The following is a 138,448-nucleotide window of genomic DNA, read 5'->3' on the forward strand; positions in this document are numbered from 1 at the left end:
TGATGAGGCAGAGGATATTTGCATGATGGGAGAGCAGTCTCACCGTACAAATTATTTACAGATTACAAAGGGGGAAAATAGTAACTTTACATGGAGAAACCTGGACGCCATTCTAGCCAAGAGATAAAAGTGAACATCACCAATAATGGGGCAAATTCACATCTTGATGAGGTCTCTGGAGAAAGACACAACTCCACTGCAGAGGAATTTTTGTTAGAAGGCATTATCTGAGTCAGTCAGGAGGAAACACCAGACAAACTGGGGGACGATTTGTGAAATATTGGCCCGGACTCCTCTCAGGAAAGACAAATAGGGGCTTCCCTGGCGGCTCCGTGGTAGAGAATCCTCTGCCTGCCAACGCAGAAGGCGTGGGCTCGATCCCTGGTCTCGGGAGAGCCCACGAACCGCGGAGCAACCGAGCCTGTCCCCACAACTGAGAGCCTGCGCTCCGCAACAAAAGAAGCCACCGCAGAGAGAAGCGCGGCCAAAGATGAATCAGTTCAGTTCAGTTCAGTCGCTCACAAAACTGGTTTTTACAAAAGAAAGACAAATAAAGGCTGAGAAACTGTTCTCAGGATCAAAGGAAAGTAAAGAGACATGAAAACTAAATAGAGTACACGATCCCAGATTAGATTCTGGGCCAAAAAAAAAAAAAATTGCTAAACAAATATTATTGGGACAACTGGTGATATTTGAACATTTGCAGATTAGATAACGTTATCGTCTCGATGTTGATTGTACTGTAGTTATGTAAACGAATGTTCTTATTCTGAGAAACAGTGAAGTATTTACGGGTAAAGAGCATCAGGTCTGTGATTTACTCTCAAACAGTTAAGAAGACACAAAGCTGTACATGGCAATTTGTAAATAATAACATATAAAACATAAAGTGATATATGTTAAATATATAATACGTGCTCTATAGAAAGGAAGGGAGGGAGAAAGACAGAGAAATGAAGGAAGGAAGAAAAGGTAAGGAGACGGGGCGTAACATGACCATCGATGGGCCTGGGTGACAGGGATATGGGAATTCTGTGAATTATTCTTGCAACTTTTGGTTAGTTTGAAATTATTCAAAATATGAAACTAAAGAATACAGCAGATACACTCGACCCCATTTGTAAGTGAGGAAACCGAGGCTCAGCGAGGTTATATCAACAGGCCTGAGGCTGCTCGGCAGTGGGTTTTGATTTGACTGCTAAGCTTCTTCCCCTCTACACTAGGGTTTGGTTCCAGGGCTGCCAACTGTCACCTGGCCGTGAGCACCTAGGAGTCCTGCCAGCTCTGAGTTCCTTGAACCTCTGGGAAAGCTGCCCAGAGTGTTGAGTTGGCCCAGAAACACCCTCAACCATCTGGCCATCCCAAGGTTCTCAGTCCTGCCCACCTTTGCAGCTTTGCTCACAGTGTTTCCTCCGACTTTTGAAGGGCTGGGCAGCAGCGAAGATGCAAACTCTGGGTTAGGCAGAATCCCAGTGATGTGACTTGAGTCAGGGGCTTCAGCTCACTCTGCGGACTGTTATCTGTACCTCCCGGATGGGGCGGGGACTGTGCCATGGTGCAGGATGCCCCAGTCACTGTACCTACGAGACCCATGGCCATCTTGTTAAAATGCAGGTTTGGACTTAGCAGGTCTCGGGAGGAGCCGAGCCGCTGTATTTCCAGCAGGCTCCCAGCTGATGCCGTTGCTGCTGGTCTAATGACCACACTTTGAGTAGCCAGGATCGTTCATGCGGTGCCCCCAACGCAACGGCTTGCTCATAATTAATCTTCCACCAGCTCCATGGTGGCTCAGGTGGTAAAGAATCTGCCTGCAATGCCGGAGGCCTGGGTTCTATCCCTGGGTTGGGAAGATTCCCCTGGAGAAAGAAATGGCCACCCACTCCATTATTCTTGCCTGGAGAGTCCTATGGACAGAGAAGCCTGGAGGGCTATGGTCCATGGGGTCGCAAAGAGTCGGACACGACTGAGCGACTCACACAACAGTGGTAGATACGATAAAGAGAATAAGAAAAAGTCACCATCTCTGGAAATCCAGCCCAGGTGTTTGCTCCGACCCCCTGGCTTTCTCTGATGAAAGGACTTGTACCAGTTTATTAGCAGAGACGGATTTTTCTTTTTTTTTTTACCCCCCTGGCACGGACTTCTAAGAGAAATTGATCACCTGGATCCTCAGATAAGGACTCCGATTAGAACAAAGGACCACGTCTTCAATCCTGCCGTGGAGGCCAGCCACGCGTGAGCCAAGAAGAGCGGTCAGGCGGGGTCTCAGGCGCGGGCCGCATCTGCAGCGCCCTCCTGTCTCAGGGGCCACAGGCTCCCAGCTCCCTGCCTGCCCACCGCACAGGGGCAGCGGTGCCCTCCCCACAGGACTGTCATGATGGCCGCAGAAGGCACGTGCCCGTCGTGGCAACCTGCTCGGTAACAAGACCTTCAGCCTGCACTGGGTGAAATTGCTGAGTGACCAGCTGCTGACCGACACCGGACGGAGATAAAAAGGACCCGCGTGATCCTTACCGCCGACCTTTGAGGCAGACGCCGTATTCACCACCGGCGCCCCGCTCCGCAGATGCGAAAAGGCCGTCCTGCCTCTGGTCAGGTGGCCGGTGGTGGGCACAGCTGGGCTCACCTGCAGGCAGCCAGGCCTTCCTTCTGATGGCACTGCAGAGAAGACCCTGAGTGCGTTTCCACCCAGTCAGCTGCGTCTAATGCAGACCCTTACCAAAGCCCAGGGCCCAGAGCTGACTGTCCTTTCCTGGAGGCATTTCTGCAAGCAGCTCAGCCAGTTGGTTCTGGGAACGGTGCTTGCTGGTGATCTGGCTGGAGCTTGAGAAGCTAGAGAGGGAAACAGGATTGGCTGGGCCTTTACGAGCAGCCATCTGAGCAGCCCCATCCCAGAGCCTGTGGAGACCCCGTGTCCGTTGTGCAGCCGGATGTGGCATTGTGGCTGTCAGCCTGGCTGAATCACTGGCCACCCCCCTACACCTTCCTCGTCCTGCATCCTGGTCCTGAGACTAGCCCTGGCTTTCCCCAACCCCCTCTCACATAAATCCCTCCCTGGGATTCGGAGAAAGGGGGGCTTCGTTTCCTGGGCCAGGCACTGTGAACGCACCAGTTTCATCCCACTTGTGGCCAGCAAGGGAGAGGCTGTGAGCCCCCAGTTTACCGATGGGGCTCAAACCAGGGGGAGGGGGGAGCGTGTGCGCTCACGTGCGTGACCGACCCGGGAGGCTGAGCCCTGGTTCCACCCTCCTCCCGCTCTGCTGGCCACCGTGACCTTCCGTCCACACACCTCCAGGAGCCTGCGCCTTTGTGTCAACGGGAGGAGCGGCACTGGGGGCGCTCAGGAGAGGGGGACCAGGGCCGGCCGTCCCCAGTCCTCCGGGCCGGGGCAGCTGACTCAGTGCAAGTCCACACCCACGCCCAGGGACTGGCTCGGCCATGCCCGGCTGGTCAGAGCTGATCCTGGGCTGCTGCCAGTGGGCCCTCTCGCTGTTGAGGTTACCAGGCAGACAGGGCGCTAGCCTGGAGCCTTGGGGGCACCTTGGCCCCCACGGGGAGGGACCCACCTGCCAGGGAAGCCACGCCCGAGGGAAGCGGAGCCGAGGCACAGAGAGAGACTGGTTACTGACGTTTCCTCTAAGGCTCTGTAAGCGCCTGTTTGCACTGCCCGCGACAGGCAGCTCTTACGCCCCCGAGTAGCCCCTGTTGTTCTTGAGCTGAAACAAAGCCTTGCTGCAGCCTTCACTGACTGGTTCAGCCTTGCCAGTCCGAGGGGTGGCAGAAGGCTCTGAGGGCAAGCGGATCTGGTTTCATAACCCAGAGCTGACTTTACTTGTCAAATCTTGATGAAAACGGGAAATAGAACCATGGAGGAGGGCGCTGTGGGCACGCTCGGGCTCCTGCCCCCGTGCGACCCCCGCCAGCCTGCCACGTCGTCACGGCGCCTTTGACAGCAGGGACCTCAGGTTCCCCAGCACACAGTGGGCCTGTGTGCCCAGGCACCTCAGTCATATCTGACTCTCTGCGACCCCATGGACCACAGACCACCAGGCTCCTCTGTCCGTGGGGATTCTCCGGGCAAGAACACTGGAGCGGGTTGCCCTGCCCCCCTCCAGGGGACCTTCCTGACCCAGGGATCGAACCCACGTCTCCTATATCTCCTGCATGGGCAGGTGGGTTCTTTACCACTAGCACCGCCTCGATAAATGCTTGTTCAGATAAATCTGAAGTACATTCTGACCCCCCCCAGCCCCCACAACAGACAGCTGCCTGGGGACAGCTGACCCATCACCTCAAGTGTTCTCGTCTCGTCCCTGCCCGCAGCATCACTTTCTGTACACAAAAGATTTTTCTTCTGAAAAAACTACTAACTCAATTATTCTGTGAATATTTATCAGTTACAACCAAAGGAATGAAAATAAGATCCCATGGTATGAACAACCCCTGCTGTTTAGGTTTCTAACACGATATTCAACTGTTTTCCTTAGCTGATGTTTTTCTCCAGAAACCGAACAAAACCAATCTGCCCTGAAGTCTGGAAATGAGATCCGTTCCCACAGTGTCTCTTCTGTCTGTTGGGAGTGGGGTGGGCACACTCGGCAGTCGCCACGGGCTGCTGAAAGGGGACGAGCAGGTAATGGGAAGCAGCTGCTTGGCCTGCACGCAGCTCGAAGCCCCAGATCGGTGACGAGGTGCCGCAGACAAGAGACAGGCAGCTGCGGTTTGGGCGGAGGGCCCCCGAGCGGCCGAGCTCCCCCGGCGAGGCAGGGCCGGCTCGACTGGCTGCCTTGCGCCAGGCAGCTCGCCCCGCACACACGGTCTCCATGCTAGAGCCGCGTGCACCCGCAGGGGCTGGGGGAAGGCCTCACTGTCCTCGGCCCTGCAGCAGCTTGTAGCTCTCCCCCAAGACACCACCCGCCCGGGGCCAGAACAGCCTCCGCCTGCATCAACTGCACCAGCAGAAGGAATGTTACCCTTAAAGGGCCAGAGAGGAAGTATGAGAAACACCCAAAGGCTCGGGGGCCAGGCGGCCCCTGTCCCAACCACCGTGCGGCTCTGCTGATGCAGCCTGCAAGCGGCCACAGATGCCACGGAAATGAACGGGCGAGACTGGGTTGCAATAAAACTTTATTTTCAAAAAAGAGGCAGCAAGCTCGACCTCAGGCTGTGGTCGGCGGCTCATCGGTGCCTCTGTTCAAAATCCTGTGATGGTTCTGCATCCCCGCAGAGTCAAACCCAGCTCCTGATGTGGGCAGCAAGGAGCTGCCGGGCAGGTGGGTCCCCCAGTGCCCCAAGAAGCACCTTCCGGCCTCAAGGCCTTTGCGCTGGCCGCTCCCTCTGCCTAGGGCACTCAGGGGCCAACTTCTCACTGTTACATGACTCACCATTCCCGTTACTGAGGTCTCACAAAGACCATTCTTTCAGCCCTCCGAAGTGACCGTCAGCTCCCTCCCTGCTCGCTCTTTAAAATGTACAGTGTGTTCACTGTCGGCCGCCCTGGGTCTTCGCTGCTCTGGGGGCTTTTCTCTGGCCGCAGCGCCTGGCTCCTCACTGCGCGGGCTTCTCTCGTCTCGGAGCAGGGCCTCAGCGGCCGAGGCTCCCGGGCTCCGCAGCACAGGCTCAGTGGTTGTGCCCCGTGGGCTGAGCTGCTCGGTGGCACGCGCGATCTCCCCGGACCGGGGATCGAACCCGTGTCTCCTGCATGCCCAGGCAGATTCTTTGCCACTGAGCCAGCACGGAAGCCCCCTGCTAGCTCTTTGTCAGAACACCTTGTCTTATTTTCTGCATAGCAGGCGCCACCATCTGAATGAACCTCTTCTCTGTTTTAAATTAATTAATTAGTTTTATTTATCTGTTTATTAAATTTTTTGGCTGCACTTCATGGCTTGCAGGATGTTCCCTGACCACAGACGGAGCTCAGGCTGTGGCTGAGCTCAGGCCCTGGACCACTGGGCCATCCGGGCAGTGACTCCCTTCGTTCACCTTCCCGGGGTCCTTCTCCCATAAGCTGGGGGAGGGGAGGGAACCTGAGGTCCAGCGGGTCTGCACACAGGGTTGGAGGGCAGTGCTCTGCGGAGAAAGAAGAAATGAGTGGATGGACAGGCAACCCAGTAGCCTCCCAGGCCGCTTCCCCCACCCTCCCATTCCCAGGATCCCACAGCCCTCTGATGACAGAGCTGACTTTCACAGTGACTATCTGATCACTCCCTGCCACTGCCTGAAACCCTCTAGTGACTCCCATTGTTCAAAGTCCAAGCTCCTCTGCTGCCAGAGGCCCTGCCCAAGCGGACAGCTGCCTGCCTCTCCCCGCCCGACTCTCCTTCTGAAGACAGGCTGCCCTGAGGGTCCACGGACGTGATCCCAAAGGACACCATGTGTCGGTGGAGGTGTTTCTGCCTGATCAGAAAGCAGGTTATGTTCCAGGAATTCATTCTGAACGAAAGGATGAGGCTGTGAACACCTGATTCATGAGAGGCCGGGAACCCATCCAGTTTCCTCCAGTCACCCGGCCCAGATCGGGCTCTCGCAGTGACGCACTCTGGGCAGAAAGAGAGAATGTGATCTCTTCAGACTGACACCAAAGCCCGGTGGGGCTGGCAGTGGAGGCGGGTGGGGTGTGGGGCACACTGCTTTCAGGGCTCGTTCTGGCCTGTCGGGGGAATTGGGATGCAGAGCGGCAGCCTGGCGCTGTGAGCACCTGTGTGGCTGGGCAGAGGGCACAGTGCAGAGGGCACAGAGCAGAGGACACAGTGTAGCCACGCTGTGTGGACCGCACCGTGTGGACCGCACCGTGTGGACCTGACCGTGTTGACCACACCATGTAGACCTCACCGTGTTGACTGGACCATGTAGACGGCACTGTGTTGACGGCACCATGTAGACGGCACTGTGTTGACGGCACCATGTAGATGGCACTGTGTTGACCTCACTGTGTAGACGACACTGCGTCGATTGCACTGTGTTGACCTCACAGTGTAGACCTCACAGTGCTGACCGCACCGTGTAGACGGCACTGTGTTGACCTCACTGTGTAGACGGCACTGTGCTGACCTCACCGTGCTGACCTCACTGTGCTGACCTCACTGTGTAGACGGCACTGTGCTGACCTCACCGTGCTGACCTCACTGTGCTGACCTCACTGTGTAGACGGCACCGTGCTGACCTCACTGTGTTGACCTCACTGTGTAGACGGCACCGTGCTGACCTCACCGTTTAGATGGCACCGTGCTGACCTCACTGTGTTGACCGCACCATGTAGACGGCACCGTGTTGACCTCACTGGGTAGACGGCACCATGCTGACCTCACCGTGCTGACCTCACCGTGCTGACCTCACCGCGTCCTCTGCTGCTGCACTCAACGACACTGGAGCGCAGAGCCGAGGCCGTGTGGGCGGCCCTCGCGGGCTGGGCATAGCTTATGGCTTGGCTGCACGGGGGGGAGAGACTAGAAAGCTGCCGCTTTAGTGCTTCTTCTCCGATTGGCCTGGAGAGTAACACCGACGTGGCTGAAAGTAGCACCGACTGGCTCACGGACGCTGCATGACACAGGTGCTCGAGGTGAGAAGACGACAAAGGCGCTTCCGTGTCAGGCGTGTGCTGGGGACGACCCTGAAGAGTCTGCTCCTCTGAACTGATGCTCACGAGGCAGTGTCAGCAGAGCGCCCGCTCTGGGGCGTTTTAAAGCCGGGCCGCTGTACGGGGCGTCACCCGGCAGGCTCATGAGCGACTGCTTCCCGTCTCTGACCACCACGCCTATCTGGTTCCCACTTGCTTTCACTTGACCTCTCCTGCCCTATCGTGAATTCTTACCTCCTGCCCCGAGCAGCTCCCCCTTTCTGACGGTCTCCAGATCTGGCCCGTCCTGACTCTGGGGTCCTGGCTCTCCTTCTCGGGCTTGGCCTCGCTTGCTCACCCCTCGCTGCTGGTGGGTAAGCCGGGCCCCGAGCCCCCGGAGCAGGGGGGAGGTGGCGGGCAGCGCTGACGGGACAGATGCGGCCTCCCCACCCCGGGCGCCTGCACGTCCTCCACAAGTGCCTCCCCTCCATTGCCCTCCTCCGCCAGAGCACCCCACGGCCAGCGAACGCTGACTTCCTGGGCCTGTCCTTGTCGCTCTCTGACAGCACTCTCAGAGAACACGAGCTGTCGAAAGGCTTGAGAGCGGCCCTGAAGCCATCTGTTTCCTGCAGGGTGCTGACGCCGGGTGTGAGCTCCGAGGCGGCTGTCAACATCCACTCGGCCTCTCACCTGCTGAGACCAGCGCTGGAGCCTGCCACAGAAGTCCATCACTTCCCCTTCTCGCCGCACAGGCCCCTGTGCTTGTTCTGCCTCAGGCCATTCATGCTCAGCAGATAACCGCGGCCACGGCCCTGTGTGGAACACGGGCAGGGTTCCGAGCGAGCCAGATATAGCCTGTTATCACTGCGGTTACAGTGTGTGGGCTCATTGAGAAGTTTCAGGACACTTTATCAATGGGGGCCGCTGTGCCGGGAGCTCTGGCGTGGCTCATGTGGAGGAGCAGAGGTGCAGATGAAGGCTGTGGAGACAGCCGGCCTGCTTATCTGGCGTGCTTTCCCAGTGAGGTCAGACACCAGCGCCACACCATCTCCCCTGATGGAAACAGACCACAGAAGGCCAGAGCCGGACGCCCAGGGAGGCTTCACGGAGGGAGGAAGGAGACCCAGCGTGAGGACAGGTCTTGTCCAGGGTTCTGCAGAGAGGTCAGGTCAGAGACTTGGGTCCACAGAAGAAGAGCCCCGCTGCCCTCTGCAAGCAGCGTCAGGCTTCCAAGGAGGAGCAGGAGGTTTGAGGGTGTGAATGCCTTGCTTTTCTGCAGGTCAGCAGGAAGTCAGGAGCGAGCTGCTTCTTTAGAACCCCACTCGAAGCAGGACTTTTCATTCCCATCAAGTGTCTGTGTTTAAAAAATTCCACGCAGGACTTCCCTGGTGGTCCAGCGGTAAAAGGACCCACCTGCCCGTGCAGGGGACAGGGCTTTGACCACCAGTCCGGGAAGATCCCACGCGCCTTGGAGCAACCAGGCCCTCGAGCGACAAACACTGGCGCTTGCGCTCTGGGGCCCATGCTCCGCATAAGAGAAGCCACCGGAACGAGAGCCTGGGCGCCGCACCGGGGCGCGGCCTGGACGCTCAGCAACGAGGGAGGAGCCCAGTCCACAGCGGAGACCCGGCGCAGCTGAAGACAATGAACAGACAGACGCAGGTTCCACATTTAAAAAATAATAACTGCACTCGTTTTCAGATTTTCTTGTGTACAGATAAAAATAAAATGACATGAGAAGTACACTGAGAACTGCTAAGAGACGGTCGTTTCTATGTCAGTGGCACCGCACGGGTCAGACGGAAAACCGCTTAACTCCTCTGATGTTTGTTTTTTTAAAAATCCCATCCAATTCACTGACGTTCATTCAGCCAAAGGCGATATGCGTGACAGTATTGTGAAGGCTACTGTAAATTTAAAGTGCAACTCTAGAGAAAAAAATGTCATCTGTTTCTGAGGTGGTAACACGTGTAAAAATTTTATTGGTATATATAATCATGATCGGAAAAGGCACTGACACCCCACTCCAGTACTCTTGCCTGGAAACTTCCATGGACGGAGGAGCCTGGTGGGCTGCAGTCCGTGGGAACGCTAAGAGTCGGACATGACTGAGTGACTTCACTTTCACTTTTCACTTTCATGCATTGGAGAAGGAAATGGCAACCCACTCCAGTGTTCTTGCCTGGAGAATCCCAGGGACGGGGGAGCCTGATGGGCTGCTGTCTATGGGGTTGCACAGAGTTGGACACGACTGAAGTGACTTAGCAGCAGTAGCATACACAGACTTCACAGTTGTCTCCAAATAAGCTGCAATATTAACTATAAGAAGGTTCGTATAGTCCCATACTTAGAGTAACTATGTTAGAGTATTTTCATGATAAATGGTGAAAATGAAAACAAAGAATTCCCAGGTCACAACTCTGATGACTAGATGAGTTGCTCAAATGTGTACCCGTGAGACCCATAGGGAAGGAAGACCTATCCATGCCCACTGGTCCATCTATAACTGCGTGCTGAGTGCACCCACCCATTCCTGCAGCAGCCCTGCTTCGGGCAGAGGGGCTGTGGAGGTGAACCAGACGGGCCCACTCTCACAGAACTCACGGGGGTGGCGGGTAAGAAGCACATAAGAACAGAGAATGTAGAGAAAATAGAATTTCGGATGATGATAGGTGCTTTGAAAAAAAAAAAATAAAGCAGATTAAAGGCACAGAAAGTTCGGAGGACGTGGGTTGTTGTTGACACAGGGTGGCCAAGGGAGGTTCTGCAGAGAGGCTGACGTTTGAGCAGAAATCTGAAGAAATAAAGGAGCAAGCTTCGGGGGCACTGTGGGGAGCTGCGCAGGCAGGACAGAAACCCTGCAAAGGGCCTGAGGCAGGAGCGAGCTTGAACACAGCGTGCAGAGGAGGCCCAAGCTGACAGTGTTGATTTGGGGGTTGCTGGCCTGCAGGAGGCCTTTAAAACCATCTACGAGACATAACAAAACCTTCTAAAAGGAGAGACGATGAAACGACCAAGGGAGTGAGTGTGGCTGGAGCAGAGGAGCTGGGGGAGAGAGCGCCTCAAGGAGAGGGCCTCAAGGCCCTGTGGAGTGGTCAGGAAAGGAAGAGGAGGGACCACTGGCGCCCCTGCTGGCCCTGGTGGATGGTCTCAGTGAAGAGACAGGTACAGAGGCCTGGCTCTGAGGTCAGGAGGAGAGGAGGTCCTCACCACCTGGAGACAGGATAGACTCTTGCTATCTCGGGTCAGCACTAGGGTACAGGGTCAAGACAGGAGGCAGCTCTCAACGTCACTAGAAATACGGTTCCCCCCCGCCCCCGGATCCCACATCCCCATGGCCAGGAGAGAAGCCAGGCTCCAGCTCGGAGTGCTCCTAGCAAGGCCTCCTCACTCCCACCCAACCCTCAGAGCCTCCCCACTGCCACCCATCTGCTCTGGAGACAGTCAGGGCCCATCGCAACATTGCTGTGCGGTTATCAAGAGAGAGATATTAATCATATGTATAATATACAACAAAGGTACCAAGACAACTTACTGTAAGCACAAAATGGACAAAGTGTACTCTGAAAGAGAATAATGGAGGAAAATGATTATATTAGAAGTCTTGGAGAAAGCCTTTCTCAGGAAGTGGCTTTAAAGCTAAAACGTAAGGAAGAATCCGCCATGCAACAAACGATGGGAAGACCGCCGCAGTGGAAGCACATGCGCAAAGGCTCTGCGGTATCTCACCACTGAGCTGCAAGACTGGCGGGAGACTGGGAGGACGGGGCCTCTGGGAGGCTGGAGGGAGGCTGCGGTCAGGTTTTGCAGGGTCCTGCAGACTGTTAGAGAAGGCGCTGGGTTTTATTTTTCATTCCAGGTACAATGGGCAGCCACTCAATGAGCAAACCATTGTGTCCATCTAAGCACTCACTATTTTATGCTTGAAAAGAAAGGAATACAGTCAGAAGCAAGACATGAAGCTTCCTTGAAGAAATGGGGACAGACAGGGCCTCTTTTCCTAATACTTGGTTCTCATATAATGGCCACTGCTTCAAAGTGCACACTGAATTTTTTTTTTTTTTTTTTGCACACTGCATCTTAAAAGACAGCACCCCAGAGTGAAAATGGTGGAGTAGGGAACTATAAAATTTCATTAATTCACAAAAGGAGCAAATAAATTGGCAAGAGAACCAAATGTATTGGGACCTGAGAAACTAATGAAAAATTCACAGCAACCAGGAGAATGCTTAATCAAGGAAAAACCCGCCAGAGTCTCGATAACAGAGCCTCGTGGTGTTCTGACTTACCCCGACTCAGCAGCGGCCTTGAAAACAACCACCTACATTCCTGGTATAGTGTCTAGCATATAATGGAACAGAATAAATCTAATTCCCAAAGAATTGTGGTTGTTCGCTTTGACCTGTCTTGTGGCTCCCTAAAGGACCAATTCTTTATTCCAGCTACCACTAAGCTCTCCAAGAACTGAGGCAACTGTTATCCACAGGGCATTTGTCAAAACCATGTAAAGGTAAATGTATTAACTGCCACTTTAGGCAAAGGATAATACTTGGGACAAACTATAGACAAATAAAAAAGCTTAGAAGGAAAGGCTACAGACGGAGACATTTTAGGGAAGGGCTTTAAAAGCTGGGAATCGAGAAGGTCACCGGCGTGCCCAGGAATGGACGTAAGCTCAGGAAAGGCCTGTTGCTGCTGCTCAGTCACAAGTCAGGTCCACCTCTTTGAGACCTCACAGACTGTAGCGCAGCAGGCTTCCCTGTCTTTCTCTATCTTCCGGAGTTTGCTCAAACTCATGGTCATTGAGTCGATAATGCCATCCAACCATCTCATCCTCTGTCACCCTTCTCCTCCTGCCCTCAATCTTTCCCAGCATCAAGCTCTTTTCCAATGATCTGGCTCTTCACATCAGGTGGCCAAATTATTGGAGCTTCAGCATCAGTCCTTCCAATGAATATTCAGGGTTGATTTCCTTTAGGATTGACTGGTTGGATCTCCTTGCTGTCCAAGGGACTCTCAAGCATCTTCTTCAGCACCACATTTCAAAAACATCAATTCTTCAGTGCTCAGCCTTCTTTATGGTCCAACTCCCACATCCATACATGACTACTGAGAAAACCATAGTTCTCACTATACTGACCTTTGTTGGAAAAGTGATGTCTCTGCTTTTTACTATGCTGTCAAGGTTTGTCATAGCTTTTCTTCCAAGGAGCAAGCATCTTTTATTTTCATGGGTGTAGTCACTGTCTGTAGTGATTTTGCAGCCCAAGAATAAAATCTGTCACTGTTTCCACTTTTCCCCCATCTATTTGCCGTGAAGGAATGGGACCAGATGCCATGATCTTAGCTATCTGAATGTTGAGTTTTAACTCAGCTTTTTCATTCTCCTCTTTCACCCTCACCTCTGGCTGACCTTGAAGCTCTCCACAAGCAGGAGGCAAAGATTAAGGCATAATTGTGAAATACCTGGCTGAGATCTGAAGGTATGGCCCAACACATACATGAAGTCTATTTGCATAAACTGGGAGATTTTGTTGTTGTTATAAGCAAAGAATACAAACGTATATTTTTTGTCATGTAAGGCTATTGAGATTTGTCAAATTATTAGCTGACCATTGTCTCACAGAACAGAGACTTCAGTGGCTGTATACAAGGAATATAGCCTTTACAAACTTAACTCAGAGAAGAGAGCCAAGCATACAAACAGCAACAACAGCAGCAACAGGAAACGCTAGAGAGGGAGGAGAATACGGCTTCCAGGCCTGCCCCGGTATAGCAATTTTGTAGTAAAAATGTCCGGTTTCCGGGACTTCCCTGGTGGCTCAGTGGTGGTGAATCCACCTGCTAATGCAGGGGACGTGGGTTTGATTCCCGGTCCAGGAAGATACCACATGCCACGGGACAGCTAAGCCCGTGTGCCACAACTGCTGAAGCCTGCACGCCACAGAGCCCACACTCTGCAACCAGAGAAGCCACTGCAAGAAGCCTGCGCGTCACAGCTAGGGCCCAGCCCCTGCTCACTGCAAGCAGAGAAGCCACTGCAAGGAGCCTGTGTGTCACAGGTAGGGCCCAGCCCCTGCTCACTGCAAGCAGAGAAGGCCCTCACACACAACCAGGACCCAGTGCAGCCATAGATGAGTCAACCGATCGTTAAAAATGTCCAGTTTTCAACAAAAAATTAGGTGCCATGCAGAGACACAAGAAAGTATGCTCCGTACACAGGAACAAAGAAATGAATAGAGATGTTCCATGAGGAAGCCAAGACACTGAACTCAGTTTAGAGAAGACTGTAAGTCAACTATTTAAAAATGTGTTCAGACAAAATAAAGGAAGCATTGAGAATAATGTTGTCAATAAATAGAAGCTATCAATTCAGAGACAGAAGCTATATGAGAAACTAGAGAGAAATTCTGAAGTTGAAAAGTACAATAACTACAATGAAATTTTTATTAGAGAGGTAAACAGCATGTTGGAGCAGGCAGAAGCAAGATTCAGCAAACTTAAAGATATAGGGCGATTGATTGAGATTACGTAGTCTGAGCAGCAGAGAAAAAAAATAAAAATGAAGAGAGCCTAGGAGACTTATAGTACAGCATTAAGCATACAAAGATATGTATTTAAATCCCAGAAGGAGAGCAGAGAGAGAAAGGAGCGGAAAGAATATCTGAAATAATAATGGCCCCAAATGCTGCAGATTTGATGAAACATACGAATACATGTTTCACATACATCCAATTTATGTTTCATAAACATCCAAGAATCTCAATGAATCTCAAGATCCTCACTGAGATGCACTGTAACCAAACTGTTGAAAGCCAAGGGCAGAATCCTAAAGGCAGCAGCAAGAGATGAGTCAACATGTACAAAATTCTAAATAAGATTAATTGCTAATTTCACTTCAGGAATCATGAAGGCCAGGAGGTAGTGGGAAGATGTATTCAAAGTGCTGAAAGAATAAAATGGTCAACCAAGATTTCTATACCCACGGGAAGTATCCTTCAAAAATGAAAGAGAAACTAAGACTTTCAGATAAACAGACAGAGTTCATTGCCTGTAGACTTACCCTACAAGAAATGTTAAAGGAGACCCGTCAGGCTAAGTGAAAGAACAACAAACAGTGACTTGAATCTGCAGAGGAAAGAACAACAGTAAAAGTAATCTCATCAGTAAATGTAAAAGCCAATTTTAAAGCATTTGTGGTCTGTAGCTCCTCTTTTTTTCCTGTATTATTTAAAGCACAGCTACATAAAACAACAATTTTAAATATATTAACGGGCACACAGTGTATAAAGATGTAATTTGTGACAATAACAATATTGATATGCTGTCTCCAGAGACCTACTTTGGATCCAAAGACACAAATGGGTTGAAAGTGAAAGGATGGAAAAAGATATTCCATGTAAATGCTAACTTAAAGAATTGGCGTGGCTATCCTGATATGGGCTTCCCTCGTAGCTCAGTTGGTAAAGAATCTGCCTGGAATGCAGGAGACTCAGGTTCGATTCCTGGGTCAGGAAGATCCCCTGGGGAAGGGAATGGCAACCCACTCCAGCATTCTGGCCTGGAGAATCCCATGGACGGAGAAGCCCACGGGGTTGCAAGAGTCAGACACGGCTCTTGCATGTGACTAAGCCAGATACTGAAGCAGACAAAATAAACTTTAAGACATAAATTATAAGGAGAGATAAAGACATTGCGTAGTGATAGAAGAGCACTTTGGTTAGGTTGCACTCCAATCTTGTAGTCTATCCCCCCTAGGCTGGCATCTTAACTCTGCTTCTAGGAGGCTCTCCCAACATTCTAGAGGGCCCACGGCAGCTTCTGGTGATGCCTTCCTATGGAGATCAGTGGGTCCTGGATCATGCGCCCGCTGTCACACACCCTTTGTCATTAAGGGGGTCCCTCAGTGAGGTGGGACTGCCCCAGTGGCTCAGGGGCAAAGAATCTGCCGGCAATGCTGGAGATGGGTTCGACCCCTGAGTCAGAAAGATCCCCTGGATAAGGAAATGGCAATCCACTCCAGTATTCTTGCCTGGAGAATCCCATGGACAGAGGAGCCTGGCGGGCTGCAGTCCACGGGGTCGCAAGGAGTCGGACACGACTGCGAGACGAACACTTGCACTCTCTTTGGTGATGTGGGATCTTACGGAGATCAGGCAGACCCTCTGTGAGTGCTCAGATGGTGCTGGCTGTGGCACCGCGGGCAGCAGAGGTGATGAGAAGCAGGCACTGGCCGCCCTGCCGGAAGCTGGCTCTGGATTCAATGTGCTGTGAAGGTCTGATGGGATGAGGGTGAGGAGCCAACAGTACATTTATCAAAAGAAAAGTTCTAACCCGTGAAAATCTTTCTACCTGAGGTATCCTAGTCAACGCAATGTTGGCGCTTTGGGGAGGGGACCCCTGGAAAAACGAGGTATCTTTCTATTTCTATCAAAAAACAAAGCTCCATTCATGGTGTAACACGGTTAGCGCCTGTGCACACTCTCCATGGATCCTTTCAGATGCTCTTGAGGGTGAACGTCCTCACTGTGCAAGTCGGGGAACTGTCGCCTGTAAGGCTGAGTCACTGCCCTGCGATCACAAGACCGAGAGGAGGCGGCAACCGCGAACAGGGCTGTTACACCCCGTGATCCGCGCTGTTTCTTTAACGAGGCTTGGGGAACACTCGGCAGGTCTGCCACCCGCACCCACCCCAGTGCTCCTGGCAGACACTGTTAATCAGTCACGGCTTCCTTTCCCTCTGAGTCTGCGCTCAGCTTTACCATCCTCTGCGAGGCAGCTACTCTAAATCACGGTTGGCACTTAGGAGGAAAACTCCTCTGCTGTGCTAGCGTCACACACCACACTGCCTCTGTTTATCTGAATTCAGTTCGGTTCAGTTCAGCTCAGTCACTCAGTCGTATCCAACTCTTTACGACCCCATGTATCGCAGCACGCCAGGCCTCCTTGTCCATCACCAACTCCCGGAGTTCACTCAGACTCACGTCCATCGAATCCGTGATGCCATCCAGCCATCTCATCCTCTGTCGTCCCCTTCTCCTCCTGCCCCCAATCCCTCCCAGCATCAGAGTCTTTTCCAATGAGTCAACTCTTCTCATGAGGTGGCCAAAGTACTGGAGTTTCAGCTTTAGCATCATTTCTTCCAAAGAAATCCCAGGGCTGATCTCCTTTAGAATGGACTCGTTGGATCTCCTTGCTGTCCAAGGGACTCCCAAGAGTCTTCTCCAACACCACAGTTCAAATGCATCAATTCATCGGTGCTCAGCTTTCTTCACAGTCCAACTTTCAAATCCATACATGACCACTGGAAAAACCATAGCCTTGACTAGACAGACCTTAGTTGGCAAAGTAATGTCTCTGCTTTTGAATATGCTATCTAGGTTGGTCATAACTTTCCTTCCAAGGAGTAAGGAAGGAAATTTAATTAAATTAAAACAAATTTAATTTCATGGCTGAAGTCACCATCTGCAGTGATTTTGGAGCCCCCAAAAACCTGATACTGTTTCCACTGTTTCCCCGTCTATTTCGCATGAAGTGATGGGACCAGATGCCATGATCTTGGCATCCCCCAAATCTACTTCTAGCCAACAGAAAGGCCCAACTCAATCCAGAAGACTCCTCTAGGAGGGTGGCCACCTCCTTCTGGGGCCAGATGAGGTGTGGTCATGAAGCCTGGGAAGCAGTCAGTCAACTGAAGACACAGACAGGGTCAGGAAACTGAAAGAAATGGGAGGAAATAAAGGGAGAAGGTGAGGGTCCCAGCCCCACATCTGCTTCACTTCCAGGAGGAAACAAGTGACTCGGGCAATGAGACCCAGCGACCGAAAGGGGCATGTGCCCTGTGCCAGGCCCAGCATAATGAATCCTGGGACTCTGTGTGAAAATTTGAGAAGGAGGCAGGACGGCTAGGCCATGGAATGTCCCCTTGGGGCTGCTGTGGCCGTCCAGCCAGCATGAAGGGCAGGCCGGGCTGAGAGCTGAGTAAGCAGAAGCGACGCAGAGCCAAAGGATGGAGCGAGACAGGCTCCTGCTGACACGGCTCTGGCCCCTGGACCAGCCGTGTCTGGTCAGCGCTCCTGCTCCCGTTTCCTACGCCAGCTGGAGCTGTTTATGTCAACTGTCAATGAAAACATCCTGGTTAAGATGGTCTGTTTGTCTTCCAAAGCTGTTCTTTGCCTCAGTTGTTGCTAGAAAATATGCCTTTATGTCCTGTGTGGATGGAGCATCTCTCCTCTCGTCCTTGCCTGGATCACTACCCCTGCCTCCCTGTGACGGCTGCACGCCTACCTACAGGCCCTTCCTGGGCTCCCTGCTCAGCGCCTCCAGCTTTATGACACAGCTGCCTCGTGAGCCTCTGTGTGTCTTTTGGAAAACCTCCTTCTTCTAAGACAGGAACTACTGTGTTTGTTACTCAATGTTCCCAGAGAAGGAACCGTGACACAAAATCCTCTGAGGCCGCAGCGCCAGGAAAATCCAGGTGCTATTATTATCCGCGTTTTCGCATGGGGAACAGGGGTCTGGGAGATTAAATTTCCTGCCCAAGATCACACAGTTATTTCATGATGGGGCCAAGACTCATACCTAGGGTGTGTGGCTCCCGAGCTCAGTTCACACTGAAGCGTCCTGTCCCCAGTCAGTAGGTGGCTGTGACGCTTGTTACTAACAATGACAATCGGGCTCTGCCACGCGATGGCCTGGTTGCTGGCCCCGCTCCATCTTCCCACTACTCCAGTTTGCTTTATGAGAAATAATCTACTGCTGGATAAGAGGTAAAGAAGCCATGTGAGGACCCGTACTCCAGAAGGGAGAAAGTCACCTGGGGTGGACACAAAGTTTCCTTGTTCCACAGCTATCTTTTTCAATATGATAAGCTTCAAAAAGCCAGTTTATCTGGGCATGTATTCAGAGAAAACCATGATTCAAAAAGACACATGCCCCCCAGTGCTCAGAGCAGCACTAGCTGAGACCCAGAAGCAAGTGAAATGTCCATTGAGAGTGGAATGGATAAAGATGTGGTGTGTATATATATAAATATGTATATACACAATGGAATATTACTCAGCCATAAAAAGAAGGAAGCGATGCCATCTCCAGCAACATGGATGGACCGAGAGATTATCGTACTGAGGGAAGTAAGTCAGAGAAAGACAGATGCATAGTGTTACTCATGTGTGTAATCTAACGTTTAAAAAATTATACAAATGAGCTTATTTACAAAATAGAAATACACTTACAGATATCAAAAACCTGTGGTTACCAAAGGGGAGAGGCAGGGGCGAGGGGTAGACTGGGAATTGGGGACTCGGGAGAGAGACGACGAGCAAGGGCCTGCTGCACAGCACAGGGCCTCTACTCACACTCTGGGATAGCCTGCATGAGGGGAGAATCTGGAAAAGAACGAACCCGTGTGTGTGTGTGCGCGCTCAGTCACTTCAGTCGTGTCCGACTCTCTGCAGCCCCGTGGACTGCAGCCCCCCAGGCTCCTCTGTCCATGGGATTCTTCAGGCAAGAGTACTGGAGTGGGGTGCCATGCCCACCTCCAGGGGATCTTCCTGACCCAGGGATGGAACCCGCGTCTCTTACGTCTCCTGCGCTAGCAAGTAGATTCTTTACCACTAGGGCTGCCTGGGAAACCCGAATATGTGTGTATGTATAACACAGCTCAATCTCATTGCTGTATGCCTGAAACTAACACAATATTGTAAGTCAACTATACTTCAACAAAATTTTAAAAACTTGCTTATTCAAGTACAATAAAAGCTGGGCCAATCCATACTTTATTACCTGGCTATCTCTGTTTCACCAATCTTACCTGGGCATTATAGGTGATATGAGCTATGAACCTGGGAGTTAAGACATGTGGGTTCCAGGCCCAGCTCTGCCATCAACCGTGCACAGCTTCAGGCCACTTCCTTCCCCTTCTGAACCTCACTTCCCACATCTGTAAGGTTGGCAGGTGTGTGTGTGTATGTGTGTAGTCTAACTAGACTCTGACATTTCCCAAGGGGTTTTCTAGTACACAGTTTTCAGAGGTTAAAAAAAAATCCCCCTAGCCTCCCCCCGGCCCGGTCCAGTAATTCTGGGGATGCCAGGCGGGACAAAGTCAAACAGCAACGTGTCCAGCAATGTGCTGCTGGACTTCTTGGGAGCTTCAGCTGCTCCTACACATAGTGACTCTCAGACAGGAGGGCAGAGGACACAGCATCTGCCAACCTTACTTGACAGAGGAAATGTTTCTGACTACACTATCTTATGGGGAAACTGCTTTGTGAAACAGAATTTGGGAAAAATTAGATTAGGGGATGTGCAGGATCCCTTTCAACTCTGAGAGGTTTTCACTCAACATTCACTGTTTCGGCATCGGGCTCTGTGATATGCTAAATGCATGCTGAAGCATGAAAGGAGAGAAATAATTAATAGTCAGCAAAGTTTAGGTGGCGCTCAGTTGTGATTTATAGAATTCCAGTTGCTGAAAATGAGAGAGCCCAAGAGTGATTGAGGGTTATGATCCAGTAAACAAAGCATTCAGTGAACCTGGACCATGCCAGTCAACAGAGGGAGTGATATTGTAAGCCGACCTTGCTACAAGTTTCCTCTTTGGAAATTTGAGAATATACAGGCTACCCTTTCGGCACTACCAGAGTCTGGGGATATATAAAGTCACAAATTTGTGGCTTGAAGAAAGTGACCTAGAGACTCTGAGCTGTAAAATCAAAGGACCTTGAACCATTTCAGAGAGGAAAAGCAACTGCCTGTTAGCGCGCATGCGGTCTGCAGGGAAGCAAGGAAGCAAACTGAACCCGCAAGCATCTTGCCGAACCTTCTTGGGGAGGAAATTAACTCTTCAGCAGCCCTGATTACTAATCATAAAGACACACAGCACAACTTACATTCTATCCAGGGAGCTTTCTTCACTGTCATATTTTACAGAGCATAAAAAATACAGAAAGGAAAGGGCTGCATGGATTCATTCCTGAATGACGTCCTTTAAATCTACTTTCACTCAAAACTGAATTCTCGCATCACGGTGCTTTCGAGAGGCAGCGAGGTGTGGCGTGCCCTGGAGTCAGACACGGTCTCAGGGATACGCATCGGGTGGCCACTCTGTGCCACGCACCAGGGATACAGCAGTGAGTCAAGAGTCGGAAATCCCTATCCTGACAGAGCTGCCATCCTGGCCCTGTGACATCAGCTGTGTGAGCTTGGCCAAGTCACTCACTGTCTCTGAGCCTTAGCTCACTAGGGCAGGGCCACAGGATTGCTGGGAAAGCTCTATGTCAGATTTTGCACGTGGAGTAGCAAGCCTAGGGCCTGGCACCTGAATGGCTTCTAAAGAGGGCCGTCAGGATCGTGGCCCTTGCAGCCAGAGGGGAAGAAGGGAGCTCAGGTGGATGCAGGGAATCCTCACATTACCCCCAGAGCCTCTCAAGAAGGTGCAGAATGAGCTGCGGCACCTGGGAATAAAGACCCGCCTCCTCAGAGAAAGCCCCACTCATGTTCCCTCCCTTTCCCCAGGTTTGCGACAGGGACAGGTACCGGGCTGGTGACACTTTGACCTGGGGCTTAGTCTGCCGGTCCACGTCCTCACACAGGGAGGCAGCTTTCCTGCCAGAAGTTCAGCCCCTGGGGCCCCCGCCCCATGGATGCTCTTCAAGGTCACAGACAGACCTCCCGCAGCCTCAGAGCCAGGCATCCCTGCTAACCCAAAGGCACCTGGGACGTGGTCAGCGCAGGCCCATCCCACTCCACCGGAAGGCATTCACCCACACGCCCTGCCTGGCCAGCCACCATCCTGCCTCATGCCCTCGAGTTGCTCACCTCCACCCCACCCCGAGCCGGGTTCTCCTCTGCAGACTGAAGGGATCATCCCAATCGCCCTGCGTGCGCCGCCCGCCTCTGAGGCTCTACAAGGTTCTTCTCACACAGGACGTCTGGCAGAGATTGGGAATTAGTCAAAACTCAGCTTTCCCTGATACTTCCACTTTCAGAGCTCAGTTTTTCTATCTGCAAAATTGGGGTTAATAATCCCTACTCTTCAATCAAGACTGTTGACCCAGTGGAGAGAACATGAATGCTGAGTCGGACAGACTTGAGTGTGAACACTGGCATCACCGTTTGCAAGACAAGTCACTTCCGCTCTCTGGAGCCTGTGTTTCTTCGTCTATGAAATAGGCATATGGCACCTACCTTGAAGCACTGTAGAGGTGAGTGGGGCAGATCACACATCACACCTGCACAGATCAGAGGAGAACTGGCAGCTCCCATTGTCATTGTGGCTGTTATTGACTCTGAAATAAGTGCCTGATTAAAAGCTGACACCATCCCCAATCTCCACCATCGTGCTCACCGTCTCTGGGTCTCGGAGGCTGGGGTGCCTTCTGTCTGTAATCAGAGATGAGGCTTCTATGGCTGCAAGCTACATCCAGAGGTATCCCAGAGGCTGCCTCGAATTCCTTTTAGGCTGGACAGTACATGGTCCAGGAAACACTTTCTACTGAAAGGTATGTCCTCAAACACACAATGCCCTACGCACCCTCTCCTTCTGGAATTCTAATTCTGGCTCATGCTTTGTAGCAGATATAAAGTCATCTTTCTTTGTGAGATTTGAATCTCAAATTTTCCTATGATCTTACCCGAACCACCCTTTGTCCCACATGCAGCTGCGGAGCTCAGACTGTCCGTTCAGAAGAGCACAGGACACGGAAAGGGACTAGAACTCCCAAATCTCAGGGTTGGAGGGGATGAATGGCATTGAGCTGAAACTCTCTTCTGGTGCTTGAGCTTTCTCTGCTCCACCCTCTGCGGAGGGCTCCTTTGGACCTACCCTTAGTTACCTCCAGTGATGGAGAGCTCACTAAACACAGAGGTGATCGTCTCATCACTCACCTGGTTGCCAGCTAGCTGCCTGGCATGCTTGAAAAAGATAACAGTGTCACCCCATGGCAACAAAAAGCTTCTCGTGGGTAAATTATCTGTAAAATTGTGGTTCCAAAGAATAACACTGTTTTCCTGTCCATCCCCCTCCCTAACTCTGAACTTTGTCGCCACTGAAAAGATCGGACATTCTTCTCTAGAATGACAAGCCTCCGTTAATGTGTCTCTTCTAGGCACCCACTCGCCAGACATTCCTGCAAGGAATCTACTTTAGGTGCCCACAGAAAATGCATTCCAGCTCTGAACATAATTAGCTGGCTTCCAGGAGGAGGAGGAGAGGCGTTCATGGGCATAGATAAATCATGTCCTTGGCCAAATACCCTCTTCTACTTTCCAACAGGGGACCCAGGGAAACTTCAGAACACAACTCAGGGGGGCAGCAGTTTTCTTTGTGCAGCTTCAGAAACCCAGTTACAGAGAGGCGAAGGCCACCCAACAAATCAAGGGTGGAGGCATGCACCAAGCCCCAGGAATCCGAGACCTCCCGGCGCAGTAATTGATCCTTTAAGATAAATGTTTGTCTTGCTGACCAGTGAGATTTATTGTGGTCTTTTCACAGGGATTCCTGAGGCTCAAAATTATAAACAGGGAAACAGGGCCGGGTAATAAGTTGAGTGATTAATTGGTGGAGAACGCTTTCAAGGAGGGGAAAGATCAATGGGTTGAAGAAAAATCAAACATCTTTTAGGAAGTTTCCCCACTCTCTTACATTGTTTTAATTCCTCATGCTTGGTCTCTTCATTAAACATTTCTGAAGTGGGTTTTTATTTTGTTTCTTGGTTTTTGCCTTTTTTTCAGTTATTTTTTTCTGGTAAGGCTGTTTGATTCTATCTCCTGCTTAGATTATTTCTTAGGTTACACTGAACTTAACCTTTGCCCAGTGAGGCAGAACAGGCTCTAGCTTATCTGAAGCAAACGGCACCAAGAAGCCGAGGAGTAATCAGAAACACAATCAGAATGGCTGAGATACAGCACGTTCTATGTCTTTCCGAGGAAAGGGGCACCGTGAGGGTGAGAGTCGAGGTCACGGGAGACGGGGGGCTGGGGGCGCCCTGAGGGAGTCCGAGGAGTGGGCCAGCTGGCAGCAGCAGGAGCTCCTGGGGGGCGGCCAAGTCTCAGCACTGCAGAGCAGCAAGGGCTTTGGGGTGAGACGCTGGTTACCTTCCCAGCTCCACCCTGAGCCTGCTGTGGGCTTCAGCAAGCTGGGCAACCTCTCTGAGTCCTGGCCTTCTCAGCCAGCTCTGGCTAATCCGGCTAGCTCCCTGGGGGTAAGGGCTGCGCCTGTCATAATCAGTGTTTGCTTAGTGCCCAGTGAGGAACAGGCACTCGATATGTTGTCTGCTAAACAGGTGAACGGAAAAGGGTCACTGTGACGATTAAACGAGAGATTGTAAATAAAAGGGCTTCCCAGGTGGCGCTAGTGGAAAAGAACCTGTCAGCCAAGGCAGGAGATGTAAGAGACATGGGTTTGATCCCTGGGTTGGGAAGATCCCCTGGAGGAGGGCATGGCAACCTGCTCCAGTATTCTTGCCTGGAAAATCCCACTGACAGAGGAGCCTGGCGGGCTACAGTCCATGGGGTCGCAGAGAGTCGGACACGACTGATGTGACTTAGCACGGCATGGAGCTAAAAGCCTGGGAGAGTTGAGGTGCTCTTTAAACAGCAGCTCACACGTTGTCAGACTCCTGCCAGCCTCAGGGCCGGGCAAGGGTCTGCTGTTGGGTCGTAGAGCAGCGCCTCACTCATCCTCAGGTCGAGGGGACTGAGGTCCGATGTCTGTTCACTCACTTGACTCATACAGGAGGTGCCTCTGAGCTGTTAGGCTCTGTGCTGGGGGTATATCAGGACAGATACAGTCTCTGTGCTGACGCAGCTCACATCCGAGGGGAAAGAGACAGTAAGCGAGTAGACAGGTGTATGAACAAGGATAACTCTACATGCCAGCGCACTGCTATGAGGGGAGGAGTGCGGGTGAGACCACAGGGAGGGAGGGTCTGACTGGCAGAGTGGTGGCTGGGCTGCACTGGCCAGAGCGATCCATGGAGGAGGCCTGAACAACCCGGAGGCCGGCAGGCTGGACTCAGAAGTCCAGGCGCTCCAGTCACTGCTGCGTCCTCGCTCTATGTCGTTTGTTCTCTCGGGTCTTTTCCTGAGGGGAGGGGACATGACTCTTATTCTGATATAGCTTTAAACACACAGAAAAGTTCTGGAACAGTACAAGGAACTCCTGTCTTCTAATTCACCAGCTGTTACTCTTTTGCCCTCTTCTCTGCATATCTAGCACACATTACATACATATGCACACTCACTCACGCACACACTTTTTTTTCAGACCATTTGAGAGTAAATACTGCAAACATCCTGCCCCATTACCCTATAATTTCTAAGATAAAAACATTCGCTTACACAACCACAGTCCATATTTAAATTTTGTCAGTTGCTTCTTTTAAAACGACATATATTTTTCCAGGTCTGGGATCTCATACTGCATGGGTTCCTGACGGGTCTTTAGTTTCCTTCAGTCTGGAACAGTTCCCTGGCCATCCTTTGTCGGTCTTGACCTTGGCATTTTTTAAGCATGCAGGCTGGTTACTCTGTGACCTGTTGCTTTATTTGGATTTCCTGATGCTTCCTGAGGAAAGAACACCACGGGAGGGACACTGCACCCTCCTCGGCCCCTCGCAGCAGGAGGTGGGTGGTGTCGGGCTGTCCCAGGGTGGACGATGCTAAGATTGCCAGATGAAGGGGGTCGCGGCCAGGTTTCTCCACTAAAAAGTTATTATTGTCCACTTTGCAATTAATAAATCATGTGCGGGGAGGCACTTTTGGAAGAGAAACATCCTGTTCCTCAAATTTTCACCATCAGCTTTAGCATTTGTGGGTGGTTTTCTTGCTCCATCTTCCCTTCCATGCTTATTAGCTGGCATTCTACTACAAGGAGGAGTTTCCCTTCTCTTTCATATTTATACAATCATGTATTTCCTTTGTTGTTCAGTCACTCAGTCCTATCTGACTCTGCAACCCCACGAACTGCAGCATGCCAAGCCTCCCTGTCCTTCACTAACTCTTGGCGTTTGTCAAACTCACGTCCATTGAGTCATGATGCCATCCAACCATCTCACCCTGTCATTTCCTTACAGTACAACGAATTCATCAGCTTTGATTTTATACCCCAGGTTACAACCCACTACTGCCAGAAGCAGCCTTTCCTCCAAGCCTTCGGGTGTTCAGTTCAGAACTTGAGCTCTAGGTGCTGGGGGCTCCTGTTCCCAGGGAGTTACTGCTCTTTGGGTCTCCTGGGGCATAGAGCTAGACAGCTTCTCAAACGGGAACGTGCAGGAGACGCTGGGATGCTAAGAGCAGCTTCTGGCTCAGCGGGTTGGGTTCACCAGCTGGTGTCAGATTTTGCTTTTCTGAACTGAACAAGCCTCCAAGGGATGCTGACGCTGCTGGCCCACAGGCCACCTCTCGAGCACTGGCACGTGGGACAATGGTTCTCAAGCTTCGGCAGGCACCGGGGCCTGGAGGCTTTGTTAAAATACATATTCCCAGGGTCTACTTTTAAAGTTTCCAATTCAGTAAGTTTAGGGTTGGGCTTCCCAGGTGATGCTACTATTTCTGATTTAGAACCACTGAATCAGGACACTGCTGTTGGAACGTGGTTATATTGGAATTCTTGCAGAATTTTTATTTTTTACACCCCAGAGATGATGATTTAATTGGTACAGAATGTAGCTTGGGCATTGAGAATGCTGTGAGTTTCATAAGGGTTCCTATTGCTCAGCACAAGTTGAGAAGATTATTCTAGAAAGAGGTAGGAGTAAATAAAAAGGCCTTTGAAAGGGAGTGAGCTTGCCATTTTCGAGGGCCAGTGAGGAGGCCAGAAGGAAATGAGATCAGAGAGGTGGGCCAGGGTGGGACGGGGAGGGGAGGAGACAGGTTGGGCGCGCAAGGTTACTCTGGTGAGATGGGAAGCCAAGGGAGGCTTTAGGCAAGGATGCTGTGACCTGAATGCCTTGACCATGAGCCTCACCAGCCATGGCAGTGAGGCAGCTCTCCTTATGCAGGTCCAGAGGCTTTCTACCCAAGCGCGTCTGGACAGCGGTGAGTCGAGGATGGAGCCCCACAGCCTTCTCTTAGTGCTCCCACACTTGAAGTACTGCCTATGGACTTTGCTTAGAGCTAGTTTTTGAGGCTTTGATATCCTGGGAAAGTAAGTTTAGGCACAGTAATAAATTATTATGCCAGGGGAGAAAAACGCTACAGGTAGGGGATGTCTCTAATTGCTGAGAAGGACGTCCAGGAGTGCTTCGCTTTAAGAAACGCAATGTGTGTGGCACACCGTGAGCATACCTAACACTGCTGACCGTGCACTTAGAAGTGGTTACAGTCAGGAAACTTTACACTGGGTTTCTACAATTAAAAAAGAGATAACTTCCACCACATGTGCGAAAGACAAGTCTACAAAGCTCTGAATTCTTCAATTTAATTTTTGTTTTTTGTTCTTCAGGCAAGCTATCATGGGTATTTCACTACCATTTGCAAAACGCTATTATACCATTAATAATAATAAAAAATTTAAGCCAAGGAGAAAAAGAAAAGCCTAAATGATGAATTGGGAAATGGATAAAGTTGGGCATAACCGCTCATTTTAACAAAAGGATTCCTTAGGTAAGGGATTTTGCATCAGTGTCCCTCTAGGGCGCTGAAACTAGGATTCACTTTGACACACACCCTGGCGGAAACATGACCAGCTGGGAGAGAGAGGCTGACCAGAGGCCTTCCGTGATGTCACTTCCAACAGAGCGATAATAACTTTGCGATTTCGCTTATCTGCTCCGTCCCCTCCAGGCCGGAGGGGACGATATGAGTGTGCTTGGATTGCACAGGATTCCTGGGACACCATCCACATTCTATTTTGATTCTGGCACTTGGTAACCTTTCTTCTAGGAAACAGAACAACCAAAAAAGCCACCCGTTGGTGACAGTCAATTGTCCTGAGGAAGCAAGGGCAGCAAGGCCACCCAGGGCAGACGGAGCAGAGGCAGGCGTGGCCCCGGGTCATTTTAACAACATTCCGGGCCTGATGTTTGACGGTGGCCTGCAACCAGCTCTGCCAACCTGCCATGGAGATGACCTGTCCTCTCCTTGTTATTTGAGCCCTAGGTTTTTCCTGGGCAAGAGCTGACAGTGACGTCATCACCTCGTGATGCTCTTGGGTGACCTTGTTCAAAGAGCTAGTTCCACTCGTTTCCCCTGGATCCTAAAATTGTATGAGAGAAACTCCGCCTTGAAGCAAGGAGGGAGGGGGGTCGAAACTCTGCACAGGGGAAGCCCCCTGCCCTTCATCTGACTTCCAAATCCGCATCATGATTCACTTTTATCCAACCTACTTGCTAGCAGTCCTCAGCCTGGTAAAGTCTTAAAGGAAAAACCAAGGCAGATATCAATGTGATGATTACTTTTTAAATACTGTTATAGTAGAGTCAGCCAGGTAGAAACTATGACCTCATAAAGAAGAGCTCTGATCCTTATTACAAGACAGAGGAGTGTTCACAAGTGGTCTTTTGTACTCTGGACGAATACAGAGGCCTGACAGTCAGGAGTCAGGGAGCACATGGCATGGAACCACTGGTTTAATTAGGAAAACAAGAGATACTCTGAACTCCACTGCTCGCCGGCCCTAAGCCAGATCCTGCGCGAAAGTCACTGAAGGCTCAGCCTCCTGAGCGCAGCTACCACCCTCAGGTCAGGGAGGAGCAAACTGAGGCTCAGAGGCTGGGCCACTAAGCAGTCTTGCTGGCAAACACACATAAGGCCTCTGGGCTCCAAATCTCTCCTCTTCGTGGAGCACACACTGCTGGCTTGCAAATACCATCACCAGGAGTTTTTTCAAGAACTCCAAGCCGAGGCTCTGCTAATCAGTAACAGAATGACCGCAGGCCTTCCGGCAACACACAGAGCTTAAGCTGAAAGGACAGCGCACAGCTGAAGGCCGCGAGGTGAAAACATCCCCTCAACGGTGGCAGCCTCCTGACTCAAATCCCGACGAGGGCGCTCCACCGCCCGCCGACTACAGGCGCGCACAGGACAGTGCTGACCCGAGGCATCTTGTCTGGGATGTGGCCGGGCCGGCGATGGGTCTCGTTTTAACTCAGCAGTATGTGGGCACGCAGGGCGTTTTACCCGACGACTTGCTCCCTGGGGCCTGAACAGCTCGCGATTTTCTTTCCTTCTTTGCTCCTGGTAGCGACAGATACTGTTAGGCTGGAGCTCCACACGCTGTCCGGGTTTAAGGAAATAAATGGGCGGCAGAAAAGCACGGAGCGCAGCGCCACCTGCTGCCGCCAGCGGAGGCGGCCGTGAGGCGAGCCCGGGGCCGGAAGCCGGGCGGAGCGCGAGCCCGGGTGCGGCCCTCCTCGGCCCTCGCTGCAGGCGAGGCGCTGAGGCCGGAAGCGGGACGCGGAGGCCCTTTCGCCGGAACTCGCCCGACGCGGACGCGAGAGCTGGTTGCAGACGCTGCTCCTCGCAGCCGACCCGCCCCCAGGGGAGACCCCCGCCCTCTGAGGCGGGTGGGCGCTCTGCGGTGGCAGCGCCGGGGGCACAGCCCCGAGGCCTGCCTCACCCGCGGGTGTGAGATGCCCACAGTGCCCCGGATCTCCGCGCAGTCACGGACTGGGGCCGCGCACGCGCCGGTTTTGCACGTTGGCCGCTACCCTGCCCTCACCAGGCCACGGCGGGAGAGCCGGGCTTACGGAGCACCGAAACCACGCTGAGCCACGATGCGTGGGGAGCCACCGACAGACACGTGCTGAGCACCCGAGAAACGGGAGAGGAAAGGAGGCAGGGAGGAAAAAGTCGGCGTGCGACCAGGAGGGGCCGTGCAGACTCCACGTCACTAACGCCAGGGCCCGTGTGCGGCCTCGCTCCTTCTCCAGTCACTGGCCTCCCTGCAGACCCCTGACCGGGCGAAAACGGCTCCCGCCTCGGAGCTCGGCGGGGCTCCCAGGGCCCTGGACTCACGCCCCTTGCTGCTGCTCAGAGGACAGCTCAGACCGGACCCGCTTCCGCCACCATCGGCTCAGCCCCGCACCTCGCCCGCCGCGTCCTGCACAGCACCGGCGCTGGGCAGTTTGTGGTCAGTGCCCCACTGACCAAGCCTGGCACTGAGAGCTCGTTTGAGAATAAATTTTAATTGAGTTAAATTTTCTCACATTCATGGTCCTTCTGAAACCTATCTGGGGAGAAAAAAAAAGTGGGGATAGTTGGAATACAGTGAGTGACCTGAGCAAACTGAATGGGCCTCCCAGGACTGCGTCCCCTTCATGACATCCAAACCCAAGGTCCGAGATGTGTCAGTGACGTTCTGGGATCTGTCCGGGCTTCTTACGGAAACGCTTCCCAGCCCTTACAGGCTGACGTTAGGCTGTGAGTAACTGGCCCAGCAGGTCCCTGACACAGCTGGGATGTGAAGCGGGCTTATCTGATGTGGGGCCTCCCTGGCGGCTCAGCAGTACAGAGTCTGCCTATCAGCGCAGGAGCCATAGGCTCACTCCCCAGGGTGGGAAGATCCCCTGGAGAAGGAAATGGCAACCCACTCCAGTATTCTCGCTTGGGAAATCCCATGGACAGAGGAGCCTGGCGGTCTACAGTCCATGGGGTCACAAAAGAATCGGACACGACTTGGGGGCTCAACAACAATCAATGTCAGAAGCTACAGTGGGGCCTGCTACTGCCACATCCAGGAGGCTTCTAAAAGCAGTCAAGAAAACAAGAATCTACGTGTTCCAGGTACGAAAATTGGGCAATGGATCTAAAATGAATTTAAAACACTAGGGTGCTTTAATTTCTTGGTGTTAGTTTTCTGTGTAAATTGGTAACTAGTGAGGTATCTCCAGTCAAGGCTATGGTTTTTCCTGTGGTCATGTATGGATGCGAGAGTTGGACTGTGAAGAAAGCTGAGCGCCGAAGAATTGATGCTTTTGAACTGTGGTGTTGGAGAAGACTCTTGAGAGTCCCTTGGACTGCAAGGAGACCCAACCAGTCCATTCTAAAGATCAGCTCTGGGATTTCTTTGGAGGGAATGATGCTGAAGCTGAAACTCCAGTACTTTGGGCACCTCATGCAAAGAGTTGACTCACTGGAAAAGACTCTGATGCTGGGAGGGATTGGGGGCAGGAGAAGGGGACGACAGAGGATGAGATGGCTGGATGGCATCACCGACTCGATGGACGTGAGTCTGAGTGAACTCCGGGAGTTGGTGATGGACAGGGAGGCCTGGTGCGCTGCGATTCATGGGGTCGCAAAGAGTCGGACACGACTGAGCGACTGAACTGAACTGAGTGAGGGATCTACTGCTGGCTATCTACTAACTAGTGAGGTGTCTACTGTGGTGCTCAGGTAAATGGTAATGGGACAAGATGGCCAGAAGGGCAAGTGTCCACTTGTGGGCAGGACATCACGAGTGTCTGGAAAGCAGTATGAAAGTTCACCTGTGAAAGAACCGTTTGCTCTGAATGGATAAAGTAGAGATATATGCCTGTATATATGTGATGCCCTGTTATTCAGCCCCGAGGAAAGAAGAAATTCTGCCATTTGCAACAACACAGACAGACCCTGAGGGCATTATGCTGCGTGGAAGAAGCCAAACACTGCATGCACCATGTGTGAAACCTGAAACAAAAGAAAAGGTCAAACTCTTAGAAAAATGGTTTCTAGGTTTGGAGGATGGGGGAAACACAGACGGTAGAAAAGGAGTACAGACTTTCAGGCCTGAGTAAAACCTGACGACTGAGTGTAAACCGCGGTGGCTAAGCTGACCACACTGAAATTGGCTGAGAAAGCAGAAAGCTCTCACCACACGCGCACACACAGATGGACAGGAGGTGATGGATGCATTCATAACCAGAAGGTGGGAATCCCCTCCCCATCTTGACGTATACAAACGTCAAATCATTACAATGCCCACGAGAAATACCTCACAATTGTATCAATTTCGCTTCAATAAGGCGGAAAAAAAAAGTACCATTTACTCTTTCCAACGGTAGGGTTGTCATTGCTTTCTTACAGTTTAATTGCTCAGTCATTCAGTATTTCCTGGGGACATGCTCTTGGCCAGGCCCTGGGCCCAGGGGTTGAGACGATGGTACCTGCTAACAAGAAGCCACTTGTTGGGTGGGATTCGTTCTCACTCACATCGTGCAAATAACTCGCCTTCCTCAGAGCTCCAAGGCCCCCAGTACTTACTTTAGGCCCCATACACTCATGTTGCAGGCCCCCCAGCTCAGCCCCCGAAGAGGGCTCCAGCTACTGTCACGCCCAGTCATGAAACACGTCTGAGCTCCATCCACACTGACTCCCCCGCCCACCCCGCCCCCCAGGGTACTCAAGGGCCTCTTACTAGATTCCAGAACAGTGACTTCAAATCATAACATCTCTGCTATGAAGTGTGTTCCAAAAACTTTGCCACTAATAATCCATTAATAGTCAAAGGGTTTGTTTTTGTGTAAGTCAGGGGAGATGGCAAGTTATTCTTACACAACAGGCACTCTGTCTCCAGCTCCCACCCACTTTCCCCTGGTTCCTTTGAGAGAAGTACCCCTCTCCTCACTCAGACCAGATTATCCCTAGGTGGATGATCTGACCCTTAGTTCCATGATGGGCACGTGGCTCAGGCCCAACCCATCAGTGTGGTTAGTCATTCAGTCGTGTCCGACTCCTTGGCACCCCACGGACTGTGGCCCGCCAGGCTCCTCCATCCACGGGATTTTCCAGGCAAGAACACTGGAGTGGGCTGCCACCTCCTTCTCCAGGGCATCTTCCCGACTTTGGGACCGAAGCCACATCTCCTACCGTGGCGGGGAGATTCTCTGCCGCGGAGTCCCCTGGGAGGCCGTCCTCCAGGTTCCTCGCTTTCAGCGCTGCTGCCAGGAGAGCTGCATTCTGCCTCTCATCTCCTTGCTTCAGCCCTTGTTCCCTGTTGTTGAACACTTTAAAAACAACGTCTACTAATTGAGAAGGGTCCATTTCACATACGCCATCTAACTTCTATAATTTTGTAACCTCTGGGGCACTTTGCCTGATGAAGGTCATATTTGTCATCCTTACATTCTCAGGGGCCTCAGGCTCTCTATCTGTGTAGCACCTGTAAACCTGATAAGTCATTTCTAGAAACTCTGAGGGCCCTTTGGTTTCCCCTCAGGAACCTTAAGTTTGGTCCAGCCGCCCCGCTGGGCTTCCCCTCAGATCTCTGCGCTGAACGGTGCAAGTCCTCTGACTCCCTCTCCCCGGCTGCAATAGCATAAAGGCCTCTACGTACGGTGCACGCGTGCCGAGTCACTGCGGCTGGGTCCGACTCTGACCTTCTGGCCTGCGGCCCCCAGGCTCCCCTGCCCATGGCATTCTCTAAGCAGAATACCGGAGTGGGTCTCCACGCCCTCCTCCAGGGGATCTTCCCGCCCCAGGGACTGAACCCGAGTCTCCCACGGCTCCTGCGCTGCAGGCGGATTCTTCGCCGCTGAGCGCCAGGGAAGCCCTCTACATATGCTCTTTCCCCTGCTCTTTGCAAAACACTTGTAACGGTGAGCTCACGTAATAGTTGAGCGAGCGATTCAGGGGCCATTGCTCTTCTGACCCTAACGTCTATTGGGCTCTCCTCGCCACGAGGGCTAGGCAGGGACCAGCACGTGAGCCAGTCGAGAACGAAAGCACGGCAGCTGGCAAGCAGGTAGGCTGTAATCCCGGACCTGCTAGTGGGCAGGGCCTACCCGAGAACGGGACCCACGAAGCTCACCAGAGCCGAGGGACACAAACGTCATTGAGCCTCCGGGGCCTGCCAGGGCGACTCCCGGAATTTTAATTTTCAGTGACTTTCCATCCAGTGCAGGTGAGCACTGCTCTCAGCTGGCAGCCGCTCGCCCAGTGGAACATTCCTCCCCTCTGCCTGCAGGCTGAAACGTAGGGATGTACTGCAGGCATTCCTCGTTGTGTTTCACTTTATTGCTCTTTTTTTAACAAATTGAATGTTTGCGCAACCCCGCATTAACTTTCCTGGAGCGTTTTTTCCAACAGCGTTTGCTCACTCATGTCTCTGTCACGTTTCAATAATTCCTGCACCATTCCCAACTTTTCCACTGTTATGGTGATCTGTGATCAGTGATGCTCGCTTTACTGTGGGGTCTGGAACCAAACCTGCAATAGCTCCACAATGTGCCTGCATCTGTCACAGAAGCATGTGTGAACCAGCCTAGTTTGGGCAGATCTTTAAAAACCACTATTTAAAATGTATGAAGAGTGCCTATTTGCAGCTGATGCTTTCAGTCTTACCCGGGAAGCTCAAGTCACTCAGGTCTCAGCTGGGGCACGTGTCATCTCAATGCTGAGTATGCAGCTGCACGTTTTGTCTGTCCATCTTTGTTTGTGGGAAACCACAAGTCGGGGCCATAAGCCACCAACACAGGGATCCAACTACGGCATCTGCCTGAGAGGTTCCCCCTTGAGTGATGTGATACCACATCGCAGAAACTACCAGTCCCCAGCTCCGGTGACATCAGGCCGTCCAGCTGGCTGGAGCTCAGGGTGTCGTGCAGCCCTGGAAATCCAAGGCGTGGCTCCGGGGCCCTCTGACTGCACCTTCTCAGAGGGCAGCACCCCTGGCGGCCTGGAGAAGCAGGCTGGAGGGGGGACTGTGGCAGGACGCTGCTTGAATGGCCCCTACTGTGGGTTGGGCCCCAGCTCCAACCCTCCAGGCAGGCAGCCTGAGCTCCGTAAGGGCTCACAAAACCCCCGTCTGGGGACATGCAGAGGATTATCCTGCAGGTACACTTTTTCTAATATTTACTTGGCTGTGCCAAGTCTTGGTTGAATACTCAGATGTTCAATCTTCGCTGTGGCGTGCAGGATCTTTAGTTGTGGGATGTGGGACCTAGCTCCCTGATCAGGGCTCGAACTCACACACCCTGCATTGAGATCGCAGAGTTCCAGCCACTGGACCACCAGGAAGTCCCTATCCCGTTATCTTAGCAGCCAGGACTAAGCAGACGTTTGTATAGAGCAGCTGGGTTTTATGTGCACACAATGGCAACTGGGTCAGATGGTAAGGTTCATGGTTTTTAGAAACATAGTTGTGTAGACAATAGTCCTCACAGCCAAAAATAGTTCTATGTAACTTATCAATTCTAGGAGAAATATTCAAGAATTAAGCACAGATCTCGGATGCCACAGGGAGAGAATCGGAGTGGTCATCACACCAGCCTGTGGTGGACATCAGGAGCCAGGGCTGCCCGCACGCTCCCCCGGGAACTGCCTGGGACCCACAGGCCAGAACTGAGAGCTCACGGAGCTTCAGCTTCTCGTAACATCCTGCAGGAGAGCTGCCACATGGATGGCACAGCAGACGGGCACCAAGTGCCTCTGCCTGGTGCACTCTGACAGGAGATGGCGATTATCACGCAGACCAACAACAGCGGCTCCAAAACAAGTGTTCTGTTCCGGAAGAATAATCCCAAGGATCAACCACTGGCCACCATCAGAAACATAGTCCTACTTCTTCAACGGTGAAGAGGCTGCTGTAAGCAGGTCCGCTCCTGGAACTCCCTGAAGCCAGGACAAGTGTGCGGGCGGCAGAAGAGCTCCCTCCCGGCTCTGACGCAGATGAAGCCTCTGTCGGTTTGCCCGCACTTGCTTTCCTCGTCTCCGTTAACTTGTAGGAACAGGCATAATAAAGAAAATGAAACCACTTCATAAAACGTCTAACGAAATCACCTTTCCTGCACATGGCTTAAAACACTGCCTGTTAGCACAGCGTGCTGGACGATGAGGCCCGATCTTAGGAAACCAGGCCAGACAGACGGAAGCGCACTGGGCTTCACCGGCCCCTGCAGCGCCAGTGTTTCCGCTGAGACCCCATCACCAGCACCATACCCGCCCAGCCAGGTGCTTCTGGCTTGGGCGCGGGCCCCTGCGTGCTCACGGTATCCCGTACACGTAGGCCACCATCAGCATGGCCCTCCCTGCCTTGCAGTCACTGCGCCTCAACAAGTGCCTTCCCAGAAGGGTCCAGGGAGGGACGCAAACCCAAAGCTGCAGTTCCCAGGACTCAACTTCATGCTGCAAACACAGCAGACGCAAGACAAGTGGGCAAGGGGATGGAAGACGTGCTTATTTCAAAGAATTCACAAGACAGGAGACCACGTTAAAAACCAAGAAAGGAAACGACACATTTAATTTAAAGGAAGAAACCCAGAAATTGTCCAAAAAAAAACAGTGAAGCAAATCAATTCCTGGAAAAGCTCTGTATCGTGGCGATCACATTTATTGGAAGGGTTATTTGTGAGTTATCTACAAATCAACTTATTGCAGGAGTGGAGGAACTCTCGGTTACTGTCAGCATCAAGATGCACATCGGTCTCCCCTTCGACCATCTCCCACACTCAAAGGGGCGACTGCACAGCACAGCCCGTCTCCCACAGGCGGCGAGTTCTCGCTTCAGCCAACTCTCAACGGCGGGGCAACCAGCACAACGCCGTCTCCCCGCACAAAGAGCATCGGAATATTCCGTTTTGTTGACTGGAAGAGGGAAAAAAATAAAACACAGAACCCACTTATACAAATTTGTAGTAGTAGTATTCATTTTTTGATATAGAAATTTGAAAAGAAAAACCCAGATTCATCATAACACAAACAAATGGCTTTAAAACCCTGGTCACTCACCTTTGCGACACAAGGAACCATCTCCTGAGTGCCTTTTTTCCTGGCACACAGCCAGGGGAGGGGCTGCAGCCATCCACGCAGCCGCTCCCCGCCCCCCACCCCCGGCACACGGCCAGACACTCCTCACACTCCCTGCCTACCACGTGGCGCCACGGACGGGATTCTAACCAACGAGGCGTGAGCAGGAGTGACGGCTGACCCTAAGCCTCCCACAAAGGCCCCTCTGGGGTCTCCCCCACCACATGGACTCAGACTACGGAGAACCCTGGGGACGGCAGAGCCAGTAAGCCGGGATCCCTGACTGAGCACGAGGGGGAGAGCTGGTACACTGAGCTGAAACCTCGCTAGAGACTGTGTGGGCACCAATAAAGCCCTCCCATCTGCTTCACTGTGGCACTAATCCACTCACGTATGGCTAGCTCCTGTGTGAGCCAGGGGACGAGCCTTAGGCAGTAAGGACACAGACAAGGAAGGTCTGGAATCGTCTCAGGCCTCAGTAAAACTGTTGCCTGAAGTGAAGTGAAGCCAAGTCGCTCAGTCGTGTCCGACTCTGCGACCCCATGGACTGTAGCCTACTACGCTCCTCTGTCCATGGGATTTTCCAGGCAAGAGTACTGGCGTGGGTTGCTATTTCCTTCTCCAGAGGATCTTCACGACCCAGGGATCGAACCCAGGTCTCCCGCACTGTAGGCAGACGCTTTACCGTCTGAGTCACCAGGGAAGTCCCAAAACCGTCGCCTAGAAAGTGGCTAAAGAGTAGCATGAAGACGGCCCAAACCTAGGTTCTGGGGAAAAGGTTCGAAAAAGCCAAACATCGGTAGTGTTGCTGTTACTCTGATGCGCTGGGCAGGGCAGTGTAAGGAAGAGATGAGCTTAGGCGATAACTAACAGGTTTTCAAGCAGCGATGATAAGAAACAGCATTCATAAGGTCAGAAAGCCAACTGTCTTTAGACTCCAAACTGTGGACAAAAACAAGAAAAACAGCTCTGAGGCACAAAGCAGCCCTCTCAAAGTTCTCAGTTAAACAAACTCAGCCCTGAGGGGAAGATGAGATTAAGGGTGTGGCCTTCCCATTCAAGTTCATATTAGCAAGTGACCCAGCGTAGCCAACATTACTTTGTACAAGAGGAACCCTGTTGGAGGGGGTAACGAAAGAAACGAAGGCATATGCAAGTTTCATCTAGAGAAGGATTTTGAGGTTACTGGCCCAAAGAACTGGTCGGAAGTAAACAGACGGGAAACACGAGAGGTCATAAGTTTTAAAGAAATGGCTCTCACAAAGGATCCAGTGACTGGCTAACAAAACCCTTTTGACAAACTGAATATCCCAGCATACTCGAGTGTTTCTGTCAACACTCTGCAGCCCCCATATTTAACAATAAAAATACAGGTAACCAATGAAGAGCTCTATACAAAGAAAGAATAAGGTTTTTTTAGTATAAGTGTGTCCCAAATATGGCACAGGTCATACTTGACCTAAGCAAGGTTTCTCTTACTATTCACAGCTCCCAGGGGATCTGTCCCAGAAGGACCAGTGACTGCTCGGGGTCCTTCCCTTTTCTGAAAGGGAGCGTTTATGGCCGTGGATATCCTGTCCCTGGCTCTGCTACAGTGCAGGCCGGAGGGACGGCGACAATCCATCCTTCTTCGCTTACAGGAATCTGTACAACTGACCACATGTAGCTCTGACAGAGAACTGTTTCTGTGCCAGGCAGAACGTACTGGTAATAGCTAGGTTTCCAGAATGTTTTTTTAACATGTAAAAACTAGGTTTTATGAGCTTCTTAGGTATTGGAACATAAAAAGAGAACCCTGAACAGTAAATTCAAATAATACCTATAAATTTAGTATGTTAAATTGAGTATACCTGTCAGCCATGAATGTATCTAACTCTTTGTATATCTCAGCGTTCTCAAGTTTTACTATGCATAAGATCACCTGTTTAACAGCTTTTAAGGCTGTTTTCTGGCTCCATGCCGAGAGATCCTCACTCCATAGGCCAGGGTGGAGCCTGTGAACCTGCATTTCTAACAAGCTCTGGGTCTGCCCATATTTCAAAACCCTTGAGGAAATTAATCCTCCCAACAACCATCAAAGTAAGCTTAGCAGCGGAACCTTCCCAACTGTAGTCTCCAGATGAGACCCCAAACCCTGTGCAGCCTCGTGAGAGACCCTAACACAGAAGACCCAGCTGAGTTTGGACACCTGACCCCCAGAAACTGTGAGCTGGTAAGTGGGTGTGCTTTTAAGACACTAAGGTTTGGGCTGACTTGTTAAAATTCTGAGATAAAGGGTCCAGATAACTAAGAAAGTCATGACCAGAAACAAGGAATTGAGAATGACCTCATTTTGAAGAACACCAGGAGTCTAGTTTTAGATGTACTGAGTTTGAGATAACATCCAAAGTGCGTATTTATGCAGTAAGAATATTAGAGAAGAGTGATGCTCAGAAAAGACACAGATTTATCCACAATCATAATGGCCAGCAACCATCACCTGCCGCCAGATGTGCAAGCACCAAATCCAGTGCACTGGCATTTTACTGAGGAGGTCCTCGAGGCTTAGAAAATTTCTAGAATTTGCCCAAGGTTACAAAACTAACCAGCAGCAGCCAGGATGTGAACAAACATCTGTTCGCCCAGCGCTCAAGCTTTTATGCTGCACTGTCATTACAGACTGATGGCTTGTAACAAACGGTGACTACAATTAGCATGCGAGAGGGAAAAATGCACAGTGAAACAAAGAAAAATCCACGTTCAGAAGGAAAAAGAAAACTAGCCAAGGAGTCAAGAGTGCCTGAAAAGAGGAGAGCCGGGGTGAAGCAGAAGCACAAAAGCCAACAAAGGCTAGCATCGGAGCACTTACTACGTGCCCATCACCGTCTGAAGGCTAGTCGTGGAGTCTCTCAATGAACCCTCAACGGTAGCATGAAATGAGTCGGTACTACCATCCCTATTTTACAGGCACGGAAACTCAGTCACAGCCAAGCTGGGTAACTGATAAAATTATAGAGCTGGCAAGCAACAGTCAAGACATGAATCCAGGCGATAGGCGGCCCTGTGGCCTGAGCCTCCACAGCAAAGCACTCTGCTAGAGGAGGGTCAGAGACTGGCTTCTCAGTCCCTAAAAGACTGAAGAATAAAGTGCGCCGATACACGGAAGACCTGCATGATTCGGTGAGCCAGTATTTCTCAAATGACCAGAGTCTGGTGCAACAAAACCGTGCATGCATACAAGGTCCACTCCAAGCGCAAGGGACCAACGGCCTCACACACACCAAGAGTACGGAGAGCTCACCGACGCAGTCTCGGAGTCCGCACTACAACTGATCTTTAAGAAACCACTGCTTGTTCAGTTAGGAGGCAGCATCACAGGCAGGTATCCACAAAAATACTCTCTCAATTCCAGTTAACCTATCTGTGTGATGTTCAACCATAACGTAGCACAACAGATTAAATGCAGAAGCGAAGATGTAATTAATGTTGCCTATTAAGTCAAGCATTTGCACAACATAAGAGACACTCCTCACTAAATGTCTTGTTTCAGAAAATACAGTCTATTCATGTTACGTATGTCAACGTGCAGTACATTTATTGTTTTGAATGAGTTAATATTTTTTAAATTTCTCAGTTTTAGTTTCCAACAAGTACTGATAGATAAATTCACATCAAACAAAACACTGTCCTGTATTACCGTTACACACAGCACACGGCGGCCTCTTACACAGCCCTATCTCAGTGTATCCTGGCAAGCTAAGCAGAAATGACCAGTATTCCTGCCCACCAGTGAGGAAGTTACATCTGCAAAGGTACTTCCTACCCAACATATGCCAGGTAGGAAGTGGCCAAACCAACACTGGAAACCCAGGTCTGTCCAACTCCAAAGCCTTTGCTTTTAATTGTTACATTCTACTGAGCCCCATGCATAGGTATCAAAACATGAAAGGCTTTCCATAAATAAGTTGTTGTATTCTGAGAATTGACATTTTGAAAGTGACGACTAGAACTGCATGACTTACTTTATATATTTCTTCATATGTTTCTTCATCAATTTCTATAGTTGTCACAGTTTCTTCCACATCTCCCAATATCATATTTAAATGTTGATCATAAGCCTGAAGTGGGAAGGTGGGGGACCAAGAAATTTAATAAGCAAATTAGGAAAAAATAAACAGGGCTTATAATATGCAAATAGCTCAATTACAAGTAACATATAACATCAATACTTACACCACAAAATTTACATGCAAATAAAAAATAACCCTGCTGTACTAATACACTGTTTCTTTGCAGATCATCTCCCATGATTACTTAATTGACGTAACACAAATATAAAACTGTTTATGGTCAAAGACGAATTTACTCAAAATAATCTGAAGTTACATGTAGTGAAGGAGGCACTCCCTAGTGGCTCAGACGGTAAAGCATCTGCAATGCCGAGACTGGGGTTCGATCCCTGGGTTGGGAAGATCCCCCGGAGAAGGAAATGGCAGCCCGCTCCAGTATTCTTGCCTCGAAAATCCCACGGACCGCGGAGCCTGGTCAGTTACCGTCCATGGGGTCGCAAAGAGTTGGACACGACTGAGCGACTTCACTTCACTTCACAGGAAAGGAAAGCAAATTCTTTAACTGCTAAGATGACAGCACTAGCTTCCTGAAGGCACAAGACACTGTCACTCAAACCTCCCTGCCCCAGACAAAACACCACAAAGTAGACTCGAGCAGAGCAGCACCCTGCACATTGCAGAGCCTTGCCAGAATTAACTGCTCAGCACAACCAACAAATAGTGCAACTCAGATATTCAGGGATGTCCTCAGATCTAACCTCCAAAGCTCATGCATTTGACCGAATGGCGAACCTCCAGAGCCAGGGGCAGAGGGTCCTGTTTAGAACCCACCTGAGTTACTTCTAGTCAAGTGTTAAATGGTTCACCAGCTCACATCAAAATAAAAGCAGCCAATTAGCAACACAGGGAAACGCCAGGCAAAGCACACAAACAAGAGCAAGGATCCCCAGATGGTTGCAGGGGTGGAGGGGTCATTCAGCGCAGAGGGAAGTGAGTCCACACAGAGAACTGAAGAGGCCTCCAAGAGTTAAGGCAACGTGTCTGTCCAGGAGGGCCTGTCTATGCACCACTGGCCCAGGTAAAAAAGCTCAGTTCTATTTTTCTCTGCAAAGTTGCCACTATTCCATGTCCTGGGGCTCATCTTCCTTTCTGCAATTTAAGATTTAGGCCTCCACCTTCTTTCCAAGCACAGGAGGTTCTTTGCCTTTAGGTTTCCCATTAGGTAGAATCATGGTCCTGAAGAGACTGGCAGTCAGGCGGCTTAGGCCTCTAGTCTGGCCCTGCTTTCCACTGGCTCTGTCACCTTAATCAAGCAACTTGACCCTTCTGAGCCTGAGCTTCTTCAAGTGCAAAATGGGGATAATGAGTATCTGCACTCACAGAGTTGTTATAGAGATAAATGAGATATTACAGGCAAAGCACTTAGAATACAGCCAGCGGACCTGCTGGTGTTTAGTGGTCGCTCTGGGATAGAGAAACAGCTGTCCTGGCTGCTATGTTCATCACTTAGGGTAGAATGGCAATAATGAAAAGAACACACTCAGCAAAGAAATAAGTTAACAAGAAGAGACAAAACCTTTAACATACTCTCTTTATGAATAATGAACCTCAAAGGAGCAATCCTATAGGAACATCCATGTGCAGACATACGCAGAGACGCATGCAGCATCACTAGCAGCGAGGGCGGGGTCCTCCGCCAGTCGGTCCGCCTGGCGGATTCCTCCACGGGCTCCAGCAAGAACACTGGAGTGGGGTGCCATTGCCTTCTCCGTTGGTATCACTACGACCACGTAAAGCATTCTGCAAAGTCATTAAAAAATAATAATAAAGAAGCTTTAACATGTACTCATGACCAATAACTTCCAGGAAAGATTAAGTGGAAAAGAACGGTTCTCCCAAAAGGTATAGAAAGGTGTCATTTATTTTTTTAGAAGTAGTGTATACAGTGCAAATATGTGCACACAGACACATATTCATGTACATAAACATAGAGAAAAGACCTGAAAGACCATAGACCCAACAGAAGTAACGGCTACCAGTAGAAGCAATAGCGCTCTACTTTTACTCTAGGTATGTCTGTGCCATCTAAACTTTTTCACAACAAATCACAAGTTTATATAGGTATATATGTCAGTAGTTTACCGAACACTTTAATGAGAATGGAGAACAAGTAAATGTTATTCACAAAAAAACAGAAAGGAAAAAATAAAAGAAATGAAAGTGTTCTTTAATAAATACACCATTTCCATTAAGAGGAAAAAAATGTTAAAAATATGAATAAAATACCATCGCATTTGGCCTTTAGAAATATGGGTGACTTTCCACCCCCTTCTGGTCAACAGTCAACACTCTCTTCCAGAGCAGAGGGTTTGCACCTTTCAGAGGAGGGGGAGGGAAACCACCCCGAGGAGACAGCGACTCACGTGCAGCCGGCCTCGAAGCTCTCTGTCGTTTCTCATCTTCACGTAGATGCGCTCGTCCAGGCTGAGCCGGATGAGATCCAAGGGCTCTTCCACAGTGTTGGTGGTTTGTTGCTGATGAAAGAAACAGGCTGAGTGATGCTACAGGACTAGGGTGAAGGAACGGAGCCCCCCGCGCCGCGTGGCAGCGGGCGAGCCACGCAACCCCTGTGCCTCAGCCTCCTAATCTGTAAAACGTGGGCACCAACAGTGCCTGCCTAACACTGCTGTCGGGAGGCTTAAGGGACAGTGTATGAAGGTGCAGAACAGCGCCTGACACTAAGTGCTGGATAAACGGGGGCTGAAATGTATGAAGAAGACGGAGAGGACTCAGGACAAAATAATCATGACTCTGTTCCCTCAAAATCCCCAGTGTCTGACCCCATTTCAGGGTGGAGGGAGTCACTCTCTCAGGGACTTCTCCTTTAATTCAAGTATCATTTCGTAGCCTGAAGACCATACACTTAATGACTTCCACATACGAGAGAATGCTAAGTAGAGATCAATGTTTGAAGGCGGATCATGAATTCAGTGCAGGGCAGGCTGAGTTCAGGGAGCCATTTGGCCAGTAAGATGAATATATCAGTATTCAGCATCCAGTATAGGATAACCGGTGAAAGCGCTGCCTGTGACTCTGGGAATGTGGGCTCAACTCGTGATTCTGACACTTATAAACTGGGATTAAAAATCGTGCCATCTCTAATTCTCAGTTTCCCTGTTTACAAATGACTGGTAAAGAATCCGCTTGGCAATTCAGGAGACGCGGATTCGATCCCCGGGTCGGGAAGAATCCCTCGGAGGAGGAAATGGAAACCCACTCCAGTATTCTTGCCTGAGAAAACCCATGGACAAGAGCCTGGCGGGCTGCAGTCCACGGGTCGCAGGATTCGGACACGACTTACCACCATTCTCCCTTCATGACTGTTGCGAGGAATAAAAAAGGGCTCATGTATTAAACTTGATGTATTTTAAACAGTATGTGGCAAACAGAAATATACTCAAGAGAAAGGAAGTGACGAGAGTGAGGAATAATTAGTTTTCAGCGGGTTTGGAACAGTAAAAGATGTCAAGGCCTGGCGTAATATTCGGAGGGGGCGCGGTTAGCCAAAAGGCAGATTTGAGGCCGTGAAGACCCAGAAAGAGGCGGCACAACTGGCCACCTTCCTGTGAGACTGGAAAGAGCAGCCCTGGCAGGCAAAGCCGGGCAGAACCAGGCCCGGGAATAAGTAAGCTGTTTCGGAGCTGGCGCTTCAGAAGACACTCACCTGGTCCACGTCGTCCGCCATCTTTCAAACCCTGCGCTCTTTCCCGCCTCTCGCGAGAGCACGAGAACCCCACCCCCGCCTCGGGTCTCGGGAAACGCGAGAACGAAAGGCACCGGAAGTAGAAAGAACTCGGTCTTGCGGCTTCTCGCTTCCGCCAACTAGCATTGGTACTTCGGGGCTGGGGCGGAGCTTCATCGGGGGCGCGGGGTGGGGGTGTGGCCTACGCGAGGGGGCGGGGCCGTTCTCGCCCCGCCTCGGGGCGGAGCCAGCTCGCGGGCAGCGTCCAGCGCCGGCGCAGTGCGTCCCGTGCCAGGCGAGTCTTGCCCGGGCAGAGATGGCTCGGAAACGCGCGGCTGGCCGGGGCCCCCGCGGACAGACGGCCAAGGGCGAAACCAAAGCCCGGCGCAAGGAGGAGGAGGCGGGTGAGAGCGAGGCCGAGCCGGGCTTGGCGGGGAGAGGCTGGAGGAGGGCAGGAGGCGGGCCGGGCGCGGGGAGGGCGAGGCCGGCCTCCCGCGGGTGCGGGTAGGCAATCCTGCGCCCACCTGCGCGGAGGAGACCGCGTCCCGGTGACCGCAGGAGGCAGGCGGCGTGCGCCCGCCCCGGGCCACCCCGACGTCGCTGCGCCTTTGCCCTCCGTGCCGGATGCGCACTGAGCGGTTCCGCCGATCCTGGCCGGACCGCGAGCTCCCCTGCGCGGTCTCTTCCTGCGCCCTGCCGCCCGCAGGGTCAAGTCCGGTCTCCTGGCAGATGCTGAGGGCGAATAGGCAAAAGGCACTTGTTTTGTGCCCCCACGAGACCAGCGGACCCGTACTTAAGCGTGCGGGAGTGTGCTGATCTCCTGAATAGTAGTTGTTCCGTCGCTACGTCGTGCCCGACACTTTGCGACCCCGTGGCCTGCAGCACGCCAGGCTTCCTTAACGGTACCTTCAGCTAAATCCCACCCTAGAGCCCCAGATTTCGGATCCCAGCCGCTTCTCCACGTGCATATCGAATAAGTTTCTTATATTTGTCCCGGGCAGACTGAACCTGCCCCTTCCCCAGTTATCCCCATCTCACTGATCCCTTCGTCACTTGCTAGAACAAACCCCGCCAGTCCTTCAGCGAGTTCTGTCAGTTCCCCCTCGGAACCCCGTCTCAAATCTCTCCGCTTCTCTTCATCTTCCTGGCCACACCCCCTGCCCACGCCACCTTCACTTTTCAGCTGAACGACTGCGGTCGTCTGTTTACCTGTCTGTACTTCTTTCATCTACTCGCAAGAGTTCTCCATGCGGCAGCAAGGGATCTTAAGAAAAAAATAAATGAGGTCTTGCCACGCTCCTACTTCAGACCCTCTGGCCGCCATTGCTCTTGGCATAAAATCTAGATCCCTCACATGGCCTTCAAGACGCTGCATGGTTTCGCGCTGCTCTCTCCTTTCCCAGATAACCCCCTTTGTGGCCTCCTTTCGGTTCCTCAGGCACCCCGCGTTATTTCTCACCTGAGCCTTTGCCCCTGATGTTCCTTCTCCCTTGAATGCTCGTCGTAGCTTTTGGCACGGCTGCCTTCTTCTTCCTGCAGGTCTCAACCCAGGCACTCCTTGAGTGTCTTGCCTAAGGTGGTCTTTCCCAGGCACACCTCATCACAGAGGATCTTGGTAATTTATTTGCTTCCTTTTTGGCCTGTCTTAACCAGATGAGCTTATGAAAACATGTCTTACTTTTCGCTGTAGCTCATCTTGTCCTCTCCACTTCCCTGCATATAATAAGTGCTCAATAAACAGTATAAATAACTGCACGAAGCATGTGGTAGAAGGAGCTTTCGGGGTCCCTCATATAACGGAGTAGACGATCGGACCAGATCACTAGTGAGGCCCCCTGTGACACTAGATTGAGTAATTCTGTGATTCTGCAGGGTGGGTGTGAGTTTTCAGTGAGATGGCACGTAAGGCTCCGGGCCTGGTCTGGGTGAGGTGACCAGATGGGCTAACTGCACTCAAGCCTCATTTGCACTCTGGGAGCCAGTGGAGCTGCAGTACGTTTCCAAGGCAGCTTCCGGGAAGAGCTGTCGTCTTTGCTGTGGTTGGTGGAGGAACAGTTTGGCTGTGGTTTCGGCTGCGGCTGACGTTGATTTGGTGACTCGTCAGTATAGCGTGTAACAGCACCACCGTGCATGCAAATAATGGAGACGCTTGACTGCTTTCAACAGCCAACTATTTGGCTTCCCGTTATATCTTTGTTTCTATTAGGGCCCCTCTAGTTTCTACCCGTTGGATCTCAACATTGCTTCGTGGATTTGCTCCTTCATCATTAGCTCCTTCAGCAGATACTTACTGAGCGCCTGGCTATGTTCAGGCCCAGTTATCGGCACTGGAAGGGTAGCAGTCAATAAGACAGGCAAGGTTCTGCTCTCACGATGCTTGTAATCTTTGGGGAAGGGGAGGTCGGACAAACAAGTTAAAAAACAAATTCCCACGGTGACAGGAGCCAGGAAGAAGGCAGAGTAGGTCTCTGTCACAGAACTGGCACGGGCACAGGGAAGACGCAGCAGAGTCAGAATCGGTGGCCTCGAAGTCCCGTCCGAGGACCTGGTGCTTCCAGCCAACTACTGACTGTAACGAGGGGCATTTTGTAGGATGTGGGCAGAGGAATCAGTAAGTTTAAAACTCTTAGGAATGTTTTAGAATTGAGGTGAGAGAAATAACTGGGAACCTTAGGCTGGAGACCAGACTAAGGAGTTTGTGTTTTATTCTTGGTGCTGTGAGGCGCTGCCGGCAGTTCTAAGCAGGTGGGGTTTTTTGGTGGTTGTTAAATTGGTAGCTGGCCGAGCAAGCCCAGTGGTTAATTCCTGCCCTGCTGAAAGACCCAGGTTATATAACAGTGTAGTACAGTCAGCCTTCCACAGGTTGCACATCTGTGGATTCAAGCAAAGTTCAATCCGAGGTTAGTTAAATCCACAGATTTGGAACCAGGGCATCCAGAACGGAGGGGTGACTGTAGCAGACAGCTCTAGATCCTGGAGAGTCTTGGAAAATGGCCTCTTTTTAAATTCTGGTTGACTTACTATAGCATTAGTTCAGATGGACCACAAGGATTGGATATTGGGTATTGGATTATATTCCAGATAAGGGCTCTCCTGGCGGCTCAAACAGTAAAGAGTCTGCCTGCAATGCAGGAGACCTGGGTTCAGTCCCTGGGTCAGGAAGATCCCCTGGAGAAGGCAGTGGCCACCCACTCCAGTATTCTTGCCTGGAGAATTCTATGGACAGAGAAGCCTGACGGGCTACAGTCCACGGGGTCACAAATCGGACGTGACTGAGCGACTAGCACTTTCACACTTAATACTCCGTATAAAGTTATTACAAGGTATTGACCACATCCCCGTGCTGTACGTTACATCCGTGTAACTTACTGACTTGGTGCCTCTTCATCCTCTTCCCCTGTCTTGCCTGTCCGCCTACCCCTTTCCCCACTGGTGGCCACTGGTTTGTTCTCTGTATCTGTGAGTCTGTTTTTATTTAATTTGTTCATTTGTCTTTTAGATTCTGTGTATAAGGGGAAACGTGGTGTTTGTCTTTCTCTACTTCACCAAGCATAATATCCTCCCTGTTGTTGCGAATGGCAAGATTTCTTTGTTATGACTGATGCTTCTGATTCCTTTAGATGGTAGCTTAGGTTGTTTGAGACTTTTCCTGTTTCTGGAGGTGGGCCTGTATTGCTCTAAGCTTCCCTCTTGAAACTGCTTTCGCTGTGCCCTGTGGATTTTGTAAAGTTGTGTTTTCATCTTCGCTGTCCCACGGTATTTTCTGGTTCTCTCTGCGGCGTCGTGAGCCGTCACTGGCTGTCTGCTTTCTGTAGGGTCCTGTTTAGTCTCCGAGTGTCTGTGTTTCGTTTTTCCCCTGTAATTGATTTCTGGTTTCCCGCTGTTGTCATTGGAAAAGACACTTAATACCTTTTCAGTCTCGAATTTGTTGGGACTCGTTTTGTGGCTAGCATGCGGTCGATCGATCCTGGAAAATGTTCCATGCCCACTTGAAAAGACTGTGTATTCTGCTGTTTTGGACACAGTGTCTTGAAGTTATCTATTAAGTTCATGTGGTCCAGTGTGTCATTTAAGGTCACCGTTACCTTATTGATTTTTCTTTCTGAATGATCTGTCCATTGACGTAACTCGGGTGTTGAAGTCGCCTACAGTTATTGTATTACTGTCAGCTTGTCCCCTTGTTTTTGTTAATATTTTCTGCATATATTCCGATGCTCCTGTGTTAGATGCATATATGTTTATCAGTGTTATCATTTTCTTGTATTGACCCCTTTATCATTATATAATGTCTTTGTCTATTATAATAGACTTTGTTTTATGGTCTATCTTGCCTGATACGATTATTGCTGTCTGAGCTATATTTTAGCTTCCGTTTGCTTGGAATATCTAGATGATAGCCTCTTTGTTGCCCTGGGGCACACACAAAGAATTTAGGGGAAAAATGTTACCATGCATCTCCCATCCAGAAACCACCACCGCCAGATAACACTATGTTTCCTTCCAGGCTGCGTCTCCTTGTGTAGTGGAAACTATGCTGCCTGCTTTGCATTCTCGGCGTTTTATCACACGTCTTCTTCCTTTGTCTTAAGAGATGACGACATCATATGTCACTGTGCGGCTGCACCGTAATTAACAATTTAATCAATGTCCATTTACTGGATGGGCATTCAGGCTTTTAAAATTTTGGATACTTTGAATAATGATACTATAAACGTTTTTTAGAGTCACAGTTCGTTTCCCTTGTTCTCACTTTTAACTTCTCTATTTCTCTGTTCAAAGCACAGAAATGCACACCTCTGCCTTTCAACCAACCAAGTAAGTTTAGAGAGGAAGAAACAGGACTTTTGAAGCAACTGCCCACCTGCATGTTTAGACTAGTCAAGTATTGAGCATCTTATTAACAGAGGGCTAAAAACCATTGTAGGATCTAGAAATCCTGGTTTTCAGTATGCCCTACCAAATTGTCAGGTCGTAAGTAAACTTTTGGCCTTGAAATAAGAAATCTGAAGAAACAGAACCCAATCCGTGATTTTAGCCAGCATTGAAACAAACGCTGCTAAAAGGTGAAATCTATTAAAATTTAGTTGTTGTTGTTGTTTTTTAGCTCAAAAGGAAGAGTCTCTTTCTTCCATGCAAAATTGTATTCTTGGGGACTAAAAATACATATCCAGGGTGTCAGCAGTTCAAACCATAAATGAAAGGGATGAATTAATTTGATACTTTAGGTTACTACCACAGCTCCTTCTGAACCTCAAAAAAGGTTAGAGTATTTTTGTTTTGCAATATTAACTGAAGCAGATTGTGCAGAGGAAAAAAGATGATTTATTTCAGATTTAAGATAATTTGCCTGGCTATATTTATAATAGAAAAATATTTTCCCCTGTTGTATTAATATATTATAACATATGTAATATAGTTATATGTTAAGAGACCATGCTTTTAAATACCCTAGTTGAACTAAAATGAATAGTGTATGGATTTTTTATATTTCCTTTTAACAAAATTTTATTATTTTGTTTATTAATTATTAATAATGGTTAGTTATTAAAATAAAGTTGTTTTTCAATTACTGCTAACTTATTCCAACCTGAAGCTTGCTGAGGGGCTTCCCGGGGGCGCTGGTTGTAAAGAGCCCGCCTGCCAATGCAGGAGGCATAAGAGACACAGGCCCAACTTCTGGTTCAGGAAGCTCCCCTGGAGGAGGGCATGGCGACCTACTCCAGTATCCTTGCTTGGAAAATGCCAAGGACAGAGGAGCCTGGCAAGCTATAGTCCATGGGGTTGCACAGAGTTGGACATGACTGAAATAACTTAGCATACACACAAGCTCGTATGAGTGGCATTTGGGTTAGACTGGATAGATTTCGTAAAGTGTGTGTTTCGAGCAGCGTTTGGTTTCAAAAGACAGCAGAAGCTTAGATTAGGGGAAATCATTGTTGTTCAGTTGCTCAGTCGTGTCTGACTCTTTGCGACCCCATGGACTGCAGCATGCCAGGCTTCCTTGTCCTTCGCACGCAGACATGTTTATAAACTTGAAGCTTTTCACTTAGTAGGGGTGGATTATCCCTAAAATAATTAGTCTCAGCAGGTAGTAACAAGCATGGTGTTAGTTAATGGATTGATGCGTTTTCCTTGCTGGACATTAGGTAAAATTAAAGGTTTGCAGTTTAGGTTTTATGGGTCGTGTGCTGGTGTCTCTATAGCCTTAGGAGGTAGAACAGAGTAACTGATGAAGGAAGTGTGTATTGTGCAGACCAGCTGGAGGTGGAAGGGGCTGAACGCTGGTTTTTGACCAAACATGGGATGTTGATGGGCGTCTGGAGAGAGGTTACCGGGGAGGACTTCTGTGACCCTGCCCACGAACCTGCAATGTCTCCGCTTTTCCTGTGTCCCTTCTCTCGTGTTCCGTGTGGTCATCCAGACGTCGTCAAAGATGAGAAACCACGGAAGAAGAGCCCTCCCACAAAAGTTGCCCGAGGAAAGAGGAAGAGAGGCTGCGGTGATGCTGGGAGCTCAGCAGACGGTCCAGTGACAAGGAAGGCGGCCAAGGTTTCAGTGAAATCTGAAGAGCCCCAGGCTGTAAAGGATGAAGCCCTCAGCGAAGGGGAAGATTTCAGGTGAGACGGCGGAAAACGTCTTGACCGGGTCCATCAGGGAAGTGTCACTAAGGAAACCTGCTCCTGTTGCTCGTCTCTGGGGTCTGTGGAAGAAGTGGGATCTTTAAACAGATCTAGGTAGCGCTCGTGGAGAAGGCAATGGCACCCCACTCCAGTACTCTTGCCTGGAAAATCCCATGGCCAGAGGAGCCTGATAGGCTGCAGTCCATGGGGTTGCTGGGAGTCAGACACAACTGAGCGTCTTCAGTTTCACTTTTCACTTTCCTGCGCTGGAGAAGGAAATGGCAACCCACTCCAGTGTTCTTGCCTGGAGAATTCCAGGGACGGGGGAGCCTGGTGGGCTGCCGTATCTGGGGTCGCACAGAGTCGGACACGACTGAAGCGGCTTAGCAGCAGCAGCAGCAGCAGATAGCGCTCGGGCCACTGTAAGACTGGAAGAGTCGTGGTGACTGTAGGTCACCGCCCAGCCTCTGCAGATGAGGACCACCGCTTGCAGAGAGTGAGTTACTCGTGGCTACACAGCTAGATGGTGGCAGAAGCCAGGATGAGGCGCAGGGCTTCAGCTCCTGGCCCCGTGCTGTTTCTACCCCACAGACGTTAGGTACATGAGGCGTTTCCCCGGCGTCCCAGCCGCGTCCTCTCCTGCTCCCCTCGCGTTCGCGCTGCTCCTGCCCAGCTGGACGCCCCCCTTCACTCGACACGTGCTCACCATCTGCCTGCAGCCTGGAAGCGTCCTGCCACCTTGACGATGCAGAACAGAACTCACCCGCCCGTCGGCCCCCTCTCCTCCTCTGGCTTCTTGCCGCATGTCTGAAGAGTGTAACTCACTTCCTTGTGTTATACTTGCTTGTGTCCAAGCCACACACCCCGTGAGCTCTCAGTCGGCCGTTACACTTACTTGTGTCTCCATCATACCCTCCTGTGAGTGCACAGACGGCTGTTACACTTAGTTGTGTCCAAGCCACACACCCCTGTGAGCTCTCAGACAGCTGGAACCACGCCGGCTCACCTCTGTATGCTCCATGGCATCTAGGGCAGGGCCTCTCACAGTGCCTGAGCATATTGACAATTTGGTGAACCATGCCTGTAAACCTCGTGATCACTTCATCATCTGCCTCCGGGGAATGTTGCGGGAGGGGGTCTGGGGGTGTAGGGAAGAGGACCAACAGAGAGGCCGCAGTTGCCGCTTTACGTCAGAGATGAGGCCTCTCTCAGTGTCAGCTCTCCCGACATCCCCCAGTGCTGGCTGGGAGGTAGCCCAGGACAGGGCAGCTGTGGGAGGGAGCACGGCGGGCGCGTGGACTCACCACCGTCATTCGCCTCCTCTTCCCTAAGACTCTTCCTTGCAGCGCCACTGAGCTTCCCGCTTCCCGCTCCCACCTGCTGGATTCTTTCTGCAGAGAAGTCCACGTACAGATCAGCCAGGACGCTGCCAGGGAAAGCCCGGCTCCCCTTTTTGCCTCTAGGCTGGGAAATGACATTTCTCCCACGTTCACTCTTAAGGGGATATTTTTGTTTCTGTGCTTTTGAAAGGAAGTGGCAGGCTAAAAAGGGAGTGTCTTGTCTTTTTAGAACTGAAGTCTGAAGCTTGTTAATTTAAGTGTTTGTGCTAAAATCTTGGGTAATATTCTCACTGGACACCACGTGTCAAATCTTAACAAGAGCTAAAAGTAACTCGGGGCTCTAAAGATGTTCTACGTGTGAATTTGCAGAAATGCTAACACATTGCGTGTGAGCAAGCACTGAGTCCTGAGCCAGTGTGTGGCCAGCGGCGCATCTGCAGGGTTCTGTGCCTGTGCTCCAGCCGCCCGTGTTCCTCATGACGCACCCCCACGCACCTAGGAGTTAAATTCTACCAGCCTCAGTCGCCTTTCATCTTACCTCTCAGAGGCCGCGAGGGGCAGCAAGTGCGAACCCTTCCCTCTTTCTTGCTGGCATCTGGCTGCACATGTGCCCACAGGCATCGTGGCTTCTCCTTCTGGGACCTGCATTCTCTTCGTGGTCTCATCTGCCTTCCCCATCTGTTTGCAGACAGCTGTCTCCCTTTGCACAGCCTCAGGGTGCGGGTTCACGCTCCTCCTGTTTCCGAAGACACGTCTAGTATTAGACCCCTGATCAGAGCCCATCCTGGTGGGAACCTGAGGCCCAGGACCATGCAGGGCGTGAGGCTCAGAGCTCCCAAACCATCTTCAACTAACGGCAGCAGATTCACAGTAACCAGAAGGAGCCTTGAGAGGGGAGCTTAGCTTGCCCGTGGCACCAGGACGTGCGAGCTTTCTTCACCTTCCTCTGTGGTCTCTGCACAGGGGCTTGCCGAGCGCCCGCAGGAAGGGCCAGCCCCCGGAGCGAGAGGCCGCTGCGGACAAAGGCAGCTGCAAGGGGGACGATGAGGAAGACAGCGAGGAGGACTGGGAAGAGGTGGAAGGTAAGGTGGCCCCTCTGCCCCCAGAACGGTCGTCCTGTTTGCCTGCTTGGCTCTGTTCCAGGTCATGTCACGGCAGCCCTGTCCTTTTCTTGGAAAACAAGGAAGGCGAAGATAAGGTTGCAGCAGGAACTTGCTTTTGATGTAAGGGACAGTTCACGGCCAGGTCGCCCCCAAGGGTTGTGCCTCCTCTTCTCTGGAGGCACTCAGTGAGAGAGACACGTGTGCTCACACGAGCCTCGGGTCCAGCTCTGCCCCTCGTGTAGCCGTGTGGCGTGAGTGTGTCCAGCGGTGCGAGCTGAGCTTGTTTTCCAGAATGGTCGGTAAACACTGCACATTCCCTGTGAGCCGGGCGGCTGTGGGAGAGCGTGACGGGCCTGGCACATCCTGTACTCGGAGTAAACAGCGGCCAGGGTCACCGTCCTTGAGCCCTGCTGCCTGGCAGGGCTTTTCCCAGCTTTTCCTTTTGAAAGTGTTCAAACCTACAAAGAAATGGAGCCTGGAGTCCAGGCTCTGTCCGCCTGGACGCCTTGACTTGACTGTTGTGCCGTAGGGGCCGTCTCTCTTTCCATAACTCCGCTGGTGGGACTACGCGGAAGTCAGTCACAGACATCCTGACTCTTCACGCGTAAATACTTCAGCGTTTATCTCCTGAGAGTAGGGCATTGTCCTCCCTGATGAAATGCTGTCATCACGTAATTAAGGCCCTGATTACTGTGACATGGTCCATTATAGCTGCCTTTTTTTCTTGTCTCCCCCCCAACCCCCCACCGCCCCCAAGTGCAGGATCTAATCAAGGTATTGGGTCTCTCTAATCTCGAGCAGAGACTCCACCCACCACCTACTGCACAGGGCTCAGGATTTGAGTCCCCTGCCCAGGGACTGAGCCTGTGCCCCCTGCATGGGAGCGAGGAGCTCTAACCACTGGGCCAGCAGGGAAGCGGCCCGCCCCCCGCCTCACTGTTTTGCTCTCCATTGTTTTCCAGTCATTAAGCCACGTCTGGCTCTTTGTGGCCCCATGGACAGCAGCTCGCCAGCGTCTCCTGTCCTCGAGTATCTCCTGGAGTTTGCTCCAATTCGTAGCACTCTTATTTTTTTAAATTTTGGCAGAGTCCTGGCCTCTTGTTCTGTAGAATGTCTCATGTTCTGGTTTATAATGGTGGTTAGCTTGTTTGAATGCCCTCCTGCATGTCCTGTGAACTGTGAGTCCAAAGACTTGGTTGCCTTTAGAGTAAACATTCTTTGGCAGGAATACTGCCAGTGATAACGCTCCATATTATCACTGAGCTCTGTGCTTCCTAGCGCATCCAGTAAGAGGCGCCTGGCGTCGGGTGGTCCTGCTGGCGATGCTAAGCCCGACCGTGTCTGTGGCCCTGCCTGGCTGTGCCAGTGGAAAGGCTCGTTGTCCTTCTGAGTCTCTGTGAAGACCCTGTGCCCCAGTCCCTTCTACTTAATGGTGTCGGTGTGATCTTGACCGAGTCAGAGATCATTCTAGTGAGCATTACAAAGTGGCACTATTTTGATTGTCCATTCATGTGTAATTATTAGCTGACTGATCTGTAAAGCAGAGGTCTCCCTCTTAAGGCCCGTGTTTATTTGGTCATTTCTTTCGGCCATCACCATGGACGTAAAAATTTAACTCTGTCAGCAACTATCCTCTTTAGCCTTTTGACCTTCGGACTGCCCCCACATTTGGCGAGCAGGAGCCCCTTTAAGCAGATGTGCTGTGCTGGCTGATGTGGCCTCGGTAGTTTCTGAGAATGGTTTTGCTCTTTGGCGCAGTGAGCATGTGGGTGTTCCAGGGTCTCCCTGTGGCAGAGCTGGAATCGGCCCCATCATTTTAGAGGAGCTGGCACACAGAAACCAGGGTCTCAACACCGGGTGTGGTCATTGCTTCTAGGTCCAGAGCCGCTTTGAAAGGAGCTTAGCTAATGAAGTTCACTATTACGTTCAGTTCAGCAAAGTTAATTTTGGCCCGCGACCCACTCCAGTACTCTTGCCTGGAGAATCCCATGGATGGAGGAGCCTGGCGGGCTGCAGTCCATGGGGTTGCTGGGAGTCAGACACAACTGAGCGACTGCACTTTCACTTTTCACTTTCCTGCACTGGAGAAGGAAATGGCAACCCACTCCAGTGTTCTTGCCTGGAGAATCCCAGGGACGGCGGAGCCTGGTGGGCTGCCGTCTGTGGGGTCGCGCAGAGTCGGACACGCCTGACGCGCCTTCGCAGCAGCAGCAGCAGTGTTTACGAGCAGCGTAGTGGAGGAAGAGATGAGAAAGGTGCACGCCTCGCCGTGTGTGCGCTTACAGGCTAGTCTGAAGCCATGCCTCTACAAAGTGAGCCGCGGGGGGCTTTCCTGGAGTAATTCGGAGAACAGTGCTCCCGCCCCCCGGCTCCACGGCCCCAGGGTCTGTGTCTGACTCACCCCCATCCCTGCGTCTGAGGATCTTCCCCCAGGGCTGTTGTTCCGGGCGCTCATGCAGGTTAGTGAGACACCTAGACGTGCGTGCTCAGGGCCTCTCCTAGGAACTCAGAGCAGGGGTCTCGACGGTTAACCTGCCTCACTTCCTCCACCCCAGCAGAACCTTATTGTTGTTCAGTACACTGCCTCTTATAACAATAATTGTTATCATTGATCTAAAAAATTACTGTTGCTAGAAGTTAGTGAGCCCGTGCCGGGTGCCGTGGGGGAAAGCGCAGCCTTCTCTGCATCTGCTCTGCCCGTGAAGCCAGTGGAGATAGAGATTGAGACACCGGAGCAGGTGAAGGCCAGAGAAAGAAGGTACGATCAAGCACTTGCTTCCAGATTTCCGTCACGTCTCACCATCGGCAGCTGCTCCCCAGGAAAGGTTTTGAAAAGCACATAGGATTCGCGGGCTGAGTGTCCAGGTTGTCAGGAGCCTTAGGCGAGAGAGCCCTGGGCTCACCTTGAGGACTTGAAGGCGAAACCTTTGTGTCCCGGCGAGTGCAGACATGCCAAGGGCCGTGCAGGGCGCCTGTTACCGTATTGACTGTTCAGGACAGCGTGTGGCTGAGGGCCCGGAGACTCAGAGGCTAAGGAACGTTTCAGCTGCGAGTGGGGGAGCCCCAGCTTGTGTCCCGCGGCATCGCTGCAGGGCCTGCGGCAATGCCCCCCGTGGGTGGGGGCCTCCCCGGCTCCTTCCAGGGGTCTCCGGTCCCTCTGCAGCCCATCTCCTGGTAGTTAACTGGTCTTGAGCCTCCCACGTGATAGGCACCTGATCAAGGAGGGAGATAAAAGGAGTCATTCAGGAGGTTTTCTTAAAGGGGCTTGGGACAGAGACGAGAGGGATCTTACGGCAGGACAGCGTTGCACAAACAAGCGACGTGTGCTGACTTAACGCCAAGGCAGTGGGCCCCAGGAGGTGGGGCAGTCGGGGTGGTCAGAAGGGAGGCCTGGCAGGTGCGGGTCAGGGGAGGGAATGACCTGGGCCGGGGTTTGCGGGCGAGGAGGCGTAGGACCGGCCAGCGGCAGGTCTGCTGGGTAGCGCGGCCTGAGTCATTGTCCCCGAAACGCATCGGGCAAGTGGGGTCAGGCTTCCCCTCCACTTTGGGATTGTTCAATGTCCGTTGCAGTGAAAAGATCAAAATGGAGTTTGAGACGTATCTTCGGAGGATGATGAAACGTTTCAGTAAGGAGGTTCATGAGGACACGCACAAGGTAAGGAGGGGCGGACGACTGACGGACGATGGGCTGGCGGACGGGGCGGATGGGGCGGCCACTCCGACGAGGGGCCGGTGTGCGGGGCACTGGCGCTCCATCGGCCACGCCTCCGGCTCTCCTGAAGTGAGGTGGGGTGATGAGGGGCTGACAGTGGCGTCTGCCCAGGAGGGCTCATGAGGCGTCAGCCCCGCACTCCCCTCCCCTCCCCTTGCTCGGCCGATCGGTAATGCTGGGTCCGGCCTCAGCTGAAGGCGTGGCGGCTCCTGACTTCAGCTGGCACTTACTGGACACACACAGGCCTTGCGAGGAGCCTGGCGCTGTGGGCAGAGACTTGCACGAAGCTTGTCTCCTACCGTCCAGGACCTTCTGTCTCACAGGTGGAACAGGAGAGATCTCAGAACAGGGAGACTCAGGACGCAGAACGAGGGGAGATGAGTGCAGGCCCCAGCAGCTGAGGAAGGCCTCGTTTAGGAGAGGGGTTGGGGCGGGTCAGGGGAGGCCGGAGCGGGGAGAGGCCGCACCGACGGTCCTTTAGACCCCAGGCTTCCTGACGTTGCATCTGCAGATCCTTCAGGATGCACCTCCAACAGGCAAGACCTCTTAGCGAAAAGAAGTTTGTACTTTGCAGCTTTGAGATTTGACTGTTTCTCTGAGGGAAGGAGCATCTAGAGAGAAGAGGAGGGTGAAAGAGCCTTGGGAAATGGCTGTGCTAGGAGCTCTATGTTTTTGTATATAGAAATGATGGCAGGTATTTCCTGTCCTCAAAACGTCTCCGAATCTGGCAGCCACACTCCCTCTGGTCTTCAGGCTTCCCGTTTCCCTCTTCTCAGGTTCACCTGCTGTGTCTGCTGGCAAACGGCTTCTACCGAAACAGCATCTGCAACCAGCCAGACCTGCAAGCCATTGGCCTCTCCATCATCCCAACGCGCTTCACCAGAGTGCCACCCCGAGACGTGGACGTCTCCTACCTGTCCAACCTGGTGAAATGGTAGGGCCCTGCGGGCTGTCCTACAGAGCGTAGGGCACGATTTGGGTCTCAGACTGGGTGCAGGTCAGTCCCACAGACCCTCCTCGAGGGGACTGTCTGAGCTGGGTCTTCAGGAGTTGGCCAGACAGGCTGGGAAGAAGAACACGGGGAGGGGGGCTCCTGAGCCCCTCTTGAGGCTCCCCGCTGTGAGTTCTGGCCGTAGGAGGACAAGGCTTCTCTTTGCCCTGGCCTCTCACACAGAGAAGTACATGGTTTCTCTCCAGGTTCATCGGGACATTCACAGTGAATGCGGAGCTCTCGACCAACGACCAGGACGGCCTGCAGACGACGCTGGAGCGGAGGTTCGCCGTTTACTCGGCAAGAGACGACAGGAGCTGGTCCATGTGAGTGCCGCCCTGGCAGCGCTGCTCTGTGGGTCTGTGAGCCGGCGACAGTGGCAGTCATGTGCCATGCACCGTCCAGACTGTTGTACAGACGCTTCCTCGCTCAGTTCTCATGAGATAAAAGCAGGTACCGGAGCTCAGAGAAGCGGAATGACTTCCTTAGGGCCAGTCTAAGCACTGGAGTCAGGCCTGGGGCCAGCCTGAGCGCTGAGAGCTGGCCCTCTCCCGTCTCCACTTGGCATCCTGGAGTAAAGCACTTAGCTTGTGGTCAGGTGCCCTACAGTTGTTTACAGTGTTCAAAAGTGGTGTTCAAAAGTCCCCAGGAGGGACTTCCCTGGTGGTCCAGCGGCTAAGACTGCATGCTCCCAGTGAAGGGGGCCTGGGTTCGAACCCTGGTCTGGGAACTAGATCCCAGATGCCACAAGTAGGACCCAGTGCAGCCATAAAAAATAAACATTAAAAAAAAAAAGGCCTAATGTCGGCTGCAGAAATCCTGCAGAGGGTGTTTCCGTACCGTCCACATTGGGCAGTGACCTGGCAGACGGCTGTGCGGCGAGGAGGGTTCTGTCCAGGAGCCATAGCGAAGAGCTTCTGTGCACGCAGGGTTCGTCACACGCTCAAAGTCCCCTCAGGTAGAGCTCCGTCTCAGTGAAACAGGTAGAAACGTGGTCTTGTCCTCGACGATTCCTGTCAGCGCGCACGCACTTGTGTCCGAGCCTCGGATTCTGTTCAGGGGAGAGACAGACGTTTGGTATCTTTAGAGACCGTATGACCGGCATCTTTACTTTCTCTTCTGGTTCGGCATGAAGACGTCTGAGGATCTGGCCAGGAGCTGTGCTGTTTACCCACCAGCCAGAGGAGGACGGTGGTGTTTGGGCAGCATCCTCCCAGCCCGTGTCCTGAGTATCCGTGCGCATGTTTTCTTCCTGCAGTTTTATTAAGCAAAACGATCGTTTTTTGTTTTTTTAAGAAAAAGAAGTGAGCAACTCTGTTCACAGTGCTGTCCAGCCACCGCCTGTTCCCAAATCCCGTCTGCTGCCCCAGAAGGGAGCCCCGTGCCCACCACACAGCCACCCACCTCCCCGGGGGCTGGCGGCCACCGGCCCGTGTTCTGTGTGTGGGTTTGCACAGCTTGGATACTTCAGTGCTCATTGTCTCCCACCCGTGCGTTCACAGACTCACTGACTGCCGATCAGACGTCTCCCTACAGGGGTTGAGCCCGCAGAGGCGGGACCCGAGGGTACAGTGGGCCGGCTGCTGTACCCGGCTGTGGGGTGGCATCCCAGGCTCTGGAACCCAAGCGGGTCCTGGGGGCGGTCCTCGCAGTAGCCGAGGGACAGCTCCGTGTGGCCTTCCGTGTCCGGCTCCCCCATGTCTTCAGGGTTCATTCACCACACGGAATCACTCCAGTCCTTCCTTCCTTCCCGAGGATAAGCATGTTCTTCTTTCTCATTGTAGATATTTTTGCTGCTTCTCCGGGCCCTGCATCTCCCTACCCGCCTCGTACTGTCTCTGCAGCCAATTCCTCTGAAGTTATCAGCAGCGAAGGTGACGTTCCCGGGCCTCCCATAGGAAAGGATGGGTGGTCAGGGAGGAGTGAGAAATTACCTGAGACTTAACCAGACCTGCTCGTGAGGCTACTTTTAAAGGCAGTCTTTGCAAAGCAGGCTTCCTCTGAGTGGGCCTGGCTCGGGCGCTGTGCAGGGAAGCTGCGTGCAGGGCGGGTATCTAGCAGCCTGGGCTTTGCGTGTGCAGAGGGGCCTGTGGGCCGGGCTCCTTGGTGCTCTCGTTTCTGTTCTGTGGATGGTACGGTAAAGAGCTGCTTGTCCTCTTCAGCAGTGTGGGCTGAGGATGGGAGCCTCTGGACTCTGCCGTCATCCAGGAAGGGGGATGAACAGTGCTCTTTGTGGGTGCGGGCACTGTCTGAAATTTGGTCCAGAAGTCAAGTTTTAATAATTTCTGAATTCTTAATAATGTGATTTTGCTTGCAAAGTGCCTTATGTGTAAGATGGGTACTGCTGAGGAAACTGAGACTCAGCGCTGACATGATCTATCCACGTCACAGAAAACTAAGGTGCAGAAGTGGATTTGAGCCTGGGTTTGTCTGGTCCCACATCCTGTGCTCACTTGACAGTGAGAAGAATCAGACTGTGGGCTCCTCTCGGGTGCTGTAGAATTTAGTGAGCGCTTTCTCACCCCCGCTGGAGGGCAGCCAGCCCGTCACTGAGCTGGGGACGTCTGGTGTACGCCGGTGCTCCAGCAGGACTTAGGCCTGTTAGATGGCAGAATCTTTATCGTATCATTAGCTAAAGATAAAAAGCAGAAATTTCCTGTTCTGTTTAAGGGAAAGAAACCTTCCAAGGAAAGATCCACAGAGGCGCCTGGGGGCTCCTCAGAAGACTCCAGCCACGCTCCGGGAAAGCCCAGCAAAGGAAGCCGAGGAGACGACGCGTCTTCTGGGGGCGCTGGTGGGGCCCGTGCCAGAGGGAAGGGGGGCAAGGCGGCCGAAGGCAGGAGGCCACGGGGGGAGTCCCCGTCCAGCGGGGAGGATGCGGGCCAGGCTCGGGGACAGAGACGGGGGACCCAGAGGCGAGTGCAGTCCCGGAGGCGGCAGGCGGCTGCCAGGGTGTCTTACAAGGAGGAGAGCGGGAGCGGCGCAGCCAGCAGCGGCTCTGACTTTGAGCCTTCCAGCGAGGACAGCTGCCGCCCGTCCGATGAGGATTCCGAGCCCAGCTTGCCCAGGCGGCGGAGTGCCCCCGCCCCTCAGAGAATGAAGGCGGGGTCCAAGAGCAGGTCCAAGTCCCAGCATGGAAGCCGCCATCCGCCCCCTGGCTTCGCAGAAGCATCGGCCAGCGCTGCGGGCAGTAAGCTGGAGAGGGGCAAGAAACCGTCGGGGGCCGGTGGGAAGGCAGGCAGCGGGCAGGGGGCTCCCGGCGTGGACCAGTGGCTGGAGGTGTTCTCAGAGCGCGAGGAGAAGTGGGTGTGTGTGGACTGTGTGCACGGCGTGGTGGGCCAGCCCCTGACCTGCTACCAGTATGCCACCAAGCCCGTGACCTACATCGTGGGCATCGACGGCACCGGCTGTGTGCGTGACGTCACGCAGAGGTACGACCCCGCCTGGCTGACGGCGACTCGCAAGAGCCGCGTGGACGCTGCCTGGTGGGCAGAGACCCTGCGCCCCTACCGGAGCCCGCTGGTGGACAGGGAGCAGCGGGAGGACCAGGAGGTGAGGACCGGGGGCAGCGCCGGGCCCGCACTGGGGGGTTTGGAGTGCTGCCTCAGTTAACGGTCAGAGCGGCCGGGGTGCTCTGGTTATTAAAATCAAGCTGGGGTATTGCAGCCTTGATCTCACCAGCTACACATTGAGGCTCTGAGAGATGAGCTGACTCGGTATTGGAACCCAGGTTGCTCTGGCTCCAAAGCCTGTGACCTTGCAGTTATTGCCCGGTTAGAAATGTGGAGCTTGATGTAAGTCAGGGAAGTCGTCCCGAGTGAAAGAGGAAAACACGGTAGCCCCCGCTCAGCATGCACCCGCGCACCGGTGCGCAAACCAGCGTCCCTGCCGTGACCCCGGACTTAGCCCCGGGAGGAGCGCGCAGGGCTGAGGAGGCGCCTTGTCGGTTGCGGGGCGCGCCAGGAGCTCGCTCAGGGAGTGGCTCCGAGGTGACGGGGTCGCGCGTCCGTGCTGAGCCTGCTGTGACTCACCTAGTTCATGGGCTTGCTCAGAAGCTGGCCGCACGGGCTTGCTCCCGCCTCCCCACGTGCTGGTCCTCCTCGTCTGTCGGGGATTTGAAGAGACGCTGAGGGCAAGCGCAGGAGAGCCGGGGAGAGGGATGAGGGTGAGAGCGGTGCGGTTGCCTGTGAGGAGCCAGGCCCTGGAAGCCGCGGAGGGGACAGGCGTGGATCGAAGCGGATGGAGAAGCTGTGGGTGCTGTCTTGGTCTCTATGGGAGCCGGGCCCTGGAACCCGCATCACAGAATCATGGTGTCACTTATGGTGCAGCCTTCTCCCGAGGAAGGCTCTGCTCGGGCCGGCCATGCTGTCGAAGGGCAGGGGTGACTTTTCCAGTGCCGGGAGCTGCAAAGCCGCCAGACTGTGCAGTGCTTTCGACACATCAGCGTCTGCAGAGCAGAGCGCCAGGGCACAGCCCAGGGCAGCAGCCTGGGGCCCCAAAAGCCCTGCCACCATCTGCTACCCGAGCAAGTTGTTTGAGGGTTGCCCCTGCCAAACCTGGGCCTTCCCCAGTGGCTCAGTGGTAAAGAATTGGCCTGCAATATAGAAGGCGTGGGTTTGATCCCTGGGTCAGGAAGATCCCTGGAGAAGGAAATGGCAACCCACTCCCGTCTTCTTGCCTGGAGAATCCCATGGACAGAGGACCCTGGCGGGCTACAGTCCGTGGGGTCGCACAGAGTCAGCATGTGTATAGCATACCCGGCACTGTCTCTCTGGCCTTTTCAGTTTCAGGCGAAGCACCTGGACCAGCCTCTGCCCACCGTCATCGGCACGTATAAGAACCACCCTCTCTACGCCCTTAAGAGGCACCTCCTCAAGTTCGAGGCCATCTACCCTGAGACGGCCGCTATCCTCGGGTACTGCCGCGGGGAGGCCGTCTACTCCAGGTGCGGAGCCGCCCGGCGGGGCTCGCGGCCTTCTGAGGGCTGGGAGATGAGCTTGACTGCGCATGCGTGCCGTGTGCAGCGGCAGGGGTGGGGCGTGGGGGAGTGTGTAACTGAGCTTAAAGCCTGAAAGTTAAAACCACAGGGATTAAAAGTTCGGGGGCAGGCCGATTTTATAGGAGGACAAATAAGTAGGGCAGGTAAGGTTTATATGGGCAAAAAAAAAAAACCCAAAACTGAAGTCAAACAAACACATAAAAGGAAGGAATAAAGGATTTGATAGTGAAAATCAAAATGACTGGATATTTTAAAGGGTTTAGGGTTTCAGCCTAGGAAGATGAGAGGTTCAGGAGACGATGGTGGTGATGGTTACGTAATGGTGCCGCTGAGCCACAGACCTGAGAATGACTCAGGGTAAATTCTACGTCATGTGTATCTTTTCTGCAGTAAAGAGAAATTGCCAAGGAGCAAGGAGAAATAAACATGGGAAACGAACATAACATATATGTAATTAAAACTGAACCAAGTTTTAATAACATGAGTAAAACTTAACAACCAGAAAAAATTTAAGAAATGGAAATAGGAAATAAGTGACTTAAAAACAGTAGCCCACCAGCCCAAAACATAGAGGATGTTCTTGGTAAATGGGAAAAGAGGCAGAAGAGGAAGCTTCGGGAAATGCCCAGGAGTAGGTGGTTCAAGGCCCCTGCCTGGGAGCGCCTTCCTGTGGGTGAACCCCCAGGGGTTAGGGTCTGTGGAAGCTCCCTGTCCGCTGCCTGGTCAGGGGCCCCAGCCGCCACCTAGACGCTTGTTTCTCTCTTTCTTTGTCTGGTGTTGAGCAGCCAACCGAACCCTAAGGCAGGGGGTACGCACCTCGCCTGCACTGCTGGGGTGCTCCGCCCCCTGACCCGGCTGCCAGGACCTCCCCATGGAAGGAGGCACCATGTGCGGCCGTTGGGGTTGGGGTCTGAGTGGATGCGTCCCCCACAAGACGGCAGGCCGTGGGCCTGACGGGGGCCTCCCCAGTGCCCTGGGCGAGGCAGCGGGGCGCTTGGGGCTCCAGCGGGTGTGAGCAGCCCTCTGTCTCCCGTCCGCTCCTTAGGGACTGCGTTCACACCCTGCACTCCAGGGACACGTGGCTGAAACAAGCGCGTGTGGTGCGGCTTGGGGAAGTGCCATACAAGGTGAGAGCTGCGGGACGGAAGGCGGCTGCACGCCCTGGGGGTCGGGGGAAGAGCACGGGCACGCTGTCCGTCTGCACCGAGGACTTTGTAAGAGGTGGGCACACAGGAGACCTGGGCCGGAAAGCAGCCCTCTGACCCCTGGTGTGTGCCTGAGGCCCTGGGGTCAGGTCGGTGTCCCCTGCATGTTCAGAGAGGCCACAAGCCTTGCCTAGTGTGGACACGCCCACACCAGCTCTGCGGTCTCTGCTGAGTCTTGGAGCTGGTATCACACATGAATTTGACAGGAAAGCAGGAGCTGAGAAAGCGCAGCTTGTCTGAGGCCTGAGCTAGTGAGACAGTAGCCCCAGGGCCCTGCTCCAGCCTCGGTGCTACACCGGGTCGGTCGGCTGCCCAGAGACATGTGAATTCAGCACAGACCGCAAGGCTGGGACAGGATGCAGGGCCCAGTTCAGCCAGCAGAGGACAGTGGGCAGTCGTGAGCCACGGGCGCTTCTGAGAGATCCCTGGGAGGAGCCCTTTGGGTTGTTGAGACCTGGGGAGCTGGGCCGGGTAGCGGGCCCCTGGTTCGTGGGAAGGGATTGAGGCGCAGGGAGCCAGTCACGGCCCAAAGCAGGCCTGTCGCTTACCAGCCACGGAAACATCTCGAGGCCACTTTGCCCTTCAGTGGTGGACATAGGACATGGTTTAAGGCCGTGACGGGGGGGTGAACTGCTTATACCTCCTAGATTGCTCACCTGTTAGTACGGAGGTTTTGCTAATGACGCACCCCACCTCTGGGTCTGCTGGAAAGGCTGCACTGAGCTCAGTGCCCAGCATGCCGGGAGTGGTGGTGTGAGCGGTGGCCACTCGCTCTGGTGTAGATGGTGAAAGGCTACTCCAACCGTGCCCGGAGAGCCCGCCAGGCCGAGCCACAGCTGCATGACTACAACGACCTGGGCCTGTTTGGCAGATGGCAGACCGAGGAGTACCAGCCGCCGGTGGCCGTGGATGGGAAGGCAAGGAGGGCCGCGTCCACGGGGGCCGGGACAGGCCGCCTCCCTCTGCGGCTGGCTGGACCTGGGCGCCTCCCTCCGCAGGTGCCCCGGAACGAGTTTGGGAACGTGTACCTCTTCCTGCCCAGCATGATGCCCATTGGCTGCGTCCAGCTGAACTTGCCCAACCTGCACCGCGTCGCCCGCAAGCTGAACATTGACTGTGCGCAGGCCGTCACCGGCTTCGACTTCCACAAAGGCTACTGCCATCCCATGTGCGTGAGGGGCGTTCCGCTGAAGCGCGAAGGTGGGGCGGCAGGCTGGCATGGGGGCGAGGCCCCCGGCTCTTACTTTCAGGGTTTTCCTCTGGATTCGCAGGGTCAGCCTCGGTCCTTGACCTTTTCACACTTTCCCTCTGGGGCTTCCGTCCAGAGGCTGTAAAGCCGGTGAAACCAGCACCCTGAGGTGCCGGGTTAAACACTGTTCTGGGGGCGTTCAGGGTGACCGAGCAACATGCCTCCTGGCTGGTGGCCTCTGCCCACTCCCACGGTGGAGGAGGAGAGGGGAGGGTCCACCGCCCCGCCTTCCGCCCGGGTGGTGTCTGCCGCAGCCCTGGCCGGGACGGTGGACCACCGGCCAGGAAGTCCTTCAGGGCCCGAGTGCTTAGGGGCGGCTGGCTGTCCCCGCGGCGGGGAGCAGAGAGGCCAGAGCAGGCGCGGGCTCAAGGACCACGTGTGCTGACCCCGCAGAACCGACGGCTACGTGGTCTGCGAGGAGTACAGAGACGTGCTCCTGACCGCCTGGGAGAACGAGCAGGCGCTCATAGAGAAGAAGGAGAAGGAGGTGAGCGGGCGGGCCGTGGGCACACAGGGCGGGGCTGCCCCCCCCAGGCCGCCTGCACCACGGCCGCGAGGAGCGGCAGGCCGGGCCCAGCACGCCTTCCGGCTGACTGCCTCCCTGGGGGCGCTGGGCAGCGACCTGCCTCCTGAAGGCGTCTGCCGTGGCCCAGGGCACCCCCTCATCCTCCCAGAACACCTCAGAGCTGGTGCCGGCTAAGGAGAGGGGTTTGGTCTGGGTGCCTCTCCCGTGTCTCGCTTCGTGAGGCAGGCCGAGCGACTCTGCCGACCCACCGTGTCCCCTGTATCTTCCTGAGTGGCCGTGCTCAGCGTCTCCTGTTGTCTGTCCGCCTCTGCAGAAGAGGGAGAAGCGGGCTCTGGGGAACTGGAAGCTGCTTGTCAAAGGGCTGCTGATCCGGGAGCGGCTGAAGCTTCGCTACGGGGCCCAGGTCAGTGTGGTCCCCGCGTGACGGCGCGCCCGGGGGAGGGCTCGGGCACCGCGGGCCGCTCTGTCCCGGTGCCACAGACCTGTGTCTCCCGGGCCTGTGCTCTGTCCGTGTTGAGAAAGGTGTCCTGGAGTCAGGCCGTGGGCCCTGCCCTGTCTACACAAGGGTGCCCACCGTGGGCTGGACCCGGTGCTGAGCCCACTCGGGCGGACAGGTGTCTGCACCTCCTGGCCTCGTACTGCCCCTGGGGCTGCTACCCACCCCAGGCCTGCCCACCCCGGGTGCTCATTCAGGCCCTTCTGCAGTACTGTGGCCCGAGGGCTCCTGTCAGGGGCACAGATGCCCCCGGGCACAGTCACATGGAGTGATCCGTCAGTGCTGGGTCACGGATGTGGAAATGTGCTCTGGCAGCATCTGACCGCCCCCCAACCTGCATCTGCTCCCTCCTCAGATCCCTGATGCCCCCTCTCCCAGCTCCGTGTTCCCACGGGCTCCTTCCTCCCACCCGAGCTTTCTGCCCCTTCCTCCCCAGACTCGAGACCTCCAGGGCTGCTTCCTCGGAGCATCCGACACTGAGTGTTAGGGCTAAGCATTTGGGCACTTTTTTGGTTCAAAACCCAGGAAGTAAGTGCAGGGTGCCTCTGGCAGTCGCCTGCTGGGTGGGGCTCAGCTCCCTGTGGGCAGTCCCTTGACCTTGGCCCCTGCGTCCCACGGCCACGCTCCGGGACTCGTGGGCTTCCTGACGCCGCCGCTTCTCCTGTCTCCCCCCGCGCCCCCAGAGTGAGGCGGCTGCTCCCCACACGGATGCGGGAGGCGGGCTCTCATCAGACGAGGAGGAGGGGACCAGCTCTCAAGCGGAAGCGGCCAGGATCCTGGCGGCCTCCTGGCCCCAAAACCGAGAGGCCGAGAAGCCAAAGTGCCCCAGGAAGACCAGGAGGGAGAAGAAGGAAGCGGCTGCCCAGCTGTTCCCGTTTGAGAAGCTGTGACGCGGGCAGTCACCTCCTGGGCGGCTCGGCTCTGCCCCAGACCCTGCTCCCGGGCAGAGTCCCGACCGCGTCGCACAGCCGCTGCAGACGGCTCAGGCGCGGCCTCGGGGCCCCTGTGGTTCCCAGGCAGCTCCCTGCCGCCTCGTGCAGGCAGAGCGGGTCAGCGCGGGCTCCCTCAGGCGATTCTGCTGCGTGCTTTGCCAGGAACACTTCAGGGCAGCAGCGGACTAGAACAAAGAGCTACAATGAGGAAAAACAGCGAGACTACACGTCACCAAGAGGCTTCCCAGGCGGCACTGGTGGCAGAGAACCCGCCTGCCAGCGCAGAGACGAAAGAGACGGTGTTTGATCCTCAGGTCAAGATCCCCGGAGGAGGGCGTGACTTAAAAGTTGGGAAGAATGGATCAGTGTTTAACTCGATTCTACTCATTATTGGATACATGTATAAAGCCCTAAACACTGTAGATATTTAGGAGAAATAACTTTTATAACATTTTGAGAAAAAAATAAAGCATTTATCTAAAAAGGCTTGGCTCCACATTTTCTTTCAGATTTTACATCAGCTGAGGACACCTGGGTGACGGCGATGTGCACAGTTCGGTCGCTCAGTCGCCTGACTCTGACCCCACGGACTGCAGCACGCCAGGCTCCCCTGTCCTTCACTGTCTCCCAGAGCTTGCTCAAACTCTTGTCCATTGAGTCGGTGATGCCATCTCACCATCTCATCCTCCATTGCCCCCTTCTTTTGCCTTCAATCTTTCCCAGCATCAGGGTCTTATCCAGTGACCTGGCTCTTCACGTCAGGTGGCCAGAGTCTTGGAGCTTCAGCATCAGTCCTTCTAATGAACAGTCAGGGTTGATTTCCTTTAGGACTGACTGGCATGGCTCACGGCTCCACAAGTCTGGACCGTGAAGCGGGCACACAGCTCAGGACTACATTAAAGACCGGAGTTTGTTTTCCCGCAGGCTGAGAACTTACCGTTACAGAGGAATATTTTTCTGTTTAGTTGAGGAGGTATTACTCAGTCTTGACAGCAGCCATTAAAAATCAGAGTCTGTTTTATCCAAGGGAAACAAACAAAACCCTTTGGAGTGTGACTCATGTGGCAGGAACTGGCAGGAAGGCTCTTGTTGATAAACATGGGGGGTTGCCATGGAAACCACTGGCTCCGGCACTCTCTGAGTCAGAGCTCGGTCTCACCCTCCTGCAGGTGAGCGCCGTTTTCTGGGAGTGCAGTCGAGCACTGCCGCTTTCTGCAGGAATAACCTGTTCTTCAGGCAGACGGCAGGCAGCTCCTGGGGACACATCCTGGAAATGGAGCCCAACCTCGGGTTCTGACAAGTTAGCACTCACCTGCCTCGAATCCTGTAATAAGGGGAAAAGAAGTTCAAAAGGCAAGATGGACACTTGGTGGCCGTCCGCTGCTTCAGAACGGGCTCGTGGGCTTCCTCTCGTTCCGTGCCCGCCACCACCCGTGGGGTAGAGACGCCCCTGCGTCACAGGTGAGGAAGCTGAGGCTCAGGCCACCGTCATAGCAGGCGCCACACAGCTCATCTGCCAAGGCGGGGACGCCTTCTGCGCTAGGCCCCGCTCACTCCCTCCCACCTCCTAGAACCACCTACAGATGGGGCCTCGGGAGCCACTCAGTCCACGCAGAACAAGGTAGGTTTTCAAGTGCGGCGAATATCGAGGTGCTGTTTTAAAAAACTTAAACCAAGTTTAACTACTAAAAGCAATACATAAGTTGCAAAATTCACAGGTTCTAAATAAACTCTGGCTGAATTCTTATGAGATGGAAATTTCAGAAAGAATGCAAAAGGGGAATATGGCAAGTTCTATATCAAAAGATATTTAGAAGTTTATTTTGAATTTTTATCAAAAATACAAAGGTAATAAAAGTTTCATTATGATTTTCCAAATGCTTGAAATATTTATTACCATTCTTTTGTTCTTTAAGAACACCTGAAATTGGCAGTAATTTAAAATCTGTACTAGAAAAAAGTTACACGAATGTCAAGGATTTTGTATCTGGCCATCAGGTTGTCGCTGTGCTTTCCAGATGCACCTTTAGGAGTTGATAAAAGAAACCACTGATTTAACAAGCAGTAGTGAACACGATTTCAGTCCTTAAACCCAGATAACATCCCTGGGGCTGGCTGTTTTGTACATGAAAAAGCTCAGTTTACACCTCAAGTCCCCCAGGACACTGAGAGAGATTACTCACTAAAGCAGCCACCCCAGCTGCTGCTAAGTCGCTTCAGTCGTGTCCGACTCTGTGCGACCCCACAGACAGCAGCCCACCAGGCTCCCCCGTCCCTGGGATTCTCCAGGCAAGAACACCGGCGTGGGTTGCCATTTCCTTCTCCAATGCATGAAAGTGAAAAGTGAAGTCGCTCAGTCATGTCCGACTCTTAGCGACCCCATGGACTGCAGCCCACCAGGCTCCTCCATCCATGGGATTTTCCAGGCAAGAGTGCTGGAGTGGGGTGCCATCGCCTTCTCCCCAGCAAGGCATAGCAAGTTCCAATAGTCAAAGGACGTACCATCTCTTAAGACATCGACATACTTATCTTTCGAAGGGTGTGAAAGCAGTTAGGAAACTTAGAAACTGTGAACTAAGTGTGGGTGGATTTGAGTTAGGAATGAAGCTGTGGTCACTGAGCACATAAGGCCCCCGGAGCAGCCACTCGGGGCCGGGTGCTGACGGCAAAGCATGTGGCGAGCAGAGCCGGGTGAGCTTCCCAACACGCAGCCTCGGATGCCCGACTGTGGTCGATCTGTGTGTGTGCGCGCGTGCAAGGGGGCCACCATGAAGGAACACACTTGGGATAGCTGAATAATGCAAAATCACCTTCAAGAAAACAGTGCGTTTTGATGCCAGAGAAGAAAGGAAATGCTTTTCTCTCAGACGCAGAGACACCCATCTCCTCTCTGAGGGAAAACAAGCCTTCTGCTAACACTGGTTTCAAAGCACCTGAAGCTTTGAAAACCTTCCCAGGGGCCCAGAATACGGACGGGTAACTTCCTCAACCAGGTAAGTCACAGCCCCACCGAACTTTCCATGCTCTGAACTGACTTCAACAGACAGATCACAGAGGGCTTTTGTGTAACAGTCTGAGATATGAATCATTCAGGAGGGGTTTTGTTTTTTAAGTCTTATTTCAAACAACCCCCACTTAACAACCCCCCAAACAATCCCCTTGTCAGGGAGTTTCATGCAGAGACACGAAGCGATAAGAAACATTAAGTAACCAGACCTTCGGAAGGTCCTGCACACCAAAAGGATTCTGCCAAACTGCAACATGCGTGCGAAGCCGGACAGACGTCCACACTCATCGAGACACCCCGTGGCCCTCTGAGCACTGAGCTGAGTCACACAGAGCGGGTCTGTGGTGCCCAGGCCACCCTGTCCTGGACCCTGGTGTGGCAGTGGTGGGTCCTGGCACCGTCTCTGGTCTGAGCGTCACCACCTCTACAGACATCAGCTAAGAGACACAGGCGGCCACGCGGTGCCCAGAGAGAAAAGGAGACAAGCGGAGGGCGGAGGTCACGCTGCCAGACAGGAGCTGCCTCCTGCCAGCAAAGCTGCCCGCAGCAAGAAGGGGCGTGAAGGGCTAACTGACGGACACCAACCCGCCGCCCGTGTGTGCGGCTGGGGCGGGGCGCGTGTGGAATCCAAGACCCAGGCAGCTTGGGGGAGGGCGGCCTGGGTCTGAGGCGCGGGGGTGTCTGCGGGCGCTGCACCCGCTCACTCCAGCTTCTTGGCCGGCACCCGAGTCCGAGCAACGATGATGGGCACCAGGGCCAGGCCAGCGATGCCGAGCGCCCACAGGGGCCGGTAGAAGAGCCAGCCGGCGGCCACGGTCAGCAAGGTCAGTGAGGTGGCCACGCAGAAGGCAAAGGCCTTCAGGCCGATGTTGACCAGGTCTCGGAAGATGGGGAACCAGTCCACTGTGGAGAGAGAGTGCGGTCAGGGTTCCCAGGCCCCCAGCTCGGCTCCTCTGCTCCCCCTGCCGGCAGCCCACCTGTCTCTGGACCAGGTGCGGAGGGAGAGGCAGCGGTGGGACACGTGGCCCGCAGCGGCCGGGACACACGACACACGCGGAAGAGCCCCGCGCACGGCCGGCCCAGCCCAGCCCCGCCCCGGCAGGCCCTGGGGCAGAGGAGAGGTGCTGGCGAGCACCTCTCTGCTACCCGACAGAGCGGCAGGGCTGAGCCCCCCGCAGGCCTGCTTGGGCCGCCCAGCCCTTCCTGGAGGAGCCTGTCGCTCACCCAAGCTGTGACCAGTCACCTGTGTGCCAGCTCCAGGGAGGACCTGTGAGGGCTCGATGCACCGGAGGAGCCGCCCACCCGGAGACCCGCGCAGGCTGCCACCCAACGTGGGCTCCATCAGCCCTTCATCAGTCCTGTCCTCACCTGCGGACCGCTGAGGCAGGCCTTCCGTGGCCGGCATGCACCGGGCGGCCTGCCTGCACTCAGTTCCCAAGAGGCCGGCGAGGTGCAGCGACTCATAGGCCGCCTGGGGCCCATCTGGGTCCAGCCCCACGTAGGCCCAACAGCCCCCGCAACAAGCAGGGCTCGTGTGTGGGCGCTGGCTGGGGGACCACGCATTTCATCCAACCCCGCCCTCCTGTAGGCTGGTGCTGTTCCTAACCTCGGTTCACCCACAAGATCGCCGAGGCCTGGCAGTTAAGTACAGACAGAAGGTGCCAGAACCACAATTTAAATCCAGGCTGTCTGAGTGCAGAGCCTCTGCTCTTAGCCACCACACTAAGCTCAGAGGACTAGGACCCTGCCCGTCCTCGTGGCAGGGCCTCCAGGACGGGGCCCCTGCCTGTCCTGCTGGCGGCTCGGCCTCCAGGGCCCACAGCCCATGCTCACGCAGCAGGCTCTCAGAAGGTGCTTGTCACAGGAACGGAGGGCGGAGCGGGGTGGGCGGGTGCCCTGCCGGCAGCTTCCCGCGTCCCTCCCCTGCACCGAGTCCCTCTGTGTGCTCACTCTGTCCTGACCCTAGAGGCTCAGCCTCTGGCATGGAGTGAACCAGTCAGAGGGCAGCCCCCAAGACAGACCTGACGAGGGGGACCGGGCCCCGAGAGGAAAGGGCCTACCCGAGGTCGTGGCCACGATGGGCCTCATGACCATGCGGGTTGCGTTCCTGGGTGCGGTTCCGCCCTCTGGGGGAAGCAGCCTCCCCCACCCCCACTGCTCCTCAGTCTTCCCACCTGTAAAATGGGCTGATTGTCTAGGGGCTGTAGCCAGATTCCCAGCTGGAAAGGCCAAGCGGAGGAGGGGTTTCTGGGACCATAACCACCTGACTGGACAGGGCTCAGTCCCCTGAGAAGCCCCATCCTTCTGCAGAGCAGCCAGGCCCAGCGCCAGTCACCCACCCTGGGGTTGGGTCCGGAGCCGAGTGTCTGGGCTCAAGCAGGCCAACCTGGGGCCCATGAGCAGCCCGGCACAGCCTCCCCTGCGTTCCAGAGCTGCTAGGGCTGTCCCAAGTCTAGTTCAGGGTTTGGGGGGTGGGGTGTGAAGGATGACAGCTCTTGAGTGTTTCCTATTTGCCAAGCTCTTCACAAAACTCAGCAAGTTAGGTGTGAGGAAACTGAGGCTGGGGCAGGAAGGGAACCTGGAGATCTCCCGGCCAGCCAGCCCCGCAGCACAGCACCTCAGCTGTGGGTGAAGGGGTGAAGGCTGAGGGGACGCGTGGTGGGCAGGGCAGGGAGACCGCAGCCTCGGGGGTCAGCGTCCACCCCCGGCTCACCCATCCCAAGGCCCTGAGATCACAGCAGGGGCTAAGCGCACCCAGTGGGCGGTGGGAGCCAAAGAGGCCCTGTCTGCCCACCTACCGAGCGTGTAGAGGATCCGTGTCATGAGGTTGAGGCCCATGAACATGGCCACCCAGCCGGCCGCCCGCAGGCCCCACGTCTTCAGCGAGTTGCTCTTCTGTTCCCGACGAAACACCTCCTGCAGGACAAGCAGGGAGGGGAGGTGGCCACAGCCCACCGAGGGGTCTTACGCCGCCCCGCCGGCAGGCGCTGGACTAGAGCCCCCTCTCTGCACCCTGTCCTTGTGGCGAGGGTGAGGCCTGACCCTGTGTTGAGGATGGGGGTACGCGGGTCTCCCTGGGGGCGCCTGCCCTCACTCACCTAGTCCTGCAAAACTCACTCTTTCACCCCAGCTCATACTCAGCTCGAAGGGACCTCTGCCTGCCCCTCTGTGCTCAGGGCCGCACGGCGCCCTGGCCCTGGCAACGGGGGCCCTGGGCTGCGACAAGACTGACCCACCCGGCTCTTCACTTGGGACTCAGCAAAGATGTTGCTCGCCACCCGCTGCCAAAGGAGGCTCCTGTTACCACGCCTGCCACCTCTGGGCGTCCGGGGGGTCCGGGGGATTCTCTGCTTTGCTCACCGCTCCCTCTCTCTGGACACCTCACCCCTCTACTGCCCTCTCTTGCCTCGCGGCCCTGGCTCTGCCTCCGTGGGGGCGGCTGGTGACCAGAGCACTGGAGCTGCACCAGTGTGCCGCGACCGCTCACCTCTGCCGAGAAGTCCCCGTGGTGCAGGAGAAGCAGGGTGTCCCCCGACTTGGTGGCGTAGGGGACCAGCTGGTCGCCTCGCTGCCGGGCAATCACGGTGACCTGGTCAGAGACCTCTGGCTCAGAGCTGCGGGGCCATCTGCCCACGGGGCCATTGCCCTCCTCACTGTGCACCAAGGCAGCAGAGAGCCCCGGGCTGCCCCAGCCCCTGCCGCCACGTGGGCCTGGGGGAGGCGCTCCCGCTGGGCTGCTCCCTCCACAGCCCCGGGGAGGACCCGGTGGGGGCGGGGCAGGGGTGATGGTCTGGAGCGCAGGACCAAGCATTTATAGAGCAGAGGTCAGCGCCCAGGGAGAGCGCCTGCACAGGGCTGGAAGACCCTCTCCAGGCACCGCGCTGAGACCCTCCAGGGCCACTCGCCCGCCTGGGGCCCGTGGACGTGCGCACACATGACGGGTATGCCCTAAGCACACACCTGGGCCCAGGTGTCTGCACCCGGGAGGCCCCCCTTGTCCGCCTGGGGAGCCGCTTACCACGTGAGCCGGGCCCAGGTCGGGGTCGTCGCTGCTCAGCCCAGCGTAGGAGAAGGAGACGCGCAGATCCCCAACCTGGGGTGGAAGAGAGGCGCGTGAGGGAGGTGGGAGTCCGAGCTGGGGCCCAGGGCGCCCACCCGCCCACGAGGGGGTCACACCACCCCCACCCGCGCCCAGGCAGCCCCACTGTGCAGACAGCCGCTCCCTCCACCCTCGCCGGCTGCGGCTTGGACTCTCGCGCGCTGTCGGCGGCGGGACTCAGGGGCCCCGACCTCTGCCATCGAGCGCCCGAACCCGCTGGGTACCTCGGGGTACTTGGGGTTTTCACTGTGGTAGAAATAGTCCCCCCGGCGAATGATGTCCACATGCGGGTCCTCCAGCTTAGACAGGCTCAGCGTCTTGAAGTTGTCCACTTTGTCGATGAGCCCTGGGAGGCGGGTGGTCAGGAACAGTGCGTGTCTGCTGCAGCCCCGCCTGCAAACCCGCAGCCTGACGCCTTCCCAGCTGGCCCCACAAGCCCGGCTGCGGGGCCGCCTGCCGGCGCATCCCCCAGGGCCTCTGGACACCCACTCTCCGACCCGGAGGCCCTGCTCCAGCTCCATGCGTCCACAGGGCCAGCCCCTTAAGCCTCCAGCGCCTCCAGGAAGCCAACCCCGTCAGGCAGTGACCGCAGCCCGGGAGGGCCTCAGCCCTGTGGCCACTGCTCCCCAGGCCAGTCACCGGCGTCCTGGCCTGGCTCCCTGCTGCCCCGCAGCACGAGGCTGGGCTGCCTGGCATGGGTGGCACCAACTGAGGGCCAGAGCACACGGCCAACAGGCCAGGCTCTGCTCACACGGTCTCTTCCCTGCCCCTCGACGCGCTGACCCTAGGTGTCCTCTCTCCCTTGTCAGGTCTGGCCAGGGACAAGCCCCAGGAGTTTCAATGGCAGTCTCACAGCCACACTGTCCCCTGCAAGCCCCTCTCTGCGGGAGGCCCTCCAGGGTCTGGCTCAGGGCCGGGGGCCCGCGGGGCTCAGGAGTGGAGCCCGGGGCCTTATGTGCGCTGCCCTCCAGGGCTGCCTGAGGAGGGGCTCTCAGCCCCGCCTGCTCAGCCCAGCAAGGATCCACACCTGGCAGCTGCTCCCTGAACAGGTCTCAGGGGGTTCCACACAGGGGCCCCTTCCTGGGGATACACCTGCCCTCTGGCCCCAGCCCAAAAGTAAGACGCTGGAGAAGTGCTGGCTGGCCCTGCCCAGGGCCACGGGAGACCCCTTCAACCACCCAAGGACTGAGTCAGGGCCCCGGCTCCTGGGAGGCAACCGGGTGGAAGTGCAGGGTTCTGGGTCCATGGTGGCTCACCCAACGGCCTGAGACTCACCCGCCGAGAGGAAAAACCTGCCGATCTGGACGAAGGGGGCTGTTGCGGTGAACGACTCCACGGCCATTGCGCTGGGGAGAGGGGGGAGCTGTCGGCGATGTGGGGCACCAGGGGAGCTGCCACCATCCCAGGGGAGGTGTACGGCAGGGTCCGCACCCAGGGGGCTCCTGCCAGCCCAGCCCAGCCCGGCCCTGCAGTCTTGTCTTCCCCTGATCCCATCCCCTGCCGAGGAAGGGCAGCTTCCGCTGGCTTCCCGTCGCCCAGAGCTTCTTACAATCTTGCCTGGACCCCTGCCAGCCTGTCCCACCCTGCCCCCGCAGCCGTCAGACGGCCCTGCCATGGACTTCACACCCTCCCCTCCAGACCCTTCCTGCCAGCATCCAAGCCTCACTGGGAACGTTCAAGGCCCTTTCTGGCCTTGCCCAGGTCATCAGAGCACACAGCCCACACGGGCCCTGTCCAGCGTCACGCCCGTCTCAACACCCTCACCCCTGCCCCTGAGCTAACCATCCTCTGCCGGACCCCTGAACGGGGGCGTCAAATGCGGCCGCTCTTGAAAGCCCTGCGGACAGTCTCCCCACACCCACCACTGACCACCCCTCTGGGCACTCGGCCCAGCCTCATACCCAGGCCCTAGGGCCAGGGGCATCAGGCCCCGCCTCTGCTCACGGTGCCAGAGTGGGCCTCCGAACCCTGGCCCACATTTCATCAGCCCGTGAGACAGAAGTAACTCAGCCCCATTACTCAGATGAGGACGCGGGGCTAGGAACCTGCCAGGGGCTGGTTCTTACCTGGGGTTTTTGTGGCCAATCTCTCGGTCAAAGTTTCTGCTGTTGACGATCTCCGACCTCCATTCTGTGTCTGTTTTGAGCAGAAGGAACATGGGGAAACCATGGTAAGCCTCAGGTTTGAGGCCCGCCGGTCCCCGTCCTTTTATTCAAGCCTGGGACCACCCGCGGGCCAAAGGGGCAGCTCCTGGAGCCTTGCTGGACAGACGGGGGAGCAGGGCTCCGAGGACCAGCACGCCGGGGGCCTGATGCTGGCTGAGGAAAGACACAGGCTGCAGAGAGCAGGGAGGGGCCCGCGACTCACTGTAGGAGTACTTCCTCTCCGTCTTCACCTGCCCGTCCTCCGTGTACTCCCTGCGGGGAAAACAGGCGCCCGAGTCAGCCCGCCATCCCCGAGGTGGCCCCACCTCTAGGCGTCTCCAGCCTGAAGCTGCCTCGGGGCTCCCAGGCCAGACTCTCCCCACATGGCGCAGGCTTGGTCCACACCAGCTCAGACACGCAGTGATCCCCGGGAACTAGCCCAGCCACTTTCTTCCCCCAGGCACTCTGCAGAAGACCCTTGCCGCCTCCAATCGAGACCATGGGCCAGTCCCTCAGGGACAATCTGACGTTCCTCCGCAAGGAAAACTTCCCACGGTGGCCTTCAGCAGTCCCGCAGTGAAGGCCGGCCACGCGTCCCCCTGACCCCGTACCTCCCGCAGCCCCAGCCAGCCCCTCACCTGGACTCCTCTGTCTCCACCCACTGATACATCTCCACGTGCCGCCGCAGCTTCACGGCCGGGAGGTGGACCCCGTAGTTAGGATCAGACAGGAGCTTCACAGAGAAACAGACCAGGAGAACGAAGGACAAGAATCCTCAGCTCAGGGGAAGCTAGGCTGGGGAGAAACAGGTCCAGAGGGCAGGACAGCCCAGGGAACTCTGCGCTGCTCGTACGGGCGCCAAGCAGAGCCGCCGCCCCAAGAGCTGAGCCTGTGACCCGAGCTGCACGCACGCTCAGGCTGCGAGCCCAGGGTTGCAGGGCCCGGCAGCATGAAGGATGTTCAGACAGGAGACGCTGCCCCAGGCACGAAGGCCCGCCATCACTGTTAAAGCGCCTCTGTGTGAGGCTCCGGCCAAGGGCCACTGTGCCAGGACGGGAGCTCCTGAATCTGGGCTGATCTGCAGAGCCCACTCGGGCTGTTACAAGGCTTCTCCCCATTTGACAGAGGAAGCCTCTGAGGCCCTGGAGAGACGGGTCCCCAGCCGCCAAGCAGTGCAGTGTGACTCACACCAGAAGTATGGTTTCCGAGGCCCAGGCCTCCAGATGACACCCACGAGGTGCCCGAGCCCCTGCGGTCAGCGGGCGCTGCCGGCCTACCTTGGACGTCCGCAGGGCCCCGATGATGTGCACCAGCCTCCCCTCATTCTCCGGAGCCACGCTGTGGATGCTGCTGGGAGACACCACCAGCGAGAGCCCCTCGGCCAGCGAGGTCGCCGTCTTCAACGCGCGGCCCTGTGCACGCCGGAGAGCGAGGATTTCAACTGCTGGACGCCTGCTGCCTGGGGCGAGGAGGACCCAGGATGCCCACTCTCCAGGCCTCCCCGCACCCACGCAGCACCAGCCGCGCCAGGAAGAACAGCGGCTGCCTCTGCTCTGCACCCCTCCCCTCCCCTCCCCTCCATCCATGTGCTTCACTAGGGCTGATGGCATAGCTGTTCAGTGTGACCCAGGCCTCGCCAACCGCATCCTGGGTCCACTGGCCCCCAGGAGTGCTTCAGAGCGGACTGAGGACACTCAGAGATCTCCCTGAGCCTCTGGCTAAACTGACTTAGGAACACAGACGCAGCCTCTTTTCTCTGGGCTTGTTGCCGGACCACCTCTGCCGCCACAAGGGAAAAGCCCGTGGAACAACAGAGGAAAATGGGCAGCAGATGGAGAGACAGAGGCTCCTGGTGGCCCAGCGTGAATGCCTGGATCCAGCCACGCCTGCGGCCGAGGCTGTCCCCATTTCAGAGTGTGAATAGCTCAGTTGGTAAAGAATCCGCCTGCAAAGCAGGAGACCCTGGTTCAATTCCCAGGTTGGGAAGGCCTGCTCAAGAAGGGACAGGCTTCCCACTCCAGTATTCTGGCCAGAATCCCATGGACCGTATAGTCCACGGGGCTGCAAAGAGTCAAACCCGACTGAGCGACTGTCACTTTCCACCTGTCCTTTCACCCCATTTCAGGTATGTGAATTGACCCGTCTCCCCTCCTGCTTCTGTCAGTCGCGAAGCGGGGCACAACAGAACGGACTGAGTAATCCAACCCTCATCCCCATAAAACCTTGACCCTTATTACCATATCCAGCCTCTGCATGGAGATGCTGCAGGGACCCTCACTCTGCACAGAGGGACCCCAAACCTCGTACCTCATTGGTGAAGATTAAGTAGAAGGAGACCAGGAAGGTCATGAGCCCCACAAACATCCCACCCGAGGTCTCGCTCAGCCGCTCCAAGAAGCCTGGCTGGGACTTGTTTGTGATTCTGACGTGATCTTTCTTGTTACTCGTACTAGAATACTGAAAAACACAAAAAAGGAAACTCGTTTTTAGAAACCAAACTGCCTTTACACTCAGTTACATGCACAGACTGAGTGTTCGGTTTTGACAAGTGCAGAGCCATGCTCGTCAACACACGAAACACGTCTCTTGCCCAGAAGCTCCCTGTGCCCCTCCCTGCCAATATCCGTCTCCCCACTGCCCAGAGGGGACAGTGACCTGAATCCGTCTCACTGCGATTTGTCCTGCCTCCTCCTGAACGTGGTGCGAGCGGGTCATGACGCAGCACGAGCTCCTGTTCGGATTCTCGGGCTCGGCGTAACGCCTGGGGCCGTCTCTGTCACGGCATCAGGAGTCTGCTCCTTCTTATGGCCGAGCAGAATTCCACGCCTGTCAATTTACTCTCCAGTCGATGGAAACCTTGGATATTTCCAGCAACTAGCGATTATGAACAGTGCTTCCAGGAACACTCATTTACAAGCTGGTGAAATGTAATTTCTATCTGAGGGCAGGACATGAAAATTTGAACAGAGAACTCTGTGCCGTGTGGGCCTCCCCGCTCCCCAACACGCAGTCCACATCTGCATCACGGCCAGACCTTCTCCAAGACGGGAGCACCTGCTCAGCCGTGAAGACCTTCTCCCCTCTCTTCTGACGTCAGCAGCGAAACTCCTTAAAGGAGCAGCGTTCTTTCGCAGCTCTGCAGGGGGCCAGGGGGACTCGCTGCTCGCTTTGTCCACGGGCCTCCCTGGACTGTGTGTCCCTGGTGAACTGTGTGTGAACCACCAGTGTGCCCCTTTCCTGTAATGCACACAGCTGTGTCTTCAACTTCCAGCAGGTCAGCGTTCTCAGAGCCTCCGGGAGGCTGTCTCCAGGGCTATAATCCTGTTTGGCTCAAATAAAATGCCCTTGTTTCTTCTTGATTTGATTGTTAACTAAATTTCCATCCGCATTTGACTGGTGTAGCTGGGGGGCTGTCAGACACATCCACCAGCAGACAGCTGGAGTCCAGCCCAAACCAGGGCCTGGTGCCAGCAGGGGCCCCGGGGGCACCACCCACTTCTCTGTGTTCCTTCAGTGCTTTCGAGAGTTCTCCTGAGTTCTCCTGACGCCTGGACATCATCGCTTTAAATCCCACTCTGAGTTTTACTCAAGCTGCTCCTCCTGGGACTTGGAGTCTTAAAGGGGTTACTGGACCGTCTCCTAGGCAGAGGCCTGGGATCTCTGCTCACTGGTCTTTCTTAACAGATTGACTTAAACTGGAAAGACTTCTGTATGTGCGGCGTGAACAAACCGGCAGTGGGACGAGACTGAGCCTGCGCAACTCCACGGTAGACGGACACTTGCTCCCTCGGCCAGGAGCAGCCCCCGGGCGGCGGGGGACCTAGCGGACGTGCCGCGCAGCGGCCCCACAGGGCCTACTACAGCCACTAAGTGAGTTCTGCTGGCCGGGGGGCGCCGTGGCAGCTGGCCACCTGGCACTCCCAGCACCTGTAGCAGGTTCACCTGTTGCAGAGAGACGCCAAGGCACAGGAGAGCCACGCAGCCCCAGGGGAACCCCTCAGGAAGCCAGGTACGTCCCATCACTGGGCCTCAGAAAGCTGTCGAGATCCTATCTGAATTGGGCGTAATAACGGGAAACCACCCCTCAAAGGCCGAAAGGCCTCCTGGCTGGCTTCTTGACAGAACCAATGTCTGCCAACACTTAACTCGTAAACGGCCGGGAGGGAGCGCCTTAGATGTTCCAGCCCCGTAGAGAAAGCTGGCTTGATAAAACATCTTCCAAATTCAGACCTTGAGGAACAGAAGCATTCCTAGGAGAAAGCCTGAAGTTACACCCCTTATCATGTTCCTGAAATGTGAACACAGCCCACACTGCCTTGAGTCTATAGTGTTGGCTTAACTGTTGTGGTTCAGTTGCCAAGTCATGTCCAACTCCTTGCAACCCCATGGGCTAAAGCACGCCAGGCCTCTCTGTCCTTCACCATCTCCTGGAGTTTGCCTAAGTTCATGTCCATTGAGTCGGTGATGCCATCCAGACATCTCATCCTCTATTGCCCCCCTCTCCTCCCGCCTTCAATCTTTCCCAGCATCAGGGTCTTTTCCAGTGAGTCAGTTCTTCACACCAGGGGGCCAAAGTACTGGAGTTTCAGTTTCAACATCAGTCCTTCCAATGAGTATTCAGGGTTGATTTCCTCTCAGATTGACTGGTCTGACCTCCTGGCAGTCCAAGGGACTCCCAAGAGTTTTCTCCAGCACCACATTTCGAAGGCATCAGTTCCTTGGCACTCTGCCTTCTGTACGCTCCAACTCTCACATCCGTCCATAACTACGAGAAAGGTCACAGCTTTGACTATATGGACCTTTGTCAGCAAAGTGACGTCTTTGCTTTTTAAAACACTCTCTAGGTCTGTCACAGCTTCCCTCCCAAGAAGCAGCTGTCTTCCCATCTCATGCTGCAGTCACCGTCCACAGTGACTGTAGGGCCCGAGAAGAGGACGTCGGTCACGGCTCCCACCTTTCCTACCCCTCCGTCTGCCATGAAGTGACGGGACGGATGCCATGATCTTAGTTTCTTTAATATTGAGCTTTCAGTCAGTTCAGTCGCTCAGTCGTGTCCGACTCTTTGCAACCCCATGAACGGCAGCACGCCAGGCTTCCCTGCCCACCACCAACTCCCGGAGTTCACTCAAACTCACGTCCATGGAGTCAGTGACGCCGTCCACCCATCTCATCTTCTGTCGTCCCCTTCTCCTCCCGTCTTCAATCTTTCCCAGCATCAGGGTCTTTTACAATGAGTCAGCTCTTCGTATCAGGTGGCCAGAGTATTAAGCCAGCTTTTTCACCCTCATCAAGAGGCTCTTTAGTTTCTCTTTGCTTTCTGACATTAGAGTGGTATCATCTGTGTATCTGAGGTTGTTGATATTTCTCCTGGCAATCTTGATTCTGGCTTGTAACTCATGCAGCCCAGCATTTCGTGTGGTGTACTCTGTACATAAGTTAAATAAGCATGGTGACAGTAAACAGCCTTGTCATACTCCTTTCTCAATTTTGAACCAGTCAGTTGTTCCATGTAAGGTTCTAACTGTTGCTTCTTGACCTGCATACAAGTTTCTCAACAGACGAGTAAGATGGCCTGTTATTCCCATTTTTTTCCAGAGTTTATCACAGTTTGTTATGATCCACACAGTCAAAGGCTTTAATGTAGAAACAGAAGTAGATGTTTTTCTGGAATTCCCTTGCTTTCTCTATGATCCAATGAATGTTGGCAATTTGATCTCTGGTTCTTCTGCCTTTTCTGAGCCGGTACATCTGGAAGTTCTCAATTCAAGTACTGCTGAAGCCTGGCTTAAGGGATTTTGAGCATAGCCTCACTAGCAAGGGAAGTGAGAGCGACCATCCGATAGTCTCAACATTCTCTAGTGCTTTTCTTCTTGGGAACTGGGATGAAGACTGACCTTTTTTCTTCTTTCCAGTTTTAGAGTCTATTTGGCTTAATTAGTAGACTCAAAAGCAAAAAAAAGGGGGGGTGTATCTGTGTGTGAAAACAAATCTTTGTAAAACTCAAGCAGGACAGCTATTTCTTTGGGCATCTGGTGTATACATCTGTGTATATGTCTGTATACACAAGTATGATCCATCTCTAACTTCAGAGGTTACTATCAACATTAATGTAAAAGAGTTCTACTTAATGGATTTAAAAGTAAATGTTTACAAATCAAATATTTCACTTAAAGTAGCCCAAAATGTCAAAGGATCACATAATCTAGGATTAATCTTTAATGGAAGAAAACAAGCTAAAATTGATGGTCTAATTAATACAGACATGGCTTTACAGTCACCATTCAGTGTAATATTTTAGCTGTACCCAGGTTTCCTGAAAGTTAATATGCTCATGTTGTTGTGGTTATGAAATGTGTCAACAAGAAAATTAACTTGGTATGGTAATATTTTCATAAATAATGAATAAGATTTGGGGTGAATTCTTTAAAGAATAATTTTGTTTTAGGGCATATGTACCTAAAAACAGGGCTTCCTTGATAGCTCAGTTGGTAAAGAATCCACCTGCAATGCAGGAGACCCTGGTTTGATTCCTGGGTTGGGAAGATCCCCTGGAGAAGGCAAAGGCTACCCACTCCAGTATTCTGGCCTGGAGAATTCCATGGAACGTATAGTCCATGGGGTCGCAAAGCGTCAGACACAACCAAGTGACTTTCACTTTCATGCCTAAAAACAGTTTCTCCAAATCTGGGGGGATTTGAAATTTTAGAGTTGGAGTTCTGCTAAATTAAGTCAAATGATGGAATTCACTGAATGTCTAGATCGTTTTCTTAATAAGAACATACTGAAAGATTAACTGCTAAATAAGTCTTTAATTACTTACTTTTATGACAACCCACTCCAGTGTTCTTGTCTGGAAAACCCCATGGACGGAGGAGACTGGCGGGCTACAGTCCGTGGGGTCGCAGAGTCGGACACGACTGAGCAACACACACACGGAAACTAAATGTGTCTGAGACTATTAATAAATATACTCTGCGCTTTACTCAGAGACTGAACTATAAAGTAACATATATTTTTAAAAATCAATTTTAAAAAGGGAACCCTGAGAAAAGTTTTTGTACATGGCCAGGACTGACTAAGATCAGACTAAATTTAATTAAATGAATGAATTTTAATATATTGTTTCACAGTGACTTACGATCCTACTTAGTCAAACATTTATAACTTTTTGATATCTTTCACAAACTTCCTCAAATCAAATTCTTAATGAAGCTCTTTTGACCTCCAGCTAACTCTGGGATGCTTCAGAAAACCCCTAAACATCTCAAAGAGAAATATTAAGCTAATTGGGCTCATTTGGTATGTTACATTACATGGGAAACACTGAGTAATGAAAAATTCTTAGGTCATATTGTGTGGATAAATATATTAATATAAACATTCTAGAAATTGCAGGAAGTTCCTAAAGTCTGAAATCTCCTGGTATGTGTCAGTCATGATTCTGGCCACTCTCTTAAAATGTTGCATGCTACAGAAATAGCCAGTTTCCTTGACAACTGTCTTGTAACCAGGTCTTTCACCGAGATTTTAGGTCTTCTGTCATTTATACACAGTTATGTCTATCCAGTAACTGACGCTTTTACAAAACTGTTTCACGACTTGCTTTAGGCTCTCAAACTAAACTAGACTCGGCAGCCAAGGGACTCCCTCCCCTTTGAGGGCCATTTCGGCCACAGCTCTCCCGGGAGGCCCTGAGGGGAAGGCCCTGAGGAAACGGCAACAGGCTGCCTTCTCGGTCCTGCACCCAGCTGCGTTTCCTTTGCGCTGCCCAGCTCCCCGTGAGGGTGGCTGCCTGGCGCTGCCTGGCTTCCACCGGGTGGCCCTGACCTGCAGCTCTGCTGCCAGCGCCAGTCAGCAAACAGCCACGACTGCATTTTGTGAACCGGTTGGATCGTCTTCTTGTTCCCAGGAAGCCCGTATCGATAATGCTGATCTAATCTAACTTACAGATGGTCCTGTTTAAGGGAGGAGCAGGGACTTTACCAAGATGGATATGCGGCAACGCCCACAGTGGACATCACACAAGCTTTTATTTACTGGAAACAAAGCACTAGCTGAACGAACTGCCCCAACTCTAGCTGCGGACCCGGTGATACATATTCACACTGACACCCGTGCCTCTGGGGTGACACACGACTCTGGAATGCTATGGAAACACTGAGGTGACTAACCTCTTCAGGACAACCTAATAAAAAAAAATGGAAGAGTTATTGTTATACAATTGCCAAAACAGTTAACTGCTGAAAACACCGGGCGTTCGAATGTCAACGCTATGGAAGCTAGAAGCAATCAGCGCACTGAGGCTGTGATTTAAATCCCCACGCTGTCCAGCCTCCAGAAAGCCTGCTGCTCTCAGGGAACGCTCCTAATCCAGCGGAAGCGTTCCTTCACAGGCTCAAAAAACTGACAGACACGGCCACAAAAAGGGGGACTCTGACCCCACCACCCAAATCCAGTTTAGACCTACTTTAAAACCAAACAGCACACGAGGCTCACGCCTGGAGCACACCCGCCGTGACTCCAGCACCTATCTCCTTTAACTGTGCACCCGAGAAAACGGCTCATGGGGGAAAGAAGTATTTTTGGAAACTTTCCCCCATGGTGGCTCAAGGGACACTTTACATTACTGTCAGGGTCTTATTGAGACGCTTTAAAAAAAAAGTTGGTAACAAGGTTTTTTTACAGCTTCCAGAAAACCCTACAGATCATGGATTATAACAGAAATTTTGTCTATTGAAAAGGACATCAAATAAATGATTCTTTGCAACCGAGACAGACAGCAAGTGCTTTATCTGTTGTTAACTTATCTCTGCTCAGTCAAAGTGAACATTAATTCACGGATTCAAGTCTCTCATTTTGAAAAGGCCCCTCCACCTGAATGGACTTTCGACCCGTTTCTACACCCAGCTTCCTCTAACACAAGCATCACCGACGGTCTTGACTTTCCAGGCCATTTGGAAACGTGAGTGGAGCAATTCGTTGCAGGCAGATAGGTGAGCATCAGCCATTATGATGATGGCAACGGCAAGCACGCCAGTCTATCAGACGCCAGTCCTGCACCAGCCCGAGGAGGTGGGCACCGTCACGACCGCACGTCACAGATGGGGACACAGCGGTCAGCCATCACAGCACCAGTCCACACCACACAGCCTCTAAGAGGCAGACGCAGGATTCCTATCTGGGCAACTGGGGGCCACTCTCTGCCACTGCACTCCAAACTGCCTTCCTCACGCCTGGGGCCACAACAGGGGCTGAACACGGGGAGCCCGAGGTAGGCACGTAGGATGGGAAAAGAAGCCAGTCCCCAGCTTGGGCCCTGGAAGGCCTGGCTTCCTCCTGGGCCTCCCCCCAGCCACCCCTAACAGCCAACATCAAGATAAGCGGCTCAAAGATGGCCTTGAAGAGAAGAAAGAAGGTGATCCTCAGGCTGGCATGACACACCCGGCCCACTTTCTAGACCAGATTCCCAGTAAACAAGGACGGTGGAGACTTCCCCTCTGCACGCTCCCCTACTCCAGGCTTAGAAGCGATGAGCAGTGCGTGGCGGGCTGGGGGCCGACCTACAGCTCCTGAAAATCACTTCCTGTGTAACCCAGGGTCAGCTGCTTTACCCCTCTGACCCTGTTTACCCATTTATTAAGCACAGATGTCAACAGTAACTCCATTACTGGAGGGAGGTTAGAGTGATTAAGAATCCTGTGTCCTTCCTGCTCCAGCCCACAATCTTCTGATCTTTCTTCGGTACCGGGCCTTCTGGTCCCTGTAAATGTGCACCCCAGTACTGGGTCAATCAACGAAGGTCTGGTGCCAGAGGATACCCAAATTCATCTACACTCTTTAGCAAAGATCAGGACCCTATGTATCCAAGACTCTCTGCCCACCAGGACTGAAGATAAACTGCTTTTTAACATACTAAGGACCTATGGTGCGCCAGGCACTGTGCTGAAAGCAGAGTCTTCCTTAAACTTCACAGTAACTGAGCCCGTGAGGAAACAAAGATCCCAAGGAATTAAGGTCACATAGCTACTGAGGAAGAATCTGGATCTTTCCCCAGGTGGGCCTGACTCCAAAGCCTGTCACACCTTCCCATGACCCGCCGAGCTGGCTGTGGGGCCCTGGGCAAGCACGTGCCCCTGCTGGGAAGCCCTCATCTGTAAGGTATCCTGGCGGTGGTCTGGGGGCACGCCTGTCTCCTGACACAGCCCAGGCCTCCCCCGGCAGACCCTGCATCTGGGGGACCACCTCTAGGTGCACCGCTTAAGGCTTCTCGGCCTCCCAAACAACTCTACACCAGGCAGGGTGTACTGGGGCTGTGGGTGACGAAAGCCCTGGCTTCTCAGGGGGTGTGGGAGGCAGAGAGGACGCTTGGGGACAGAGGAGGAGCCTGGAAGGGTGTAACAGAGCAGCGGAGAGTGGCTAGGACGCTCAACCAAAGCAAGAGGGAGGGAGTGCCCCGGCTGGCAGGGCTCCGAGCTGGCTGGCTCCAGACACTTTCACAGGGGAGCGGAGCCTGAGTCACCAGCTCCTTCTCCGAACACCCTGGTGGGAGGGGCCCCTCGGTTTGTTGAATGAATGTTTGGCTTAAATAGAAAGGTTCCTGAGAAAGGCTGGCTGCTGGCAGGAGGCCAGCAGCCTTTCCAGGGGCACCACCTTCAGCGAGGGGCTCTGCAACTAAACCCCTGCTAGGAGGACGAGCGCCCGGCCGTAGGGAAATGCCCCCCTCTGCCCGCCGCCCTGAAGTCTCCGCTCCCCACCTGGCCTGCGCTCCTGTATCGTAACAGCCCGGGTCTTACATACCCCGCTGGGCACGGAGCTCACCGCCCGCCCCGTACAGCACGTCGCTGGACAGCTCCAGCAGGGCGGATCGGCTTCCCCACCGCCCCCGTGGACTGGCCACCTCTCTCGGCCCCGTCCGGCCCTTCAAGTCCGCACACGTGACAACCCTGAAGGTCCAGGAGGGAACCGGGAACGAAGGGAAGAGCTACGGGGAGGCGCCCCGCACCAGAGGACCCCGAGCCGGAGCCACGGGCCAGAGGCCCAGTCCCCAACACCGCGGGGCCCAAGGAGTCGGGCAGGGCTGAGCAAGACAGACGGCACAGCTGCCGGAAGGCGCGGACACGGGTGCGGGAGGGAGGCGGGCGAGTGGACGGAGGGGACCACCCGGCAGGGCGCCGCGACACGCCCGCGGGAAGAGGGGGCCGGAGGACCGGGAGGCCTGGGTGTGGCCGGCGGGCCAGGAGACACTCACGTTCGCGGCCATGGTGGGGCCCGGTCGCCGCCCGCCTCGCTCGGCTCAGCGCGGAGCAGGGTTTACGCCGCAGCACTGAGTCCGCGACCTCTCGCCCGCCCGAGAGCGGCAGACAGCGGCGCAACCCAGAGCCCGGGACGCGCCCCAGAGCTACCGCCCAGGGAGCCCTGGCGTTTTTGGCTCTCGCTCGCCGTGCCGCACTGCCTCCTGGGAAACGTAGTCCTGGGTCGGGCGCTTTCCGAAAGTTGCCACCCACTGACACCTCACGGACGCGCCCGCGCACTGCAAGCCATTCTGGGAAATGTAGTTCCTACTGCCTGGGGAGTGGCCGCGAGGCGCGCAGCCTGCCGGGAAATGTAGTTACCGGCTGAGCGCGCCGAGCTGGAAGCGCCGAGGCAGGCGCGCGGCGGGCAGGCCTGGGGGGCGGGTCCGTGCGGGCCTCCGAGCCGCCCGCCCCGCCGCGGAGAGGTCACGGCGTGAGGCGATCGCCGCGAGGTCGGAGCGCCGGGCTGCATCATGGCCTACTGCCGGCAGGAAGGTAGGAGGGCGGGCTGCGTGGAGACGGACTCCGAGGCCCTGCAGGGGACACGCGGTCCATGCAGCGCCCCCACTGAGGGCGCGGGGCACGAGTTCTCGGGAGGAAGGTGCGGGTTGGCGGCGGGGTCGCCAGCCCCACTTTTCGGATGAGAAAACCGAGGCCCACGGAGGAGTAAGGCTGTCCCGGGTCTCCGAGAGACTCGAACCTGGACCTCGGAGGGAACAGCACGTGGGGAGACTCGTAAACTGGGCCCGGGGGTTAGAGCGGCGCGAGCGCGCTGCCCGAGGCTGGTAACGGGAAATGTGCTGATTACTAATTATGTTGCTACGCCGCTCGCCACACACCACGTGTTCCCGTTTGCACCGCCTCTAACTGACCCGGAAGGTCGCCCCTCGGTGGGCGCGACGCTGGCGGTGGGAGTGCCGCCGGCGGGCACGGGTCAGGCCCTGCGCCAGGAGCCTTGAGTGGCCTGTCTCGCAGCGACTTTCCTAAATCAGGCCCTGCTCTTATCCCAAGAGTAAACCAAGACCCCAGAGGTGACTTGGCTGAGCCACGCGGCCGGCTACTCGCGGAGCTGGGGTTGGAGCCCGCGGTCTGATTCCAGAGCTTCTCCGTCTGGTGCCCAGAGGACTCCAGGGAGCCCTCCGCTGGGAAGACATCCCGCAGAAAAAAACAAAAGTTGGTCCCCGCCTGCGGTCTCTCACCTAGGAAGTCTCCAGGCCGCGGTCCGCGGGCCTCCCCGCGCAACCAGGAACTGTCCCTGAGCTGACACCCAAACCCTCCAGGCCCGGTTGTCCAGTCTTGTAAAATGAGAAGTTAGTCTTCATTCATTCCGCAGATATTCATGAAGTACCTTCTCCATGCCGGGTGAGGGGGAGGGTGGGTATCTGAGACTGAAGTTCCAGAGAGAAGTGGAAGTCCCAGGAAATTCTCTAGTGAATACTCCAGCTCCCTCAGTTATTTCAGGAAATCCTGAGCCCAGAGATGGAGGTGACCTGCCCAAGGTCATGCTTCAGTTAGGAGAAGTGTGTCAAGCTTCAGCTCACGGCTCAGTTTAAAATACTAAGCCTTTTTGCCAGTGGCCTCCTCTGGTGGCTCAGATGCCAATGCAGTTCAGTCACAGGGTGGGGAAGATCCCCTGGAGGAGGAAAGTGAAAGTGGCTCCGTCCTGTCCGACTCTTTGTGACCCCATGGACTATACAGTCCATGGAATTCTGATAAAGGGCAACCCACTCCAGCGTTCTCGCCTGAAAAATCCCATGGTCAGAGCAACAGTCCATGGGGTTGCAAAGAGCTGGACACAACTGAGTGACCAATTTCCCAGTACCCCATTCTGCCTCTGGAACCCTCCTTCCCTGGGCCGCAAAGCTATGACACTCAGTGATGTCTCTGAGAAGCAGTTCCCATTGATTGACATTGAACTCTGCCATGAGCAGAAGTCCTCTGCCCTCACCAGTTTGTTAGAGAGTAGGTCTCTAGTTTTTTATTCCATCGTCCTGAGTCTAATTTACTCCTTTATGTAGCAGATTTTTTTTAGTCTTTTGAGTATAATGAGGCTATAATCCTCATTCTTGTGGGTTTCTAGGAGTCACATGTTATCTGGGAAGCAGAGGTAAGTGTTCAGACCCATATCGTTTCCTGGATCAAAGATCTCTTTCTTTCTTTGGGGATAAGAATTAAAAGCACTCACTTTAGGCCTTGCCTGGTTTTTATCTATCCACGCCACTGTCCCCTCAGTCCCGCACTTCTTGTTTTTCTATCCATGGATTCCTTATGCTTCCCATGGGACTTAGAGAACTGACCCCAGCTCCTTCCTGATTAAGGCCTGTGTGATTGAGGCCTGACCTGGCTCCTGCTGGTCCCTACGCACCTGTCATTGTGCAGCCAGGCCGGCCTCTGGCTATTCCCTTGGCCTGGTGCGTCCCTCCCCCGGCTCTTCTCACGGCTGCTTCCTCATCCTTTAGGGTTCAGTGCAGATGCCACCTCCTCAGTGAGGTCTTCCCTGCCTTCGTGTCTTCCACATCCTAAACTCTCGGAAATTACCTGGTGTACTTTTGTCCTCTTTCGGCTTGTCTGTGTTGCAGCAGGCTGAGAGCGTTAGGTGGGCCACTTTCCCTGCAGCGTCACCCAGTGAACCGGTACACACGGCTGCCCTCTCTTCTGAGGGAATCACTTGCCCATGCGCTTGACTTCAGGGGCCCGCCCCCTGGCCTTGGGGTCATTCGAGGTGCTAGGCAGCATGGACTCCGGCTGGCTCCCTGGCCCAGGGCCACACTTCTCCAGTCTTTGTTCTCCTTTTCCAGTGCTGGTCTTGCTCTTTCCTGCTCTGTCAGTGAACAGTTACTGAGTACCTGTGATGTGCCAGCCCTGACCACATGGCAGAGGCAGTTGGCACAGGTGGGTAGTCTGCCCCGTGGCATGGCGGAGGCAGTGGAGGGGGCAGGCTGGGTGTGGCAAGCGGTGATGTGTTCTAGGGGAAATGAGACCACCCAAGCAAGGTGTTATTTTTGTCCCTGTGACCTGCTTCATGGTGATAGCCATCTCTCCTCCATACTCAGCGGGGCCTGGGATCTTCTTGTCTGAGCTCAGAGCTCATTTCCCCACTCACTTTTCCAGCAAACACTGATTGCTCACTGTGTCGCGGGCACTGTTCTAGGCTCTGAGCTACTGCAGTGAATGGAACAGATGCACCCTTGCCCCCGAGGAGCTGACATGTCAGTCGGGGAGATGGGTGGTAAACAGATAAGTAATTGTGGGTGAGGGAAGGCGGGTTAGAGGCGATGGGGAGGGATGAAGGAAGGTGCCATCTGAGCAGGAGGTCTGAAGTCAGGGAAAGGTGGCTGTGAGGTGTCTGAATGCGCTCCTGGACGACAGCACGGCCTGGCAGGTCCCCGAGGTAGGCGTGCGCTCAGCAGCTGTTGTGTGCTTGAGCCCCAGTCTGAACCCCCGTCCTGAGCCTCTGGCACGCTGATGGCCCCGGGAGCCAGCGCCTCCCAAGCCGGCCCTCCCTCTGGCGCAGGGCCGCGCGTGCGCTCTTGCTGCAGACCGTGTCGAGCCCTGACTGTCAGCTGGTCTGGTAAACCAGCATGGCCGTCGAGCACCAGGGCTAGAGATACAAGATAAGTCACTGCCCAGGCTTGGACCCCTTGGCTCTGGGCCTGACACCAGCCTCTGCACTGGCTGGGCCTGGCTGAGATCTTGGTGAACAAAACTGTCAGAGCGGAGCCGAGCGGCCGTGTCAGCTTCTGTCTTCTGCTTAGCGCAGCACTTCTGTGGACTGCCCTCGAGTGTTCTGAACTCTGGCCGGAGTCCCCGAGGTCTTTAGGTTCTTCAGCGCGCCCTAGCTGCCTGGCCCCAGTCCTGCCCCCGGCCGGGACAAGCCGCCTTCTCTGAGGTCCAGTGTGGGGTGCTGGAGCGGGCGTGGGCCTGTGTGTGCGGAGCGTCAGCCGTCACCGCTGTCACCCGCCCGGGAGACAGCGGGGAGGGTGTACCGGCCCGCACCTTCCCTCTCCCCGCAGCGCCCCCGCCCGCAGGCCTCTCAGCTCCACACGGTCACCCTGGCGCTCTTCCCAAGCCTCTGCCGGGGGAGCCCGGTAGGCGGAGTGTCATCTGAGGGCGCCTGCTGGCAGGCCCCTCGGGCCGGACGAGGTGCTCTAGGCCACGGGAAGGAGCAAAGCTGTGGAGCCGTGGGAGTTCTGAGCTGGGCAGGACCGGCCTGTGAGACGCCAGCGGCTTGGGGGCTGAGGGCAGCTGCACTTGAGGGCTCGGGGCGTCTCGTCTCCCCGCCGAGGACGCGCGGTGGCACCGAGACGTGCGTCTCCCGCCTCCCCACTCCAGCCACAGGCACGTGGTGCGCTGGTGCCGCTAGACTGCCCCCCAGGTCGGCAGTGAGCGGGTCCCCTGGGGGAGCGCATCAAGGTTTCAGATGGGACAAGGCTTCCGTGGCTGCTTGGGTTCAGGATGCGTCACAGCTCCTGGTGAAACGTGGCTCCCTCTGTTCTCCAAACTCTAGGGAAGGATCGAATCATATTTGTGACCAAAGAGGACCACGAGACTCCAAGCAACGCAGAGCTGGTGGCCGACGACCCCAATGACCCGTACGAGGAGCATGGTGAGTGAGAGGGCCGGGGTCGGCGGGCGGCAGTCCCACGTTCCTGGCCACAGCTGGGTGTCCGCCTCGGCCAGCACTGCTCCCAGGACACGAGTGCGTCTCCCTCAGGTGGGAGGGGCCGTGCACTGACCTGGCCATCAGGCCAAACCTAGGAGTTGCTTCTGAGTTGTGAACAATCTTCCACTTTGACAAAATGGAGGAGCCTCAGTGCTCTGACACGCCCAGCGCCCCTTGGACACCGTCCAGCCTCACTTTCCAGTCCTCACGCTGTGCTGAGAGCAGCCGAGGAGCAGGGGGGCTTGAAGGAGGGCGTGGGAGGTCCTGACCATCCATGTGGAAGGGGGAGACCAGGACTCCTCCTTCAAGCCTTTGGACTAAACAGTGCCCCCTGTGTAGTCCTGAGCACAGGCACGGCCACAGCCCAGAGCACAGCCCTGGGGGCCGGCTTAGCACACCAGCAGAGCTGCAACTGGAGAAAGTCGCCCGCGGCGACTTCTCTTCAGCTGAGCCGAGAACGCTCGGTGGGTTTCTGCCGGGAGTGTAAACCCCATCCCGAGGGGGACGCAGGGCCACCGGCCAGTGCCAGCCAGGCAGCAGTTCGTCTTACAATTATTCCTGTGAGGCCGGGGCTTGGGTGTGCTTTTTATGAAACCTGTCTCGCTTCCTCGTCCATCTTCCCTCCCCAGGACTGATCCTGCCAAACGGAGACATCAACTGGAACTGCCCGTGCCTTGGGGGGATGGCCAGTGGCCCATGCGGGGAACAGTTCAAGGCGGCCTTTTCCTGCTTCCACTACAGCAAGGAGGATGTCAAGGGGTCGGACTGTGTGGGCCAGTTCCGGGCCATGCAGGAGTGCATGCAGAAGTACCCAGACCTCTACCCCCAGGAGGAAGAGGGGGAGGAGGAGGAGAGGCCAGCAGATCCCTCACAGGAAGCAGCTGCCTCCGAGGCCAGCGCAGCCAAAGAGGCGGCGGCGTCGAGCTAATGATGGCCGGGGCGCCGGGCTCCAGCCGCCTTCAGAGCCCAGACGAACCTCTCCAAGAAAGTGTCTTTCCCTCCGTTGTTCCGTGCACTGTAATGTACAAAATAAGTTATTGTGCTGATCGGGGGTCTTGGCCCCTTGTCGTATTTACACTGAAAAATGGGGTTGTGTGTATGTGTGTCTCACATGAACCTGTTGGTGAATACAGCTGCCACTTTTTTGAGTTCTCAGATTGTCCTGAACTTTGCCACCTGGAAATGACGTGCTGAATCATCTCAGCAACCGCAAATCACTATCTGGGAGGCACTCTTGTGAGTGAGCTGATTTGTTTTGATTCTTTGTGTTCCTTTTAGTAGATTTTATACCCAGTTGGAAAGTGAAATAGAAACAAAACGTTTTCCCTTACAAATGCTGGGGTGGGGCCATTCCTTGTAAGCAGAGGTGAGATGATCAGGCCTCGAGTATTTGAGGAGGCGCTATGCTTCATTTCCGGTTCCTTCTGGTTTCCAGTTTTGCCTTGAGCTCCAGGTTTTCTGCGGTTAGAAAGCAGAGCTTTGGACCCTCTGAGTGAATCCCTGTGTAAGTGAAAAGAAGGGCTGATTTTTGATGTTCTTGTTATTCCCAAAGCTCTGCTCTGGGACCGTGTTCACACTGGTTCTGTCTCAGCCTGTCCAGATGCAGCGCTCCTGAGAGGTGGGGACCTAATCATTACCAGAGTGGGAGGCAAGAGAGCAAACTGTCAATTAAAAGGAAAACATGGTTTTTACCTGATTGTGAGTGTGTCCTCTGTGTTTACTAATTAAAAGTATTTCTGATACAAGGAAATAGGAGTTGTGAAAAACCCAACTGAAATTCTCTGAAGACGCCGGTAGGTAGATCAGTTTGAGTCAGGTTTTCCGTGTTGCATTCAAACAAAGCTCAGGTGATTCTGTCTGTGAGCAGATGCTCTCACATGGGCATTGCTGTCGATGTTTCTGTTGTATTTATCAGAACCGAGTCACAGCCCACGGTGCCCAAAGGACATGGAGACGGCACAGGAGGCTGCCTCTGACACCAGAGAGTAAGCCTGCAGGCCCAGCTCAGGGCGAGGGCATGGGGGCCGGAAGCTGGAGTGGCCAGGTTTGGAAGCCTTGACACCTAGAAGCCCTGGGACTTCTTTGAACTGCAGGCAGAGCCTTGCACGTTTAACAGACATACCTTTTCCGGAAACATTTTGACCAAGGCGTCGCTGATCTGTGCCCGTGTCTTGGACCCCATGCATCCCATGCATTCAGGGAATCTCTACGGTGCATGTCCTAGGGACCTGAGGAGGTGACCCGTCTTGTCCCCAACTGCATGAAGATACAGTCCAGCCAGGAGTCGGCATTTACTTAAAAGCAGAAAAGTAGGGAGAAAGGCAGATCCCAGGGGCTAGGAAAAAATGGCCAAGTAGAAGGACCTGAGCTCACCTTCTCTCATGAAAACACCAAAATCACAAATAACTGCTGAACAGCCTTTGACGAAAAAAGACAGTTTATGTCCAAAGAAAACGAAGCCACTACGAGATGATAGGGAGGGGTGCATTCACAGTATAACCAAGTATCACACCCACTGAGCAGGTGACCTGCAAACGGAAAAGATATCGCAGAGGTTCTCCCACAGGAGTCAGAGTTCTGAGAGCCTGGGCGTCTGGCAGTGGGGGGAGGAGCCCCAAGGACATTTGGCTTTGAGGGCCAAAAATCCCGTGGACGGAGGAGCCTGGTGGGCTGCAGTCCATGGGGTCGTGAAGAGTCGGACACGACCGAGCGGCCCCACTTTCACTCTTCACTTTGATGCATTGGAGAAGGAGATGGCAACCCACTCCAGTGCTCTTGCCTGGAGAATCCCAGGGACGGGGGAGCCTGGTGGGCTGCAGTCCATGGGGTCACACAGAGTCGGACACGACTGAAGCGCCTTAGCAGCAGCAGCAGGGCTTGACCACAGGAACTCCATGGGACTGGAGGTAGCAAATGCCGCTCAGAGGGCACACACAAGTCTCATGCACACCGGGACCTGGGGAAAAAACTGACTTCCTAGGCGCCTGGGCCAGACCTACCAGCTGGTCCCGGAGGGTCTTCTGGGAGGTGGGAGGCGGTGTGGTTCACTGCAGGGACAAGGACGCTAGTGACACGTACTGGGGAGCGCTCACTGGTCTGAGCCGCCCTGGAGATCACCAGTAGGCACTGACCTAACCCCACCCATCAGCCCTTAGGCTCAAGTGCTGGGTTGCCTCAGGCCAAACAACCAACAGAGTGGGATCACAGCCCCAGCTGTCAGCAGACAGCCTGCTTAAAGTCTTCCTGAGCCCTCAGCCACCTCTAAACAATCCTTGACATGACCCTGTCCACCAGGGGGGTCAAGACCCAGCTCTACCCACCCGTGGGCAAGCACCAGTCCGTCCAACCAGGAAGCCTGCACAAGCCTCTCTGACTAGCCTCATCCACCAGAGGGCAGACAGAAGCAAGAGGAACTGCTGTCTTGCAGGCTGCAGAATGGAGACCGCAAATGAGACGGCAGAGGAACACGTGACAGACGATAGAACAAGATAAAACCCCAGAACGACTGAATCATGTGCAGACAGGCAACCCACCTGCGAGGATTCAGAGTGGTGATCCAAGATCTCACAAGAAGAATGGAAGCACAGACCAAGAAGATACAGGAAACGGCTAACGGTGAGCTAGGAGACTTGAAGAGCAAACAGAACTGAACAATAACTGCCATGAAAAATGCAGCGGAAGGGATCACTGGAGCAAATGAGGCAGCCGGATGGACACGTGAGCGGGAATCACTGCTCTGGAGCAGAACAGAAAAATGAACCGAGGACAGTTTGAGAGCCCTCTGGGACAACATTACACGTACCAGCGTTCACATTATAGGGGTCCCAGAAGGAGAAGAGAGAGAGAAAGAACCTGAGAAAATACTCTAAACAGATAATAGCTAGAAACTGCCCTAACTGGGAAAGGAAATAGTCACCCAAGTCCAGGAAGTACAGATAATCCCAGGCAGGATAAACCCAAGGAGGAACACTCCAAGACACACAGACATCAATTGCTGTTAATAAAAATTAATGACAAAGAGAAAAATATTAAAAGCAACAAAGGAAAAAGAACATACAAGAGAATGCCTATAAGGTTAACAACTGGTTTTTCAGCAGAAACTAAGGCTAGAAGGGGGTGGTGTTTACTTGCTCAGTTGTGTCCAATTCTCTGTGATCCCTGTGGACTGTAGCCACCAGGCTCCTCTGTCCATGGGATTCTCCACGCAAGAATACTGGAGTGGGTTGCCATTTCCTTCTCCAGGGGATCTTCCTGGCCCAGGGATCAAAACCCCATCTCCTGCATTGGCAGGCAAATTCTTTCCTGCTGCTGCTGCCAAGCTGCTTCAGTCGTGTCCGACTCTGTGTGACCCCATAGACAGCAGCCCACCAGGCTCCCCTGTCCCTGGGATACTCCAGGCAAGAGCACTGGAGTGGGTTGCCATTTCCTTCTGCAATGCATGAAAGTGAAAAGTGAAAGTGAAGTCGCTCAGTCGTGTCCGACCCTCAGCGACCCCATGGACTGCAGCCTACCAGGCTCCTCCGTCCATGGGATTCTCTAGGCAAGAGTACTGGAGTGGGGTACCATTGCCTTCTCCTCTTTCCCGCTGAGCCACCAGGGAAACTCGATAGAAGGGAGTGGCATAATATATTTAAAGTGATGAAAGGGAAAAACCTACAACCAAGAATTCTCTACCCAACAAGGCTCCTGTTCAGATTTGATAGAGAAATCAAAAGTTTATACAGAAAAGCAAAAGCGACGAGAACTCAGCAACACCAAACCAGCTGCACAACAACTGGTTTCTGGAGAACGGCAGCTCAAGACCAGCTGACTTGGAAGCGCCGGTTGCCCAGTGCTTTGTGCCAGTTTTATTTTGTGATGTAGGCAAGTGCACCAGCCAGGCTTTGTAGCAGGACCCTGGATTTTAAGTCCTCAGGAAGTTATGTGACTGCACATGTTTTAACTTAGTAATATTTTAGTAACCCGTATTGTCTCAAATGATTAGAAACTATGGACCTCATGTAAAATAAAAGGTTCCTCACTCACCTGGAAGCACCAAAGAAAAGTCATGTGTGCCTGGATGGTTTCACCAATAACTTTCAGGATCCGCTGGGTCTGAAGAGCTTCTGGAAGACAGCTGACAGGGGGATACGCAGACAGACTTCCTCCTTTGCTCACCTGAAAAGCAGAGAAAGGGGACACTTAGTTCATCCAAACAGGGCAGGAAGAAAACAGAGCCAGGGCCCCCAGGTGCTGGTACTTGAATCATTCCACTTTCCTACATGTCTGAAACTTTCCATGGAAAAAGTTAAAAAGGCACGGGCTGAGCAACACTGCTGAACCACGCTGGGGGAGATTCAGGGCCACATCGCTCTGTCCCACATGGTGGCTGCCTGACCTCCGCTATAAGTAACACGCCAAGCTTCAAATCAAGGCTGACGGGAAAAGTCGTTTAAAAGATGCTGATCAGGTTGACACCCCTTTAGCCCCCATTCCTGTCCTCTGCGTCTTCAGATGTAACTTATAGCTTAGGCTCTCTTTCCAATCTACATTTTTATGATATTTTTAGAATTTTTTTTTGGCTGTGCTGGGTCTTCATTGCTGCACACGGGTTTTCTCTAGCTGCAGCAAAGCGGGGGCTACTCTTTGCTGCGGTGCGAGGGCTTCTCACCGTGGAGGCTTCTCTCGTTGTGGCGCACAGGCTCAAGGCGCGCCGGCGACCGCAGGCTCAGGGCGCGCTGGCTTCCGCAGGTGCAGCGCCTGCGCTCCGCGGTCTGCAGGGCCTGGGCTCTGGAGAGCCGGCTCAGTAGCTGTGGTACACGGGCTTAGCTGCTCCGTGGTATGCGGGATCTTCCCAGACCAGGGATCGATTGGCAAGCAGCTCTTAACCACTGGAGCACCAGGAAAGTCCCTATTCTTCTGCTTTTTAAGAAGCGGTGGAAAAAGAAACATAACATAAAATTTGTCATTTTAACCTTTTTCAACTCTGTGGCATTAAATCCATTCACATTGTGTAGCCAACGCCACTGTTCATCTCCAGGACTGTTTCATTTTCCCAAACGGAAACCCTGTCCCCATGAAACACCAGCTCCTCTCCCAGCCGCACTGCCTGTGACTATGCCTTTGACTCCTCTAGGGACCTCACATGAGTAGGGTCACGAAACGTCTGTTTTCCTGTGACTGGCTTATTGCACTGGGCATGATGTCCTCCAGGCTCATCCATGTTGTCACATGGAGACTTGGGTGGTTCCCGCCTTTCGGCTTCTGTGAATAGTGCTGCTGTGACATGGCTGCACACCTTCCGATCTATTTTTAACACATCTGTCAGCAATACTAAATTTTTAAACAATCGGCACCGACACACTAGACACAATCAGTGTCTTATAGCCGACTTTTGTCATTCACACTGTTTCTAAAGTCTGTGCACTGCTGGGTCATTCCGAGGAACATACGGCATTCTTCACGGCATTCTTCGGGTCTTCTCTGTGGTTCAGGCGGTAACAAGTCTGCCTGCAGTGCAGGAGACCTGGGTTCAATTCCAGGGTCGGGAAGATCCCCTGGGAAGGATATGGCAACCCGCTCCAGGATTCTGGCCTGGGAAATCCCATGGACAGAGTAGCCTGGTGGGCTACAGTCCATGGGGCCGCAAAGAGTCGAACATGACTGAGTGACTAACACTCTGACTTTTGATGGCATTCTTACAACATAAGGTAAGTGTATCTTATTAACATTTTAATATATCTCTTAAACTTTTATGCCTTTATTCTCTCGATGGCTTTAGATGGTTTCTAACTTATTTCTGACCTACTGAAGTTCATGCTGGTGAGGACACCTTGGTACAGTCTCTCTGTGCACAGATGCCTCTCCAGAGACAGAACTACTCAGCTGTAGAATGGACACATTCCCATTATATTTGATTTTCTGAATTTCCCTATAAAGTCGCTCTGCCAGTTTGTAAGGTCACATATTTGGAACCAAGAAGGGAGGAGTCTCCATTATGATGACACCATTATAGTGACTCCCCCTTATCTGAAATTTCACTTTTTGTTTTAGTTACCACTGCCAATCTCAGTCCAAAAATATTAAATTAAAAAATTCCAGAAATAAAAAACTCATTCATAAGTTTTAAACTGTGCACAGTTCTGAATAGCATGATGAAATTTTGCACCATCCTGTTCCCTTCTGCCCAGGACGTGAATCATTCTTTTGTCCAGCACATCCATGCTGGTTACCTAGCAGTCTCCATTATCAGATCTATGGTATCACAGTGTTTGTGTTTAAGTAGCCCTTATATCAGAGAAGGCAATGGCGCCCCACTCTAGGACTCCTGCCTGGAAAATCCCATGGATGGAGGAGCCTGGTGGGCTGCAGTCCGTGGGGTCGAGAAGAGTCGGACATGACTGAGTGACTTCACTTTCACTTTTCACTTTCATGCACTGGAGAAAGAAATGGCAACCCACTCCAGTGTTCTTGCGTGGAGAATCCCAGGGATGGCATTCTTACAACATAAGGTAAGTGTATCTTATTAACATTTTAATATATCTCTTAAACTTTTATGCCTTTATTCTCTCGATGCCTTTATTCTCTCTGGTGGGCTGCCGTCTATGGGGTCACAGAGTCGGACACGACTGAAGCAACTTAGCAGCAGCAGCAGCAACCCTTATACAATACTTAACAATGTCCCCAAAGTGCAAAAGTAGTGATACTCTGGCAAATTGGATATTCTCTTACTACCTTGGAAGAAAAGTTATGACCAACCTAGATAGCATATTCAAAAGCAGAGACATTACTTTGCCGACTAAGGTCCGTCTAGTCAAGGCTATGGTTTTTCGAGTGATCATGTATGGATGTGAGAGTTGGACTGTGAAGAAGGCTGAGCACCGAAGAATTGAGGCTTTTGAACTGTGGTGTTGGAGAAGACTCTTGAGAGTCCCTTGAACTGCAAGGAGATCCAACCAGTCCATTCTGAAGGAGATCAGCCCTGGGATTTTTTTGGAAAGAATGATGCTAAAGCTGAAACTCCAGTACTTTGGTCACCTCACACGAAGAGTTGACTCATTGGAAAAGACTCTGATGCTGGGAGGGATTGGGGGCAGGAGGAGAAGGGGACGACCGAGGATGAGATGGCTGGATGGCATCACTGACTCGATGGATGCGACTCTGAGTGAGCTCCAGGAGTTGGTAATGGATAGGGAGGCCTGGCGTGCTGCGATTCATGGGGTTGCAAAGAGTCGGACATGACTGAGCGACTGAACTGAACTGAACTGAACTGAACTGATGTCTAATTTATAAATTTAACATCTTCATAGTTATGTTTGCATAGGAAAAAGCATAGTATAGGTAGGGAACAGTACCATTCATGGTTTGAGGCATCCACTGGGGGTCTTGGCATATATCTTTCCCCACCCACTTCAGACTGGTACTAGTGAGTCATTTTCTTCTTCTTCAAAATCACTTAATGGAAAATATGCTTAATTTGCCTGATTCATATACTCCAAATTTGAAATCTGTGATAATTCAATGACTGGATTAAAATTCTACTTAACCAATATTTTGGGAAGAAAGTTCTCAATGAGAACATCATCACTTAAAATTTGGGAGGAAGGAACAGTGAAAAATCCTTTAGAAGATAAACTATTATTGAGCAACAGATAAAATAAGCTTGTCTAAACTATGATACATTTCCTTATTTATCACAGAAAATTCAGTGAGACTACAACAAAGAAATGTCTTATTTCTAGAGGCTTTAATACATTTACTGTAATGAAATCTTTTAAAATACTATCTGGAGTTGAACTCCGTGTCCTCCCCTCCATGATCATGAGTTAGTAAAGAGTAAGGTTAACAGATCAGCTAAGAGATGGCGCTGTATGTGTGTATACTTGGTCGCCCAGGCGTGTGCGACTCTTTGCGACCCCATGGACGGTAGCCCGCCAGGCTCCTCTGTCCATGGGGTTTCACAGGCAAGAGTACTGGAGTGGGGTGCCATGCCCTCCTCCGGGGAATCTTCCCGACCCGGGGACTGAACCTGACTCTCCTGCACCTCCTGCACTGGCAGGAGGAATTTTTACCACTAGCACCACCTGGGAAGCCCCAGGTAGCAAAGAAAAACTTCCCCTTTTCTCCCCAAGGACATAGAAAATGTAGTCAGATAAATGGACCCCCGTGCTTATCTGTGATAATATCCCTATGCTGAGCCATGAAAAACACCATGTTTTATTTTACCCACAAATTTAAACTTAATCTACCATTTTAGCATCTCCTCACATCCTGGACGGAGAAGGCGATGGCACCCCACTCCAGCACTCTTGTCTGGAAAATCCCATGGACAGAGGAGCCTGGTAGGCTGCAGTCCATGGGGTCGCTGAGGGTCGGACACGGCTGAGCGACTTCACTTTCACTTTTCACTTCCATGCATTGGAGAAGGAAATGGCAACCCACTCCAGTGTTCTTGCCTGGAGCATCCCAGGGACAGCGGAGCCTGGTGGGCTGCTGTCTATGGGGTCGCACAGAGTTGGACACAACTAAAGCGACTCAGCAGCAGCAGCAGCAGCAGCAGTATATCCTGGAATGTCTAGAAAAAAGCATAATATGCACCTGGCCTAAGTTTAAAAAAATATCTACGTGGTAGTGAAAAGCCTTCCCCAGTAACTCGATCCGTAAAGAATCTGCCTGCAGTACCGGAGACCCAGGTTTGATTTCATGGTCAGGAAGATCCCCTGGAGAAGGAAATGGCAACCCACTCTAGTATTCTTGCCTGGAAAATCTCATGGACAGAAAAGCATAGTGGGCTACAGTCCAAGGGGTTGCAAAGAGTTGGACACGACTTAGCAACTAAACCACTGAAAAGGAAGATGAAATCATTCTAATACAGAGTAGCAAAAAACATTTTATGACAATGCAATGTCAGTTTCATGGAAACACATTCTATACAGAAAATTAGATGACATTAATAGCATTTTTAGTATTCTGGTTTCTCTCTGAACTTGTGAATTACCAAAACAGGATATGAAAAGTTTTAAGTCGTAGAAATGAATGTAAGCCTAGGAGTTCCTGGCTTTTTGAAATGGTTTTACTTACATAAGCCTTTATTCAAGAAGAGTCACTCATCTAAGACAAGCTTCACTAAATACTAATGCTATCAAAGTTCAAAGACATTCTGTGGTGCCTTTAGAGATAAATACCTATGTCCAGGTTCTGATTCAGTGAAAGTCAGAATTCAGGATGCCTCCTCTGCTTCCTCTTCCACTTAGATTTTCCAAATCTGAAAAATCAAGAGAGAGTCAGCTGGATTTCTCTGTGTCGAGGCTGCCGGATGTGCTTGTATGGAAAGATGGCTTTAGCTCATCTCTCCACAGACCAGTAATCTTGCTGTTGCATCAGAAGTCCGACAGTACCTGTCATGTCACAGGGAAAGAGGGAGTCCCCGAAGTAAAAGACTTCTTCCATCCTCAGAAAATGATGAAGAAGTAACATGTGGATGAAAACCTTTTTGTGTATAGTTCTCAGTTTCCGAGGCCATACGAATCTGGGTTTTTATCAGGTGCCAATCATGGAATATTCTCCAGTGAGTGATTTTAGGCCCTCGGGCGTCGCAAGGTGCACGCACATCTGCAGAGGGAGTGGGCAGCTCTGGCTGCTGCCACCCCGCAGAGCAACCCCAGCCCCAGACTCCAGGTGGATTCCATGGAGGTACAGCCTCCATGAAGCATTATTGCTGAAAGGGTTTAACTTGATCCAATTAAGGCTTTAGCTAGAGCTTTAATTGTTTTATCTTCTTTCAGAAGATAGAGGAGGTTGATTACAGTAATTAGCTGATAAATTCTCATTATTAAAGAGAAAAACCATGACAGAAACTACATCAGCCAACTTTGTTCTTTGAAAGAAATTCACCAGCTCCTGGAGACTCCAAATTACCCCAGAGGGGGTGTGCCAACACTGGATGCCAGTCACCCGAGACCCTCCCTACCAGCATATCACGGCATAAGACAGCGTCTCTACTTCCCTGGTGGCTCAGCTGGGAAAGAATCCGCCTGCAGTGCAGGAGACCTGGGTTTGATCCCTGGGTTGGGAAGATTTCCTGGAGAAGGGAAAGGCTACCCAGTCCAGTATTCTGGCCTGGAGAATTCCATGGACTGTATAGTCCATGACTGAGCAACTTTGACTTACCTGTTAACACTGGCAAAATAAAACAAAAAAAAAGTAAGGGAAGCTAATGGCTAGCCCAGCTTCCCAGGTAGCGCAGTGGTAAAGAGCCCTCCTGCCAATGCAGAGACTCGGGTTCGATTCCTTGATCAGGAAGATTCCCTGGAGGAAGAAATGGCAACCCACTCCAGTATTCTTGCCTGGGAAATCCCATGGACAGAGGATTCTAGCAAGCTACAGTCCATGGGGCTGCAAAGAGACAGACACTACTTACTAACTAAAACTAGAGTGTAAACTTTAAACATGGATTTGGTTGACCTGATGACTGGAAAGGGCCAGCGAGACCTCAAAGGGAAACTAAAAGGAAGGCGGAGTTTGTGCAGGCCATCAAGGCTCTATACAGTCACCTGTGCTCACGGGGCAAGAGCTGGTCCTCACGTCGTGTGTGGCCAAGCCGGGAATTCTCCTAAATCTGCTATATTTAATATACATCATTTTTTATTGAGATATAATTGACATATAACATTAGGTTGGGCTTCCCCGGTGGCTCAGTGGTAAAGAATATGCCTGCAGTGAAGGAGCCCCAGGAGACACAGGTTCGATCCCTGGGTCAGGAAGATCCCCTGGAGGAGGCATGGCAACCCACTCCAGTACTGTTGCCTGAAGAATCCCATGGAGAGAGGAGTCTGGTGGGCTACAGTCCATGGGGTCGCAAAGAGCTGGACACGACTGAGTGACTGAGCATGCAAACGTGCAACATTATGTTAGTTTCAGGTGTGCAACACAATGATTTGATACACGCGTATATTGTGAAACGATCACCACAGTAAGGTAACACTCATATCCATAATTGTTACACATTTTTTTCTTGTGATGTTAAGTTTTAAGATCTACTCTCAGCAACTTTCATCAAATACGTAGTACAGTATTATTAACTATAGTCACCACACGCTACATTACATCTCCTGCGTCTGCTTTATAACTGGAAGTTTGTATCTTTGATCCCCTTTACCCATTTGGCCCACCCACACCCTTGCCTTTAGCAAGCGCCAGTTTAGAAAGCTCAGTGGATCCCACACAGGACAAATACTTAACAAACAAACTGCTTAAAACTAAAGGCAAAGGAAATATTTTTAAGTCTATCAGGGGAAAACGATGCATTTTGTGTAGAGGAGACAATATTCAGATTACAGTGTCCTTTAAGAAGTGGATGCATGGACAAATTGTGTTATTTTACTTATAGCTCCTGAGAGCTTCTTTGAGTCTATAACTTCAATATCTGTGCTATCTTGGGTTTGGCATCTATGTGTTTATTGTGCCTTAGTATATTGGTTACGTTTTCCTGTTTCTTTATATGTTAAGTAATTTTGAACTTCTGAACATTGTACTATGTTTTCAGTCCTGTTATAGTCCTCTGGGGAATGTTTATGCTTTTGTTTTAGAGGAAAACTGAAAGTTCTGCTTCATCTTCTCTTCGGTCTGTTCCGGTCTCAGCTGTGTTGGTTCAGGTCTGTCCGCTGTGTGTACCCGGTTGTACCGAGACTTGTGAGGGGCGTACACAGAATGCAGTTCAGTTCAGTCACTCAGTTGTGTCCCGCTCTTTGCGACCCCATGGACTGCAGCACGCCAGGCTTCCCTGTCCTTCACCATCTCCCGGAGCTTACTCAAACTCACATACATTGAGTTGGTGATGCCATCCAACCATCCCATCCTCTGTCGTCCCCTTCTTCTCCTGCCTTCAATCTTCCCCAGCATCAGCATCTTTTCTAATGAGTCAGTTTTTTGCATCAGGTGGCCAAAGTGTTGGAGCTTCAGCTTCCGCATCTGTCCTTCCAGTGAATATTCAGGACTGATTTCCTTTAGGATGGACTGGTTGGATCTCCTTGCTGTCCAAGGGTCTCTCAGGAGTCTTCTCCAACACCACAATTCAAAAGCATCAATTCTTCGTGCCCAGCTTTCTTTATGATCCAAATTTCACATCCATACATGACTACTGGAAAAACCATAGCTTTGACTAGATGGACCTTTGTCAGCAAAGTCATGTCTCTGCTTTTTAATACACTGTCTAGGTTTGTCATAGCTTTTCTTCAAGGAGCAACTGTCTTTTAATTTCATGGCTGCAGTCACCATCTGCAGTGATTTGGGAACCCCCAAAAATAAAGTCTCTCACTTTTTCCATTGTTTCCCCATCTATTTGCTATGAAGTGATGGGAGCTGATGCCATGATCTTCGGTTTTCGAATGTTGAGTTTTAAGCCAGCTTTCTCACTCTCCTCTTCCATTTTTATCAAGAGTCTCTAGTTCATCTTTGCTTTTTGCCATAAGGGTGGTGTCGTCTGCATATCTGAGGTTATTGGTATTTCTCACGGCAATCTTGATTCCAGCTTGTGCTTCATCCAGCCCAGTGTTTCGCATGATGTACTCTGCATACAAGTTAAATAGAAAGGGTGACAATATACAGCCTTGATGTACTCCTTTCCCGATTTGGAACCAGTCTGTTGTTCCATGTCCAGTTCTAACTGTTGCTTTTGACCTGCATACGGATTTCTCAGGAGACAGGTCAGGTGGTCTGGTATTCCCGTCTCTTGAAGAACGCATAGAGTTAGAAAGGCACTTCTCTGGTGGTCTTTCCTGTGGGCTTCCCTCCAACAGTCTCTGAGCCTCACAGGCCCTTTAGCCTGTTTCTTCTGGCCAGAAGTATATTATTTCTGTTACCATTGTCGGCAATTCTTGAGATCTTTAGAAGTCCGTGTGAGAACAGAAGTGGAAAACTGACACCTATGTAGGCTGCATCTCCAAGATATGACTTCTTCCACAATTAGCTTGTTTTTGTGCAGTTATCGGAGTTCTCAGGTAGTTTTGAAAAAATATTTTGTCCAAATATATCAGCCACAATTAACAAGAGGAATGGGTTCCACTGGTCTAGAACTGGACAGTATTTTTAAATTTCAGTTTCTAAAAATTTCATGTCTAGAATTTTTATGAGTCCTTTTCATTTCTTTAACAGGTGTCATGTGTATACTAGATTGGTGGTTATTCCTGTATCTACAGCCGCAATCAACCCCCAGACTTTCTTTGCGCCCCTTTGTTATATCTTCTTTTTGTTTCTTCTTGGCCCTTTGTGCATCCAGATAGTAATTGTTCTATTTCATCTCACTTTAGACTTTGTGTTAAGAGCTCTGTCTCTTAGGAGACTGATTAGAAGTTTGTGTCTTCTTAGATAGTTGTAGAGTTACATTATCTACTAGGTACTTGCCAGCCACAAATATAAAGTAAATACATTTAGGAGAAAAAGCATAACTCCATATATTTAAATTATTCAAGACAGCAAATCCTCTATACCACCATTAATCATTCCAAAACTAGTGAATTGATTCACTTAAGAGAAGCTGTCTATCACTGAATAATTAGACATTTACTGTCCTTCCCCTTTATGATTTTTAAGAACTTGATCCTTTGTTTATTAGTACGGATTAGCACAGAAAGACTGATGGTGGCATAGCCATTGCCCACCAGCATCTGGACAAAAAGAAGACCTGGGTCACTCTTCGTCAACATTCCTGAGAAGGAAGTGATCATGCAGTCCAGAAAGTATTAGACCACAAATAAACTCATGAGCAGCAGGACGGTCTCAGTGGTCCTTTCTTCCGGGGATGCTTTTGGAGAAAGCTTGGTGCTGTGAAGGTGCTGGGTCTGCCTCTTACGCCTGTACAAGAGAGTCACCATGTATCGACTTGAGACGGCCATGAGTCCTAGGAGAGAGACATCCCAGAAGGTTGCTAGGGAGAAATATATGTACCTGAGAAAGTAACTCAAGATCCAAAGTGAGCAGGATTCAGTGATAACCAGAAAACGGTCCGAGGTCACATTGGTGTGGAGATGGTTGAGACTAAATAGTGACTACTAATGGACATGTTAAAGACCCAGAGGAGGAGAAAGCACCGTTAGGTTGTGATTTGACGATTTAAGTTTGAATTTTCCAAACAGGAGTTTCTGACGTTGAGGGTGATGGCCTGGAAGACGCTCAGCAGGCAGGTGGCACAAATGGAGAGGCCCCTTGTCAACCTGTTTAAGTAGAAAACTGATTTACATTTGATGTCACCCCAAGCGTTCTGAGACCCAAAGACGTCTGTACCTACGAACCCCACGGCTACTAGCATGACTGTGTGGATTAGGGCCAAGTGGCTAATCATCAGGCCAGTGGGCTCGGGTCTGTGCTCGAGAAGGAAGGTGTGGATGTGGAAGAGGAGGATAGTGTTGGCTGAGACCCCAATAACAACCTCGCAGAAGAATGCATTTCTTACAGCAACAGACGGGAGGGTTTATCTTTATCCATCTCTATGGGGACATCTATTTATAATAAACGTCTGAAGAGAAAAGCAAGAAAAATTCTCTTTACCACAAATGTTACCTTCACCATTTTCCACCAGCACTGTTACCATCATCAAGACATGTGGATTGATCCAAATGCATCTGTTTTCAGGTCCACGCATCCATGGACTTGATGCTCAAGTCTGCCTTCGCGCCTACCTGGATGTCATTAGGCTTCTCTCCCCCAGCCCACTGCTGTGCAACCCACCCACGGTGGATAATGTATCATTACTGGGCCGGGCTCCAGCGGCATCGCTACAATTAAGTGTCATGCTTTGTAGAAGTCAGTTGCTCATTTTTACCTTACCTTTTACTTTTCACAGTTAACAGTCATTATTAAAACCACTGGCAAATCTTCTTTCTCTGTAGGAAAACTCCATAGTAGAAGCAGAAAAGTTGATCTCCTTTCTCCAAAATATTGACCCAGGAAGATGACAAAGACTAACACAATCAAAAGCACCCCTTTACATTAGCTGGCACGGAGCGCAGGAGAGACAAAAGGAATTATCCTCTAATCATCCCACTACATCCAGACTTCAAGGTTCACAGACAACTCTATCAGTCAGAAACATACTGCAAATATTTATTTATCTGTTTATTGTTACATGAATATGATAAAGATCCCCAGTGCCACAACTAAGACCCAGCGCAGACAAATAAATAAACATGTTTTTAGAAAAGAAAGATATATATCTATTTCTGTGCTTCAATAGCAAACATATTCTGGAAAATATGAATCTTTCATTAAAACAAGCTAAAATAAATCCTATGGTGTGTCCTCGCACATCCATGCTTCATCACACTTACTGCTTGAACTGCACACCACTGTTCAGGAGAGTAGTGACAGGGCAGAAACTTTTCCCGTCAACAGCGTAGTCTATGAGACCCTCTTCAAATAAGCCTCTCAGCAGCGACTGATGTTCAGAGGGTATCAGGCTCGCCTAACGTACCAAGCACAAACAACCTCATTTATACACCTGAGATGCCCTCCAAGGGGCTTGATCATAACGATCTAAGTCACAGGCACAATAGCATAAACGAACATTCTGAAACAGGTCACATTCTAAGAGGCTGCTACACTGAGAAAGAGGAAAGAAAAGTTATGTGGGAAAATTAGGAAACAAAAAACAGATAAAACAAGGAAAACAAAACAACACATAAGTGGAGCGATACATGTCAATGAGAAACACAGGCATTCATTTGGGAAAATCGCCACCAGGAGCTGCTGTAGCTGATGGCGCAGGCTGAGGCTCACAGCTGAGGTTCCTTTCAAACACCCAATCAAGGAAGCAATCACTTCAGACACTGTATCATTGTGCAGTTATGTGAATCACGGATAATCATGTGATACACAGTGCCATCAAAATGGGCCACACACTACTGAAGAATGTTAAGGTCATTTCACTCGAGCCAGGGGTCAGAGAAGTGACGAGTGTGAGTGGAAAGAGGATACCCCGCACCAGAGCCCGAGGTAAACGTGGGTGTGGTGCCCTTGTGGACAGATGGCAGGGTGAAGGAGAGGAGAGAGCGTCTGTGTTCGCGCTACACAAGCAGAGTAACTCCTTGGGATGCAGATAAGGCATAAACCCCCTTTACGTTCAGCAGTGTGCAGTGTGCCGCAGACACGCGAAAGAGCACATCTCGGTTCACCGCTGAATGGCGCAGCGCCTTCACTTCCGTCGCTGCTGTCCTCTGTTGCAAAGTAGGAGTGAGCAGAAAGGATCTGGGGGGAGACAGTGACAATATGCCACGTATGTGGGTTTGGACTGTGGGTGTGCTAGAAGACACGTTCCACCTTGTGGCAACTTCTAGCTGGAGAACCGGGAAAAGAACAATGGAGAAAGAGCCTGAAAGGTCAAGGAAGCAAAATCACCACCGTCCAGGTGTCAGTGATGGTACAGATCTGAAAACGTATGTACTTCAGGAGGATGAAAAAGAGAAGCCTGAGGTACGGTTGAATATGTTAACAGCAGCAGTTTCCTAAAACACATGGGTGAGAATTACCTACTGTTTTTACAGATTTCAAGGACTGCAAAGTATAGCTCAGGGTGGTTGCTTACCCATGGCTGTTTGGGTATTTACAGCATGGATATTTTTACATCTATTCTGTGAAAAGGCGAAACAAGAGCAATCATTATTCCAAACACAAAGGAAAACCCCAGAGGTGCTTTATCACAAACCCAGAAAGTCCTACGTAAGAATGGGTCTGGTTTTCTTGCTTCAGAGTTTTTACTTTATCATCCTCTTCTTTGTATTTCAGTAACAAAAAAAGATCAGTTCACACTTCTCTTATAATAAATTCACAAGACATAGTTTGGAAAAAAAAATCTAAAACTCAAGCATAAAGGTCAGGGCAGATGAAAATGTTTTTTGTTCCAAATTTTCCTTCTAATGAAATGGGTTCTGGCATACCCGAAATGAAAGGGAACAGATATTTTAAAAATGAATAACCTGTGAAGAAAAGAGAAGAAGACACGAAGTCTTTTTCTTCACCAAATACTGTTGATTCTGCGTTAGGCCTTCAGCAGACAAGCTGGGGACACGCCTACCATCAGCACTATGCTTTCTTAATTTTTTATGCAATCCCAGCCTCATTTTCACTGTCCCCTGATTTGAAATTCCCTAACTGCTAGAGCACAGTCCTACCTACAGTAATTTGAAACTTATGAAAGTCAAACTGGGACAAGAAAGATCTTCATGAGAAAAAAGTGGCAAATATTTTGGAGGAATGTCAGGTTAAACTCTCTTTACAAAGTGATGTTTCAAACAAAAAATCTGGTTTTCTTCTAAATGCTTAGCTTTTTTTTTTTTTATAACCCAAACCCCAGAGGGCACTTATTTTTAAAAGCTCTAATTGATTTATGAAAATGAGAGAAATGAAACTGAGCATATTTAATGAAAACGCAATCAGAGCTAAAAATTTGTTCCTTTAAGAAAAATATTATTATATTAGTAATACTCTAACAGAACAGTATAATCTCTTCCTTGAGAACTGAAATAGCAAGTAAATAAAAGTAATTTTATTCAGGGAAAAAACACATATCAGCAATTAATTAATTTAGTATTTCACATGAAAAGACCCATTATTTTTATGAGTCACCAACTTAACGGATGAACTACACTAACAAGAACATTTCCCCACTCCATTAAAGAGAAAACCATCCTCTGACCTGGGAGATGGTTAGAGCAGAATGGCTTATCTGAAAAAAACATCACTATTAGACCAAATGTGCCTCTTTCTCCAGCCTGCCTACAAGCGCATCCACGCACTGCTTCTAAGTGTGTGGAACAAAGAGGCACTTACCCAGATGGACGTGTGGGGTGATCTGTGTATGCGAGATGGACTGGAACAATTTCAAGGCAAGGATGTCATCAGCTCATCTCTCTGCAGGCCTGTAATTTTAGTGTCTAGAAAGGTGACAAGATCCAGCTGGGGACAAAAGAACCATGCTGTCCCCAGTGGAACATTTTACTTGTCTATTAAGTTTAATTCATTCTCTCCAGGAAAATAAATATCCGGGGAGGTCTGTACTCAAAACTTTTCTGTAAATTCCCTTGCCACATCTGAGTGGAAGGATCAGAAGGGTAACAGTCATGGTAGAAAATACTAGTTCTCTCATTTTGATCCTAAGATCAAATTAAAATAATCCCATTTCACCTTGGTCATTACCAGAGATTCCTGGTCCCTCCAGCGAGTTCCAGGGGCTCTGTGCGTCCTCCACCTCGAGTATCTGACGGACACCCACACCCTTAGGTCAGTTCTCAGGTGGAGCATGTATTACCAGATTCTGAGTATTAGTACTCACATAGTTTGTGATTTCAAAATCTTTGTTTATGTTCCAAGCTGTGAGTCAATATTAAAAGTGAACTGAAAGGAAATAAAAGAAAAAATAGAAAAAAAAAAAAAGAGCTAGAGGTTGAGAGCTGAGGTAATGACAGGCATATTGAACATAATTAAAGCTGAGGTGTACCCACCTCAACTCTACTGTATGAGGAACCTGAATGACCTGGCCCTCTTCCTAACAGAGGCAGCCAAGAGTCTGCATTTCCTCTGAAATAAACAATATCAAATTATGCTTCAGTCTCAAATGTAGTTTACACAAAATTATATAAACAACTATAAAATGTGACAAAATGGGGCTCCGTAACTTATAATCAACTGGAATTCCATCACCTCCACTAGCTTTGTTTGTAGTGATGCTTTCTAAGGCCCACTTGACTTCACATTCCAGGATGTCTGGCTCTAGGTGAGTGATCACACCATCGTGGTTATCTGGGTAGTGAAGAACTTTTTTGTACAGTTCTTCTGTGTATTCTTGCCACCTCTTCTTAATATCTTCTGCTTCTGTTAGGTCCATACAATTTCTGTCCTTTATCGAGCCCACCTTTGCATGAAATGTTCCCTTGGTGTCTCTAATTTTCTTGAAGAGATCTCTAGTCTTTCCCATTCTGTTGTTTTCCTCTATTTCTTTGCATTGATAGCTGAGGAAGGCTTTCTTATCTCTTCTTGCTATTCTTTGGAACTCTGCATTCAGATGCTTATATCTTTCCTTTTCTCCTTTGCTTTTCACTTCTCTTCTTTTCACAGCTGAATTCCAGTTGAGCTATTTCAAATCCTGAAAGATGATGCTGTGAAAGTGCTCCACTCAATATGCCAGCAAATTTGGAAAACTCAGCAGTGGCCACAGGACTGGAAAAGGTCAGTTTTCATTCCAATCCGAAAGAAAGGCAATGCCAAAGAATGCTCAAACTACTGCACAATTGCACTCATCTCACACGCTAGTAAAGTAATGCTCAAAATTCTCCAAGCTAGGCTTCAGCAATACGTGAACCGTGAACTCCCAGATGTTCAAGCTGGTTTTCAAAAAGGCAGAGGAACCAGAGATCAAATTGCCAACATCCACTGGGTCATGGAAAAAGCAAGAGAGTTCCAGAAAAATATCTATTTCTGCTTTATTGACTATGCCAAAGCCTTTGACTTTGTGGGTCACAATAAACTGTGGAAAATTCTGAAAGAGATGGGAATATCAGACCACCTGACCTGCCTCTTGAGAAACCTATATGCAGGTCAGGAAGCAACAGTTAGAACTGGACATGGAACTACCAGGGTCCAACCCCGGTTGGGTCCAGGGTATCCAAAGCGTGGACAGCGAGGCAAGGGAGATATATAAATTTAGAGAGAGATAAGGAACGAATTTGCAGTTAAGAGAATAGAGGAGAGAAAGAGGCTTATATTCCTTTGTTTACACAGAAAGTCAATAAAGTCTCGAGACAAGAGACTTGCACCTTTTACGTAGGCCGCAGGCGCCCTCCCAGTCTCCCGAAGGAGTGAAGACGCAGGGCGCCTTCCCATTCAGGTCTTAAAAGCCCAGGCAAGTAAGTAAACACGCCAGACCTCTGTGCTCCAGATGGGAATTAGCCTGAAAAGCAGAGTAAGAAAGAAGACACGGCACGGGGAAACCAGGCTTTCGTGGAACTGGTCCTGGTCCGTCTCTTTATTTTTCAGGGAAGCTTTTATACTTTAAGTTGTACACAGAGATAAATGTAAGAAGCAGAGTCACGCAGAGTCAGCTGCTCTGACCCTTATCTAAAGACAGTGTTCTTTGCATGTCTTTGTTCTTACAAGGGTCTTATGTTTGTTTACGATATCTTCTGGTCTGAAGACCGATTAACATTTTATGGCCCCATCTTTCTTTCTATTGATAAAGGTTAGTCAATCAGAAAACTTGTTTTCCCTTAAGATCTACTTAGTCCTAAGACGGTGATAAAGTTACATTCTTACATAGCAAGGATACAACGATTTATAACAAAGAAAGAGGAATACAGTGATTTATTACAAAGAGAAAATTCATTAACTCAAAAGTCTAGTATTGCTAACATCAAAAATACTATATTTCTTTTTCTACATTCCAATTACATTGATTAACATAATCCCAGGTGCCTAAGGATATGGAGGCAATCATTAACTCAGCAATGAAACCCTTCACCAACATGATTTTTATCTTTAGAAAAACCCTGTGCTAACTAAGACTTGCAAAATACTCCAAACTCTCTGTGCTGTTTATGGTTGAGAAGTTATAAACAATCCTGTGCGTAGCAGCAAGAGTGTGTATAAACCTGTCACACAAGCTAGACTGCCAGCAGAGAGGGTTGAGCTGAGACACTCCTTTTATATGCAGGAGACTATTAACTGGAGCTCTAAGTTAATTTTCCAGAGAAAGGTGGTCGGGGATACCCCTGTTAATGTCAGAAGAGTGTAGTATAATAGACAGATTTTGGTTTCGGGGGTAGATGCTCGAGCAGATCTAGGGGACCCCTGGAGTCTTGATCCACCTTGCCCGTCAGGCCTCTTCCGCATGACCTTTGCCATGTGTGGGATCTCCCGTGCTGGCTCCCGGCAGAACAACAGACTGGTTCCAAATAGGAAAAGGAGTACGTCAAGGCTGTATATTGTCACCCTGCTTATTTAACTTATATGCAGAGTACAGCATGAGAAACGTTGGGCTGGAAGAAGCACAAGCTGGAATCAAGATTGCCGGGAGAAATATCAATAACCTCAGATATGCAGATGACACCACCCTTATGGCAGAAAGTGAAGAGGAACTAAAAAGCCTCTTGATGAAAGTGAAAGAGGAGAGTGAAAAAGTTGGCTTAAAGCTCAACATTCAGGAAACGAAGATCATGGCATCTGGTCCCATCACTTCATGGGAAATAGATGGGGAAACAGTGGAAACAGTGTCAGACTTTTATTTTGGGGGGCTCCAAAATCACTGCAGATGGTGACTGCAGCCATGAAATGAAAAGACACTTACTCCTTGGAAGGAAAGTTATGACCAACCTAGATAGCACATTAAAAGCAGAGACATTACTTTGCCAACAAAGGTCCGTCTAGTCAAGGCTATGGTTTTTCCTGTGGTCATGTATGGATGTGAGAGTTGGACTGTGAAGAAAGCTGAGCACCGAAGAATTGATGCTTCTGAACTGTGGTGTTGGAGAAGACTCTTGAGAGTCCCTTGGACAGCAAGGAGATCCAACCAGTCCATCCAAAAGGAGATCAGCCCTGGGTGTTCTTTGGAGGGAATGACGCTGAAACTGAAACTCCAGTACTTTGGCCACCTGATGCGAAGAGCTGACTCATTGGAAAAGACTCTGATGCTAGGAGGGATTGGGGGCAGGAGGAGAAGGGGATGACAGAGGACGAGATGGCTGGATGGCATCACTGACTCGATGGATGTGAGTATGAGTGAACTCTGGGAGTTGGTGATGGACAGGGAGCCCTGGCGTGCTGCGATTCATGGGGTTGCAGAGTCGGACATGACTGAGCGACTGAACTAACTAACTAACGGACAGTGCACAAGAACAAGCCAAGCGTAGCTGACTGGCTCGTCTGCAGGTGGTGTCTGGTTGACACGGTGCGGGGAGAGAAGTTCCCTGTTTTTGCCTGTGCGGTTACCACCCCCACTCCCTTTCATGGTTTCCCTTGTTGTTCAGTATGTCTGATTAGCAACCACAGATAAAGCTTCCACATTTCTGAATGGAGACAGCAAGTGCAGACCTACATGGTGGACCTCACATGTCATGGTCTGGGTTAGCCCACAGCACTGAAAGACATGGGATGGTTTATGGTCCTTTTTTTATGAAGACTCAATTTATCAAATATCAGTGGTATGTATTTAGTCTAGGTTAAGTGAAAGTGAAGTCGCTCAGTCGTGTCCAACTCTTTGCAATCCGATGGACTGTAGCCTGCCAGGTTCCTCCATCCATGGGACTTTCCAGGCAAGAGTACTGGAGTGGGTTGCCATTTCCTTCTCCAGGGGAACTTCCTGACTCAGGGACAGAACCCGGGCCTCCTGCACTGCAGGCAGACTCTACTGTCTGTAGGTACATAGTAATTTTTTTCCTGAGCTTTTTAATTTTCTTTTTTAACTGCTTTGAATGGGCAGAAACTGGTCTTTTTTTCTGGTTCCCTTCCTAATGAATTGAAAAAGAAAAGCTAAGAATCACTGGAAGATCCAACAGTGTGGGATTTTTACTTTCACAAACTATGTCCCTGAATTCTGAGGTACTTCTACTGCCAGAATGTACCGACAGCCCCAGCCTGGGCCATAGCAATGCAGTTCTCGCTTGTTGCCCCAGAAGAATCAGGAGCTGGGCTTCTCAGTGCCTTGGTCACAGAACACAAAAGGTTCCCAGATCTTTTCAGAATGTGTATTCCATCTCAGAAAGGGCCATTAACATATAGGGGATGGGTCTTTATATCATATTTGGTGACTACTTTAGGAAATTGTGGAAAATGAAAAGAAATTGGCTCCAAAGGGTTTCTGCTGTCTTCACCTATGGCCATAGGGATACTTTAATATCTTATTTAATCCGAAACTGGGCTTCCCTGGTGGCTCAGCTGGTAAAGAATTGCCTGCAAGGCAGGAGACCCAAGTCTGATGCCCGGGTTGGGAAGATCCCCTGGAAAAGGAAACAGCTACCCACTCTGTATTCTTGTCTGGAGAATTCCAGGGACAGAGGACCCTGGTGGACCACAGTCCATGGGGTCACAAGAATCGGACACAACTTCGCAACGGACTCAGTCTGAAACTGATAGAATAGGGATCATGGAATAGAAGGACAATAACACCCAGAAAGCACGTGCTCCCCTGAGAACCAGCCCCGGGAAGGAGGTGCCCATCACACGCTGTGCGGCACACACAGAGCCGCTGTGAACGCATGTGCGGCTCCAGAAACCTCTCACCCCCGAGGGCGACATGACAGAGTCCGCAGTGAGATGACACTAATGGGATCTCAGCGCGAAAATGAGAGCACTTGCTACTGGGACCTTTCGCCCCTCCACACACCTGTGGCAAGGGAATGGGTGGAGAAGTTCTGAGCTCAGATCTTCCCAGCTTGTTATTTTCCAAGAGAAAATAAAGTCAGGGGACAAGTAAAACATTCCACTGGGGACAGGATGGTTCTGTTGTCCCCAGACAGATCCTGTGACATTTCTACAGACACTAAAATTACAGGCCTGCAGAGAGATGAGCTAATGACATCCTTGCCTTAAAACCGTGCGGGTCCTTCTCACATACACAGATCGCCCTACACGTCCATCTGGGTAAGTGCCTCTTTATTCCACACACTTAGAATCGGGGCGTGGGTAGGATCTAGACAGGGCATGGAAGGAGGAAATGAGGTCTACAGTGAGGCTTTCTGGTAGCCTCAGATTAGGCATCCGGCTAAGCCAGCTACCACAGCTCAGAGGGTTGCTTTGTCTACAACACAATATGAACATTCTAAATATGCTCATCACTTAATTGCATGACTCATAAAAATTATTTGATTCTCAAATGAGTGGTCAATTAATTTTAGGTACCCATTCAATTTCTCTGAATAAAATGACTTTCATTTATTAACTGTATCAGTTCTCAAGTTACATATGATTATATTATCTACTCATTTTAGACTGAAATTTTAATAATTCATATGTACACTTGTCATGAAAGGGTAAGTTTTAGCTCTGGCTTTTAATTAAATATACTCAATTTAATTCTCTCCACAAAGCAACTGAAACTATCGTATTTATTGCGTCTTCTGTAGTTCGTATGATTTTTAAAATTTAGATTCCTTGTGAGGAAATTAGGTTCTTTGTTCAAAAAACTGTTTCATAAAGAGACTTTACCCTTGCATCACTATAAAATATCTACAGTATTTTTTCATGAAACCCTTTTTTGTCTTGGTTTTAATACCACACATTTTAATGGTGTCAACACTTAAACCTACAGTTTAGCAGCTACCAAACCTCAAATCACAGAACAGTGCAAATGAGGCTGCAATTACGTTAAAAATTAAGAAAATAAAGTGATGATGATGATAGAGATTTCCTATGCTTGTCTAAGGATATTATCTCCCCGAAATCTGTGAGGAGAAAGACTGGGTTCATTTGTTTATCTTTAATCCATATATTATTTCATATTCATTAAAAGATTTCCATTGGTATGGATATGCCAGAACAAATTTCATTAGGAAGAAAATTATAACTCTCATCTCTATGCTTGGGTCTTACATTTTCTTTTTCTTTTCTTTGTGATTTTTCAATTGAGGTGTATTGACACACATTATATTAGTAATTTTAGATGTACAATATGATTTGATATTTGTATATGTTTTAAAATGATCACCACAATAAATCTAGTTAACATGCCTCACCATAAATATTTACAGGATTTTTTTTCCTGTGGTGAGAACTACATTTTACTTTTCAAACTGTATCTTACCATGCATTTATAGTAATAAACAGATGAATGTGAACCAATCTCCCTTCTTGTTACTAAAATACCAAGACTGTGATGATAAATGAAAGTGAAAGCAGTGTAGCAAGAAAGCCTTTCTGCTCTTGTTTTGCCACCGGTTGATTAGGGAAACCAACCGTTACACAGGACTCTTTTGCACTCTTGAGGTTTGACAACTTAATATTTGTGACATGTAGCGCCTCTGGGGTTGCAATGTTCCTTTAATTGGAGAAAATAATTACTCTTCTCATTATAGGTAAAAAATATTTACATTATAAATACTGTGGTTCAAGTGAGCACCTGAGATTGGACTTGACAGTCCTTTCACTTAGGAAAATCAATAGATAATTCTCACCCATGTTTTCTGGGAAATAGCTGCCATCCATCAACTCATGTACTCCCCAGGTTTTTCTTCCATATTCTTCTGGGGTTCACACACGTCACAGATGCTCTGCACACTGCACTGACATCCAGCTGATGCTTGGGCTTTCCTGAGAGTGCTAGATGCTTCCCTACAGTTCTCTTCGCAGTTTTCCAGCAAGTTGTGCTTCAAGGTAGGGAATATACCCTCAAGGTAGAGAATATACCCAATATACCTGCAGCCCCAAACCCACTAGAGTGGTACGTGATCAACTCCATCTTATAAACACCTTTGGACCATTTTAACTTGATTTATGGATGAGAAATGTATCAACAAAGATGAAGCTGACCTACAAGATAATGATAAACCAATATACATGCTCTTAATTCCTAAATGCTGACATTAAACGTATTACTTACACATCATCTCCACACTAAGAAGTGTGCACTGTTATGATCCTGTTGCAGATGAAAAAGTGCACACGTCCTTTTTTCTCTTCTTTTAGTGACTATGAAATATTCAAATCCTCCAGGATGTTTTCTAATAAAAACACTATGTTAGCACAGAAATGGCTACATATCTTCATGATGCAGTCGGTTCTCTGTATGTGTGGGTTTCATATCCACAGATGTAACCAACTAGGGTGGAAAATATTTTCTGTAATTCCAGAAAATTCCAAAAAGCAACACTTGAATTTGCCACATGCTGGCAACTAGGGTCACAGCATTTACATTAAGTATTGTAAGTAACCTAGAGATAATCTGGGGCTTCCCTGGTAGCTCTGCTGGTAAAGAATTTGCCTGCCATGCAGGAGACCCCAGTTCCATTCCTGAGTCAGGAAGATCCTCAGGGGAAGGGATAGGCTACCCACGCCAGTATTCATGGGCTTCCCTGGTGGCTCAGCCGGTAAAGAATCTGCCTGCAACATGGGATACCTGGGTTCGATCCCTGCGTCGGGAAGATCCCCTGGAGAAAGGAATAACAACCCACTCCAGTTTTCTTGCCTGGAGAATCCCACGGACAGTGGAGTCTAGTGGACTACAGTCCACAGGGTCGCAAAGAGCTGGACATGACTGAGCAACTAAACACAGCCCAGCATGTTCAGAGCAACTAAACATACTAGAACTTCTTGCTAAGTACCTGTGAAAATATTATAGCCCTATACTCTTGATTTACAGATAACAGACCTGTGAAAATGTCTAAAGCCATTTTATGATGCTATGTACCTCATATTTATAAGGCTTGACTTAAAGTAAATATATGCATCACACAGATAAAATAGCCCAATAGGCTATCACCAAACGCTTGAGTATGAACTGTATGCTTGGTCTTCCTGACTAGCGAGATAGCAGTGCTTGCTTGAAGGACACCTGTAGGCTTGAACTCCTGTACTGAAGCCCTATGAAAGAAACCTCCTTCAGGGTGGGGTGAACACCAGTTTTCTAGTTAAAACCTGCAAAGAAAACAATCTAGAATCTATTTAAACTGCTGTTATATTTACCACCCTGGTACCACATGTCAAAGGGCGGAGAGAAAAGAAATCTGTTCCTGCTAATGACTGACAACTCAAAAAGTCGTAAAGTAGTGCTTTCAGGTTGGATAATGAAATATATGTAGGATGTGAAGTTACCTTGGAGGATTCCAAAAAAAGAGCAACACTCCATCAGGGCACTCTGTACAGAGACTTTTTAAATCATCCACAGTTTTGGTAGTGATTTCCCCTCTCCCCTGAGGCAGGAGCAGGGCTAAGGAATTATTAAGAGAACCGCACCAACTCTCCCAAGTCACATGCATGAGGAACTAGATAATACTAAAAACAGTATCTAACATTTCTATAGAGACTTTTATGCACCATACACTCTTCTCCATTTGGCACGCCTAATCTGTTTATTCTTATAATATCTTTAGCATAGAGGTAATGTGGTTTACTGTGTTCTACACAAGAGATAAACAACTGAGGCTCAGACGTGAAGTGGCTGCTTGGAGCCACACTTGCACTCAGTGTCCAATCACACATTTAATTCAAGCTGCCTCTTCAGGGACTGTGCCTGTCAACATTTAGTCTTTGTATATTTGGTCAGACAATCAATCAGCTAGAGGAAAGACAGAACCGAGATAAGACAACTCTGTGCGTGGCGATCTAGCTGACACACTTTGTTTGAGAGGAACTGAGGTCCACCTGTAGGCATTTCTCCTCATTCTAATTCAACAAAAACGATAGAGCTCTTTTTATATATGTAGCCTTATATCACGTTTCTGCAGATAAAAGGCAAACTATTTCTCACTATAGAGGAAATCTCAGGTACTATGCAAGCACAGCATGAGATACACAAGCCAGTGAATCCTGGGAAGTAGTGAGACTAGAGGAATATTGGGGATGGTGTCTGGGCAGGAGATAGGTAAGGCAGTCTTGTGCACGAATTGTGGTAAAGTATAAACTGGGATCAACCCACCTGTTCATTTTTAATATCCATTCATTTATGTAGCTGCACCTGGTCTTAGTGGCACTAATTTATGGCCTTGACATCTACAGGGACAATACAAGGTATAGCCTGGGATTCCCATGAATTTAAGGTCATACATGTTAACAAATTACAGGTAACCCCAACCTATCTACCATTGGTATGATCCCAATGGGTCAAAGATCTGTATTCTACTGGTATGACCATCTAGCAGCTTGTGCACGTGTGTGTGTGCGCCTTCAATGGGGTTGGAAGATGTAATTGACCATATCTAAGCCTTGACAACTTTCATAAGCTTTAAATGATAGTAACCGGGCTGTTAGCCTATTGAATTCTGAGATCTCTATGATGAGAAAGGCAGTGCTACTCAACTGCAAGACCCTCGACACCTTAGAGCATCTCAGGGAGATGTCTGTGCTCTAATTCAGACTGAATGCGGCATTTTTGTACCTGATAAATCCTTTAATGTAACACATTTGAACCACATGAAAAATCAGATTTCTGCTCTAGGCAACCCATTCCCCAGTCTTGACAATCTTAAAAAAAAAAAAAAAAAAAACCTGATGTGGGAGGCTCATGGCTAAAATATTTACTTTTAATCCCACTAATGTTATTAACTAAACCATTTGTATTTTGCTTGTTCCACAAGATTATTATTTCTTGTATTACCAAGTATATGCCTGAGCCTTCACCGGGAATGATGACTAGACTTGAAGCAGTTGATCAAATGTATAGTGTGATGTATGATTAACAATTGTAATAGTGCAGCTCTAGAAGGCAATGGCACCCCACTCCAGTACTCTTGCCTGGAAAATCCCATGCACGGAGGAGCCTGGAAGGCTGTGGTCCATGGGGTCGTGAAGAGTCGGACACGACTGAGAGTCTTCACTTTCACTTTTCACTTCCATGCGTTGGAGAAGGCAATGGCAACCCACTCCAGTGTTCTTGCCTGGAGAATCCTAGGGATAGGGGAGCCTGGTGGGCTTCTGTCTATGGGGTCTCACAGAGTCGGACACGACTGACGCGACTTAGCAGCAGCAGCATAAACTGGGATCAACCCGCCTGTTTATTTTTAATATCCATTCATTTATGTAGCTGCACCTGGTCTTAGTTGAGGCATGTGGGATCTAGTTCCCTGACCAGGGATAGAACGCGGGCCCCCTGCCTTGAGAGCTCAGAGTCTTAGCCAATGGATCACCAGGGGAGCCCAACCCACCTATTCAGATGGTGGCAACAGTGCCAGCTGAGTTTGTTGATATTGGTCATATTTGTGATAAAGCGTTTTCCTTGAGTTTCTCCACAGGTATTTACTACATGCTTATTTTCCTCCACAAAGATGAAAAAAAATAGACTTTCCAGTTTCATTGACATAAGAAATGCCATTTTCTCCGAAGTTGCCATTGGGATCTTGGCCAACACCATCCTTCTTCTCTTCCATGCCCACAACTTCCTTCTTGAGCACAGACCCAAGTCCACTGACCTGACCATTGGTCACTTGGCCCTAATCCACATAGTCATGCTACTAACTGTGGCATTTATGGCTACAGACACCTTTGGGTCTCAGAAAACCTGGGATGACATCCAATGTAAGTTGGTTGTCTACCTGTACAGTTCGATGAGGGGCCTCTCCATTTGTGCCACCTGCCTGCTGAGTGTCCTCTGGGCCATCACCCTCAGCCCCAGAAACTCCTGTCTGGCCAAGTTCAAACTTCGCCCATCCCATCACAATCTGTATTGCACTCTCTTCCTCTGGGTCTTCAACATGTTCATCAATGGTTCCTTCTTACTGTCCACTATTGCCACCCCCAACGTGACCTCAGCCCATCTTCTACGTGTCACTGAATCCTGCTCACTTCGCCCCGTGATTCACTTCCTTAGGTATTTACAGTTTGCACTGAGGACCATTCAAGACATCTGCTTGTTGGGGCTCATGGCCCTCTCAAGTGGATACATGGTGACTCTCTTGTACAGGCATAAGAGGCAGACCCAGCATCTTCAGAGCACCAGGCTTTCTCCAAAAGCATCCCCAGAAGAAAGGGCCACCCAGACCATTCTATTCCTCATGAGTTTCTTTGTGGTCATGTACTTTTTGGACATAACTGTCTCTTGGTTCTCAAGAATGTTGTGGGATATCGACTCTGTTCGTATGTGTGTCCAGATGCTTGTGGGAAATGGCTATGCCAGCATCAGCCCTTTGGTGCTAATCAGTACTGAAAAGAGAATAATCAAGGTCTTAAAATACATATGGGTGAGATGGCATTAAATATGTAATTATTCTGCAATGCAAGTGAAAGTTGCTAAGTCATGTCCAACTTGTTACGACCCCATGGACTACAGCCCACCAGGCTCCTCTGTCCATGTGATTCTCCAGACAAGAATACTAGAGTGGAACCCATTTCCTTCGCCAGAGGATCTTCCTGACCAAGGGATCGAACATGGGTCTCCTGCATTGAAGGCAGATTCTTTACCACTGGCGCCACCTGGGAAGCCCATTCTGCGACGAATGAGCCATTTAAAAGAGGATTTAAGGTGCTGACTTCAAAGTTATTCATCACAGTGTACAGCCTGTGCTCTCTGCGTTAGCTGAAATATGTGGACTTAGGCTTTGTCTGTTAAGTCTCTTCACTTTGACACATGTAGCTCACAAATACATGGCAGCATATCTCCTTGAGATAATTCATGAGTTTCACTCAAATCCCAGTCTTAAGAACTAAACCCCTCACCCAGTAACAAACTGTAAAGGGATAGAGAGGATATAATGACTGTCTGGGAATGCATGGGGGGAAAAAGGGAAGCAGAGTAAGATTTACAAATGGCGTGAAGAAAGGTTGGGGGATTGTGATAGTTGTTTTACATGTTTAATAGACACTGAAAAGAATTCATTCAGTTCAGTTCAGTTGCTCAGTCGTATCCGACTTCTTGCGAATCGCACCACGCCAGGCCTCCCTATCCATCACCAACTCCCGGAGTTCACCCAAACTCATGTGCATTGAGTCGGTGATGCCATCCAGCCATCCTCTGTCATCCCCTTCTCCTCCTGCCTCCAATCCCTCCCAGCATCAGGGTCTTTTCCAATGAGTCAACTCTTTGCATGAGGTGGCCAAAGTATTGGAGTTTCAGCTTCAGCATCAGTCCTTCCAATGAACACCCAGGACTGATCTCCTTTAGGATGGACTGGTTGGATCTCCTTGCAGTCCAAGGCACTCTCAAGAGTCTTCTCCAACACCACAGTTCAAAAGCACCAATTCTTCGGCACTCAGCTTTCTTCACAGTCCAACTGTCACATCCATAGAATCCATTGGTATGCTTCAAATTCATACAATCGACTATATATCCGGTAAATCAAACAAGGTGTCGAACAACAAAGTTAAAGAAGAGCAAAGACTGAAGACAGCACAAGGAAGGAAGTCATAAAGATCAGGCAGAAACAGAGACAGAAAAAAAAGGAGAGAAAAGATCAACGAAACCAAAAGCCTTTTTTTAAAAGATGAAATTGGTAAGCTTTTCAGTTCAGTTCAGTCGCTCAGTCATGTCTGACTCTTTGTGACCCCATGGACTGCAGCACACCAGGCCTCCCTGTTCATCACCAACTCCCAGAGCTTGCTCAAACTCAAGCCCATTGAGTCGGTGATGCCATCCAACCATCTCATCCTCTATTGTCCCCTTCTCCTGCCCTCAGTCTTTCCCAGCATCAGGGCCTTTTCTAATGAATCAGTTCTTCATATCAGGTCGCCAAATATTGGAGAGTCAGCTTCAGCATCAGTTCTTCCAATGAATATTCAGGACTGATTTTCTTTAGGATGGACTGGTTGGATCTCCTTGCAGTCCAAGGGACTCTCAAGAGTCTTCTCCAACACCACAGCATCAGTTCTTTGGTGGTCAGCTTTCTTTATAGTTAGACTCTCACATCCATACATGACTACTGGAAAAACCATAGCTTTGACTAGATGGACCTTTGTTGGCAAAGTAATGTCTCTGCTTTTTAATATGCTGTCTAGGTTGATCATAGCTCTTCTTACAAGGAGCAAGTGTCTTTAAATTTCATGGCTGCAGTCACCATCTGCAGTGATTTTGGAGCCCCCCAAAAATAAAGTCTGTCACTGTTTCCATTGTCTTTCCATCTATTTGCCATGGAGTGATAGGACCGGGTGCCATGATCTTTGTTTTTGGAATGTTGAGTTTTAAGGCAGCTTTTTCCCTCTCTTCTTTCACTTTCATCAAGAGGCTCTTTAGTTCCTCTTCACTTTCTGCCATAAAGGTGGTGTCATCTGTGTATCTGAGGTTATTGGTATTTGTCCCAGCAAACTTGATTCCAGCTTGTGCTTCATTCAGCCCAGCATTTCACATGATGTACTGTGCGTATAAGTTAAATAAGCAGGGTGACAATATACAGCCTTGATGTTTTCCTTTCCTGATTTGGAGCCAGTCTGTTGTTCCATGTCTAGTTCTTCCTGTTGCTTCTTGACCTGCATACAGATTTCTCAGGAGGCAGGTAAGGTGGTCTGATATTACCATCTCTTTCAGAATTTTCCACAGTTTGTTATGATCTACACAGTCAAATGCTTTTGTATAATCAATAAAGCAGAAGCAGATGTTTTTCTGGAACTCTCTTGCTTTTTCAATGATCCAATGGATGTTGGCAATTATCTCTGGTTCCTCTGCCTTTTCGAAAACCAGCTTGAACATCTGGAAGTTCACAGTTCACGTTCTGTTGAAGCCTGGCTTGGAAAATTTTCAGCATTACTTTACTAGCATGTGAAATGAATGCAATTGTGTGGTAGTCTGAACATTCTTTGGCATTGCTGTTCTTTGGGATTGGTAAGCTTTTAGACACCTTCATTTTAAAAAAAGAGGGAGGACCCAAATAAATGGAATAACACATGATAAAGGGAAGTTATAACTAATATCACAGAAACAGAAAGAGTCATAAGAGAGCTCTATCAACAGTCATGTGACAATAAGTTGGACAACCAGAAAGAAATAGATTCCTAGAAACAGATGATCTTCCAACACTGAGTCAGGACAAACAGACCATCTGAAAGGACTGATTGCTACTATACCGTAATTATAGTAGTCAAAAAACTAACAATGTCCGAGACCACGATGCCTCACAGGGAACTTGCACCGAACTTTTAATGAGGAGCTACTACCTACTCTTTTCAAATGATTCGAAAGTATGTGGGAGGAGGGAACACTCCCCAATTCATTCTACGAGGCCACCATAATTACCTTGTTACCAAAAGCAGGCAAAGGGATTACAAAAAAAAGAAAATTATAGACCAATATCTCTGATAAATATAGATGTAAAAATCCTCAACAAAATATTAGCAAACCAAATTCAACATTACATTAAAAAAAAAAATCACACACCACGGTCAAGTAGGATTTTTTTTCCCCAGGGATGTACGGATGGTTCGATATTCCAGAAATCAATCAATGTAGGACACCACATTAACAAAAGGACAGGAAAAAAAATCACACAATCATCTCAATAGATGCAGAAAAATCATTAGACAAAATTCAACATCCGTTCATAATAAACTCTCCTATCCAACTGGGTATAGAGGGAACAAACCTCAATAAAATAAAGGTTATGACAAACCCACAGTTAACAGCATACTCAATGGTGAAAAGCTGAAATCTTTTTCTCTAAAATTAGAAACAAGACAAGGATGCCCACACCTGCCACTTGTATTTAACATAGTATTAGAAGTCCTAACCACAGCAGTCAGACAAGAAATAAGAAGCACTCAGATTAGAAGGGAAGAAGTAAAAAAGCCACTATTTTCTGATGACATGATACTATCTAGAGAACACACTAGAGTTTCCATAAAAAAAACTATTAGCACCAATGAATGAATTGGTAAAGTTGAGGATACAAGATTAACATACAGAAATCTGCTATTTTTCTATAACAATAATGAACTATAGGAAGAGAAAGCAAGAAAACAATGCTGTTCAAAATTACATCGAAAACAAAAAAATACCTAGGAAAAAACTTAACCAAGGAGGTGAAACACCTATACTTTGGCAACTGTAAAACACTGATGAAGGAAACTGAAGATGATACAAAGAAGTGGAAAGATATTCTGTCTTAACCAATTGGAAGAAATAATATTGTTAAAATGTCCATACCACCCAAAAGAATCTACAGAGTTAATACCATTCTTATCAAAATACTCATGATATTTTTTGAAGAATTAAAACAAGTAAGCCTTTAGGATTTTAACATATACTGAACCACAAAAGGCCCTGCATAGCCAAAGCAAACTTGGGGAAAAAAAGAAAGCTGGAGATATCATGCTCCCTGACTTCAGACTATACTACAAAGCTGTAGTAATCAAAACTGCCTGGTACAGGTACAAAACCAGACATACAGATCAGAGAGAGCTCAGAAATAAACCCATACACCTATAGTCAATGAGCCTAGGACAAGGAGGCAAAAATACTCAATGGGGAAAAGACAGTCTCTTCAATAAATGGTGCTGGGGAAACTGGACAGCTGCATGTAAAAGAATGAAATTGGAACATTTTCTCACAACATATACAAAAGTAAACTCAAAATGGATTATAGAGTTAATTATAAAATGTGAAATCACAAAACTTCTAGAAGAAAGCAGAAGCAGTATATTCTTTGATATTGGCCTTAGCAAAAAAAAAAAAAAAATATATATATATATAAATTTATATTTCTCCTCAGGTAAGGGAAACTAAAGCAAAAGTAAACAAATAGGACTGCAAACTAAAAATACCCTGTGCAAAAAGCCAAAAGGACCATGTATTGAAGAGGATAAAGTATTTGCTGGTGCCGTATCAGAGAAGAGGTTAATATCCAAAATATGCAAAGAACTCATACCACTCAACATCAAAAGACAAACAACCCAGTGAGAAAATGGGCAGAGGAACTGAATAGACATTTTCCGAAAGAAGACATGCAGATGGCCAACAGGCGCCATGAAAGATGCTCAACATCCTCAACGTCAGGCAAAGGTGAATCAAAATCATAAGATATCATCTCACACCTGGCTATTGTCAAACACACAAAAAATAACAAGTGTTGGTGACGATGTGCAGAAAAGGGAACCCTCATGGTGGGGATGTAAATTGCTGCAGCCACTGTGGAAAACGGTATGGAGGTTCCTCAAAATACTAAGAAAAGACAAATGCCATACAACCCAGCAATTCTGCTCCGAGATATTTATTCGGAGACACAGAAACTAATTGGAAAAGATATACGCACTTTATGTTCATTGCAGCGTTATTTTTATAATAACCAAGATACGGAAGTAACCTAAGTGTCCATGTGGTTTATATATACACAATAGCGTTTTACTCAGCCATAAGAAAAGAATGAAGTCTTGCCATTTACAAGGCATGGCTGTACCAAGAGGCTATAGGTGAAATAAATCAGACAGATAAAATAAAATACTGTATGATTTTAGTTATATGTGGAACCTAAAAAACAGAACAGACGAACAAATCTGACGAAACAGAAGGAGAGCCATAGACACGGGGAGCAAACAGGTGCTCGCCAGAGGGGAAGGAAGGGAAAGAGATGCTTGCCAGAGGGGAAGGGGGGAAACAGGTGCTTGCCAGAGGGGAAGGGGGGCAAACAGGTGCTTGCCAGAGGGGAAGGGGGGCAAACAGGTGATTGCCAGAGGGGAAGGGGGAAAGAGGTGCTTGCCAGAGGGGAAGGGGGGGAAACAGGTGCTTGCCAGAGGGGAAGGGGGGAAAGAGGTGCTTGCCAGAGGGGAAGAGGGGGAAACAGGTGCTTGCCAGAGGGGAAGTAGGGGAAACAGGTGCTTGCCAGGGGGGAAGGGGGGGGAAACAGGTGCTTGTCAGAGGGGAAGGAAGGGAAAGAGATGCTTGCCAGAGGGGAAGGGGGGAAACAGATGCTTGCCAGAGGGGAAGGGGGGCAAACAGGTGCTTGCCAGAGGGGAAGGGGGGCAAACAGGTGCTTGCCAGGGAGGAAGGGGGGAAAACAGGTGCTTGTCAGAGGGGAAGGAAGGGAAAGAGATGCTTGCCAGAGGGGAAGTGGGGGAAAGAGGTGCTTGTCAGAGGGGAAGGAAGGGAAAGAGATGCTTGCCAGAGGGGAAGGGGGGGAAACAGGTGCTTGCCAGGGGGGAAGGGGGGAAACAGGTGCTTGCCAGAGGGGAAGGGGGGGAAACAGGTGCTTGCCAGAGGGGAAGCGGGGGAAACAGGTGCTTGCCAGGGGGAAAGGGGGCAACAGGTGCTGGAGGGGGGGGCAAACAGGTGCTTGCCAGAGGGGAAGGGGAGCAAACATGTGCTTGCCAGAGGGGAAAGGGGGAAAGAGGTGCTTGCCAGAGGGGAAGGGGAGGGGGAAAGAGGTGCTTGCCAGAGGGGAAAGGGTGGAGGGGAAAGAGGTGCTTGCCAGAGGGGAAGGGGGGGAAAGAGGTGCTTGCCAGAGGGGAAGGGGGGAAAGAGGTGCTTGCCAGAGGGGAAGGGGGGGAAAGAGAGAAATAAGTGAGGGAAATAAGAGGTACCAGCTTGCAGTCACAAAATAAATGAGGCATAGGGATGAAATGCACAGTGTAGAGATTGCAGTCATAATTACATAATATCTTGGTATGTTGACAGATGGTAACTAGATTACTGTGATGATCATCTTGAAATGTATGGAAACATCAAGTCACTGGGCTGTGCATCTGGAACTAACATAGTGCTGCAGGCCAACTGTACGTCAAAACTGAACAAACAAACTCATGGAACAAGACAGGAGATCTGTGGTTACCAGAGGTGAGCGGGAGGAGAGGAAGTGTGAATGGGATGAAGGTACTTAAAAGGAATAAAATTTCAATTATAAGATAGGTAAGTACTTGAGACGTACAACATGATAATATAATTAATGCTGCTGTATGTTACATAGGAAAGTTGTTAAGAGAGTAAGAAGAGTTCCCATCACAAGGGAAACATTTTTTCCATTTCTTTAACTTTGTACTGTATGAAATGATGGATGTTCACTAAACTTACTGTGGTCATCATTTCATGATGTATGTAACTGAAATCATTTGCTGTACACCTTAAATTTTTACAGTGCTGTGTGTCAATTATATCTCAATAAAACCGAAAGAAAAGAAAAGATATTGGAAGACTTCCAAAATGTAAAGAGTAAACGTAACAAATAACTTACTACGTTTTAAAAAATAAATAGATGATCGTCATAAAACTACCCAAATGTGATTACAAACATGTATTTCAGCAAACTTCAAACAGGAAAAATGAAAAGAAAACCATCCCTGGGCAGATCATGATTAAACTAAAGATAAAAATCACAGATACATATTGGGAAACAATGACTCAAATGAACATAGGCTTCTCTCAGCAATAACAGACATCAAAAGACAGTGGAAGATATTTTTAAGAGCCACAAGGGAAAAAAAGAAGACGAAAAACCCTATTTTATACCCAGAAACAATATGTTTCAGGAAAAACAGTAAAATGAATTAATTCTCAATGTACAACTGAGAGGATCTGCCCACCAGTCGGCTCCTGGAGGAATGCTGAAGAACTTCATGCCGAAGGGGAACACGGTACCTCAGAAACTAAAGGAGAGCCCAGAAATGGTGAACACCTGGGTGCCCAGGAAAGATTACTTTTATCTCTTCTCAGATTTTCATTCAATACACAAAACAGTTTAAAGCAAAATGTGTAACATTGACCAGCAGGAGTTTCATTATATGTAACAAATGTAACAGCAATGGAGCTGTGATAACCCTACAGGGTACTGAGGCTGTGAGAAATTACATGAAGTGCTACTGTGTTAATTCTGAACTAATTGGAAAAATTAAACATGTATATTGTGATACCCTGGGCTGCAGCAAATAAAAATGTTCAAAGACATATTGCCAAAATGTCACTTGTTAACAGAATATTATTTCAACTGGGACTCCCTGGCAATCCAGTGGTTAAGACTCTGTGCTTTCAACGCAAGGGGCAGAGGTTTGGTTCCTGGTCAGGGAACTAAGATGCCACATACACACAGTGCAGCCAAAAAAATAAAAATTAAAAGCATATATTATTCAAATAATTTAAAAGAAAGCAAAGGGGAGAGAAAAATAAACAGAGGAGAAAAATAGAAAACACGTAAAACACGATAGATCCCAAAATGTTAAAGTCATCGAAAGCATCCAAATAAACGCAAAGATGGAGAATGATTTTTGGAAGTCCACACAGCTGTGTCCTAAGATAGGAACACTTTAATACAGAGTGAGACAGACGCCACAGAAAGACTGAGCAGGAGAAGTTTCTTTTTAATGTCAGGTAAAATAAACATAGGGTCAATGCATTTACTTTTTAAAAGCTGGGATAAAATACACAAAACAAAAAAAGTAACATGTTCACCATGTTTAAATGTATAGTATAGAGGCATTAAGTACAGACACAGTAGACACACTGCTGTGCAAGCACACGCCACCCATCTAAAGGACTCTTTGCACTTTGAATAACTGAAGCTCTGTCCCCATCACACACAACTCCCCATCCACTTCCCCAGCTCCTGGCACCCACCACCCTATCAGTACTTCCTGCCTCTGTGACACTCACTGTTCTAAGTCCTCATGAAAGTGGAATCAGTCAGTATTTGTCCTTTTGTGTCTGGCTTATGTCACCGGTGGGCTGCAGTCCATGGGGTCGCAAAGAGTCGGAGACAACTGAGCGACTTCACTTTCACTCTTCACTTTCATGCACTGGAGAAGGAAATGGCACCCACTCCAGTATTCCTGCCTGGAGAATCCCAGGGACGGGGGAGCCTGGTGGGCTGCCATCTCTGGGGTCGCACAGGGTCGGACACGCCTGATGAACCTTAGCAGCAGCAGCAGCAGCGTGTCACTCAGCACAGTGTCCTCAAGGCTCATCCTCACTCAGCAGGAATCACAGTTTCCTTCCGACTCTCAGAGGCCCCTCCTCCTGTTTGCTCTTTGTCAGAACAACATGGTTTCTGAGAAAAGAAATGGGAAACACCCTCATGCAGTGCGCATCTCCAAAACGCTCCCTCCATAACTGGCCCAGTTTTGTTTACGTTTCAGAGATCTTCAGAGTTGTCTTTTGTACTTTGTCCGGAGAGTTTATCTGCAATTAGCAAGAGCAATGGGTTTCACCATAGCCCAACTGAAGCATTTGCACCGCATTTTCACTTCAGCTTTTTACCTTTCATTTAATTTCTAGAATTACTGCCGGGGGCCAGCGTGAGGAACTCCGTCCATGGCAAAGGTCATGAGGAAGGAGGCTTGGCAAACGCAAAGGCGTGATCAAGCCTCAGGAAACCCCCTGTTCCCGAGCATCTAACCCCAAAGCCAGAGTCTGTTTTATGCTCTCACCTACACCTCTGACTTTACGGGGGGCTCTCCCCCATAACCGTTTCTCTCGGAGAAGGAGTAAACGTGCAGCTCCAAGACAATAAAAATTCCTGGGCGTGACAGGAGTGTTTCAGCTCACGGACTCCTCTGAAGGTTATCCAGCCCACCTGTATAGGTTCGTCCGGCCACATGTGATTGTTTACAGCCTCCCGACCTGAGAGGCACGAGATGTTTTAGACTTACTAAAGGCAAATTCTTTTGGGGAGTTAGAAATTATTAGTATAGTGTGTTGGTTAGGAATTATATTGGTGAAGGGTTCTTCATTTGTTGTGTCAATAATTGCTGCTAATTCCCTGCTCTGCGTGGGACAAGGATGTCTCAGGTCAAACCTCTCTGCTGACAGACTAGCTTGTGTGACAGGATTATCCATACTGCTGCCACTAGGCACATGATTGTTTACTACCTCTCAACCGTAAACAGCACAGAGAGTTTTGGAGTATTTTGAGAGTCTTAATTAGCATAGGACTTTTTCTTCTTGTTGAGTCAATGATTGCCGCCAGGCCTCCATATCCTTAGGCACTTGGGAATATATTAATCAATGTATTTGGAATATAGCAAAGGAAATATAGTAGTTTTTGATGTTAGCAATACTAGACTTTTTGAGTTAATGGATTTTCTCTTTTGTAATAGATCACTGTACTTTGTTATAAATCACTGTGTCCTTGCTATGTAAAAATGTAACTTTATCATATCTTAAGACTAAACAGATCTTAAGGGGAGCATTGGTGAAAGGATTTTCATTTGTTGGGCTGATGTTTGCTGCTAAATCTCCATGTTTCCTACCCTTATAATGAATATAACTAACATATAGGAGAAATAAGTATTAACCTTTAAGATTAATCATGTTAACCTTGGGTTAAATAAATTCCTTTCTTGATTGTAACTCACTACACCCTCACCCTATAGGAATGTAACTTTATTTGGAGGGTGGTGCCTGGTTTAAGAAAAAACACCCTTGGAAGAAATAAGTTTTTTGGTTATCAGAAAGAAAGGATCATAAAATGTCGGCAGGTCTCATTCATGGCCAGAAGATGATGTAATATCCCTAAGACCTTTTTTTTATACATTTATGTGAAGCACCTGATTTTGATAAAGGTCAGGACTGCCGACTCCCACGTGACTCTGTATTCATCCCTATGTGTAACAAGAGGTATATAAGCAAACCCAAAAATAAAGAAATCCGATCAGTTTTCGGAAAGACTGATTCCCCCATGTTGCTTCTTTCTTGCTCCTGTTTTTCTGGCTGAATTCCCATCTGGAGCATGGATGCTATTCCACGTAATCCAAGTTATTCAGCCTCCTTTTCTCCATTAATCTTCCTACTACACTATCCATTTCTAATCTCTCTATATCTGTGATTAAATATGTATTTTTCCAAAGACGCCGACTCTGTCCCCACCTTCGAATCACCCTGGATCCACCGGGGCTGGACCCCGGCAAATTACGAAATTATGAATTTCCTCCATGTTAATTGTGACTTCAGATTAACAAACATATGTGATAAAGAATATATATTCTCCAGTTGTTAGTCCTCCAGAGCAAGAAAGAAGCAAATAACAATTCAATCATAAAACATTCTCCAGAGGAAGATGAGCTATATGTGAGGGGAAAAAACTAAATTTTCAGTACACTGAAAAATCAAGTATCTGTTGAAATTAAAGAGGAAAGAACTATGTTATCTCTAAAATACAGATCCTGTAACAATCACATATGTAACATAAGCATGAAAAACATTAAAGAAGTAAGTATGGGAATGAAAACATGAGCAGAGGTCAAAAGACTTTAAAAATACATAAAAATAAAAAAGGTTCCTATTTCTTCTCTCTCACGGATTTTTTTTCACCCGTGAATTGGCCTGACAGTAGTAATAGGAGCCACTGCCACCTGGCCGGAGGATACAGAAGAGACGCCTTTGAGGGCCAGAGAGTGTGGGAGGGAATTCCAGAGGGGAAAACCTACAGAGGGGTCCTAATTCCATGTGTGTGCCTACATGTGTCTCAGCCTAACCCCGAACACACACAGCTTACACCCACAAGAGCTCGTGGATCCAACACACAGAAGCGGACCTGGACACACAGGCTGCACCATACCAGGCTAACTGCCTTCTACAGCAGAACATCTCAAAAGGGAGGGAACAGGACTGAAATACAATACAGCCTTCAAAATGTCTAAATATAATTTAAAGTTATTCACTATACAAAGAATCAGGATAATGTGACCAAGTTTAAGGGATAAACATGATCAATGGATGCCAAACCTTCACCACACAGATGCTGAAAGTATTAGACATTTGTTACATCAGAAGATCACACTTCAAAAATGGATTTAATGAAAAGCACAAAATTACAGAAAGAGGTCCAATTCATATTTCAGCACTCTTTCAGATTTTTGGTAAAATGAGAAAGACTTCATTTTGTGAAGTAGGGCTCAAATTCAATGCTCTTTCTCTCTATACGTAAGGAAATATTACCGAATCACCATGTAGATGAACAGCTCTACGACTTACTTATGACCCACATCTCAACATCTCTGATTCATGCTGGATATTATAATCATTGAACTGACACAGCTTGATTGGGAAATTTTTTTTTAAAGTCTTAGTGATAAATAAAATAATGCTACCTAAAATATGTAACAATTCTAGTTTGATAATATGTGGTACATGACCCTCATAAAAATACATCTTTTTAAATTTGTTGTTTAAAAGTGAAGTAACATACTGAAAGTTATAACTTCCAGTTATAACTGAAAAATATAACTGAAGTTATAGCCTGCTGCTGCTGCTAAGTCACTTCAGTCGTATCCAACTCTGTGTGACTGCAGAGACGGCAGCCCACCAGGCTGCCTCATCCCTGGGATTCTCCAGGCAAGAACACTGGAGTGGGTTGCCATTTCCTTCTCCAATGCAGGAAAGTGAAAAATGAAAGTGAAGTCGCTCAGTCATGTCCGACTCTTAGCGACCCCATGGACTGCAGCCTCCCAGGCTCCTCCGTCCATGGGATTTTCCAGGCAAGAGTACTGGAGTGGGGTGCCATATCCTAGTATATTCCTATTCCATTCAAATATATGGAATTTTTACTCTGTTACCTGAATTATTTAATATGGAAAAAAATTATAAACTTTATCCTGAAGGCTCATGGTCTTATAAATTTTTATCTTTAGTTTGGTATTAGTTCAGTTCAGTTGCTCAGTCGTGTCCGACTCCTTGCAACCCTATGAACTGCAGCATGTCAGGTCTCCCTGTCCATCACCAACTCGTGGAGTTCACTCAGACTCACGTCCATTGAGTCAGTGATGCCATCCAGCCATCTCATCCTCTGTCGTCCCCTTCTCCTCCTGTCCCCAATCCCTCCCAGCATCAGGGTCTTTTCCAATGAGTCAACTCTTCACATGAGGTGGCCAAAGTACTGAAGCTTCAGCTTTAGCATCATTCCTTCCAAAGAAATCCCAGGGTTGATCTCCTTCAGAATGGACTGGTTGGATCTCCTTGCAGTCCAGGGGACTCTCAAGAGTCTTCCCCAACACCACAGTTCAAAAGCATCAATTCTTCAGCGCTCAGCCTTCTTCACAGTCCAACTCTCACATCCATACATGACCACTATCAAATAATATCAACTTTTGAATGTTTATATGAGTTTCACATTTTCCAAATTAATAAAATAATTAGGTTTGAACACAACAGAAATTTAGTGATGCACAAAGAGGTTTCATTTCCAGATGATTTTCCCAGACTGGTTCTCCCACCTACAGGTATCTCACCTAATTTTTAGTCACATGCATGAGTTCGTGCATGGTAAGGGACTTAGGGGTGTGCACACATTCTGGTAAATTTAGTGCATTAGGAAGGGCAGTGTGGCTTCCCAGGTGGCTCAAGTGGTAAAAAAAATTCAGCCATTATGGAAAACACTAAGGAGGATCCTCAGAAAATTAAAAATAGAACTATCATATGATCCAGCAATTCCACTTCTGGGTATTCACGCGAAGAAAACAAAAACACTAATTTGAAAAGATATCTGTCCATCTATGTCCACTGAAGCATTATTTACAATAGCCAAGATAAGGGGAAAAAAACCTGTATCCATCTATGGATGAATAGATGTTTTAAATGTGATATATATATGAGATACATATAATGAAATATTATCCAGTCATAATAAGAATGAAATCTTGTCTTTGTGCCATAGATGGACATTGATGGCATTGTGCTAAGTAAAATAAGTCAGAGAAGGATTGTACAAATGCTATGTAGTCTCACTTTATGTGGAATCTAAAAGAAACAAAAAGAAAGAAAAAAACCCCCAGCACCTCAGCTCTCTACAGAGAACAGACGTGATTACTAGCAGTGAGGGTTGGGGGACAAAATGGGTGAAGGAGGTCAAAGGGCATAAACTTACAGTTATAAAACAAGCAAGTCCTGGGGATATAATGTAGAGCATGGTGACTATAGTTAATAATGCTATATTGCAATTTGACTGCTGTTAAGAGAGTAAATCTTTTTTTTTCAATTGTTTTTTTTTTCAGTTTTATTTATTTTACTTTACAATATTGTATTGGTTTTGCCATACATTGACATGAATCTGCCACAGGTGTACATGTGTTCCCCATCCTGAACTCCCCCTCCCACCTCCCTCTGGGTCATCCCAGTGCACCAACCCCGAGCACCCTGTCTCATGCATCAAAACTGGACTGGTGATTCGTTTCACATGGGATAATTTACATGTTTAAATGCCATTCTCCCATATCATCCCACCCTCGCCCTTTCCCACAGAGTCCAAAAGACTGTTCTATACATCTGTGTCTCTTTTGCTGTCTTGCATACCGGGTTATCATTACCCTCTTTCTAAATTCCATATATACGCATTAGTATACTGTATTGGTGTTTTTCTTTCTGGTTTACTTCACTCTGTATAATAGGCTCCAGTTTCATCCACCTCATTAGAACTGATTCAAATGTATTCTTTTTAATGGCCGAGTAATAATCCATTGTGTATATGTACCACAGGCTTCTTATCCATTCGTCTGCTGATGGACATCTAGGTTGCTTCCATGTCCTGGCTCAAAACAGTGCTGTGATGAACATTGGGGTACGTGTGTCTCTTTCAATTCTGGTTTCCTCGGTGTGTATGCCCAGCAGTGGGATTGCTGGGTCATATGGCGGTTCTATTTCCAGTTTTTAAAGAAATCTCCACACTTTTCTCCATAGTGGCTGTACTAGTTTGCATTCCCACCAACAGTGTAAGAGGGTTCCCTTTTCTCCACACCCTCTCCAGCATTTATTGCTTGTAGACTTTTGGATAGCAGACATTCTGACTGGCATGAAATGGCACCTCATTGTGGTTTTGATTTGCAATAAGAGAGTAAATCTTAAAAATCCTTATCATAAGAAACCAAAGCATTTGTAACTATGTATGGTAACAGATGTTACCTAAACTTATTTTCAATATATACTGATAAAAGATCATTACGTTGTACACCTGAAAGTAATATAACATTATATGCCAATTTTACCTAGTATCAACATAAAAATATATTAATAAGTATGAAATCTTTGAGGTAAATGAGCTCTACTTCCCAGCTAGTTTTGTTGACATTATACTTTTGGGATTTCTGTCCAGTGTGCAGTCTCTGTGGTTAATGAAGCATCTGAAAGCTTATAAATATTGATTACATTCAGAAGATTTATATACATTATGAATTTTTCTTACTGAATAAGAGAGAGGTTATTTTGAAAAGTTTTTCGCCATTCAATGGCACCCCACTCCAGTACTCTTGCCTGGAAAATCCCATGGATGGAGGAGCCTGGAAGGCTGCAGTCCACAGGATCGCTGAGGGTTGGAGACGACTGAGTGACTTCACTTTCACTTTTTACTTTCATGCACTGGAGAAGGCAATGGTAACCCACTCCAGTGTTCTTGCCTGGAGAATCCCAGGGACGGAGGAGCCTGGTAGGCTGCCGTCTATGGGGTCGCACAGAGTCGGACAGGACTGAAGCGACTTAGCAGCAGTAGCAGCAGCAGCATAGACGACTTCTCTCCAGGATGAATTCTCCAATTCCTAACGAGGATCATTTAGAGTTGAAGACTTTCCTGCACTG

General features: G+C 50.6%; 4 protein-coding genes across 8 annotated transcripts; 2 read left to right on the forward strand and 2 right to left on the reverse strand.

Moving 5' to 3' along the window:
* LSM3 (LSM3 homolog, U6 small nuclear RNA and mRNA degradation associated) lies at window positions 5,858-44,097 on the reverse strand. 2 transcript variants are annotated; one of them, XM_018066885.1, is made up of 4 exons: window positions 43,991-44,097; window positions 42,690-42,800; window positions 40,219-40,314; window positions 5,858-6,069 (listed from the first exon to the last, which is right to left on the reverse strand). In XM_018066885.1, exons 1-4 carry the CDS (start codon window positions 44,009-44,011, stop codon window positions 5,917-5,919), a joined length of 381 nt encoding a protein of 126 aa, XP_017922374.1. In that variant the 5' UTR covers window positions 44,012-44,097; the 3' UTR covers window positions 5,858-5,916. The 2 variants fall into 2 exon arrangements, with proteins under 2 accessions (XP_017922374.1, XP_005696198.1); XM_005696141.3 differs by lacking the exon at window positions 5,858-6,069 and adding an exon at window positions 35,767-36,055.
* Window positions 44,258-67,666, forward strand: XPC (XPC complex subunit, DNA damage recognition and repair factor). The gene is given in 17 exon segments (XM_018066886.1): window positions 44,258-44,412; window positions 50,430-50,625; window positions 52,932-53,050; window positions 55,706-55,829; window positions 56,642-56,726; window positions 57,560-57,717; window positions 57,981-58,084; window positions 58,087-58,100; window positions 59,559-59,648; window positions 60,445-61,326; window positions 62,559-62,719; window positions 63,819-63,900; window positions 64,761-64,895; window positions 64,977-65,146; window positions 65,621-65,714; window positions 66,067-66,156; window positions 66,933-67,666. Coding segments are annotated over 17 exon segments (2,799 nt in total). The 5' UTR covers window positions 44,258-44,324; the 3' UTR covers window positions 67,140-67,666.
* Window positions 67,633-87,901, reverse strand: TMEM43 (transmembrane protein 43). 2 transcript variants are annotated; one of them, XM_018066888.1, is made up of 12 exons: window positions 87,680-87,901; window positions 78,739-78,888; window positions 77,709-77,843; window positions 77,070-77,164; window positions 76,655-76,704; window positions 76,354-76,423; window positions 75,563-75,633; window positions 74,512-74,633; window positions 74,207-74,281; window positions 73,676-73,777; window positions 72,987-73,104; window positions 67,633-68,505 (listed from the first exon to the last, which is right to left on the reverse strand). In XM_018066888.1, the coding sequence occupies exons 1-12, from the start codon at window positions 87,689-87,691 to the stop codon at window positions 68,483-68,485; spliced, it is 1,023 nt and encodes a 340-aa protein (XP_017922377.1). In that variant the 5' UTR covers window positions 87,692-87,901; the 3' UTR covers window positions 67,633-68,482. The 2 variants fall into 2 exon arrangements, with proteins under 2 accessions (XP_017922377.1, XP_017922376.1); XM_018066887.1 differs by lacking the exon at window positions 67,633-68,505 and adding an exon at window positions 69,712-71,091 and having other exon boundaries at window positions 87,680-87,900.
* Window positions 88,039-94,081, forward strand: CHCHD4 (coiled-coil-helix-coiled-coil-helix domain containing 4). Of its 3 annotated transcripts, none has more exons than XM_018066889.1 (3): window positions 88,039-88,217; window positions 92,230-92,328; window positions 93,015-94,081. In XM_018066889.1, the coding sequence occupies exons 1-3, from the start codon at window positions 88,196-88,198 to the stop codon at window positions 93,311-93,313; spliced, it is 420 nt and encodes a 139-aa protein (XP_017922378.1). In that variant the 5' UTR covers window positions 88,039-88,195; the 3' UTR covers window positions 93,314-94,081. The 3 variants fall into 3 exon arrangements, with proteins under 3 accessions (XP_017922378.1, XP_017922379.1, XP_013829163.2); XM_018066890.1 differs by lacking the exon at window positions 88,039-88,217 and adding an exon at window positions 88,927-89,032; XM_013973709.2 differs by lacking the exon at window positions 88,039-88,217 and adding an exon at window positions 90,204-90,614.

This window comes from Capra hircus, chromosome 22 (genome assembly GCF_001704415.2).
Source record: "Capra hircus breed San Clemente chromosome 22, ASM170441v1, whole genome shotgun sequence".
NCBI classification, from domain to species: Eukaryota; Metazoa; Chordata; class Mammalia; order Artiodactyla; family Bovidae; genus Capra; species Capra hircus.

Coding starts and splice junctions, on each gene's coding strand:
- LSM3 (XM_018066885.1), bottom strand. CDS start 44,011: ATGGCGGACGACGTGGACCAG. Junction 42,801..43,990: donor TGGCGGACGACGTGGACCAG/GTGAGTGTCTTC, acceptor TTCTTTCATCAG/CAACAAACCACCAACACTGT. Junction 6,070..40,218: donor CATATGAAGAAATATATAAA/GTAAGTCATGCA, acceptor CTTTCTCCGCAG/AGCACTGCCCTCCAACCCTG.
- TMEM43 (XM_018066887.1), bottom strand. Junction 77,165..77,708: donor GGGCCCTGCGGACGTCCAAG/GTAGGCCGGCAG, acceptor TTCTCTGTGAAG/CTCCTGTCTGATCCTAACTA. Junction 73,105..73,675: donor ACGGGGACTTCTCGGCAGAG/GTGAGCGGTCGC, acceptor CTTGTCCTGCAG/GAGGTGTTTCGTCGGGAACA.
- CHCHD4 (XM_018066889.1), top strand. CDS start 88,196: ATGGCCTACTGCCGGCAGGAAG. Junction 88,218..92,229: donor GGCCTACTGCCGGCAGGAAG/GTAGGAGGGCGG, acceptor TCCAAACTCTAG/GGAAGGATCGAATCATATTT. Junction 92,329..93,014: donor TGACCCGTACGAGGAGCATG/GTGAGTGAGAGG, acceptor TTCCCTCCCCAG/GACTGATCCTGCCAAACGGA.